Raw genomic sequence first — 144,179 nt, forward strand, 5'->3', positions numbered from 1 at the left:
TTCTGCTTATTCCCCATTATTGGAATAGTTTGTGCATCCTGAGCAGGAATGTCACAGAACTGCCATTTTTTCTCTTTTTAAAGATCGATTTACTTCTTTTTGGTGTACAGATGTTTTCTCTGCAGGTATGTCTGTGAACTACTTGCATACCCAGTACCCATGGAGGCCAGAAGAGGGAGTTGGAACCCCTGAAATGTGAGCTACAGATGGCTGAGTCCTCTTGGGGGTACTGGGAACTGAACCTGGGTCCTCTACAAGAATATCAAGTGCTCTGTAACTGCTAAGCCATCTTTGTCCTTTGGTTCAATATTTAATCTTTGTTTACTTCCTTAACGTGGCCCCGAACAGGGAACTCTTTCCTTTCACTGTAATGTCATACTTCACATTGCAATCAATACACATAAATGAATAAAATAAATATTACACGTATTTATGGATTCTTTGAGAATTATGAAGGTACTTTTTCTCACCCATAATTTCACTTGCTTGTTCCAGCCCCAAACCATTATTATTTTGGTGGTTGCCAAATGGTAATTTTTGAATTCCATCAATCCTCTTACATTTACTAACTGGCATTTTACCATATGAAAGTGTTTTTTTTTTATTTTAGTATGTTTGTGAACATTGTTGTATATTGCTTATAATTTATTACTATTGTCCATGCTGTTCATAAATTTGTCATGTATTTGGCCAGTTGGTATCATTTCAGGTCAGCAACTGTGTCCCTTTGACATTTATCTATCATGTTTTCAGTATCTCCTTATTTTCCAGCAGTCTAAGGCACATGCTTTGTTCTACCCTGGATTCAGTAATTTCTCCAAGTTTTCTGTCCCTTTACTTACAGATGATTATATAGATATGAAAATACATGCCATAAATATGTACATCACTACTGGAAATTATTAGTTGTCAGGAAAAGTTACACATATCAAAAGCCATGAATTCACATTGACTACAATGCTTCAGATCCCAAACAACAAGACTACCTTCTAGCCATCCTCCTTTCTATTTTGTGACTCCCTGATCTGACACCAAGCAACTTTGTGTGTGTTATTCTTAAGTATATTTACAACAACTTTCAGACCTGTTGAAGTATATCAGTGCATAAAAATATACCTAGTAAGTACTAGTTCTTTGTGTTTAACTTGATGACATTCGGTCAAAATGGTGTGTAAAACATTTCTTTGTATATTTTCTCTTTATGCATAGTTACCAAAATGATTATGTTATGTATATGAAATGTTGCTAGGTTTGCTTCTGCTTATATTCCATTTGCATTCCCATCTTACCCTCTTACTTTTAGAATTTATTTAGTTGAAAAAACATCACTTTGTAAAGCCAATTTTTAAGCCTTTGCATATTCTGTGCAAATATTGCCTAGTATTTTTATTGTATTGCCTCAGTACAGAACGAAACCATAGCATTGGTTTATTTTGCTTTTTTCAGACCCTGTCCAAACACACTCAACCACACTTTCCCATTGTTCCTTCTTGTGTCTGAGACCTTCTTTCTGTGCCTGCATATATGAAAGTATATTTGTTTTACAACTGTGCAGACAAAATGACTTTCCTGTTCATCAGTTCAAAGTTAACAGACTTACTAGCCCTTTAAGGAAATTCTTGCACTGACTGCTGACTTCCATTGTTGTTGGGGAACAATGCTTATTCATTCCAGATTCTCAGTCTTGAAATAATCACATAGAAACTATATTAATTGTAATACTGTTTGGCCAATAGCTTAAGTGTATTTCTGGCTAACTCATATCTTAACCCATTTTTATTAATTTGTGTATCACCACATGGCTGTAGCTTACCAGCAAGGCTCTGGCATATCTGTCCCTGGCAGCAGCTACATGGCTTCTTCTGACTCCACCTTCTTTCTCCCAGCGTTCAGTTTAGTTTTCCCACTTAGCTCTATTCTGCTAAGTCACTGGCCAAAAGAGATTTATTCATTAACCAATAAAAACAACACATAGACAGAAGGACTTTCTACACTACATTGTTGCTATTGAAAAGTCTCCTAAGAGACCCACATTGGAGCACCAGACTGAAATCTCACGATCCAAAGGAGGAGCAGAAAGAGAGAGAGCACGAGCAAGGAATTCAGGACCACGAGGGGTGCACCCACACACTGAGACAATGGGGATGTTCTATCGGGAACTCACCAAGGCCAGCTGGCTGGGGTCTGAAAAAGCATGGGACAAAACCGGACTCGCTGAACATAGTGGACAATGAGGACTACTGAGAACTCATGAACAATGGCAATGGGTTTTTGATCCTATTGCATGTACTGGCTTTGTGGGAGCCTAGGTAGTTTGGGTGCTCACCTTACTAGACCTGGATGGAGGTGGGTGTCCTTGGACCTCCCACAGGGCAGGGAACCCTGATTGCTCTTTGGGCTGATGAGGGAGGAAGACTTGATTGGGGGAGGGGGAGGGAAATGGGAGGCGGTGGCGGGGAAGAGGCAGAAATCTTTAAGAAATAAATAAATTAATTAATTAATAATAAAAAAGAAAAGTCTCCTAAGAAACTCTTTCTCTTGTAGGGATTACATATTTTCTCTCTTACTGCCATTTAAAAATTAATCATTATGGACATAATTTTAGTTCACATATTGTGAAAATAATGCAATGATATGCCTTGTCCACTACTGACAACTTCTGAATTGTTGAGGAGTTGCGCTCAAAACATAGCTCTCAGGAACAAAGCAAAAATATTTTAGATAGGTACATGTACAAATAAACATAATACTGTAGAAAGATAAAAAGAGTTTTAGGGGACCCAGAAATAAGGATTATACATCGATTCTGTTTTAATTCATATTAGAAGGCTTTAGAGAGAAGCCTGGATTTGAGCAAGAGTTGAAACGATTAGTAAAATAATCTGGTAGATGCAACAAATGCCCTGAATTCTCTATCACTGAATGAAAACTAGAGCAGCTGCTAGGGTAGATAGACACAGTGGTGATTCCATATTAGCAAGAAGAATGATGGGACTATACTGACTTTCAAACTATGGCTGATTGTCCACAAGAAACCCTGTTATAAAGCCTAGGTTTTCTGGTTCATTTTACCTTCTGCATCAGACCTTCTTTATCTCCAATTTCTCTAACAGTTAAGTATTTCTGTTCCTTAGAATTCTGTCCTAAGACTTTCTAATTCTTCAAATTCTCATTGAGTGATCTAATCTACTCCAATGGCATCTTCTACATTTTTTTGTCTTTACACTAACTAGATTGCTTCCTTCCAAGCTTCAAATTTTAATACACAGCTTCTCTGTATTACAAACTGCTCAAAACTGTCAGAGCAATGCCAGAAATAATAGTGTGGTAAGGAAGAATAAAATGTTCCCCAGAAGGAAGAGAATAGTGGTTAAAATGGTAGGAATCAAGTGTTCCCCCTACCCCCGTCATCTAGGTGGTGATAAGAATAAGACTGGGGAATGAGGAGATGGCACTTGTCCCACTTGCAGAGGAGCCACTTTGGGTCCCCAGCACCCAGATGGCGTCTCAGAACTCAACTTGTAGGAAATCCAGCACTCTCTTCTGACTTCTATAGGCACCAGGAACAATGCAAATACATACACACATGCAGGTAAAACACACAGAAACATGCATACATACATACATGCATACACACACACACATATATATGTTTTTGTCTTTTAACTTGTGACACGACTATTCCCTTCTCTCTAGCTCTGGAGTTTTTGAAAAAAAAAATGACCTTCTAGAATCATGTGGAAACACAAGGACTGAGGAAGCAGAATGGGGCTGCAGCTCCCATAAGGCCATGTCCTTATTATGGTGAGTAAGCCACCTGTCTCATCATTTTCTGGAAGAGTCCATTCAAAAACCTGTCCTTATTTGAACTACTTAAGTTTGTCTTTTCATTGAGTTGAAAATAACAAGCAGAAACTGTTCAAAAACAAGGTCATTTGATAAAGCAAAGCTTGGTACAAACAATGTAGGGTGACAAAAGAAAAAGTCTCAAAATGAAAAATTTGAATATAAACATCCATAGGGTGCTGACAAAGTTCTTCCGGACCTGGAGAACCTAGAGGGCCACACACATGAATGGGGCTGGATGTTCCCAAAAAAGACCTGCGGGGAGCCAAAACCTTCACTTCCCACTGGATGGAGCTCCACAGAGACAGATGCGAAGAACAGTATGAATTTCCTGCTGTGAAACTGAGTGCTGAATGCCTCTCAGTGGACACAGAGCACCTCAAAGAAGACGATCAAACTTGCTGCTTCCAGCCTTTCAAAAATGGCCTCTTTAAGCATTAGTTGGCCACCAGACTAAATGGAGGCTTCAGTTATCACATGTGACAAAGAGTATAAACATCACAGAATTGCTTCAGCAAGCCATTACATAAACAGGAATAATAACAAGATAATTAGTGATTAAAATAAACCCCAGACTTATGAAAGAATCTAATTTCCATGATTGCCATATTACATGACTTAAAATATCATTTTTAGGAAACAAAGTTGCGGCATACAAAAAACAGCAAAGGATGGGTGATATGCTGATGGAGAAAAATAATAAATAGGAGCAGTCCCTGAGAAAACCCGGACATACTACTTATTATATGAAGTTTATTAGCACTAACATAGAGGAACTCAGATCTACAGAAGCATTATGTGATATCACCAACCAGAGATTATCAGTAAAGAGATAACAATTACACAGTAGAAAATGTGGAATTGAGCTGACTGGTGGTGGTGCACACCTTTAATCCCAGTACTTGGGAGGAAGAGGCAGGTGGATCTCTGCCCAAGTCCAACTTGGTCTTGATAGTGAGTTCCACGACAGCAAGGGCTACATAAAAGAGAGACCTCATCTGTCTCAAAAAAAAAATTAAAATAAAAAAGAAGAAAAGAAAGTGTGGAGGTGAAAAGTAAAATAACCAATGCAAACTAGTCACTATAGGAACTTGACAGTAGACTCAGCAGGCACAAGAGAGAATCGGTGAACTCAAAGATAAGCTTGTTAATGTTGTTAAGCACAATGGATAGAGAGAATAAAACACAGCATAAAGAATAGAGACTCAGAGACCTGCTGGAGATGACCAAGTATACCAATGCAAGCACAATGGGAGGCCAAGAAGGAAAACGGAGAAAACATGGGTAGAAGTGTATTTGAAAGAATGTAAAAACAAATCCCGAATTTCATTATAGTTGCATGATAACATGACTCTACACATTCAAGAAATGGCATGAGCTCCAAATAGTATAAATTCAGAGTCCCATGCCTAATTATATCATAACTAAACCACTGAAAGGCAATGAAATTTGCAAGGAGAAAGGAAAAACTCGTTACATGCAAGAGATATTCACCACATTTAAAAGTTACATTTCTTATGGAAAACTATAGAGGCTAGACAGCCGTAAAATGACTTGTAAGTAAAAATACTGTCACCTAAGAATTCTGTATCTACGTTGAAAGAGGTGGTGCATACCTAAAATCCCAGCTACTTGGAGTCTGAAGCGTGACACTCACCAGTTCAAGTCCAGCCTGGGCAACATATTGAAAGCCTGTTGTAGAAAAGGAACTACAAGCACAGTAAGACTTCCACTGAAATGTAGGAGAAGCTGAGTGTGGTAGCACATGGCTGTGATCCCAGCATGAGATAGAAGAGTTGCAAGGTCCAAGCCAGCCTGAGCTAAAGGAAGATATTATCTCAGAGGAAAAAAAAGGAAAAGGAAATGAAAACATTTCCAGATTAACAAACAGATACATTGCTAGTACACAAGCCTTACAAGAAATGAGAGAATGGGGGAATTCATGCTGAAATGAAAGGACGTTAGTAATTTAGATCCGCATGAAAGAAAAAAAATAAGCCAGTAACTATGTAAGTAAGCATAAATGGCCATATGCTTGCCCCATTTGCATTTCCTTCTTTGGGCTACATCTTCAGTCCATTGGTGAAGGACGGATGGATCCTCATAGGTTTATCAAGATAGCCGAACACACAATACTCGATATCTGTCAGATGAGACAACTGGCAGCCTAAAGGAGGACTGTTTGTACCATGCAAGGCCACAAGAAGATGTCCTTGATGAAGAACGAACAGCAGGGTTTGTGGGAGAGAGACCTTGTAGGATCACGATTTTTATGTGCCCCCTGGTTCCCATGGAAGGATGTGAATAATTTCATGGGCTCTTCAAGGACTGATGCTTCCCACGTAGGGATAAGCAAGAACTGTGCTAAATTCATATATTAAAGATTGGGGGTTGGCTAGGGATTTTCTCTACAGGCGCACAGTGGAGAAGAAAATTTATAGCTCATCTATTTTATACCCTTGTGACTTCTCTGGGTGTCAAAGAAGGGCTTAATTTTAGGACTTGTGGCAGGATTGACCCTTTTGGTATCATCACACCAATTTAAACTGGTGACAATGGAGACTTGTGGAGGAGTAGAAGCATCTTCCTAAGAAGTGGAGTAGGCAGGTACTTACTAGTGTGAGCATGGTTGGGTGGGCCTCAAACACCGTGAACATTACAGGTATCGCCCTATATAGCCAATAACAGCATTTGAAGGACCTATATGGCATCGATGTAGGCAATACTTGCCCTTCTATGTATGAATTTAGAGTAATCAGTACCTATGGCAAAAGTGACATTCAGTGGGGTCCATTTGTTACTTTTTAACTGAAGAGTCTCTAAAGAGTCCATTATGTTTTCAATTAAAGCAGCTGCCCATGGGGTGGGAGTTATGCCGAATGCCTTCTTCAAGAGCCTGGTATTTTGTGCTCTGGAAAGCAAATTGGTGCTTTCCCCGCTATCAGGGCTTGAAACTGCAAAAGGAATAAAGATTATCTTGGTAAGTCCATTTACTATGACCTTAGTATATGCAGAAATACGTGTTATATTGGTTTATATTTTGAGTATCTATAAAATAGATTTCAAGAGTCCTTTCTTCAAGAAGAGACAACTTTAATGCAACAGTTCCAGAGCTTATACAAGGTGTGTGTAGGACTGTTTGTCGGCCAGGGCATCCAGTTGACTGTCTAAAGTGTGACTAATTATGCTAACTCTTTGATATGTTCTTTTCAGAGACTTTCTAGCAAAGAGAAGAATAACAACATTCTATTGAATTCTATACTGTATAATGGTGAGAAGCCATCTATAGTGAATGAATTCCTACCTCGCCAAGGGCTTATCAAAAGGCTGACTCCCTTCAGTACCAGGACATCTAGCGAATGATGGAGGAAAAGGAAATCCAATCTCTCTTGTGGATAGAACTTACTGGAGGTCCCAGATTTAGTGTCATTGTGAAGAAAGGAGGCCTCAGTGGCTTGCCTGCAAAGACCATGCACAATGGCATATTGTATCCTTTTGGAGATTAAAGCTATCTTCACTGAGAGCTTGCTGAAATAGACATTGGATAAAGCATACAATCCAAACCTATAATGACCTAGTCTTTACTGGCTGCTAACTAGATAATGTCATCAATTCCAGTAAGGTTGGCTATTGGGCATAAGGCCCTTAATGGATGTGACTTGTATTGAAGTGCAGTTATCTACTGAGGCACTATCTTTTCAGATTGAAGAATATGCAATTTTGGGCTGAGTGGTGGTGGTGCAGGCCTTTAATCCCAGTACTCGGGAGGCAGAGGCAGGAGGATCTCTGTGAGTTTGAGGCCAACCTGGTCTACAAGAGCTAGTTCCATAGCTACAGAGAAACCCTGTCTTGAAAAACCAACAAACAAACAAACAAAAATAACGGGTAAATCTGGGGTGTTAAGTAGAAATGTGCTTGGAATAGTTGCCCCTTTGCTGGTTAAGGCTTATATAATACTTTTTCATTATTGAAGGACCTTCCTTGCTGTAAGTCACACTGTGCCATATTAATTATTTTAATGAAACGATTGCATCTCATTTAACTGAGCCAAAGTTTAAAATGCCAAACATTTAATTTAAATTTATTGCTCAGCATGTCCATGCCAATTTAAAAATGTAAAGGATTTTCAGCATAATGCGTATGATGACCAAGGGGAATTTAAGCCAAATAATGATTCTGGTAGTTGAGTCTAGTCACACCTGTGTTCCCGCTCTACTTAATAACTTTTTTACTATTGTTTACAGTTCATGGGCCTCTAGATACAGCTATAATTTGATTCTCTATATTGATCAATGGGCAAACCTTTACTAATTGGTGGATTTTGGCAAAGGATGATGTCACTTCAGAATACGTGTAGCAATACAGAGGTCCAAGGGCTAGTCTGCCCCAGTTCATGATTCACTGCATAAATCATCCTAATACATTTTGAATGTCCAGTTTTGTCAATTTCTGCACCCACATTTCCATCTCTCTTTCATGCACCCCTGAAAATTGAGTCCTTTGTTACATTGACAGCATTAGTAATAGGCGGTAGAGAAAGAAACATTTGGCCTACCATTCTGTCCCGCACAATCACTTAGTGGTGATCATCTGTTTACACAAATCACACCGTATTCTCTCTCTCTCTCTCTCTCTCTCTCTCTCTCTCTCTCTCTCTCTCTCTCTCCTACACATCTGGCATGGAAAGATGTGACTTGTAATTTATGTGGCAAGCATAAAGGAAGGGAAATGAGAGGGGCTGAACTGGACCAAAGTCCCTTTTCCCTCTTCGTATTTGTGTTTCTCTTTTGTTAGTTAATGATGAAGTTAGCATACAATGAAACAGGCTTCATTTAAGACAGAAAATGTCTATTAAAGAAATGATCCAGAAGATCTTAACCAGGTATGAGCCCTACAATCTTCAATATCAGCCATCCAGGCAAGATGTGTTTACTTGTGCAATAGTGCTTCGGCTGCTATGGGGACAGTTAATCACCCTTTGACTAAATTGGAGGCCCACTCTACAGGAGGGAATCCATGTCTGGTACTGTAACCCAGACCAAAAAACATGACTGGGGAAGTCCTGGGCCCTATAGGAGAACTTATGACTGCTGTTGACTTACATTGACACAGCACCAACTTGTCTTCTAAATCCCTGTGTTTATAACCGTAGATAGATGCTGCTCTCAGCCTTGCTCGGAGAAGTTTCTCTTTGCAGTGAATAGCAGTGAATGCAGAGACTCAGAGATACTGAGTGTGCTGAATTCGCAGCCTTAAATAAGACATTTGTAGCAGCCCCTCTAAGACTAGGGGAGCATCATGGAAGAAGAAGCAGAAAGAATGTCAGTTAAGTGAGAAGGGATGTGGAATGCCATCGTCTGGGCATGCCACAGCCATTGCAATCATGAGCTCACAGAAGCTTCAGTTACCTGCACTGTGTGCGTGCAAGACTGGTCCTGTCAAAAAAAATTCAAGGAAAGGAGCTGGAGACTGGAGGGGGTATTGATAGGCATGGGAAACAGCTAAGACATGATGGGGGAGAATAATTAGAATACATTATATACATGTATTCTATATACAATCAAAGAACAAATTTAATTAACACATTTTAAAAACGATCCAACTACCTGCTAGCTGCAAGAGACAAGGATTAAGATTAAAACAACACAATTATGTTAAAAGTAAAAAGATAGCTCAAACTAGACCATGCAGTCTAACCAAAGGAGAGTTGAAGAACACATACTTCAGACAAAATAGACTTTGAGATAAGAGTTAATTGACATGAAGTGGTACATTTTATAGTTTAAAATGACCTGGAATTCAGAATATATAACAGTTAAAAATGCACACCTAGAATGACACCGGATTTTCACACTACCAGGATCTTCTGGTTGTTGCTATGTTTCATAGCTACTATCTCAGCTACAACTGTGATGGGAAAGAGACAATTCAATAGGAACAGATGAAGGTCTCAATACCCCGCTTTAATACAGTTACATAGGAGAAAAAAGGAAAGAAGCAATCTGAATGGTATAAACCTGTTAGTCTTTTTAAAGATTGACTTTATCATTTATTTTGTGGTGTGTGTGTGTGTGTGTGTGTGTGTGTGTGTACCTGTACAGGCATGGAAGCAAGAAGAAAGAACTGGATTTCTTCAAGTCAGAGTTACAGGTGTTTGTAGGACATCCAGCTTTTATTTTTTATTTTTTTTATTTTATTTTTAATTTTTTATTTATTTATTTTTTTTGGAGACAGGGTTTCTCCGTAGCTTTTTTGGTTCCTGTCCCGAAACTAGCTCTTGTAGACCAGGCTGGCCTCGAACTCCCAGATATCCGCCTGCCTCTGCCTCCCGAGTGCTGGGATTAAAGGCGTGCGCCACCACCGCCCGACTGACATCCAGCTTTTTATGTGGGTACTGGGATCTGGACTGGAGTTCTCACGATGGTGTAGCAAGTGTTCTTAACTACTGAGAGATCTCTCCAACCTCTAAACTATCTAGTGATAGAGGTGGTTTTTGTATTTTATCTGTTGCTTTCATTGGTTAACTAATAAAGAAAACTGCCTTAGCCCATTTATAGGCCAGCCCTTAGGTGGGTGGAGTAAACAGACAAAATGCTGGGAGAAAAAAGCCGAGTGAGGAGTCGCCATGATTCTCCCACTCCAGACAGACGCAGGTTAAGATCTTTCCTGGTAAGCCAGCTCGTGGTACTACACAAAATATTAAAAATGGGTTAGATCAATATGTAAGAACTAGCCAATAAGAGGCTGAAACTTATGGGCCAGGCAGTATTTAAAAGAATACAGTTTCCGTGTAATTATTTCGGGGCATAAGCTAGCCATGTGGGCGGCTGGGTGCCGGGGACGCAGCCCCGCCGCTCATATTACAACAATCTAGTCTTGACTGAAATCTATATAGATACTTTTCCTCATGTATCTCCAGTGTTTAACACATGGGCTGGCACACATCAGGTATTCATTTGTTCAACGAACATCTATTGATCTATAATATTTCTGGTAATATCCTCAGCATTATACATACAATAATGAACAAAACCAGTCCTTAACTATGTTCACAGGGAATGAATGAATAAATAAATTCTTTAATAATGAAGTCAGGTGACACTTCCTCTGTACCTTTAGTCCATGAACCTCTTCTCCCTCTTCTCTCAGTAGCCAACTCAACTTTTATCAACATTCTTAAGTATTTGGATTGAAAGGAAATGAAAGAGAGTCTTGACATGCAGCTCAGAGAAGTCTCCAACCTGTGATCCTCTCGCTTTAGTTCTTATGGGTACTAGAATTATGGGTATGTGCTATTAACCCTGGCTGAAATGATCTTTCAAAAATCTGTCTTCCCTATTTCAGTATGAACTCCCGGAGAACAGGGTCTGCATTTTCCTTATTTCTAGTCCCTAGAAATGTCAAGTGCTCACTGAGGGTCTGTTCTACTCTAGCTACGACTTAACATTTCTACACACTCCAGTCTTTCCCAGCCATCTTGCTAGCCCTTTTCTGCCACAAACACAACTTAATATGACTAGGGACGCTAACTGGGATTCTTTTTTTCTTGGATTCCACATTTATTTCATACACAGGGCCCTTGGGTAGTACCTCAGAAGAAGTGCACGAATCTTGAAGCAGCCTCAGTGACCCACAGAACACTGGACTGTTCAGCCTCTGATGTTACGGAAGGCTATGCTTCCATCCACTTTGACCCCTGCACTACTCTCTTCCTACTGTGGACCGTAGACTTCCTAGCTTCAAGTAGTGCACTTATTCTGACTCAGACACTGGTCATCATTTGGAGGACACTCTGGAGAGACTCAGTGAAAAAAAAATGCCTACAAGGGAAATAAAGTCCAGCAAAGAAATCGTGACCAATTCAATGTATTACCTCTTCTATTAGAAAAAAAAAATCGCACACCACAGAACCACACATCCTGGCAAGGAACGCTGCATGTACTCAGCTTTCATGCAGAATTCATCTTTTGAGTGGTAGGAGATGTCAGACACATGGGCCTGTGCTGAATTTTCTACATATTAAAGAGTGTAATAGTGAACACAAAGTTTCTGCAAGTCTGTATAATCACCTCTGTGCTGATGACGGAAAAACAGGGCAAGAAGGGTTAATTAGACCTGAACACTCCCATCATTTTCTGTGAGGAGAGGCAATTTTGTCACTTCACTTAAATCTCAAGGATACCTATGAGGGGAGAGGAGGGAGATGTGCTTGGGTGTGCGTGCACGCACGCTGTGAGGAAGCAGTCAGTGAAAGCCTTGACGCCGCAGTGCGAGAGAGTGTCCAGAATGATGGATCTGAGGGTACTCTGGGAATGGATAATGATGGGGGGTGCAAAAAGAGCTGACAAGGAAGACCCTAGGGGTGGGAAGGAGGCTGACAGGAAAGGTCCTTGAAGTTAGGAGGAACTGACAGTCTGACAGTGATGGCCCTATGCAGAGCCATGGCAAGGCCGATGCTGTTTGCTGTATTTCCCGATTCGTTGATCTAATGTCCTAGTTGGGGCCCCTTTGGTTGAACTAATAATGTACGTGCCTTACTACAATGCCAACACATCAAACGAGTCACCATTAGAACAGGATCATTTTCCTCCAGGCAGCTGCTTGCTGCAATCATTCTGCTGATTAAAGTACTGCACAGACATTAATCAGCTGCCACAGCCACTCCACCCTATAGAGCCCAAGCCTCTCTGACCTTTAAAAATACACCAAACAGTTGCTAGCGCACATCTCCCCAGGGAAGACAGAGCCTCGGGCCAACCCACAGAAGTCTATACTCTCCCGCCCCCTTCCTACCAACCTTCCTCTTCACTGGTGACAATAGAGAGATCTTTCAGACAGTTGTTTTTAATGGTCTCTGGTGAGCTTCTTTCTTGATTATAACATCATCTTCCCCATATGTGGGTTTGAAGGCCTGGAAAGATTTTCCCATCACAGTGGATCTCCACTGCCTGACATTTTCACCGTAGTAAGAAGTCTTCTTACATTCTCTTAACCAAAAATCCAACTGAAACAGTAGGAGACAAAACTAGCTTATCTGAAACAAATAATAAGGAACTTTGACATCATATCATCGGAGAACCCTTCCTTACACCTGAGAGGGAAGACATTATGTAATACTGCATTTTCTTACATCAACCTTGTGAGATAAGGTATGATGAAATATTGCAAACAAAGTTCTACATGGGGGCTGGAGATATGGCCAGTAGTTAAGACCACTGACTGTTCTTGCAGAGGACTCAAGTTCAATTCCCAGCACCCACATTGCAGCTCACAACTGTCTGTAACTCTAGCTCCGGTGGATCCAACTCCCTCACAAAATCATGCAGATCAAACACTGATGCACATTTTTAAAAAAAGATGCGCATGATTCCCATTTTACAGGCGTCAAAACAGAGGCTCACATGCTTTGCTGACTCCCATGGGAGGCCTTACCCTTTTTGAGGGGTGGGGACTTATAAAGGAGGTGGGGGAGGGAAAGAGAGGAGAGGATGGAGGGAAAACTGTGGTTGATACATAAAATAAACAAGTAATTAATTAATTAAAAAATAAAACAAATTAAAAATAAAACCAGACTCAAAGAGGCATTTGCTGACTTGACCAAATACATACAGATAAAGAGTGGCCTTTTGACCCCAAGAATGCCAATACAAATGAACACTAGTAGCTAGACATTATAAAAAGGCTAAGTTTCGATGGGGCGTCACCCAATGGCTAAGGAGTTCACCTCCAAGTAGGATATCAAAATAAGAGCCTGTAGCAGCCAGGTGGCATGTTTGAAACAATGTGTTTCAGTTTGGCTAAGGGGAGGCAGATAGGATGGGAGGTACCAGAAAGCAGCAAGTCTCCTTTACCAGTTCGGATGGCCATATAGGTGTGCTTCCCTCCTTTCCTGCCAACCAATAGGCAACAGATAAATACCTTGTCTGAAATTGGGCCTTCTGACAGGTGCTGGGCTCAACTTGAGGAGCAAAAATGTTTCTTCTGTATTTGTGCTGCCGTGGGTTGGCCTGCCCTTGGTCTTAGGTACCAGCAGCCTCCCTCTGTCGCCTCTCTTCAGACAGTGCTCATTCAAGTTCAGGATATTAATACCAAGATAGGACATTATAACACTGTATCAATAATGTAAGACAACTCCCTGTCCTTAAAGCACAATGTAATTTAAAATGCAGTGTGTAGTAGACTCCAACTTAATTGGAAAAGATGCCTTGGACTATTCGGGATTCTACAGAACATTTGGCATAGCCATTAAAAACTGTTCTCCAGAGCCCAGGAAACTAATTGCAAATGGTTAGGTAATGCATATCTGATGGAAGGAAGATTTTCCCTTAAATTGATTCTGTAGTGTGCACACAGGCATGTTTAGCACATTGCTTATAGGTATGAAAAACTGGAACTAAATTGACTGTTCAATCATGGAGGGATTTGTTTATAAACAAACAAACAAACAAACAAAAACCCTATAGAATAATATGCAGCAGCTAAAAATGAGGCAAATTTACAGAAAGTGACATAGAATAAAGATTCATGAAAAGTGTTGGGTTTCTTTCTTCTCTCTCTCTCTCTCTCTCTCTCTCTCTCTCTCTCTCTCTCTCTCTCTCTCTCTCTTCTCTCTCTCTCTCTCTCTTTCTTTCTTTTGTTTTTCGAGACAGGATTTCTCTGTGTATCTTTGGCTGTTCTGAAACTAGCTCTGTAGACCAGGCTGGCTACGAACTCACAGAGATCTGCCTGCCTCTGCCTCCGCCTCCGCCTCCTGAATGCTGGGATCAAAGGTGTGTGTCACCACTACCCAGCTGGGTTTAAGTCTGCTATAGAATAATATTTAGAGTGGGGTTCAATGTTTGTTTGTTGCATTTATGTATGAACCTGTGTGCCTATTGTATATGCAGAGGAGAAATAGAAAGGTCTGGTAAGAGACTTTCAATAGAGGTTACCTTTGGTGAGTGAAATTGGGGCAAGGAAGACTCATTTTTAATGCAATTGTATTATTTGAGATTTGCCTGTATATTTTACTTGTGTCATTTAAAAGTTTTGTAGGCAGAGACTGCATGTTCATTTCCCAGATGATCAGACCCAAATAATCACACAGAAACTATACTAATTACAATACTGCTTGACCAATAGATTAGGCGTTTTTTTACCTAGGTCTTATATCTTAAATTAACCCATTTCTATTCATCTGTGTATCACCACGAGACTGTGGCATTCCGGCAGCGGCGTCTTTCTTTTTCCATAGCTACCTGGTGTCTCTCTGACTCTGCCTACTCTCTCTCTCTCTCTATTTATGTTCGGGTTTCTTGCCTGGCTTTACTCTGCTAAGCCAATGGCCAAAACACCTTTATTCATCAACCAATAAAATCAACACAAATACAGAAGGACATCCCACGTCAGAGTTTTTCTTAAAGGAAGGCAGCCCTTCCCCCAACACTTCCCTGCTTGTTATAGCAAGAATCTGGGTTCCTTCCAGAGAGGGCAAACAGGCATGGACTTGGGTGCATTTCACCTCCAATAAGATTTCTTACTGGCTCAGTCTTATTTCTTGTAAACTGTAACTCATGGAAGTCTTAACAGGGTAATCTTCTCTAGCAAACAGTAGTTGATGGCGTAGCACTCTCGCTATTCTGTCTTGCCCTCAAATTTCTCTTTTCCTTCGCCAGGTTTCTGCACAAATTTCCTTTTGTCTTCACAGTCTGGCCAGTTTTCTACCAAACAGCTCCTTCCAGGCAATCCACAGAGTAGACAGCCCTCTACCGGTGTTATTTCAGGGGCATAAACAGTCGTACCAGGATAAGTGCATGCCCATGCTCTTCTGCTAGCACCAACGAGCATTAATCACACCAATGAGCACTACAAATTCCCTTGAAAGAGGTGTCACATTTTTTTTGAAACTTGTACAAAGGCAAACAAGACTGAAAAAGGTGTGTGTGTGTGTGTGTTTGTGCACATGCATGTGTGCGCACTGGGGAATCAAACAGCACATCCAGGGTGAGTCCAGGCATACCCTGCAAGGCTGAGAATATAATTCACACCCACCAATTTGTTTATCGAACAGAATGGTTGGTTGGTGCTAATTTCAGTAGGACAATTTCTTATATATTTAAAAATAGAGGAAAGCATAAAAATAATTGGCCATTTCCCTGCTCAGATACAGTTAATGTTGCAAGTGCCCTTTGGGTCATTTTCTCTGCAAACGTGTGAAATTTTAAACAAAACTGGAATCATTGCACACACACACATATTAGCCTACCCCTTCCCTCATTGCCATGTGTGTGTCTGGGCTCTTAAATATTTGAAAGCACGACTTTCCTAGCTGAATTACAAATTCACCACGTGCCTATGGCATCACATCCTAAATCACTCCCTTAATTTTGAGTATTTCAGGGTTTTTTTTCCCTACAGTTCTTAGGCTGTAAATAACATTGCCATTGCTGACTTCCACAATAAATCTTAGACCAGATTTCTCTTTTTCTAGCACAGATTCCCAGAAGTGAAATTACTGGGTCGCAGAGAGTAAACATTTTGAAAGCTTCTGTGGAACAGTTTTAACTGGTAGCAAATCTATTGATTCCCAGAAACTACGGAACACAGGCATCCTCTCCAGGCTAAAGCTGAACGAAGCGGTTGGATACACACTTCCCCGCCTGTGACAATGCCACATTTAATTAGGTGTTTAATGATTTCTTTTATGACAAAAAGGGAAAAGGATGTACTGAGCTCAGTAATTAATTACAGGAAGGAAACTGGGTAGTTATGGCTTAACTGAATTCTATTGTATATACTAACCCCACCAACTGCCCCTGCTATCAGGTAAACCAGGGCATTTAAACGATGAGATACCCCGAATGCTCCCTGCAAATCGTTCCTGTGCTTTTAAAGCTACTTTCTCCATCATCTGTTCTCTTTTCCTGATGAAAGAATAATAAGCGTGGGGAATTTTTCAGTACGGCTATGCTTCTTTAATAGCGTTTCATGTAAATATTTATTCTACAAAATGTTAATTACATTTACTCCTTGAGTGATCTGACTCTGATTTTAATATCATTATGTTATTATTATTAGAGACAGCTGCATTTATTCTAAAACTCAAGCATTGTCTAGCTCTTTTAATATCACACCGTCCTCAGTGTATCCATTGTTTTATGCGCCATTGTTCTCTGTTGCATTTTTGTGCCTTTACATTAGGGAGACGTGAAATTCTGTGGGAAAACAAATACTTTGACCTTACAAAGAAACCATCCCCTTCCTGTTGTAGGAAACAGATTGCTCATTCTTCAGAACACTCCTATCAAGAATTCAGTGGAATTATGTATCCTTGCATCACTGCGATGCTCGGATTCCAAACCGAGTCACCTGAAATAAAAACATGTTTGTTCTCTTCATTTTCCTAGACCTCTCCTGGTACTCTTCATCACACATTAGTGAATAGAATGGAGATGTGGAATTTCCACTCCCAGCCTGGAACAACTCAATATGTATCATAACCTTGGAGGAGGTTTGGTTAGTTGAAGATGTGAATCATTTGTGAACCATTAGTATGTCATAATGATTAATAAAAGATTTACTGTTTGTTAGCTCAAAAGTTTACTTTTAAAAATGAACGTTGAGTCCTCAAAGTGGGTGAGTAAAAGTAAAAAATATTCGTGGAGAAAAATTCTGGAAAAATGACAACCAAGCTGTAGACCCTTCTTTTGCTTGTGATGGGAACTGTGGAGAGCTGGAACTCTGCTGCTCTGTAGAACTAAGCAGCCAAGGAAAGTTTTAGAATGTCGCCGTTTATTTTAATAAGCAGAAAAATGTAGCTACAAAGTGTTATATTCAACGAGTATTTAAATGCCAGCTTTGTACCAGGTATAGCTAAGTGATTAGTGCAGGAAAACTGAACGCTACATATAAAGACTAAGTATGAGCAAAAGAGAGCAACAGAGAATATACAAGAGGACCTGGATTCAATTCCTAGCACCTACATGGTGCCTCCCAGCTGTCTGTATCTCCAGTCCCAGGGAATCTGACACCCTCTTCTGGCTTCTTTGGGCATCAGGCACTCACAGACATACGCTAAGGCAAAACAGTCAAAACATTAAAAAAAATGAATAAAAAATACGATGATGGAAGCACGTGAGTGTTTGGAGGATCTAAGACACTTGGGGGCTGTGACAGTGCTGTCTGTCTCCTCCGACTGACTTCGGTGTCTGTAGTCTATATCTGTGGTGCCTATTGGATGTGTTTTGCTCATTGGAACCCCAATTTAGCTTCTTGACTATCTCTGTATATTTATGACTCAATCTTGGTGTGTCTTCAACGAAGTATCTCCTTTTCTATGACAAACCAAAATGGTCCGGGAACTCAGACATTTTCCTATACTTTGCTACCAATGTTTTGGAGGAAATCTGACAGTACATACTGTAAGGTATTTGGGCTTCATGAGTCCTCAGTCCTACACAAATAACTACGGGCAACTGAGGAAGGCTGGGAGCAGGAGAGGAGGTCCTCCCCAGGGAAGAGCACATCAATTGGCTGTCCTGTGCCAAATGGTCAGCCCTGAAAACATACATACAGGTAACAGATAGGTTCGACAGGTTATATTTAGGAATATATATGTATATGCAAATACAGATATACATGCAATAAAAATTGTCAGAAAGAGAAGCCATGAATTTGAAGAAGAGATGGGGAGGGGTATACAGGAAGGATTAGAGGAGGAAAGGGAAGGGAGAAATATTATAATTAAAATACATTTACAAAAATAAACAAAAAAGTATTTAGGTTTGTTGATAAATATCAGAGTACTGGTAGCTTCCTGGAGGATAACGGAGAAAGGGCATCCGTGTTGGAAAGATTAATCTGGTCAGTGTGTGTGTGTGTGTGTGTGTGTGTGTGTGTGTGTATGTGTGTGAATGCATCAGTATGTGCACTTTATGTATGGGAATAAAATTCATTCGATAATACATATTTTGGAACTCTTCAATTAATAATTCAACAATTGTAGCTTCTACTAAGAAAAAGTTCATTATGCTATTTACAAGTTTGAAAACTGGAAATCACTAAAATGTCCACTAAGAGCTGAAGGGTAAGGAAATGATGACTCACCCACGTCAATATCACATTATGATAAATTGCTTACTGTCATTGGGAAATAGTGATTGATAAACAAAGTTCACTATAAAACAAAAAACAAAACAAACAAAGACAAAACAGTACCACTGTTATCCCTTCGTGCTGTACTTGATGTTCTGGTACCCAAAGAAAGTGACCAGCTGACAATGGGAACCATTCAGGTTTCACGGTTGAAATGAGACCCTCAACTATGGTTCTCTTCAGTATGGACTCACTTTGTGGTACAGACACTAAGTACCAGTCATTGACCTAAAGTAGTCGGGTAGATCCAATGCCGAACCTCAACTAGGAATGTGTGGACTCTGAGCTGCTCCATTTTTCTGAAGCTCCTCTGTATTTTTGGTCAAAAGAAGCCGGAAAACTGGGAAGTAAGTGGTAATAATCAATGTATAGACATAGTAGTGTAGATGTATATACATATAGCATGTGTGAATTAATATGTGTACATGTATATTTATGATATGAATGTGTATGACCATCCCTTTTAAATGTACATGCATAGTGTGTGTGTGTGTGTGTGTGTGTGTGTGTGTGTGTGTGTGTGTGTAGATATCCTTCTGGTTCAAAATCGCAAATTTGGAGTCTGGAACGTACTACATTAATTTAACTAAGTCAAATTGATCATCAAAATAAGGAGGTGATTGTTTTGAGTATTCCCAGGGTGAATGTGTTAGAAACAGAGCGCCATCTGGCATTTTTCTACTCTGAAGGCTTCTGGGAAGAGTCTTCATTATTGGCTTCAAGAAGATAGAGAGAATTGGGCTGCAGCTCTGTTGGCAAAGTTTCCTGGTGCCGTAAAATAGTTTGCAACCTAGGGCAGCAGTATATGCTTGATTAAACTCGCAATGAAAAGGATTTATTTTAAGCCGCTATAATAATTTCTTTTTTTAATCAGAAACTAACCAAGCAATTTTACAGTAGTCTCCATTTGCATGAAATACCTGTTCCTTCATCTAGATGGGTTGTCTATTGGTAAAATTTATTAAGAGTCTGTTTATGCATACAATCTGCACATGTTTTGAAAGGAAGAAAATCGGGATGAATTCCATGAAGAAATTGTCCTTTGCTTTTCAATTGCCCAGTTCATTCTGAATTCAGATAAACTGTCTTTGGATGAGAAAAAAATTTAGATACCTGAAGAAAAGCCCCCACTGAGTTCCCCTACCCACTAGTTCTCACTCTAGCCCCTCTCTTTTTCCGAGATCCAAACAGGTACATCATTTCTGGGAAGGAGACTGCTATTATTTCATGCCCTGTCACAGCCACTGCTGCTCTCTCTGCTCGGGGTCTCAAAGTCATTTTAACTTGACTGCGTGTTTGCTGTGTTCCAAGGCCCATACCTCCTCCTCCCCAAGAGATAGTATGGAAGACACACATAGAAGTCAAGGATTTTTTGTTTTTGTTTGTTTGCTTGCTTGTTTGTTTTTAGAAACAGTGTTTCTCTGTGTAGCTTTGGTGCCTGTCCTGGAACTAGCTCTTGTAGACCAGGCTGGCCTCAAACTCACAGAGATCTGCCTGTCTCTGCCTCCTGAGCTCTGGGACTGGGATTAAAGGTGTGTGCCACTGCTGCCCAGCCAAATGCAAGTCTTTTAAACAGCTGGCTCCTCGAGTTCCTCATTGGTTTGTGGCTCTTTTAATAAATGTCCCATACCATACGCTTTCTGTTTCACTGGATGAGTAGGTGCATTTCTTTCTAAAATGCAAAAGCTTCCTTGAATCTACTTAAGGCAGCATGCTACAGTAACAAGTCTGTATTTGGCATTTTTCAGCTTCTCTAGCTGTGTGGTTGCTTAGAGGAGACACTCATTGCTAAACAAGGTGGCGATGAACAGTCTTCCAGCCTGTATAAAAATCTCTTTTTCTCAAGGCTACTTTCACGGAAGCAAAATAAGCTGATTATGAAGCACTCCTGAGAAATCAGGGCTGGTTGCAGGAGTTCCTCACATTAAACATGAGATATTCAGAGTGGTAGAAGGAAGAGCTAAGTAAATCGAAATGAAAGACAGTTACTGCTACAGTATAAATACAGGTTTTCTTCCTGTCTCCCTGGAGCTCCTGGAGAATGACCTACACGCCAAGCTTGATTAAGACACCCATCTTTACAAGAGCGGCCATCTTGTGTCTATCTAGGACATGTGCCACAGATCTTTAAATCACGTCTGTAGTGTAGGACGGCTAATAATACTTGACACAGCATTCAACCTGGCCCCTGGGGCGCCCAAGTTCTTTACAAAAGCCTTCCTTTTTAACCTTCAGGAAGAATCTTTTCTTCCTTTGGAAGGTGAGAAAGGGCAAGGGCCTTTGGTTCCATTTCCTGGGTAAGGAAACAATGTCTCAGAGCAGATTAGCAAGGCAGATCTGGAAAGGAACCAAGGACTTCACCCCCATTCCTTCTTCTCAGGACTCTGTGTGTGAGTGCGTGCGTGCGTGCGTGTGTGTGTGTGTGTGTGTGTGTGTGTGTGTATGCGCGCTCATAAAGAGGTCTGAGGTTATCTGTCGAGAGTCTTCCTTAATCATTCTCTCTCTATATTTTTTTTTTTTTTTTTTGAGACAGGCTCTCTCACTGGACCTGGGACTGGCCAACAACCCCTGGGATTATGCAGTCTCTGCACCTTCAGGGCTGGGGTCACAAGCGAGTGCTGCTGCACCTGACTTTTAGCTTGGGCTCAGTCCTCAAGCTTGCAGAACAGACACCTTGGCCCATCTCCCCAGCCTGCCTGGAGAAATTCCTACTTGGGTTGAGTTGTGGGAGCAGGGCCTTGTAGGCGCTTTCATAGTAAGAGCCCTCAACTCGAGCTTGCTCTTTGAATCACATTTCTGTCACTTAGTAGCTGCAGAGTCACAGAGAATTTTTAACTCCTGTTCAGTTTCTTTATCTATAAAATAAGGTTACTGATAATCCCTCTGTCTCCTCTTCATGGCTGCTGTGGTCTAAAAAGCCTATGTTGATATAAAACTGTCTTGAACAAAAACGCAAACTGGGGTCCTGACATAGTGTTATGTTTTCTTTAGCTGAACCTCCTTCTAGCTCTTAGGGGACCGTTAGTTCTAGAATTCTCAGTTGTGATGAATAAGGCTGTGTTCTCTGTCTCTAACTGCATAATTTTATTCACTCTGGTCACATCCCTTCCCAGCCTTCATCATTCTAGACTAAAGAGTATGAATTTGTTTAATCTATCTTCATAAGGCATTCTGCTCCCCCCCCCCCCCCCGTCCCGACTCCGCAACCACCACCATCCTTTTGATTATAGAGTGGCTCTTCTCTGGATCATCTCCAGGTCTATTATGTCATTCTGGAAGCTGTAAGATCAGACCTGCATAAGTGTGTGTGCGTTCGTGCGTGTGTCTGCCTGTCTGTCTGTGTCTGTCTGTGTCCCTGTATGCGTTCTCTAGTTCTGAACCTCTGACTCTGCCCCCTTCCCCAATTATAAATCTTGTAAAAGGTTTATTGCCCGAGCAAGACCCTCTCTTTAAACTGCAGAGGCCAATTGGCCCCAGGCTGAAGCCTTCTTTTTTCTCTGCGCAGCTTTGGCCCCAAGGGGCGAAACCGTCTCCCTGTCTGACTTGGGAGGCTGGGAGGTGGATAACTAGGATGGGGAGGCCGAAGGGGGGGTCTTGCGCAAGCGCACGCTGCTGCAAGGACGCCGATGCTGCTGCCTCTTGGAGCATAGGGAGGCAGAAGAGGAGGGAGGGAGAGGAGGGGAAGGGAGGGGGAGGCGGCACTTGGGCTGCAGCTCTCAACCCGAGGCTGTCAGTCTCTCTCAGCGCTCGGAAAGACCAAGAGAGGCGGAAACGGAGTAGGATGCTCTGCGGAGCGCCCTGAGTCAGGGGCTCTAGAAGCAGCTTCGGGGACCGGGGCAACTGGACAGCTTTCACCATGCATCAGTCCCTGACTCAGCAACGGTCCAGCGACATGTCCCTGCCCGATTCCATGGGTAAGTCTAGCCGCTAGTCCTGTCCTCAGGGCGGCGATAGCAAGGGGGTAAGTGCGTTGTCCTCCGGACAGCTGGTTCCTGGCTGCCCCAGAGCCAGAGAGAGGGCAGCTGGGTTGGAGGTCCTCAAACTCGAGTGTCTGGGAGGTGGACAGGAGCCCCAAGGGAGCGGCCCAGCTGTGAGAAGGGTGACGCGCTGAGACTGGAGCGCCAAGCTAGGGTCGGAGTAGCCCTACCTAGCCCGGAGTTGCGAGTGTGTGCGTGTTTGTGTGCGTGTTTGTGTGCGTGTTTGTGTGCGTGTGTACAGACTTGCAGCCAGTGGTAAATTCCAGCTGTTTACGCATCAAAACACTTCCTTCAACCTGCGACTTCGCTTTCGATTCAACTCTCCTTCTTTGCAAAGTCCACATCACTTCTGAGATCACGACTAATGATAATTAGACTAAGAAGGGTCTTCACCACCCCCTCAACTCTCTAGGTGCCATTCTTAAATTCAGACCTGCAATGGGGGGGGGCTAATTTACAATTCGCAGACAGGGGTGGGGAGTGCAACCCCGGGGAATGGGGATGGGGGAAGAAAAAGAGGGATGCTGGCGGGACGGGAATTCCTAAGGAATCACTCAAGACAGCCCAGCCCTGACATACGCAACAGAAAGATCAACAGTCCTTGAATATGCTTATTCTTCTGCTCCAAATACACAGAACGTGTGTGAGTGTGTGAGTGTGAGTATGTGTGAGGGGGGTGGTAAAGAACAGGAGAAAAGAAGATCCAGCGAGAGCCCGCGCATCTTCTGAAGTCGCGCTTTTCCTCTTCAGCGGAATGAAGGGGGAGGGGCACCTTTCAACCTTTTTAAAAACTAGGGGATTGCTACCGTCTTGCACCAACTTGGTGACTCTTTGAGGGTGCTATTCGGTAGCTACAAACGAATTAAAAAACAAAAACAGTTTCCATTAGCTGTTAGGCACCTTCCCAAGCCCTGTGATTTCGCTGAGAGGAGAAATTAATTCAGAGCCTGAGAAAGCGGGAGGGGATTGTTGAGCCATGATTCCACCTAATCTTAAAATTTGCCTTTGATACACTTTAGCAAAATTCATTTCACCTTTTCTATCACACTTCACAGTCTGCAAAACTCCTTTGTCCCGAATTTCTGCCATTCGGTCTTCTCCGATGAATTTGCTGGAACATCCACAGGGGAGGGGCCGGGAGAAGGTTGAGCCCAGTGTGAGCTCTCTCCTGCCTGCAAAAGACTCAGTCGCAACAAATTTCGTTCAAGGAAGGGGCCTCTGAAAGTATTATCACCTGGATGGTGAAAATATTCTTATCTCCAGTGTTTTGGCGTGTTTACTATGCGACTTATGCTTTTCATTTTTAAGGTCGTAGTTATTTGGAACTGGGTACAAAATGAGACCAAAGACTGGGGTCCAAATCCAGAGCCCAGTAGTACCAGATTCTCCAGTACCCCCGCCCCCCCACCCCACACCACGCATACACAGGCACACAGAACACCAAACGCACTCCTTGCCTTGACCAGCTGTGGCGCTGACATAGCCCAGGCTCCCAGACGTCAAGCCACAGCGCTAAAGAGAGCTGAACGCAAGAGGGCGAGGGTTCTGCAGCACCCTTTCTAATTGCGTGCAACAACCACCTGCAAACCAATCCTCCCCACCCAGAGCCGTGTGGCTGCGGAGACTGGGGCCCAGGGTTCAAAGGCTTGCTACTTGACACTGCTCTGTGGGTTTCAGAACAAGATGAAGAGAAATCTCTCATTTATTCCCGGGGGCCCCCAGTCGGTCTTGTATTTCTGTAAAGATCTGCGCAACAAGAAGCTGAGTGGGCTTGCCCAGCTCAGGTTCGCCACTGCAGGGAAAGGAATCATAGATCTCACATAGATAAGGTACTATCGCCGTGAATCACGTTTTGGTAATAACCCGCAGGCCGAAGTCACTAGAAAATTCTTGAGTAGAGTGATAACTCTAGGTTCCCACAGTTTGGACAGCGGAGTCTCCTTGGAGTTCCCTGGCGCTGATCCCACAGCTCAGGCCTGAATCAGCATCTAGGATACTCCCACTTAACCAAGCTCTGGCAAAGCCACCTTCTTCTGCCAACGGGTTTGTGTTTCTGCCTTAAAGGGCAGCATTTCTGAGGGGATTCCTTTTACAGGGAAGACACAGCAGCAATAAACAAACAAATAGACAAATAAATAAAATGTAAGACACACACCCCTGCACCAAGGTGCCTGCACTACTTTTGTTGGTTGCCTCGGGATCAGCCGTTAGTCCAAGGCTGGGAAGGAGGCAGGCACTTGGGAATTAGGAAGAGAGTAATTTAGCTGCTGCGCCCCTCCATCTTCTCCCAGTAAACCCCTCCTCCACTTTGGCAACAGCGCCCTCAGGCGCTAATGCACCAATACTACATCAGGGCATTCTCTCCACCCCCAACAACACATTTGTAATTTACTGAGCCATCTTTGATTTCTCCATGTCTTGAATAATTTACTAAAGAGGCGAGGGTAGTAGATCTCAGCGCCTTTAGGTACATGTTTGGGAGACTGGCCTTAATGTTCATGTGTGGGCAGCCACCTGTTTCCAGGGATGCTCAAGTCGGGGACTTCCTGAGATCCACTGTGCGGCAAAAGCTGACTCAGGTAAGCAAATGCTAATCCACCCGAACATTCCAGTCTGAAAATTACCCTGTCACCAGCACCTCAGTGCACAGAGCAGGATAAGAAGCATCTCTGCTACATTTCAATAAAGATTACATGACCTCTTTTAGGAGGGGGCGATTAACCAATAGGTACAAGGTAAAGCACAAGTGTAAGAGGCAGTATCCCTATAAGGCAGTATCCTATTTTAGAGTAACTCACAGCTTGGCTCCTGTCAGATACACAATCCTGGAACTGGTGGCCATCATACGAGTTGTAGAAGAAACCTGTTGTCACAATTTATATACTCACTAAGTCCTTTAGGGCATTATAAACTGAGTTAACGGGTGATCGGAGTGGGGGGACTTGATTAATTTTTTTTTTTTTTTGGTGGAAGGAGCTTTAAACTTGCTTCAAATGAAGAGAGGATTCAGATACAAATACAGATCGGGAGGAGGGGCCTTGATTAGAGGGACCAGAGGAGAAAGAATCTGATGCTATCTGGAAGGGGGAAGCCAGCAAATGAGTGGGTGCCTCTAGAGCTACATCCTGGTCCTCCGGTATCTGGGGTGAAGGTGGGGCACTGCAGAGAGGAAGGGCTGCAGTAGCTCTGCAGGGAGACTGCTGGGGGGAGCAGGGAGTGCCAATAAGGAGATTTTGGCCTCTCACTGCTATTGGTTGCAATAGTTGTTGAAACAGAACTGCCTATACTAAGCACCAAGTAGACAGGGCAGTGAGGCTCTGTGGTTTTGATACTAGTTAGCCATAAAGCTTTCAATTCTGGGGAGCCCACAAAGTGTACCCTATTTCAAAAAGTGAATTCTATGAGCATGACCAAATTGATTTGCACAAGCCCTCCCCAGACGTTTTCTCTAGAAGGAAAACAATTGTGGGGTGTCATTACTTGTTTATTTAGTAACTGACGGCTACTTATTTATTGTGTATCTGACACAGCAAAAGGCATTCTTTACAGCCTTTGAGGTTATTTTAAGTAGCTCATAGTCTGAGCTTTTTTATATGCTATTTATTTATTTATTTATTTATTTATTTATTTATTTGAGACAGGGTTTCTCTGTGTAACAGCCCTGGCTGTCCTGGAACTCCCTCTGTAGAACAGACTGGGCTGGCCTTGAGCTCACAAAGACCAACCTGCCTCTGCCTCCCAAGTGCTGGGATTAAAGGCCTGCACCACCACCACCCGGCTGTATATGTTAATTTAGTAAACAAAACCTAAATAAGATGGTCCTATATTTACAGAAACATCTAAGACCAGCCCCAAATTGTACCTTAGTAAAAACAGGATCCTCCCGCCATCTAAAATACAGCAACAGGCAGGCAATGGCGTAAGTACATACAATTCCTGCCTTTTAGGATCTCTGGCCACACTTTCCGAGTACCTTAAGGCTTGTCCTGCTAAAAGTAGAAATGGACTTTATTAAGTCAAATTGAAACCACAGGTAAATGGGGGGGAGGTCTCTTCATTTCAAAAGAATTTACCCAGAAATTCTTTAAAATAGTCACTTCTCAAAGTGCAATTAAAATCATTTAATTTTATGTAGTTAAGGTCTTCAGAATGTTAAATAAAAAGTGACTGACAGACCAGAGACTAGGCAGTCAATCTAGTGCCCTATGAGTTGTTTGAGCAGTGTGATCCCAAACCAATCTTAGTCGGACCCCTGTAGGGTGGTAGGATCTTTGGGTTTTTTTCAACAGATGGAATTTCATTTCAGATTCTAAAACAAAAGGAAAAAAAAAGATTTCCAAATGACACCATGTGGTTTGCTGAGTCACTTTTCTGACCTGGCTCCTAGCTTTTAAGAGTTAGAGTGATATTTGCAAAGAAGACTCCAGGGCTGTGGATGAGATTAAAGGTCGTTTGGTAGGAACGAGCAGGTCAGCAAGACAACAAATTAGAGAGACCACACCAGTCACGCATGCTCTTCCGATTTAGTCTCTAAGGTTACACAGTCCCTGTGTAAGATGCTCTCGGCATCTTCCAGGGCAGAGAAAGGCTTGAGTTCCTATGTGCATGACAAACACGAAAGCAAGAAAAGAATGGGAGGTTGTATTAGTAAATTTATGTTAGAGCCCCACAGTGGAAGCCTGGGAGACTCACCAAGTATCTATCATGAAATAAAATTAGGAACCCGGGTTTACAGACTCCCTTGGGTGCTCTGAAGTCAACAAGAAGGATAAGGAACCTGCAGGTAGATGAAAGAAATAAATCCTGTCCACTCCCCCCCACCCCTCTACTGTTTCCTTCCCAGAACCAGGCAGTCCACATGGCCAGCCTTTGTTCATTAGTTTACCAACAGCATTCAGGTTGTTCTTTGCATCCCTGATGGCTACGGCAGACAAAGGATCCTGCTGTCACAGGTGTCTAGGGGCTTTTCGGTTTTTCTGCTTGGGGGCTGGCTTTCCACTTCACTGCAGAGCGCACTCCTTTACAATCCCCCTTGCCTCCGAGATTGGAGCTTCACAGTAGGTTAGGGGCCTGTACCAGCTCAAACCGCGCCTCCATTTTGATGTAAAAAAGTCTTAGAAGAGTATTGTCTTAGCTGGGTACCTGATGAGTCACAGTCCCTTAGTTTTAAGGATGACGTCAGGGGAGACCGGTAGCCCCTCCCGCCTCCCTCCAAGCCTTCAGTGGAGAGCACACTGGGAAAGACCCAGGGTGGCATTTTTACATTACTCTTCTGTATGGAAAGGTAGCTTCAGGAAGCTGCTGGAACAGCCCTAATTCCTGTTCACTCTTAGCTCTCACTACCAGCAAGCCTCCTGGGTCTCTCTCAAAGGGTTTTCACCTCCCTTCCCTTCCTCTTTTTGTTTCCTCTCCTCCCAGTAGTGCAGTCTGGGCAGCTTCTCTGCCCCATAATTTGCAGAGGCTGCAGAGAGGCCTCTCAGAATGCCGGGTCTTATGAACGGGCAGAAACCAAAGGTTCTCATCAGGGCCATTCAGGATACTTAAAGACTGATCACACAGCTCCCAATGCTTCTTACAGCCCTATCTTCCTTAGGGCTTCAAGAGAGCTGGATCCTAATAGTGTTGCCCATTGGGTTATTTTTTTTCCTGAGAGCTCCTAGGTGGTTAATTCTCCCGCAGTATTTCCTGTTGAGGAGGCCTTCCTTGTGCCAGAGAAATGCCTGCATGGTATAAGGCAGGGCTTGGTTCCTAGCATACACAGTGCTTGGTTCCTAAAAACATTTTACATTGAAAAGTGAGCCTAGATACCATTTCTCTATCTGACTTAATAAGCTTGGTTTTGAAAAAAAAATATTGGTTGGTGCTATCATGTGTGATAAGCCTTGAGCAGGAAGGAGCATGGGCTTCGTGCCATTTGTATTTATGTCAGCCTTGCATAAGCGTAAGTGTGTGTAAGTTATAATCCTTCTTAGCTACCTCCCCTGATACAAATCTTTGTGGACTTCAAACATTTACTTTATTAAGCACATTTGTTATGTGACAAATCTGGCCAACACACCATTTTTAAGTTTGTGCATGAGGCAGCAAATGTCAGAAATAAATGAAAAATAAAATGCCAGTACCTGGCTCAGTTCTGATATTTGCCCTAAAAATTAAATTTCATATCTCTAGCTTCTAAGAAAAAAATGTTCTTCGTTACCTGGTGCCTTTAAAATAGTTTCCTTTAATACCCTCATACAAACACTTGTCGTTCATCATATGCCTTTATAATCTGCCCTAAAAAACACTCCACTAAGTGGCTACGACACATCTTTTATAGAATGTCAAAAACACAAAATTGTTTTGCTGTTATATAACTGCTGAGTTTTCTCCTGTTGTTTGTTTTCAAAGAAGCACCATCTTTTTATGAGGAAAGTGGCGTCCGGCGACTGCAAAACGGAAGGTTCCCTTCTTTCTCTGCAGTTCACTCCCTAGAGATATGCCAGTTAGCAACAGGGGGAGGAAAGAGGAAGCTTACTAGTACATTTTCTCTGCTTTTATCAGATGAACTGAGCAATTTCAATGTCTCTCGGTTCTTACAGGGGCCTTCAATAGGAGGAAGCGGAACTCCATCTATGTTACTGTGACTTTGCTTATTGTGTCCATGTTAATTCTCACGGTGGGCCTCGCTGCAACGACCAGGACCCAGAATGTGACTGTGGGAGGTTACTACCCAGGAGTTATTGTAAGTACAGAGAGCAGAGGTCACTCTCTGTCGTTTGCTGGCTACAGAGTTAAAGACTCTACTGGGCTGGTTTTCAATTGCCTTAGAGTTTTTAGCATTTGCTCCATTTCCCTCCCTCTGTTTCTTTGTAACTATACAGACAGGTGACTCTCCTTAGGAAAAACACAGGACTGAAAGAGACTTAGAAGAGTCCCAGTGTCTTCCTCAACTAAGATTGAGATCCTAAACCTGTCATATTATTGTCTAGGGCGTTGGTTTTCTGATTGAAGACATGGTCCTTTTTAGCAGCATCCATTTTAGCTAAGTGTTCGCCTTTGAGGTGTTTTCCTGTGTGTGACAGAGGCCACCTGATCTTCCCTTGAGTCTGAGAACACCAGCATCTCCACTTTTCCTGGCCAAGAGCCCTCATTCACTTGCAAGGTGGTCCTCCCAGGAAAAGGTGTGTGATATGTGCATATTTATTCATTTGTAAATCACATACACACTCACAAAATGTATGTAAAATGGAAATTCAAACTTTAGATGAAAATGAAACTCCAATTTTAGTATCGTTTTATACAAACACTAAAATGTTACAGGATGTTATGTACGTTGTGTGAAGTTCAAAGAGAATACCTACAAGTCCATATTTCAAGTGGCCCATGAGCTATTTGTGAATATTTTTGGTTGGATTCTTATCAGGCATGTTTAAGTTGTCATCAGAGCCACTGGTCTTTAAAAAATTCTTTAAAATATGGCTCTTACAATGTGTCTGATTTTAAAACTTATACAGGAGGCAGAATAGCAATTCTGCCATTTTTTACTGGTCATTTGTTATTAGGATCAACTTCAATTTGTAATTCCCCAATAGGATTTCCATTTTGTTAGTACTCACTTGGTTAAAACTTGATAATCTAATCTTATCATACATAAAATGGCCTACCATTAACAATTCACTACTTGGAATTTGCCCTCTTTGCAAAGGATGGCACCCGTGATCTGGCCTTCCTAACGATAGAGAAAAGCCAGTGACAGTCCATTTATGGAACATTGTCATAACGTCTGTTTTCTTGCTTCCGATAAACAGTAAATAAGAATCAAAGTTCTTAGTCCAGTGGATTGTTTGCTCTCCCCTGCAGTGCGTGCAATCCATTTTCTCAATGGTGGAATTTGCTATATAAAAATAATCTCATTTACTAGCTTGGTAACATAATGAGACTCTGTCAAAACAAACAAAAACAAAAAAAAATGAATAATACTGTTGAACCCCAAATCTTCAGTCTAGAGATCGAATCTTATTTTATTTTATTTTTAGATTTATTTATTCATTATGTATATATACAATGGTCTGCCTGCATGTGTCCCTGCAGACAGAAGTTGGCACCAGATCTTATTACTGGTGGTTGTGACCCACCACATGGTTGCTGGGAATTGAACTCAAGACCTCTGGAAGAACAGTCAATGCTCTTAACCACTGAACCGACTCTCCAGACCCCTGAATCTTATTTTAATATCAATGAAATGATTCCTGAATTGTAATTGCTAGAGAGTAGGAAGATGTTAAAAATGGTTCTTTTTTTTTTTTTTTTTAATTTAAACAGCAAAGAAATCAGACACGATTTTAGGTCTCAGTCTGTCTTTCTCACTCTCTCACTCAGAGGAGAAGAGGTTAAGGATGACGCCTTTAACAAGCCATCATTGTGAGTGACCAGCTTGGAGCCTGTTGCCTAGGTCACCAATTCCCTTCCACAGTCTCACTCCTCAAGAGCCTTTTGAAAAACTGGGCTTGACGTTGGGTCTGACGTAAGCTGAACCTCCTTCAAGCCTAAGGCTGCTGATGGAAGTTCTGCAGTTTGGGGGGGAGGTAGGGCTCCCCCAGCTTAGGGCAGGTGTCTCACAGACCCCGGTTGGTACCCAGTGCCCTTTGTTAAACATGTGATGCAAGAACTCACCCTGTCCACTTCCTGTGGTGAGGCAAGAAAATCAGCTGTCAGCAGAATTGGGTTTTATTTTTAAAAGCAAGCAAAGGGGAGGGGAAGAAAGAGAGAGAAAGAGAAAGCATTTTGGTGGCTTGGAAAGGAATTTACAGGGTCTTTGTGACTTTGTGTGCTTCAGGTTGCTGCATTAGTGAAATCTCTCCAACCGAAGAGCAAATGCTCAAGCCAGAATCCAGAGTAGCTGCGGGCGAAGGGAGGGTACTTTTCATGTTAGTGCAAACCTTCTCCGTAGAATATCTGACTGTGGGAGGCTAGGTTGGAATACATTAACAATGGAATAAGGACTCATGATTGCTGTTATTCAAGTACTTGATGTTCAGCTAGCACTGGTAATTGAAGCAGCGGGGGCATTTCCCCTTCTCCCCCCACCCCCAAGCCGTGTGTGTGTTTCACTAAAAGTAAACTTAATCAGATATAATGTTGCATCCCTGCCCTCACGCTGGTTTAACTTTACAAATTTGCTCTCTCTGAATGCTTGTGGATCATTTATTTAAAATGGGTTTTAATTATACAGAGTGAAGCAGAAACGATAGCACATAGAACAGTCAAAAAATACATTTACAGCCGGGCGGTGGTGGCGCACGCCTTTAATCCCAGCACTTGGGAGGCAGAGGCAGGCGGATCTCTGTGAGTTCGGGACCAGCCTGGTCTACAGAGCTAGTTCCAGGACAGGCTCCAAAGCTACAGAGAAACCCTGTCTCGAAAAACCAAAAAAAAAAAAAAAAAAAAAAAAAAATCCATTTACGTTTATAGGTCAGACAGTGTTATAGCAAATACAATTAGGACTCCTACCTCTGCAGCAGTAAATGCCTGAGAACCCAGATTTGCCCTGGAACGAAGGGCTTCACTAATTGAATAGTTTGAGTTATTAGGGAGAAACGGTGACTTCCCCACCCAGGTATGAACATGAACCTGTGCTGAGTCTGTGAAAAATGCAGATCTCTCCTCCATATCCCCAGAGATTTTGATTCTGGTGGACTCTATGAATGTGATTTCTTTTATAAGCTAATCTTTGACCAAAAAAGTAATACAAGCTAAATATACATTTTACTAGTCACCCCAGGGAAATGTAATTTAGGTGGACCCAGAGGCCAGATGGAGAGATAAAACACGCTTAACAGTAAAACCAGAGAGAGTACAAACCAGACAGAGTATTTTGAGATTCTGCACTGTCAAATTGGTCATTTTGAATATAAATTATAGTTGTATGGATCTGTGAAAACATTTCAAGTTATCCTGAGCTCAACTATTTTGTTCTCAAGTCCAACTAAATGTGTTAGCAATGCATGAGAATTTGAATGTTCAAAACATAAATTACGGATAAAATATCCGATTACAAGAAAATGGACACACATTTCATTTAAATAGTAAGACCTTTGGCATTTCAAATGCAGTGAGGTGTTTAATATGCAGTGAGGCATATTATAATAGCATGCTAGCTAGTCTACCTGAGTTATAATGTAATGTTGTCATTCTAAGGTACACACACACACACACACATGCCTCTTTAAGGATGAGCTAACCTGTACAGGCTGAAATGTAAGGTTTTGAACCATTTGGACTGATAAAGACAAACTGGCTTATGATTTTTTTTATTATCCTCCAATATTTGAGGCATCTTCCATTCCTTTTTATTTTGAAAGCCTAAAAACTATCCATGAGCCTTGGTTATTGAATCAAGCTGAAAAAGGCTGGGGCATGGAGGAAGGTTGCTCCATTCATTCCTCTAAATCTTTTCTTGCCAGGAGAAGGAAGTCTGCAAATGTGTTTCCCAAGCAACCCACAAGATGGAGTTGGCCCCTTGATCAGCGAGGAAAACCTTTCTGGCGTTTTAGTCTCAGGGTTATTGTCCTGTAGGGCCCCGTGTTTTCTTTCAGCACAGAAACATGGGAGCTTCAATCCATTTCCTGGAGAGGGCTAGTTGATTGAAAACCGTATTGAGTCACAGTGGGATATCAGCAGACAGGGACAATAGGAACATTCAATAGTGTAGAAGCCTTCTTGGAGCCGCATGACTTTCTTTACCTGCACACATAAGGACTCTGTAAAGAAATGTAAGGACGTTGATGTCCAATGGTATTTTGAGTACTTAGGAAACAATCAAGAGCCCTGGAGAGCTGGGTTTTGTGATTGCTGTAAATTAAACAAACATTGTTCTAAAACAATTTCTAAACTTCCTGAGTGCATTTTAAGGATATAATTTGAATCCTGATGTGTTGAACAAACTTGTTCAATGCCACAAGTGTCTAACTTCCATTGTCTCCTTGTTGGCCTGGTTGCATGCCATGCAGAGCTCTCTGAAGAAGTCCTCAGTCTGGCCTCCTGCTGCTTCTGCTTTTCACAGCATCGCCTGCTTATAATTTGAGCTTTTCTGCCTCCAAACTGCCACTTGCATAGTTTTCCGAATGTTCTCTCTATTGTCTCCACTAAATTCTGTCTATTATTTTACATAACAGGATCATTCTTAAGCTACTGAGGTTTACAGTGTTACCTATTATCTTTGAACTCTCTTCCATTGAAGCCTCTTATTCCTGGTTCCCAGAAAAGACTCTTATTTTATTTTGTGTTCTCTGTTGGACAATATCCTCATTTATTTTTGTTTATACAGGTCCACAATTTCTTGAGCAAGGTATACTTCAAGATTTAGACTTTAATTTTGGAGAAAATTATAGTGATAGGACCTTCTAGCATTCCAGTAGGACTTTGGAAAGCAATACAATCAAGTTCTTTCATAATTCTGTCATAAAATATGAATTTTAATATAAAGTAGGGTAAAGACTGTATTTTAAAAAACTCATATCAGTTCAAGATCAAGTTTTACCACCGAATTGGGCATCAGAATGTTCGTTTAGTTTCCAGAGATTTTTGAATTTCTGGGTTATAGAAAGGAATTGTGGACTGTTTTAGCTAATAGTAGCATGAATTCCTTGAGCCTATCTCACTGTTCTTGGCATCACATCCCACCTCAACATCCAACTCCAAACCATAGATCAAACACAAGATATGCCACAGAGTATTTGCCCAATTAATATTTATTTGAGCCTCTGTCTTGGGTGTCTGGGGCAGTGGATAGGAATAGGAACAGGTAATAAGGTCCAGTTGCGAAAGAGTCCATCAGCTAGATGTGATGGCCCATTCCTGCAATCCCAGCATCTGGGAGCCTGAGGCAGAAAGAATGACAAGTTCAAGGCCACCTGAATTACAAAATGAAGCTTTGTCCAAATTTAAAAAAATACCCTCAAGCCAGAAATCCATAAAAACCTTCCAATCTGACTCTAATTTCTAGTGATTGGTATTTTTTATGTGATAAGAGGAGAGCAGCCAAAACAAAGAAAACCAGTTATTTGTTCAGTTAGTGGAAAGAACTGTGGAAATCCAAAGGTCTAAACATTACCCAATTCCTTGAAGCTCTTGATGAGGAACCAAAAAGTACCTTGCCTTTTGGAGGTCTTGAAAGCTACCATTACCATTTTTAAAAAGTGTTCCTTTTTTATATGCATGGGAGTTTCTTCCATGTATATCTATGCACCATGCCAGAAGGGGACCTTGGAACCACTGGGATTTGAGGTACAGGTGGTTGCTAGTCACCATGTGGTTGCTGTGGAGCAAACTCAGATGCTCTGGAAGAGCTAGCCAATGCGCAAACCACTGACCCCTTCATCTGGTCCTTGAGAGCTAGCATTTGATTAGAAGCAGCTGCCCATTTTCAGGAGACTGGTGGCTCCTTTATTTTCACCCCCTGAGCTCTCCCTCACTCTATCCCTGCAGAGAATACTTTCCCTAAGGAGTAAGACTCTGTTACTTCAAAGTCACTATTCTATAAATACTGACCTGGATGTGTAGCACATGCTTTTAATTCCGGCATGCAGGCAGATCTTTGTGAGTTCCAGAACAGCCAGGGTTACATAGTGTGACCCTGTCTTAAAAACAACAACAAAACCTACAAGTAGCCACTGACCTCTAAGGCCTCAAGATGTGACTGTTGCTAACTAGATAGTCTGAGGGCTAGTCCTGGCTTTGAGATGAATGGGGTATACGGTTCTTATAATTCTCTAGACTTCTGCTTTCCCTTCTGCCAAATGAGAATGATAGTAGCACTTTTAAACTCTGTATCATTTCTATAGTCAAAGCTGGGACACAGGTATACATTCAATGTAAAGTTCTTAGACATAAAGTCTTTCAACAATACAGGAAAGTTTATCTGCCTACAACCTAGGTAAGTGATTTCTTTCATCACTCAATAGATGTTAGTTCCTTGCCTACCGACCTCCACACATCCTCTGAACCCATATAACATGCCTCCTCTTCTACGGAAATTTAAGGGTACCTTTTATTTAGCAGCCACATGCTTCATTTCGTTTGATCCTTGTAACAACACTGTCTCATAAATACTTTGATATTACCATTTTAAAATGTTTAGATCACATTTATCTATTTATTTTTTAATTTTGTGCTGAGGGTAGGGTGGTGAACATGAGCAGGCATGCCACAGTGCAGGTGTGGGAGTCAGGACAATTTGGTGAAGTTGGTTCTCTCTTTCCATCTTATGGATCCTGGAGGTTGAACTCAGGCTATCAGGCTTAGCATCAGGGACCCTTTCCTGTTAAGTCATCTCATTGGCTCCATGATGCCCATTTTATAGAAGAGAAAGCTGAAGCACCAAGTGTTTCAGGGACTGGCCCAAGGTCACATGGTTTATGAGTGGCAGAGCCAGGACTATGATCTGGAGTGAATTCCTCTCAGATCACAGAGTCCTGGGTTTTTTTAAATATATATATCCTGTGGTCCTTAACTTACAAGACTGTGAACTCTTGGGGGTCAGGTGTGATGTCTCTTTATAGATTTGACATAAAATTTTTGTTGTGTTTTACACAATTGAATGGGTTGGACTGTGTTGGAGGAGGCTGCTTGTTGGTTCCCAGCTGCTCGGCTAGCTTAGACCCAAAATAATTACACAGAAACTGCATTAATTAAATCACTGCTTGACCCATTAGCTCTAATTTCTTCTTGGATACCTCTTACATCTAAATTTAACCCATTTCTATTAATCTCTATATAACCACAAGATCAGGTCATGGCCTACCAGCAACGTTTCAGCATGTCTGTTGCTGGCGGCTCCATGGCATCTCCCTGACTCCACCCTCTTTCTCCCAGCATACAGCCTAGCTTTTCCCACCTAGTTCTGTTCTTTCCTGCCTTAGGCTCAAAGTTCATTAACCAATAAAAGCAACACATAGACAGAAGGACCTCCTACACCATTTCCCCTTTTCTGTTTAAATAAAAAGGAAGGCTTTAACTTTAACATAATAAAATTACATATAACAAAACAGTTATCAAGCAAGAATTACAGTTATAATATTTATATCTACTTTATCTTTTATCATAACTAAGGAAAACTATAACTATAACTATAAATTCTTCAACTCCATCAAAGACTCCAGAAGGATATGATATTACCTAAGTAAACAGGAAGTGCTTTGTAAGCAACTTCCAAAACTCTAGAATTGACAAAGACATACTGCTGCCTAGACAGTCACCCAAAGTTCGTCTATACCATTGGAACATCCATCTTCAGCCTACAGACCCATAGTATCCAGCAGATTTTTTTCCATGAATCATGAAATTTCAAAGACAGTTCTGCCTATATTGGCAGTTTGTCAGTCACTTTCTTTTGTATCCTGCATAATGTCTAGCAGACTCTTTCATGAAGCAGGAACTCCAAAGAATCATCTCACTTTTAGTCAAGTTCATCAGTCATTTCTCTGTGGGTCCTGCATGTCTAGTTCTAGTCATGCAGTCCAGGCAAGAGCAGTTTCTTGCCCAAATGGCTAACCAACTCCATAAGAAGACTCTTCAATGCCCATCACCTTCTTGAAGTAGCTTGGTGCTGCCAGGAGCAGATGTGTCTCACTGTCATGAAAAGTCTTAGGTTTTTGAACATTTTAACTGCCATATTTTGAAGGTCTCTGAAAGATTGGAAGAATACCTATTTAACTGAAATATATATTTATACATCTACAAAATCTAATAGTACCTTAAGGAAGGAAGGATTTATTTCAGCTTCTAGTTATAGGAGACATAATCCTTTGTGGAGGGGAAGGTCTGGCAGCAGGTGCTAGAGGCAGCTGGTCACACTGTATTCTGAGGCAGACAGCAGAGTGATGATGCCTGCTCATCCTCTATTAGCTTGCCCCTGTTCATGAAATGGTCCTGCTCACACTCCAAGTGAGTGGTCTACCCTCCTCAGTCAAATCTCTCTGGAAACACCGGCACAGGTGTATTTCCGTGGTGATTATAAGGTTTTTTGTTTTGTTGTGGTTGTTGTTGTTCGGTAAGGTCTCACTATGTTGCTCTGGATGACCTGGAGCTTATTTTTGTAGATCAGGCTGACTTCAAACTCACAGAGGTGAGCTTTCCTCTTCCACAGTGATTCTCACTTCTGTCAAATTGACAAGCAATATTAACCATCATGCTGTCTTAGGGGAAGATTGCTGTTTGGGTTCAAAAGATAGTCTATAAATATCCATGGAAACTGAGAAACTGGTTAAAGGATGTATTTTCCCTGTAAGAAGTAATGCTCTGAATTTCTAGTCTCCACAAGTGGCTCACAACATCATAGCGTAACATAATACTTCATTGAATTCCTCCATAAAAATAAAGCTATGAAACATATTAGGAGGAGAGGAGACAAAACATGGAGATGTTTATGAAATGAAAGAAACAGTGACAGAATTTTCCAGGTCAAATCATGTTTAGAGCGGTTCCAAAGTTAAGTGTCTTTTGCATCAGTGAGATGGCCCAGCAGGTAAATGCACCTACCACAAAGTCCAACAACCCACGTTCAGTCCCTAGGGCCCCCAGGTGATGGAAGGAAAGAACTGACTCTTTTAAGATGTCCTCTGACCTTCAATCTCACACCATGACACTCGTGTGTGTGTGTGTGTGTGTGTGTGTGCTGTGTGTGAGTGTGTGCATGTATGTAAATAAATGAATGTAATAATAACTCTTAAAAACTTAAATGTCTTTAAAAATGTAATACTAAGGGCAGAATGGCTTCATAGTAAAGAGTACTGGTCATTCTTCCAGAAGACCAGGGTTTGATTATTCTCTGTACACCCACATGGTAGCTCACCACTACCTGTAATGCCAAAATCTTTCTCCCTCTTCTGACCTGGAGGACACTGCACACACATGGTGCATAGGCATACATACAGGAAAAATAGCCATCCACATGCAATAATACATTTTTAAATTAAAAATACGATTCTAGTCACTAGAACAAGACAGTATTTTCTCAGTACTAACTATATAGCAGGTGCTATGCAAAGTTATTTGACTGTATTGTTTGAGTTAATCTTTACAGAGTTCTATAAGATAACATTACGGTGGTCCCTTCTGTTTTACAGACAAGGAAGGCTGATTAGTCAGTTCTAGATTGCACAGACATTAATAGAAGATCTGGGATTGCATCACACACAGGCTAGTACGTTGGCCATGATTACATAAGTATACTCTGAGGCAACACATTGTAGCTGTACTTGAAAGAATATTGAGAGGGAGAAAAGCACATGTCAGCTGTTGCAGGAGGCTAATCTCAGGAGGCTGGGATGGGGTGGGCTATCATTCACACACATCAGCTTTGGTTTCCCAAGAATGGTTGCTGGTCCTGCAGAAGGAATCTTTGCTTCCTTTCAGTCTCTTCCATTCTTGGGATCCTGAGGCAAACAGTTCCCCAACATGGTCGCATCAGAATCAGTTCTTGGGTTCATTAGATTTCCCAGCCTAGATGCAAAGCTTGGGAGTTAGATTAAAACAGATGCCCTGTGAGCCAAGATACAGCTGCAGGTGCAAGGCGAGACTGTTAGTGAGGTGAAAGAGAAATGGTGTTAAGATTTATTGGTCCATTTCCACCACTTTTTACTTCTTCCATTTCCATACCCATCAATAGCTACTGGTTAGCGATCATTTTCAACTGAGACCGGCAGGCTCAGTCCACTAATGGCAGAGCCTAGAGGGCAGTGGGATCTTCTACACTGAGCCATAATCCCAGCCACTTAGTCAGGGAAATTGTTTTTCAGGGTTTTACACTGCCATTTCTGTTCACCCTTTAATGAATGCTTTCTGTCCATAAATGAAGCAGAGATGAAAAAAGAGGGGAATAAGTGCTAACATAAATTGCAGTAGGTCAACCACAAATATAGGCTTTCAAAAAAGGTTCTTTTCTATTTCTATTTTTTTTTTAGCATGCGTTAAGGTGCTTGCTGATTCCTAAAGTACTTCCTGAGTTTGATTAGTATGCCTGATGCATCAAAAATTGCCTTTGCAAACCTTTATTCTGTAATCCATGCTTCAGAGTGCAAGGTCCTTTTCAAAACCAGATACAGATCAGGCAATAATGTATGCTTTTCACCATTATATGTCTCTTACAGAATCACCAGTCATATGCTAGGTAATGGATATTAAAATTGAAACAGACAGGCTCTAAAAAGCTATAGTTGACCTTTCCCTTTCATTTGGGGGCACAGGAGTTTCTTTTTTCGGTGTGAGTCATTGCTACAAGAGAAAACTGCAAATAATAGAATATATTTTCCCCGTACATAGTGTGTTTGTGTAAGAAGCTACATGTGGCTTTGACATTTACACTCTCCGTTCTTTTCCACTATCCTGAATCATGGCCAGGGACTAGAATTACTGTGTGGGCAGGTTGATTGTCTTTCTAAATGCTATGTTGCTTTACAGCTTGGCTTTGGATCATTCCTTGGAATCATCGGATCAAACCTTATCGAGAACAAGCGGCAGATGGTAAGTTTTCACCATTGTAGGAAGCTCAATGTTTATGTGGATGACTAGTAGCACATCTCTTAAGCTTGTGCAAATTTGGCCACAAAAGAAACTGTTACTTCATCTTTTTCCCTAAGCCTTCAGAGAACTTGTCTCATAGTGAGCTGGTGGTAGGGACTGGTTTGCATCTTGCCGAGTGTTTCCTGACTGACCTGCCCCATCTCTTTAAGCTTTCTCCTTCATTCTCAAAAGAATTCTTCAGGCTGCTCAATCAGGCTGCTGTTCTGGCACAGAATGCCTGTGTTTCTGTGATATACAGTACTGCAGCCCTGAATTTTTGGTTACTTTCATAGCTTCCTTTTGGTTACATAAGGATTTGGAAGCATCTTCACAAAGGGTTTTTACCTTTTAGGAGATTATAGTCTAGGGGACTTCAATTAAGGAAACAAATGTAAGCTGGGCATGGTGGTCCTGACACTTAGGATGCTGAGAGAGGAGGGTCAGGAGCTCGATTCAAGATCACCTTTGAATACTTCTTGAGTTCGAGGCCAGCATGAGCTACTTGAGACCTAGTCTCAAAACCAAAACCAAGACCCGAACTAGAAAGATAAAGAAAGTAAACACACTTAAGACCTAGATCAGACAAATGAAATTTATGGTCTATCTACAATATCTTTGTGTCTTTGCCATCCCTAGTTACAAAGCTGAGAGGAAGGGTCAGCATGTAGCAGAAGGTGAGGTTCGCCATCCTAATGCGATTTCCCAAAGGCAAGTTGATGTATTTTCCTGGTTGAATTTTGATAAGTCTTCCTCGAGGGCAAGAGGTAGAATGGATATGCAGAATTGCTAGCACAGCAGTTTTATAGAATCACAAATCAGGAAGCCTGGTGAGTGTTCAGACACTGGCCTGATCAGACTCCCCGTGGACAAGTCTTTGTGGCATCCAAACTTTGGCAGTGGGGTCTGTTTAACATCACGCTTAATAAAATGATGTAATAGCTCCAGGGATAGAACTCTAACCATGTGTTTCCCCCAGCAATATGGGAATCGCTGCCAGGGGACTTCTAATAGTTTTTCCTTCCATTTTACCTGGACTTCATCCCTTGCCAGTTGTGTTTGCACTTTGGGCTTAAATTATTCAAAATAATGGGGGAGGGGGAGTTTTAATTGTAGAGCTGATGATAGCATAGCTAATAATGCCAATTTCATGACATCGTTCATCCATTATTTACCAATCATCTGCAGTGCTGTGAAGTGAGATTTATGGAGAGAGGTTTCTGAACACCTCCCAAAGGAGATAAGTATTTCCTCTCAGCCTGCTGAAGTGGGTGAACCCTAGGGTACCCTTGGCTTTGATCTTTTTCCTTCTCCCTGGGGACTAGCTTGATGCCATGTTGTTGCCTCCTCTTTCTTCCCAAAAGCCTCAAGAAAGAAAAATGCTGATTCCATGTAGCTCAGAGGGTCACCATGGCAGACTGTGGGCTCATGTACCATGTCCCTTTATCCTTCAAGACATTCTGAAATTGTGATGCCCCCACGATTTAAAGCATTGTCTTGGTACTAGAAGACACACTTTAGGAAAAAATTTTGCTGTCTAACGTGACTAATGAATTTGCCAATCTGGTTTTGCTATTTGAAAATTTCTAGCTAGGTCTGTCTTCCTAGCCCGTTGGTGACTGGATTAGAAGTTTAAGGCCAGACTTATCCATAAAATAAATTTGAGCCAACCTGGGCTACATCAGCCCACGTCTCATAAAAGAGAAAGATTTTTTTTTACATATACCACACAGAATTTATCCATTTCAGAGACTTCAATCCTTGGAAAATCTCTCTGATACGTAAGTGTTAGTAAATTGAATGTCCCCTTTCTTCAGTGATGTACAAGGTGATGTAGAGCTAGGCAGGATCCAAGAGTCACTCTTGTTATCGTAAGTGTCCAATGTGTCATCAAGCAGCAGAGTTAGGGGGTACAAAAACAAAGGGCTATGAGTTGGTGGGCACCAGTTCTTTCATAGGCTAAGTAGCGACACTAGACACACTGTTTCCCCTTGCTGTGCCTCCATTCCCACATAAAATAAAATATAGGATTGGATTACATGATGTTCAAGGTCCAACATTTTTCTGAATCTGAGGATGGAAGGGCTATGCAGTTAAATTCCTTCCTGGATAGCATGCTGGATAGCAGCAAGTTTCTTTGTTTGGTGCTCACAGAATGAATTGATGGGCTTACCCTGGAAATTTATTAAAACAGATTGCTTCAGTTACCCTTTCTCTCCCTCCCTGCCTACTCCCATGCCCACTCATCCTGCATGACTTTAAAAAAAAAAAAGCATCCCCCATCAGTGACAGACTAGAGTTCTGCTTTGGCTGGCAGTCTCTGGGGGATTAACCAGTCTCCAAAAGCAGCAACAGCGGCAAGCTAACAGACATGTTGATTTTGTTCCCTCCTGCAGCTGGTGGCTTCTATCGTGTTTATCAGCTTTGGCGTGATTGCAGCTTTTTGTTGTGCCATAGTGGACGGGGTCTTTGCTGCCAGACACATTGTGAGTATTATTAGCCTTGAACTGAAGTAACTGTGCAACACTACAAACCCCCAGTCAATGTGTACCGAGTGCTTCGAGGGGCACACACGTACAAGGGAGAAGGAAGCTCTTCAGTCTTCAGTAGCTGGTAGTCAAGGTGACAACATCAGTGAACAATGCAAGCATCTAGAAAACTGGGCAGAAAATGGCAGAACACACCCCAGGTGCCGTAGTGGTACCACCTGGAGTTCATTGCGTCTTGAACTCCAAAGCACAGGAAAGACTTCCTGGAAGTGCTAAAAGTCTCCAAATCAACCTCCCCTTCAACAGCCACAAAGAACAGACCGTGAGGACAAAGGTACTTTTCTCTCAGACCCAAACATTGCTTTTCCCATAGCAGTGGTTGGAATGGAATGATGTACTTGGATGTCTGGAGAAAGATTAGAGCTAAAGCCTCTACCCTGAGTGCAGTCCTTGGGCTCAGGTGTCAAATGTTTCCCACTCTGCAGAAGCCATGCTTTCAGTAAGGGCCGTCCTCACTCCTGAGCCCTAAACTTGTACTGTTTATCTGGAAAAGTCTGGACTGAGAACTGCCTGCTGAGCTCCTTATAAAGGACTTCGCCCCCTTTTCAAACTTAGTTCTTTGACAATGCCAGGCATGTATAGAAATGGATCCTGATTACTATCTCCATCCCTTCTCTTTTTATCCCCTCCCACTCCCATCAACAGCCACTCCCCCTCCCTGTCTTTTTCCCAGATTCGTGATTTTTTTTATTTCATTTGTGACTTTATTTAATTTGTCCAAAGATGTCTATGTGATCATTTTATTGGGACTATGGATTGCAATTTGGTGGAATCACCAATGGGCACATACCTGAAGGCAATGGCACCCCCCCCGTTTACTGAATTTAACAGTAGGAAATAGTTCAGCAATATGTTAGGTGTTCCTGGGCCTCTGTTGTGTCCATGCCTGACTGTTAATGGGCTCACTTTTGTACATACCCAGAAAAGTCATCCATAATTGTTGAAAAATGGGCATCTCTCCCCAAAGATGGCATTTTGCAACACCTCTCCATAACTTCCAGCTCCTACATTCTTTCTGCTTTATCTTCTATAGTATTTCTTGAGTCTTGGAGGGACTGGTATAAATGTCATGTTTAGGGCTGAACACTCAACTGTCACTGATTCTCAACACCTTTTGCAACTGTAAGTCTCTGTATTTATCACAGTTCACTAGAAAGAACGGCTTCTGTGATTAAGGCCGAGAGTGATAATTGTCTACTTGTATCAACACATGAATTTAGAAGCTGGGTCAGCACTATGTTGGTTCAGCTTAACAATGGAATTAAGGTCTCCCTCAGGTCCCATGACTTCCCTCATCATGTGCTTTTAAGCAGATTTTCAGTACCAGGTATAGATTTCCTCCTATGGGGTGGGCTTCAAATCCAATTGCAGAGTGTTTGATTACCACCAATAACAGTTCTCACAAGTGGGTTCAACATTCAGGGCAGGTTAGTATTATAGTTCCGAGTGTTCAAAGCTAGGTTGGACTATTGATACCTTTTCCATGCTAACAACTTACATAGCACCTTCTGGCCCTTGTCCGTTTACCATGTTCTGTTTCCCCCTTTTCCAGATTTCTGGCCCAGGAACAACTTTCCTACTAATCCTATTAAGCATAGTTAGTACCTAGACGACATCATAATTTTAGGGTCCCACAAAAATGCCGTTATTTCTTCTCAAATAAGAAAAATGGTGATCTTTTCGGTTGGGACAAAAAAGTCTGGCACACAGCATAAATATATCTGTTTTTATTCCAATACAGTCAAAAAAAAAACATTCTTTAAAAATACTTTTCAGCTGGGCGGTGGTGGCGCATGCCTTTAATCCCAGCACTCGGGAGGCAGAGGCAGGCGGATCTCTGTGGGTTCGAGACCAGCCTGGTCTACAAGAACTAGTTCCAGGACAGGCTCCAAAACCACAGAGAAACCCTGTCTCGAAAAACTAAAATAAATAAATAAATAAATAAAAATAAAAATACTTTTCAATGGAAAAGGGGAACTGGGAAAACAGACGAGTCTTGGACATAAGAAATCATTAAGTAGACATGATGTGGTCCAAGGACCAACATCAAGAACAAGATGCAGTATTCCCAAGCCTCCAGAGCAAACTCAGTTTTTTTCCGCTGAATTAAGCTTGAAAATGAAAATGTTTCCAGAACTATTGAAAATTATATTTTCTAAAAGAGCTGAATCAGAGCACAATTAACTTATCAGAATTTTCTGTGGTGCACGTCAGCCATTGGCTAATTGTCCAGGTCATTTGAAGAAGCATCAAGACTGTGATGAGTTCTGGGTTAGAATGACCTGGGACGTCATTATTTCAATTGGAGTGCCTTTGTGAACTCTTCTTTCAGACAAAAGAGCCTACTCCTTATTTGCCAAAATCAAAGGCCTCATTATTGCTAATGCTGTTTACCTAATCAGCCTCTGAAATAAGAGCCTAAGAAAGAATCTGTCTAGGGAGAAAAAATAAGGTACGGAAAAGAGATGCCCTTTCTCTGATTTGTTTTGAGGGTCAGGAATATAAATATTATTCCCTCTACCAGACTGAAATATTTTAGCTAAGAGAAGTTACTTTGTTCCAGCCATCTTTTGATTCCTAAATGATATATCAGTAATTATTAACAGTTACATTATGTTCCTCAACATAGCAATTACAGTGGCCTTTGCATATTACTCCCTGAATCTATGCATGTTTTGTAGCACTGGTTGCAGTCAGTCATAGTGTGTGCACTATTTTGTATTCAATAAGAGCCATCTTAATAACACTAATTCCTTGGTTTTTATGTAATACATTAGGTTTTCAATGTGTTTTCACATCTATTACCTCCTCCGAGACCTACAGCAATCCTGTGAGATATGTTGGCCAGGCATTATTATCCCCATTTGACAAGCAGTACTCACTCTGAAAGTCTCCATGGCAACATAGGCCTAGCAACTCAGAAGCCTAGAGTAGATTTTGATGGCATCATGAACTAAAATGGCTTCCTTTTCTTCTTCTTTCTTCCACTCATAAATGTTTTTAAAATGTATTTACTAAAATATAGTTTATATGCTGAGCAACTCATCTATTTGAAGATTTTAATCCAATAGTTTTTAGTCTATTCACAGCTAGATGGGGACATCAGATAATTTTGGAGTCTTTTCATAGAAAAACCCTATGTCCTTTGCCCATTATATCCTATCTCTCCATCCTTCTCAACCCGAGGCATCAACTTTAATAGCTATTTCCATTCTAGACATTTCATACAAAAGGAACATAGTACAATATGTAGACTTTATGATTGGCTTCTTTTATTTAGTATAATGTTTTCAAGGTTCATCCAGGCTATACCCCGGGACAGTGCTTCATTCCTTTCTATGGTGTAATTCTGTATGAATAGACCACATTTTGTTTGTCCATTCACCAGTTAAAGGGCAGCTGGGTTATTTCTACCATTTTACTATTATACACAACGAAGTAGTTAACATTTGAGCACATGTCTCTGAATGGGCTTATTTGCATTTTCCTTTCCTTTCCACTTAGGAATGGACTGGCTAGGATATCCGATAACTGTGTTTAATTGTTTGAGGAACTGCCAGACTGTTTTCCAAAGTGCTTGTGCTGTGTTATACTCACTGGCGACGTATTAGGATTCAGATTTCTTCGCAGCGTCACCAGTTGTCATTAGTATCTGATTGTGCCAGAGAGTGTGGGGCAGTACCTCATTATGGTTTTGACTTATATTTTCCTTATGTGCATAACATTTTGGATCATTGGTTCAGTGAGGGGCAATGGTGAGAAAAATCCAAACTCTATTGACTGGGAAGTTCCTATGAGTGCAGCTTTAGTTAGTTTTCCTGAGGAAAAGGACCTAGCAATGTAAGGATGGGCTTAATTTTGCTCCCAGTTTGATGCACAGTCCCTCATGGCAGGGAGGGCATGGCTGCCGGGACCCAGAGCACTGGTTACATCACATCTGCAGCCGGGAACCAGGCAGGAGAAACGCTGGTTCTCAGTTCACTTTCTACTGTTTCAGTGAGGGATGCCAGCTCAGGGAATGGTGCCCCTGCCCTTCAGTGTGGGTCTTTTCGCTTCATTTAACCCAACCAAGATCGTCACTCTCAGTCATGATCGTAGGTTAACCTAATCTGAATGATTTCTCACAAATATGCCCAGAGGCTCGTCTCTGCAGTGATTCCAGGTTATGTCAAGTCGATCATCATTAACGACCACAGCCACCTGCTTGTCTCTAAGACTCAAGGCCTGTTGCAAGTTCTGCAGTTGCTCACTTCTATGGTAGCATCATAGTCATCAGATTTTGGTGGCGCCACAATGCTGTTAAATCACAGATCCTCTGACTCTCCTTCTGTCCCAAGAGTCAAGTCTTTCTCCTCTGCAGTCTCTCTCCCCGCACAGAGAGTTGATAAGAAGGCATATCATGACCTTTCTGAGTTGACTCCTCTCTCCCTTTCAGCTGCCAAAAAGTCCAGCTCCCTCTGCTTCCCAGGCCTGAGGCTACCCGGATTATAACTTTACTTTTATTAGTGCCTTATGACTTCTAGGATGGTCACGTGATGTGGAATTTACCCCCATCCCCAGCCACCAGGAAACCTGCAGGAGTCAGAAACTCTTTATTTTACAGAATCAAATGATCCGTTATCCCACAGAACCACATCACGACTGCCCTAAGGTCGTGATACTACTCTTACTAGTGAGCATTTCTCTGGCAGGACAGTCACAGCTTTTTTCAAGAAAGCTGCTGTTGGAGCTGGAGAGATGGATGGCTCAGTGGTTAAGAGCATTGTCTGCTCTTCCAAAGGTCCTGAGTTCAATTCCCAGCAACCACATGGTGGCTCACAACCATCTGTAATGGGGTCTGGTGCCCTCTTCTGACCTTCAGGCATACACACACGGACAGAATATTGTATACATAATAAATAAATAAATAAATAAATAAATATTTTTTAAAAAGAAAGCCGCTGTCTTTTAGTTCCAATATGTATCATAAGGTAAGGCTGGGCACATCTTCAAGAAATATTTCTTCTAACACTGAACCTGCCCAAGGAAATTTGGCAGTTGTCATTGGCACCTGAATCGTTTGGTGGACATTTACTGGACTACTTAATAAAAGTCCCATTTAGATCCTAGCCAACTCGGGTGGGCTAAAGCCAGCCTGCCCTGTTGGGGAGGCCCTCTAATATCATCTCGCCATATTTCTTTGACTCGAGTGAATCTAAACTTTCCCAAGATCTAATAATTCCTGGATGCATCCCTCTTAAGTGTGTTCTTCTTCCTCTTTCTTGTCTCGCATTCCTTTCTTTTCTCCATCTCCCCGCCTGTGACCATTCGTTAGCTGGAGAAGCCGGTTTGCTCTCCTGTGTTACGATTTCTTTCTTTTCCCGGTGTAGAGATTAGAAATTGACCTTTCAGGGTTAGAAAGAGAGTGCAGTTATATAGTAGGTATGAGCAAGCCATCTAATATATAGCAGTGCCCTTTCCCGACCCTCCCTGTCAAGTCTGGCAGTCCTCCAAGCTAAAGAGGCTGCAAGCTCAGGCTCAGTGACCTCTTCTCACCCCTGAATTGCCTGTTCTTGCCCTTCTCCTGGGGGATTAAGTGTAGAATAGTAGGCGGCCATAGCTAGTGGGCAGTCATGCTGCATGCTTGTCTTTGTTTAAGCTGAATGGCTTCTGCAAAACCAGGTCCCAGGGCTATGGCCAGCACCATGGTCAAACCTTTCCTTGAGCCAATAATAATAAATTTGCTGTTACTCCAACAGAGAAAATAAATCCTGCCAGTTGTGAGCCCGAGAGTCCGCGTTCCTTCATAGTCTGACTCCAGACTGAATTAACAGCAGTGCATTTTTGTAATACTGAACAGCAAAGAGAATTATGGCGCATGAGCTAATGAAAGCCCAGGGTCATTGACGGGGCCACAGAATAGAAGGCAAGAGGCACTCAATGCCAAGTGTAGGGGGTTCTAAATCACAGGTACAGGGGAAATAACCATCAGGATTGGAACTAGAAAGAGAAGTAAGGGCAGAAGGGGAAAGGCAAAAGATAAATTTCATTCTGCCTGAGCCCTTTGAACTAAACCCCTATGGCCATTTCGCATAAACTTTATGCTGCTAATGTGACCTTGTCTAAAGACCCCCACTACACAGGGATGCTTAGCATTGGTTCTGGAAATGACAGCATCTTCTGGTTATCAGGCATGTCTGACTTCCAACTCTCATGCCTGACAGCTTCATCAGAAAACTGGGCAAGCTAGCAGAGTAAATCAACCGTCCTTGATCTCCACATTAATTTTGTTTTTTGCCTTTGTCTTAGAAGTACATTTTAAGTTCTCTGACTTTATCTAAGCTGCGTAGGTGAGTGAAAATGGCTTGTGGTTCAGTTGAGTTAAAATCTCCAACTGACTAGGTGGTTGCACATCCTCCAGCTTCTGGCTTCTTCATCGCTTTCATTTGAAAAGGTTGTGGAAATAATAGCAGGGAGCACAAGCCAACCAGCCCATATCTAGTCCCCAGGTGATAATGAGACTTCATAGTTGAAGCTGTGCTCTCTCTATTTAGAGGTGTAATATTGCAATAACCTGGAGTTTTGAATCATCTTGCTCCCTAGGGACTGAGTGCAAGAAGACAAAGCCTAGAAGTGAAAGAAAACCAGAGAGGAAATCTCAAGAAGCTTATTTTTCAATCAGTTTTCCTGGTTTCTCATTAACCGAAGTAGTCTAACAGAAAGCAGTTACTAGAAGGATTTCGTCCGATCCATACAGTCTCAGGCCTCCTCGTAGACAACTTCAAGAATTTAACTCGACCTACTGCCCCCCTGCACCCCATGTGTGTGTTTCAGATCTTTTATTAGCAAGTGGGGCTCTTGATATTTTATTTTCCAAAGCCAAAACCCTTTTGGTTTGGTGTTTCCCTTTATAGGATTTGAAACCACTCTATGCTAACCGGTGCCACTATGTTCCCAAGACATCCCAGAGGGAAGCTGAGGAGGTGAGCCACAATGACACTGCATGTCTTTACCTCATGGGAAAGTCCCTTGTTTTATCTGAAACAAACTTTCTTTTAAAAAAAAAGTAGATGTATTGATTATCTTATGTGAATGAGTGTTGTGCCTGCATGTATGTATGTGCACCATATGTGTACTGGAGTCACATAGTTAGTTATGAGACACCATGTGGATGCTGGGAATCGAACCCTGTCCTCTGCAAGAACAAGTGCTCTTAACTGCCAAGATAACTCTCCAGCCATGAAACACTTTCTGTATTATTTCTTTCCACAGACCTAAGTCTTACTGCTAGGTGTCTTGAGCTATTTGTTCAGTGGGTCAAAATACAATGTTACTGAGGATAGGCCATAGATTGGAGCCTCGTGAGGCCTAACCAGGTTCATTTTGTTCCACGGACACAGGCTGCCTCTCTGACCCCTGCCAGTAGTCTCTCAGTGTGTGTCCCTCCCCATCTCTGCTGCTGCTGATTCAGTTGCCTGGACTTGGTGCTCAGCTCAAAGGAGATATGAAGCCCACCAGGTCACCAGGCCTGTGTTAAGAAGGCAAAGCTTGAACCCCACATGTGGGAACTGTCTGGAGGCCAAGTCAGGATAGCTCAACAATCTGTTCTGTCTCAAGGTTCTAAGAAGACCCAGATTGATAGTCTGGCCTTCTCATGACACCGCTAAGAGGCCAGCCTAATAGTCCTTGCATAATCTCAGGAGAGTATTTGTGTCCTTCCCCACACTCCCTTGTTTCATGCTGTTTCAGCTAGAGATACTACTCACAGTGGCAACATTGGGGGGGCACTTTCATTTCAGCTTGTCATAATCCTATCTCAACCAGTGGATTCCAACATATGAAGGTCTACCTGTTTCTGGGAACTCTGACAATTTGGCACTCTGTTAACCTCAAAATGAAAGCTGTTCACTGTGAGGATACACCCAAGGGTGCATTGGTGCACACAAATTGGACTTGGGGGGAGAAAAATAAAGAACACAAAGTTGGGTTAGTAGGGAATCAGGGAGGGGGTCTAAAATGAGTTAGGAGAGGGGGCAAATAGGATCAAAATGAATTGTATGAAATTCTCAGAGAACTAATAAAAATTACAAAAATAACATTAAAAGCTAGCACATGTGTGATTGGAAAAGAAGAGAAATGGAGGCAAAATGGCCACTGTATCACACACATAAAGTGGCTGGGAGGCCCCTTTACATAAAACACATCATGCATGGTGTTCTTGGAGTTAGACAAAGCCATAGTCTTGCTCCCAAGGACGTCAAATACTTTCCATTATGGAAGTACCATTCCCTTTTCTCCATTTTCTGCTAGCAACCACAAAGTTAACCATTTTTCTAATTGTTCCTGGGTTAGAAAGAGGAATAAAGTGTGTGTGTGTGAACAGCATAACAAAAAGGCAATAGGTACTTGAATGAAAAGGGTCCAATATGAAGAAAAGTGTCTATGTCCTATGAATACTTCTGCAACAAAACCAAACACTGTGAAAGTACTTTACTATACCCGCAGAGGGAAGGGAACTTAAACAATTTCTTGTAGGCGAGAGAAGGCAAATGCAGATTATTCCTTATATTTTTAGTTTTGGAAAATAGTTTTGTAAACTCAGAAAGTGTAACGGCTGTTATGGTTATTCTCTTGATTTCCTTCTGATAGCGTCTTGTATTAATTTTCCGACTGCGCAAATATCATAACGGTATCCATAAGTTTGCCAGTAACCCTGTTTCTCTTAACTCAATTTTTCCTGTATAAGGTCATAACTTCCTCAAGCAAAATTTCTCCTTCGACGAGGGCTTTGCGGAACCTTACCCAGGCAGTTAAAGAGGTACTGGTGGACTTCCCTTGCATGTATGATCCTCTTTCATCCCTTGTCCTGCTTTGCAAACCCTTCTCATCCTCCTTCCTTAAGAGCCATCTAATCCATAGACTCTGTCCTTCCTGTCCTTCCTCTTCTCTCCCTCTGCCCTTGATAAGTGGGGCACTAAGGGCCGTGCCTGGGGTTGAACACAATGCCAGCTCTACAGGTGCTTGCTTTGTGCACACACAAAGCCACCTCTCTGCTTTGTCTCGTCTTTCTTTTGCATGACTATGCTCCTGCCACAGCCCTTATCTCTGTCTCCATCAGCCACTAGCTCACACTCCAATCCCAGAGGACCAATCCTCCCACCCAGTGCTAGCTTCTCCCATGGTTATTTTGTGTCTTCAGGTGAACTGCCCTCAACTTAGCCGTGGACTCTGCACACCTCGCATCCGGGGTAACACCTGCTTCTGCTGTGACCTCTACAACTGTGGCAAGTAAGTATGGTGCCACAAACACAGCGGTCATTGGTTGGCCATGTTCGGTGCTAGGCGAGCCAAGGCTGGTGAAGGCTGTTATGGTGGGTGTTACAGAAACGGGGCTCTTGATCTGTTACAGATTCCACCTAACCGGCCTTCTCTGTGCAAGGTGTCATGCTGTCTACTTTCATGACCTTTATCTCATTTAATTTTCTTTACACTTCATTTTTGCCTCTAAAGTCTGTAGAATGTTAAAGCTGAGGAAAGTGGAGCTCAGAAGAAAGACAATTAACTAAAGGTCATGCAGAACTTGAAACTAGAAGTAGAAAGCAAACCCAACACTATGTCTACATTTGACAGCATCCAGCAAGTATTTATTGAGTACCTTCTCAGAGCCTGGACCTGTTCTACACACTAAGGATTAGTCAGGGATTAAAGCAATAGTCTTTGCCCCCTGGAGCTTATGTTCTAGCAGGAGAGAGACTATAAACACACATAATACCTGGCATAATATTGGCTGTGATCAGAGCTCCGAAGAAAAATAAATCAGGAAAGGTAGACACCAATGAGGGAGAAATTGTGTCCACAAAGTGGGTATGGGATGTCTCTTTGTGAAGGTGACATTTGTGAGAGGACCTGAATCAATCGGAAGAGCAAAACAAGAAGATACTTAAGAAGAGAGTTTTTAAGCAGGGGGACCCCAAACTATAAAGGGTTCAAAGCAGGGTTGGTGCCAGCAATGCTCCAATCATTCAAAGTCTCTGTCATCCAGTTAGGATTACACCAGTTAATTCTTTCTTTCAAAACATTAGGTGATAAGAATACAGATTTCATGCTTGTAGGAAAGACAAATAAATACACAATTGCTATTTGAACATAATTTAATAGGGTAGTCAGGATCAGTGGCTATAACAAGGACCTTGGTGGCCTAAGCGAATGGGAGACAAGGGATAAGGAGAAATTTAGGATGTAACTAAAAGCAGGTAGAGGTGGGGAAAATACGCTTGCAAGTTGTCAGGAGGTAGAGAAAAATGTAGTGGCCGGTGAAGGGAAAGCAGGAGCCAGGTTTGCATATTAAAGAACCCTTTGGCCTTGACCATGGAGGCAATTGTGAGCTAATGAAAAATGAACTTGAACTAACTGGTAGATACTTTAGACAGCTGGGATGTTGGAGAGAATGAGACCCAGTCTAGGTTGGGTTAGTGGCAATGAAACGCAGGAAGTTTGTTTTTGAGTTTTGAGACAGGGTTTCTCTGTGTAACAGCTCTGGCTCTCCTAGAACTTGATTTGTAGACCACGCTGACCTGATTGAGGCAGATCCACCTGCCTCTGCTTCCCGAGGGCTGGGTTTAAAGGTGTGCGCTGCAGCCACCCGGCAACCGGTGCACCACCACCACCCGGCACTAGTGTTGTTTTTAAGAAAGCAGTTTGTTAAGAACTTGTACTAAACTGAATCTCCAAAGGGCAAGGGATATGATTCCATTTCATCCGTGTCTCCTGCCTCCAGCACAGCCATGACTAGAGAAAGAACTGAGGAAAATGGAGAGACAAGCGTGGTGACATGGTGGTGGTGGCGCATGCCTTTAATCCCAGCACTCAGGAAGCAGAGGCAGGTGGATTTCTGTGGGTTCGAGGCCAGCCTGGTCTACAGAGTGAGTTCCAGGTCAGCCAGGACTGTTACACAGAGAAACCCTGTATCAAAAAAAAAAAAAAAAAAAAAAAAAACAAACAACAACAAAAAAAACAACCCCATCCCCCCCAAAATCTCCACTCCAAAACAAAGCACAGCCTTCCTTTTCACCAGGAAAAGAAAATATTAGATGAAGCAGCTGACATGGGCATGCCGTTCCTAAAGATCTTCAAGCTTTAATCTACCTTGTATCTATCTAGAAGGTGGACCCGAGCATCTCTCAGTGCCCTTTCTCAAGTTCTGTGTGGCCAGGATCCCAAGGGTGAAACCAGTAAAACAGGACTTGCTTGCACTTCCCTCAGTTCAGAAAGCAGCTATAAGACTAAATAGGGGACAGACTTGAAAAGAAGGGAAAGCTTTTCCTTGACCCAGGTTTTTTTTTTTTTTTTTTTCAGCCAGAGCCAATGAGAGTTAAATTCAAGGCCTAAATATAGCCAGCAAGCAACATTCTGAGGCTTGGAGACTTTAATTTTGCCGAATGCGTATTTGTTTTCCTCACACGAAGCCTATTTTTAATCAATTGCCAGCTCCTCCAGTCCATTTCCTGGAAAGGAGGCCAAGAAAAAAAAAAGTGGGAACAAAAACGTCAGGCAGTCATTTGTACAGTGCTGCAGAAACAGAGTGTCTACTGTCCCCTCGAACCCGCAGACCTTCACTGACGTCATGGGTGGTGAGGTTTAATACCAAACATAGATTATTCCATTTAGCCTTGTGCAGGAAGGTGGCTTTCTCTAGGACACAGCTTCTCTGCAGTGGCCTTGCAGGGCATGTCTTCCTTCCACCTATTCACTCATCTTTGGAGAGGTCAAGTCAATATCGCTGGTTTTCAGTGGTTTGTGCACTGCCTCAGCTGGGAACACAGTGATAGAGGCCAGCTTACTTCCATTCCTCATTTCCTCTAACTAACCTTGATGACACTCCCACTATGTGGCAGGCGCTGTTGTGTTCTTTAGAAACTCAGTTGACAAGAAAGGGATTTAAAAAATAGGGTGGATGAGAGAGAGGGGGGAGTTAGGAGGAGGAGAGGAGACAGACCGAGATAGAGAAGGGGAGGGATGGAGAGATAAGATGGGAGGGGTAAGAAGATAAATTGCCACTCTTTCTCTTATTTAAGAACAGAAAGATGCCTTCTTGCTTTCCCCCAAATCGGCTGCCACTTGTGTCCTTTGAATACGCTTGTCTGCTTCTTTAGGCCCAGCCGGGGAGTGGAGTCCAAGGGAAAGCAAGCGCACATCTGATGAGCACGCTCATGATCGATGCACCCATTGGGCTTTGCATTCAGTTCCTCGTGCGCTGTGTGTTCATCTGTGGTCTTTTATATTTCTAGCTGTTCTAGACAGCACGAGAGACGAAAAGATGTAAGAGATGGCCCTCGCTTCCAACAGGTCACAAGTTTCACAGAGACAGCCATGGTGGCCTGGTTATAGTACACTATTCAGCATGGAGCAGCCTCTTGGTATATATTAGCTTAGATGAAAAACTCATAACCCACAAGCTACAAAGAAAAGACTGTCTGGGGCTGTGGGTGTTCGCAGGAAAATCTACTGAGTGGACACTGGAGTCCTTGAGAAGGCCCCATTGAAGCTTCGAGTCAAAGGGGGATTTAGACAGGCCGGGAACTGAAGATAGTACCTTCTAGAAGAGAAAAACTTGAGTAAAGGTTTTGAGAAAGCTCCCAGCATTCTCTGTCTGGACCCCCTAAGAATTTGCAGCCTAGCTCGAGTATGCGTTCCATTTTTAACTCAGATTGCAGCAAGATTAATCAAGTATGGACAGCGTCTGGCAGGACTGCCCAAGGGTGAGGACAATAGGAAGGCAAAAGATACAATTTTAGGGTAAATTTTTTTTTCCCAGAAAGTGGACCAAATGAAATCATGGCTCTCAAATAGAAGCAAACCACATTAATTTGCTAAATCCCATACTATAATTAAGGATTAACTTTTTTTTTTGCTTCATGATTCAGTTTTTAAAAAATTAAATAGCTGCCAAACCCACTCAAATTGAAACCAATTATACTCTAGAAAATTGACTACTTTTTCTTTTGTGAGGTGCCAAAGATGGAACCAGGGGACTTGTACATGCTAGGCAAATGCTATGTATCAAGTCGCAAATTAATATATACTCTTAAAACTCACAGCTCCATGTTGAGGCATGTGCACTTAAAGCATTGGTGTCTTTAAACACGTGGTTCAAAGGTCCGAATTATGTTTCCAGACTGGGGCTCTCAGAAGGAAAAATTCTTTCTGCTTGTTGTGTATTGCTTTATACACAGCCTTTTGGATGTGTATGTGTGTGTGTGTGTGTATGCGTGTGCACCACACGTGTGGAGTTTTTAGAGGGCAACACTCAGGGGTCAGTCGTCACTTTCCATCCTATTAAGGCAGAGTCTCCTCTCTTGTTCCTGCCTCTGCTAGCTGGTCCAAAAGAGCTTCCAGGCAATTCTGGCTCTACTTTTCTTCTTGCCATAGGAGTGCTGGGATTAAAGATGCCACCACATCTGGCTTTTAAAACGTGGGTTCTGAGGATATAACTCAGGTCATAAAGCTTACAAGGCAAGCCTTTTATACACCAAGCCATCTACCAGGCCCTGTCATGCACATTTTTATCAAATCTCCCAGGCTCAGAGAAGGTCACAATGTTTTCATCAGGCAGCAAATAAACTTCAGTCAGGATTCTAACGAAGCCTGACTCCAGAGTGTGCTAGGGTGTGCTGCCTTCCTGTGTGCACGGCTCACTTATACGAAGTAGCCTAGGAGACGGGCAAGGATAATTGGGAGGATGTCAGAAGATGACTCTGAAGCCACTGACATGTCCCTACAATTCTGCACTCAGACACATACCTGCCCTTTTTAAAAGGATTGAACCTGTACTTTTGCATCTTTTGGGGGGGGTAATAAGTAATATGTATACTCCCCTTCCCCGCCACCAGTGCCAGCTGATAGGAGACACTCATAGTATGCTTATGAACAGGTTCTTCAGATAAGTTCTTAAAAATACTGAAATTTCAATTCAAGTTCAGATAAATTCAAATATTCTTAAAATTCTACTATGAGGGGCTAGAGACACAGCCCAGTGGTTAACTAGAGTTACAGGCAATTGTGAGCTGCCTCACGTGGATGCTCCAGTTTGGGGGAGGGGAATCCAATGCCGTCTGGTGCATTCTGTAAGCTTGCACACACATTTATAACCACACACAAAGAATATAATTGATACACACAGGCAATACACATGTCAATACACTCATCGATGGTTCTGATGTCGTCTACCCTGTAAGCACACTGATTTCAATTCCTCAGAGAGATTGTTTTTAAAAGATCCTAAGTTAAATTTGTTCGCAAACTTAAAAAGTCATTCTTGCATGAATTGTGGAGATTAATCCTTGATTTTGCTTTATTTGTTTTTCATTCTTGGTATTGCAATTACATGGAAGTCTCATATAATACCCTTCAGATGCCAGGGCATTTCATTGTATGTTTAATTTTAAGCACCATGCTTCATGCTGACTGCTTTGCAATATCCAGAAGGACAGAAATTTCCATTTAATTCCTTTATTTGGTATTTATACAACACAGGATGTGTGTCATGCATGGCAGTTTTATGGATTTTTCCCCCTGAGATTTGAACAAATATCTATTCACCCCAGAAAAAGCAGAGATAGATGAAATAAATTATTCAACCCAAGTTTAGCTTAGTAAACCGGTGAGTTTATCTTGCCACTAATCCCTTGGCATGAGGGCAGTGATTGCTTCTAGCTCCCTCTCCCCTACTGATAAGATCTGTAGATGCGGAAGTTCTTTATATAACATGAGTACTATAACATACACAACCTACACACAACTTTTTATATATTTTAAATCACCTTTAGATTACTTGTAATTCCTAATCCAAGGTAAATGTCAGGATAAGAGCTATTACACTATATTATTTATAGAATAACGACAGCCAATGGTATATGTTCAGTATTGACCCACGTTTTCAATTTTTAATTTTTGGCTGGTTGAATTTGTAGATACAGAACCTGCGGGGTTTACATCTTCCATATATGTATTTGTGGATAGAGAGTACGAATCAGTCTGTACCAAATAATGTGACTAGGCTGAGTGTGGGCATCGTTAGACAAGGTAGCCGGGGATCACTCCAAGGAGATGATTGTCTAAGTTCTGTGGCACATCTCAGTTTTAGTAGTGTATTAGCACATTAGACCTTTGGGCGGTTGGTTTTGAAAGGGGAGACACAGAAGTCTTTGAAGCCTCCATCAGACTTCAGCACCACTTACAACTTGACCAAGTTCCTTACCCTCCCTGGGCTTCACTTCCGTCCTTTGAAAAGTGGAAGTGTAAGGGCATCTACCTCAGTGGTTCCCAGCCTTCCTGATGCTGCCACCAACCCTTGAATCCAGTTCCTCATGTGCTATGGACTCCCAACCATAAAATCATTTTTGGTGCTCTTTCATAACTGTAATTTTGCTACTGTTATGAATCATAATGTAAATATCTGTGTTTTCTGATGGTCTTAGGTGACCCTGTGAAAGGGTCATTTGACCTCTAAAGGGATCTTGGTCCAAAGGTTGAGAATTGCTTCTCTACCTTGTGGAATATTGTAAGGGTTTGCAGTGCCGACAGGCATTGCTGTGATAACAGAAATGCTTTATAATATGCTCTGTCCAGGCCAGTAACCACTATGTACATATGAATATGAAGCACTTGAAACATGAGAAGACTAAATGCTTGGACTTTAAATTTGAGTTAATAAGTAGCCACACATGGCTAGTAGCTGCAATATTGGACAGCCCTGATTTGCTGAACTGACATATGGGAAATGCTAAGCATCGTGCCTGGTAGATAATATGTGTCTATTAATGTCCTTTAGGATCAGTGTTAATGATGGTTACAAGCGTCTCTCTAGCAGGCAACATTTTTTTTAAGGCAAACATCAATCACAATTATATTTATTGCTGTGCTACCCACTCCATGTGAGATGCAATGATATGTTTTACAAAACCTCCCCACCTTTCTAGGCATGTTTTTTTCCCTGAGCTACACAGTAGTCAGATCCTGGTGGTGCTGGCAAGGGAGGAAGATTTTCTGCTCCTAGGAGACTGACTGTGGTGTGCTTCTCCCCATGCAGCAGGGTGGAAATCACTGGCGGGTACTATGAATACATTGATGTCAGCAGCTGCCAGGACATCATCCACCTGTACCACCTACTCTGGTCTGCCACCATCCTCAACATTGTTGGTCTGTTCCTGGGTATCATCACTGCTGCGGTCCTTGGAGGATTTAAGGATATGGTAAGAGAGAAAGCGACTTTCCATTTCATAGGGCCGTCTGTTGGGAGATGGAAAACCAGGCTAGGATGTTTGGGACAATGGAGATACATTATTCCAAGGGAGGAATCAGAATGTAGCATATGTAGCTACCTTCAAATATCTCAAGTTGGAGCGAGAAGTGCCATCAATCTGTTTATATTTCTTGTTAACATGAACTCCCTGTTATCTTGAGGCATATTTTGAGAGAAAAATGAGAGGGGGCTTTTCAGACTTCCCATTCTCTCTGCTTGTGCGAACAATTTATCACTTTCAGTAGAAACTTTCCTAGTTAGTTTTCTCCTTAATGGTCTTTGGGAGACAATGAAGGAAAAGGAATTTATGTTTAGTTGTAGGTAAGATTAATGTTAATCTCCTATAGGAATCCCACAGTGGAGTTTCTGCAGTAAAAGTATATAGGCTTCCCCCTCCCTTCTTGTACCTGAAGATTCAGCCCTAGGCTTAAGCTGCTTGTTAGGTCTTGCCTTCAACCCCAGCCTACCCACATTCCTGTTGCTCTCTTTGAAATGTTTTCCATGCATGTGTGCATGACTGCGAATGCACACCAGCACTCAGAATTCTCAATAATGCATGCTCCCCCAATAGCAATAGATGCCCTATTCTTTTGCTTTCAAAACGTTTCTAATAATTTATTTGCTGTGCTGGTAAATTTTAATCTCCAATTATGAGCTGTTAGTTTTGAGCCATGGTTATTAACCTGGCTTCATATTAGAATCCCTTGGAGTATTAAAATAAAGCAAAGCAAAACAAAATAAAATAAATCCACATGCTTGGGCCCTTCCCCTAACCATTCTGATTTGGCCGGTATAATTGGAAACCCATCTATGAATGGGGATTCTGACCCACAGGCAAGATTGAGGACCACTGCTTCACATATCCCTTTCAGAGTTCTTTTTTTCCCCCCGATTATTTACATAGAGTGAGCTGCTCTCGAACTCAGGCCCTCGGGAACAGCAGTGGGCGCTCTTAACCTCTGAGCCACCTCTCTGGCTGCTGCTTTTCAGAGTTCTTTTGTGCCTAAAAAATACTTTCTTTGGACTCAAGGATTCTAGACCCTTGGTTGTTTATGTCTTCTTTGAGGGCCCCTCAAAACAGAATCCTCAATAGCAATCTCTAATCTGACCCCAGACAGACAGTCGAGAAGGTGGTGATGGGAAAATGGAAAGCAACTAGGGTAAGAGTGACAATGGAGTTTTGGTTACAGCGTCTCCTGCAGAACTGACCTGATTAGGAAGAGCGGGTATACCGCTGGTGGGTCTGTCGTGAGAAATCCTTCCTTGTCCGGCCGCAGTCTATCGCTCCCTCTTCTCTCCATCTTCCGTGTACACATTTCTCATCCCCTCTGCTCTGACGTTGGGAAATCCAAGCACTAAGAAGTAAGGCAACCATTTGACCCAGCTGCCATCCTAGGGAACAGAAGGATTTCCTGTCACCTGGGGCCCAAGGAAACGTTTAGAAGACATAGCTGTTTCTGGGTTGAGGTTTCTTTGGGGAAAAAGAATTGTCATTGTTCTTGGATGCTTTCCCCAGAAGAGTCTCCTAGTGGTGGGGACTGTCTGAATGGGAAAAGCTTTCCCACCTAATGGAGCGGTAGGGAATCCTGCATTGATGGAATGAATGCTGCTTTACCTGCAAGGTGTCCCTCCCTCTCATTTTACCCCATAAAGTCATGGTGCTAACGGTTCATTTGTTTGCTTTCCTTCCACATTTTCGGGTAGGCATTGACCCTTTGTTTCTTGTCTGCTTTCAAAATTAAGAAAGTAACATTTTATTTATATTCTTCCATTTTTATTATTGTTTATGTGTACATATGTACATGTCTGTATATGTGCATGGGCCTGAGGTTAGGGGCACCCCCTGGGGCTGGAGTTACAAGCAACTGTAAACTGCCTGATGTGAGTGCAGAGAATTGAACTCGGGTCCTCTTCAAGGCAATACATGTTTGTTTGGTTTTTTGTTGGTTTTTTTTTTTTCCACTGAGCCATTTCTCCAGCTCCAGAAAGTAGTAACATTTTAAATAGGCTGGCTAATATGCCACGGAGGTGTTAAAACCCTGTATTAATTAACCTCTCCGAGTGAAGGATTAAGGAATTGGGATGTGCAGTCAAAGTGTGCCTAAGAAAGACGACTTTCTTCAAGAAAGTTCTGCAAATTGGGAAGAAGGAAAGATTTAGAAGGTGGTGCTCTAGGAAATTAAGCCCTTCCAAAGTTTTGACTTTTTTGTCATACCAAAGATTTCCCTCACCTTAAAAACTCCAGGAGGACATCTCAATGGTAGCATCAACCTCTTCAAAGTGTACAGTTCGGTGATTCAGTACACTCAAAATTCCACGTGGTTATCACCTCTGCTTCGTTCACTTCAGGGACACTTTCTTTTGAAGCCTGTAGCCATTAGTCAGCTACTCCTTATTCCTCTTGTCCCGAACCGCCAGAAACCACTAATCTGCTGTTATTGTGGACACGTCTCTTCTGGGTGTTGCCTACAAATGGATTAATATTGTTAGGAATATTTCCTAATGCGAGCTCCCTGACGACGCAAAAATTCCCAATCAAGCCAAATCAAAACAAGCAAAATTAAGAAATATCCAGGTTTAATGGGAGATCTGTGCTCTCGGGTGGCCCAGAGGGGAAAACCAGGAAGCTGTGGGAACGCGACCCCCTGGAGGAATAAAGGGAGACCACGTGTTCCTCTTTTGGGGGATCACTTAAATACCCTGGGGAGTGGTCCTGACCCCTGGACTTGGAGTCCAGACCAGGCCTGGGGGCTGGGATAGATGTGAGGGGCAGGGGCCTATGCTCCCAACTTGACAAATATAATACACAAAGTCCTGTGCTTCCACGGACCGTCATCTTTTTTTAAAAAACATTTATTTATTTAATTATTTATTTATTATGTATACAATATTCTTTCTGCGTGTATGCCTGAAGGCCAGAAGAGGGCACCAGACCTCATCACAGATGGTTGTGAGCCACCATGTGGTTGCTGGGAATTGAACTCAGGACCTTTGGAAGAGCAGGCAATGCTCTTAACCACTGAGCCATCTCTCCAGCCCCACGGACCATCATCTTAAGACGCAACTGCCTTTTGGCATATACCAGTGCTTCGTTTCTTTCAATGGCTGAATAATATTTCATCTTATGGACATGCCACATTTTATTTACCTTTTTAAATTTATTGATGGACATTTGTGTCCACCTTTTGGCCATGGGGAAATGCTGTTAAACATATTCATAAAAATTTCCAGTTTTTTTTCATATAAACTTAAAGTGGGAGTTTTGGATTGTATGGCACTTTTATGTTTAGCTTCCAGAGAAAGAGCAAATCTATTTTCCTATCAGAGAGCTCATATTCCTGCCAATAGTATACAAGGATTCAAACTTCTCCTAACCTCTGAGCTATCTCTCCAGTCACTTGGATTCAAACTTCTCTACATCCCTGCTAATAGAAGATTCCAGTAGGTACAGCACTGTCGTTTTGACTTGCCTTTCTAGAATAGCCAATAATGTCAGACCTGACAATTTATATTCCTTCTTTAGAAATAATTGTCCATCTTAGTTTTTTTTACCACCCCCCACCTACATATCTATCTATCTTTTTTTTTCAGATAGGCTCTTACTCTATAGCCCAGGCTAGCGTCAAATGCACAATCCTCCTGCCTCAGCCTCCTGAGCACTGGGATTATAAACTTGAGCCACCATGCCTGGCTTTGCTTGTTTTTTGTTGTTTTTTTTTTTTTCTTTTTTCAGTTAAGTTTTTCTTCTTTTTTTCTGGTGACTTATAAGCATTCTTCTCCTGTTAGAGATACTAGACCCTTATCAGATGTATGACTTACTATAGCACATATGTTTCAGAGACTGCTATTTCCCCATTTCACTCTTAGTGTTCTTGTCAAAAATAAGCTAACTTCACATACATAGATCTTTCCTGAACTCTGAACGTCAGTTGTTCTTTATGAGCAGAAGAGAGGGGAGTCTGTTGATGGTTCTGATAGTGACCATGTGCCCTTTCCAAATGCCTTTGTGCATTTACTTTTGTTTGATCTTTGTTAGTTACCTTCAATACTCACCTCGAGCAGATATTAAGTACTATAACCAATTAACAGACAAGAAAAACAGATCATGTGGGCTCAAGTGGTTCGCCCAGAATTAAGTAGCAGATTGTGGACTGGAGCCCAGATAGTCTGTTGCTCCTTCTACTCCATCCCTTCTGCCCCCCCAGCTGACATTTGTCCAGACCTTTCTGCTTCTTTAAGCTTTGTAACAAATACTACCTGCTGTTTGCTTGGGAGCTTCCTTAGCAGTAAGGATGGAGAGCAGGAGAAATACTGGATGTTATTAAACCATAAGCCTGGAAGCTCTGTCAAAGACCCACGGGGGAAATGAAAAGATGACAGCAAAGATCGTGGCAAAAGATAGTTGCTTCATGGAATAAAAGAATTCTAGTGGGGATAGAACTTGAGGCCACCAAGGAGATGATGTCATCAAAATGAGAACATGATCTAGAAAGTCCTAGAATACAGATGTATGAGCCAAAACAAAATCCTTGGCCTAGGTCCCAATGTAGTTGGTGACTGGTATGTCTGCTCCCTTAGTGCAGTGCCCCGGAGTCTGTAGGGAGGCTCAGGGGTGCTGGCTGGTGGAAGGATAGGAGCCAAATGCTGTGAGCTGGCAGCACCTAAAAACAGTGGGCTAGGAGCCGCTATTTTGCAGCGTTGTTGCAGAGCTGAAATGAAAGAAGGATTTCTTCACACCCTTGCCATAAATGCTTGAGAGTGAACCGAAAGAAATGTCCAATGCAATGTTTGTTGATCAAAGATATGAGGATTTGAGATGACTCTCTAAAAAGTGAACACATCTGTACATTTTGTTCCTGAGTCACCAGTGTCTCCGATTTAGAATAATTTGGAGAAGAATAAAATTGGCATTTTTTCCAAAGTCTATGACCATTGTCTCAGTAGACTCAGTTTTGTCACGGAAGATTGCTTTCATCTTTTCCTGTGCCTCCTAGGAACCTTTGCTTTGATGAGCTCAGAAAGTTACTGAGCAGTAACGGGGAGTACAATCACAATTTGATCTCCAGAATTGTTTCAATTTGAAATAACATACATGCACACACAAATGTACACACACACACACTCCTATGTGTGCACATGAATACTGACAAGCATGTTTTAAAATCCTATTACCCACTTGAAATATAGCGAGATCACTCTTTGGCCGTCTCTGTTGCTTCATCCCTGCCGATTCATTTCACCTTTGCTGCCCTGCCCATTTCTCTATTCCCTCTATCCTGGACTCATCAGCATCTTTCCGGCAGGCACTCAATCTTCCTTTTATGTTCTTCTGGGCTTTTTTCTCTGTAATAGCTCTCTTTCAGACACAATCCTGAACCCCTGGCCTGCTGAACACATGAAAACGTTTTACAGAGATAGTTACATTGTTGGCTTGCGCTCCTATGGTTAGGCTTGGTTTATTTGGATAGAAGGTTTTGTTTTGTAACAGCTGGCAGGGTAGTTTTCTAGTAGTTAGGAGACCAAAGAAACATACTTTCTGATACGTCCTCAGGGGTGAAATGTCTTTTTTGAATTTTGGTGGTGAAAGAAGGGCACTTCTCCGAGATCTTCCTCTGTAAAGTAAGATCTCCAGTCTCTCCCACAGAAGAGGCACGGTGAAGTGCACTGTAATGACTGAGGTTTTGTAGCTCTGCATACCTCTAGGCCCACAGAACACCTAAGCACCAGAGCAACAGAACTCTGCTGAAACTGTCTGGAAAGGAGTTTCCCTGTCAATACCTTGACATGCTTGCCGGTGCCACGACCAAAACAGGTTTTCACCGCTTCAGACAAAGCTCCTGCTCGGTGTTAATGTAGCGTAGAGACATCCTGGCAGGAAGAAGCCTACCTTTCAGACAGCTCTTGACTGTCCACACAAATGGATGGCAGTGGCTTTAATTCTGTCAGCAGGTTATAGCAAAGAGAAATCATTCACATGCTGCTTTATTTGCAAAAATAATGGAAGTGTCACTCAAATGATTTCAACATTTCCATAGATTTGGATTCTTCCAGCAAAAAGGTGGGGAGTGCAGTATTGGCTCAAGGGCCGAAGGCACTTGCTCTTGCAGAAGACCCAAGGTTGGGTTCCCAGCACCCACATGGTAGCTCATAACCAACCACCTGTATCTCTAGTTTTAGGCAATCTGACACCCTCTTCTGATTTCTGTGGGTACCAGGCGTGCATGTGGCACACATACATACATGCAGGCAAAAATACTCAGACACATAAAATAAAATACATAAATCTAAAACAAATTTAAAGCTTAAGGAAAACAACCCAGTATGTATTAATTGCAAAAATATTGGCATATATAATAGAAAGTTAAGAGTTTCCATTTTCCTCTTAGTATTACTTCTTTCTGCAGAGGTAACTTTTAATAACAGTTTATTAATCTTTCCAGGTTAATTTCTTTACATTTACACATATAAATATGTAACCGAGGTTTGTAGTTGTAAGAGCGGCCGGCGGGGCTGTGTCCTGCCACCCGGCTAGCTTTACCCAAAATAATTACACGGAAACTGTATTTTTTTTTTTTTTTTGGTTTTTCAAGACAGGGTTTCTCTGTGGAAAACTGTATTTTTTTAAACACTGCCTGGCCCCTTAGTTCCAGCCTCTTATTGGCTAGCTCTTACATATTGATCTAACCCATTTTTAATATTTTGTGTAGCCCCACGAGCTGGCTTACCAGGGAGGATCTTAACCTGCGTCTGTCTGGAGTGGGAGAATCATGGCGACTCACTGACTCGGCTTTTTTCTCCCAGCATTCTGTTCTGTTTACTCCAACCACCTAAGGGTTGGCCTATCAAATGGGCCTAGGCAGTTTCTTTATTAATTAACCAATGAAAGCAACAGATTAGAAAGAAATCACTCCAACATCATTTCCCCTTTTTCTGTTTAAACAAAAAGGAAGGCTTTCATTTTAACATAGTAAAATTACATATAGCAAAACAGTTATCAAGCAAGAATTACAGTTGTAATATTTATATCTATTTTATCTTTTATCATAACTAAGGAAAACTACAACTATGTATCCATTTTTCAACTACATCAAAGACTCCAGAAGGATATAATATAACCTAAGCAAACAAGAAATCCAAAACTTTAGAAATGACAGAGACATCTTGCTGCCTGGATAGTCACCCAAAGTTCCTCTGTACCGTTGGGGCATCTATCTTTGGCCTACAGGCCCATAGTATCCAGCAGACATTTCCATGAAGCAGGAAAATTTTAAAGACAGTTTAGTTACTTTTTGCCGTGTTCTGTAGAATGTCTCGCAGACTCTTTTATGAATCAGGAACCCTCTCCCTGCGGGTTTTCTGTGTCCAGTTTATGCAACAGTCCAGGCAAGAACAGTGTCTTGCCCAGATGTCTATCAAACTCCATAAGGATCCTCTTTAATGCCCATTGTCCTCTTGAAGTAGCTAGTGCTGCCAGGAGCAGACATGTCTCATTGTCATGAAAAGCCCTAAGTTATCAAAACATTAAATGCCATATTTTGCAGTCTTTGAAAGATATGAACGCCCATCTAATTGAAATATATCTCTATATATCTAGAAAATCTAACTAACATAACTACAAGCTTTACTATCATTGATGATTATCCATTAGCAACCTATATTTCCTAATTATACATTACATTTTTAAATGAACTACACAATCACAATACCTCAATCAATATTAGAAATACATATACATATAACAAAATTGACCTTAAAATCCACACCAATGTAAACTATTTATATCTATATCATATCCCCCCTTAAATGTAAAAAAAAACATTTATAAACAATATTTGGGAATATGGGCGCAGTTATTTTTCTCCAAACTGCTTCCTGCTGAATGGGGGCGTCGTTAATTAGGTCTTTCATGGTATAACCTGTGTGTTAGGTTTATCTCAGTCGGCAGTTGAGCAAAGTAATTTTTTTGAGGGTGTTTACAGCAACCTTTCAGGAGGGCGTGGTCTATCATACCATATTGGGATAGAAACAATCGACAGGGTCTCGTCCTCTGTGAAAACAAAAGAAGACCCTCTCCAAAGCATCATATCCTTAGACCCAAATTCTGAAGTCATAATACCCTTATATCCATTTTGGTTCTGCTTGGCAGCCCATATAATGAAATGTCTTTCTGCACTTAGCTTCATACACTTAAAAATTTTAAAGAAAACACAATGTACATAATCCAGACTCTCTGTGAATTTTCCATTTTTACGTGGCTTATTTTTCTTTATTTCTTTTAATCTATAACTATCTGTACTCTGTCTCTTTAAAGACTTCGCTGGGCGCCACTCTGTAGTTGTAAGAGCAGCTGTACCCGAAATAATTACATGGGAACTGTATTCTTTCAAACACTGCCTGGCCCATTTGTTCCAGCCTCTTATTGGCTAGCTCTTACATATTGATCTAACCCATTTCTAATAGTCTGTGTAGCCCCACGAGCTGGCTTACCAGGGAGGATCTTAACCTGTGTCTGTCTGGAGTGGGAGAATCATGGCGACTCACTGACTCGGCTTCTTTCTCCCAGCATTCTGTTTACTCCACCCACCTAAGGGTTGGCCTATCAAATGGGCCTAGGCAGTTTCTTTATTAATTAACCAATAAAAGCAACAGATTAGAAAGAAATCACTCCAACATCAGAGGTTTTGCATTTACACACATAAATATGTAACTGAGGTTTGGAAACATAAACTAGAGCACACTACAGTAATTTAGCACAGTAGCCTTTCTTTCCGCAGAACTGAGCACTGAATCCAAGGCCCTGCACATACTAGGCAAACATTCCACCACTGAGCTCTATCGTAGTTAGAAAAAGAGCATCAGAGGCTGGAGTGATGGGCCTCTGATGCTTCACTTAAATCAGGCAGTGAGGGTTTGGAAGAAGCAGGGAGCTATTAACTGCTCTGTGGGGGGTCGCTGCTCTGCGACTGTAGTGGCCTGGAGTGGGGGAAGGGAAAGCGAGCAGGGAGCGTGCTGTAAATCGCCTTCCTGAGCTCAGGCAACTAGCCGGGAAAGGTGGAGCTTGCGCCCCCCCTGTGCCGAGTCGGGGGCAAAATAGCCCCACGTTGGGCGCCAAATGTGGCGGCGTAAATGAATGTAGACAGATTATATAGATATATACAGCTTTAATAAGGAAATAAACTTACAGGACCACAGGTTCCCGCGGTGTACCGGAAAAGCGGAGCAAAAGAAAAAAGGGCTGCTGGGCTCACGCCCGGCAGATTTATCCGTAAACATTAGCCCGAGGCGAACACACCCCCAATGGGTGGGGCTATGTCCCTACACTATTTTTTATAATATCACTATTATAAACAAATATCAGTAATATTTATTTATATCACTAAATATAAATATTTGCTTATCGCTAGCTGGGTGATAGGCTATAATGTCCATGCTATGGCTTATTTAACCATTCACCTAATGATCATGGTATGTAATATATTGTTTCTAATTTGTTTCTCTGCAGAACCCTACCGTTCCGGCACTGAACTGCTCTGTTGAAAATGCCCATCCGACTGTTTCTTACTATGCTCGTCCCCAAGTGACATCATACAATACCTACTACCATAGCCCTCCTCATCTGCCGCCGTATTCTGCTTATGACTTTCAGGTATGTTTGGAGAGAGAAAAAAACCCTCTTGGCCCCATCCCTTGTTATTGCCCCTGACTTATTTATAGAATCTTTCCATTGCCTTTGGAATTGATAGGAATTAGCTCAGGTGCTCTTCCCCAATGGAATTTATCAGCTTGTAGGAAGCAGTGATTAGATTAAGGACCTGCAGGGAGGCAATGATGGCAGGCACAAGAAAGTGGGAGTAGCATGAGGGAAGAAATAGAATGAGAGGAAAACAGAGGAGGGGTAGGAGTCAGGTTGCTCAGATTGTGTTTAAATACACTAAGAAGATAATTTGGTTGGGAAATGGACCCCTGTTCAAGAGCGGCTTTTGCCGTGGTGAGAGGCATAGCCCTGATGCTTGACCTAAGCATGTTCTGAGCCACACAAAGGTATGACTCAGACCTCCAACGAGGAAGTCCTTTGCTTTTGCAGACATGCTAACTAGAACTACATAGAGAAAATATTTTTACAACAATTTTCTCCCATATGTTGCCTTATTGCATATGTCAGAAATAGTGTTACCAAACTTAAATTTTCAACCTTTTCTTCTGAGATGGGACTAACTGCAAAGACATGAAAACATAAAAAGGGCACAAGGAATTCACTGCCATGCTAAGTGGGTCTTTACATATTAACAGTGATTGTGATGGCAGCTTTCCGTCACTATGACAAAACCCACGAGATCGCAGTCAGCTTGGAAACAGGAGATGGTTATTTTTGAGCACAGTTTTGGAGGCTTCTGTTTGTGACTGACTGGCCAGATCATGTAGGCTTGTAAATGTTGCATTACCTCGTCAGAGTGCTGGGGACCAAACCTTCAACACCTGGACTTTTAGGGGACACTTCTAAACCGTATATAATAAGAATCATAAGTTATTATCAACCTCTTAAATGCAGGGAATATAGATATGAGCCTCCATGATGAGCCATTTTATTTTCATATCAAAGTAAATTGTATTGATTTGAGGAAGTTAGATCTTGTGATGAACCTTATAACTAGGAATAGTAATATCCCGTGTAACAGTTACCACAAACTCTTAAAAGAAAATTCCTTTTTAAGATACTCAAGCATATGTTCAACCATCATTTTCTGTTCAAATCCTACTTCATGAATCAAAAGACTTTAGAGTCTTATGGTGTAGGTCTTGGGATATGTTTGATTTCTTTGTCTCTAGAACTTGGTATATACATTGAACACTTGTTCATTCCCAGTAGTACACTCACTTATAATTTCAAAGAAAGAAATACCAGTCTTGACCTAAAACATGCAAAAGGATGGGGAATGTCTGCATGTGATCCTGGATGAATAAAAAATAGTCAGAAATGCACACCAATTCTGAGTCAAACCTATAGAAGAGTGAGCCTGTCCAAAAAAAGAGACCACAGCTTCCTCTTGCTCTTCTCAGGTTGAAAATGACCTCAATTATAGTCAGATGTTTTAAGACTTTTTGTCTGAAAGACTTCTCCATTTTGTTCATTCCTTTTTCTTTCAAATTTATTTATTTTTAGTGCATTGGTGTTTTTTTTTTTTTTTTTTTTGCCTGAATGCATGTCTGTGTGAGGGTGTCAGGTCCCCTGGAACTGGAGCTATAGAAAGTTGTGAGCTGCCATGTGGGTGCTGGGAGTTGAACTCAAGTCCTCTGGAAGGGCAGCCAGTGCTCTTAACCTTTGAGACATCTCTCCAGCCCTCATTTAGTTCATTTCTAAATAGGATTATCTCTGTGACTCAGATTTGATCATTTCTATTCTTTTTTAGTGAGGTTAATAGAAGAATGAGGAGAAAGGTTCATGGTTTTAATTAGTTAATTAATTAATTGTGTGTGTGTGTGAGCGCGCGCGCTCATGATTTCACATTCATGTACTTGTGAAGCAATGATGGCAACTTGCCTGGGTTGGCTTTCCCCTTCCACCATGTGGGTCCCAAGTCAAATTCAGGTCATCAAGCTTGACGGCAAGTGCCTTTGCTGCATAAGCCATCTCACCAGCCCCGCACAGGGGTTGTTTTAGTCCCTCAAAATTCTGTCTTCATTGGGTAATGATCCAGTTAGGAAGTCTTGGAAACGTTCCTTGTGGTGAGAAATGGACAAGGGTTTGTCTTGGGTCAGGTGGCCCCGAGGAAGTTGTGAGACCTGGGTGTGGGGCAATAGACTACTTCAGTCTTGCATTCCAATGTGTCCTTATTTCTAGTGAACTTCCTGTACTTCAAAACAGGAAGCCTATGTGCTGAGAAGGCTTTAGCCTCCTTTCGCATCTCCCCAGCACGACTTCTCTTGCCCTTTGAAATCATTTCCCTATGACCTCTTCAGTTTCAGCTAAGCCCAAACTCTATAGGGCATTATCAGTTCCTGCTTCTGCGCAGAAATTGAACCCAGTGTAGTTTTACCTAAAACCTTGAAGGTTTCCAGCCATATTTCCCAATCTGGACTGTTGGGTTAGTTCCTCTATTTACTCACAGACTTGTCCCTTTTCTGTCCATTTGGTGAACTGCCAAGTTTAGGCTCAAAAATCTCAGCCATGAGAAATGCAAACAGTGGTGCTTATGTTCTTTATTCGGCACCTGAGAGTACATGATGCTTCACTGCAGCCATTAAAGTGATATTGAGTAGACATTGAGACCATTTAATGAAAGGATTGCTTCAATCCTGTGGGGGTGAGAGGAGTTAAAGGTACAGGTTACCTTGAAGCTCAGGAAGCCATTTCTGCTTTGTCTTTATTTTCCCCCTTCCTTCTCAACTTTCCCCTATATTCTCCTTTTTCGCTCTTTCTTCCTCATTTTCCTGTCCTTTTTGTCTGCTCCTCTTCCATTTGCTTAGCCTTTTCTTTCCAGGGCAGAATGCGGGGGGGGGGGGATGCTTTTTAAAAAAATCAACAAATGCTTTTATTTCCCCGCTTTGGGACACAACTTCTAACTAGTCAGTCGGTAGGTCATGCCAGGGCACCTTTTGGAGTAAAAGGTTCATGCCCCCCCTGAAGAGAGATGTGCACACATTCGCAGAATGCGCATAGATATCAACGAATGTGGACAGCATGGGGCAGGCGAGGGGATGGGGAATAGAGAGACACCTGTGTTCATGAAGGGTGGCGCCCTCCTTAGCACCATTAGAGCACATTATCTACCTTCTTAAGTACATTAAATGGCCACCCGGGCCTCGGAGGCAGCTCAGGAAGCCAGCGCTGACGAGGCCAGCAGTGGGCTGGCTACTTAGATGTTCCTTGTGCTTTGTGGTGTGCAGAGATTCAGAGCATTAGTAAAGTTCAACTCTCAAGCAGGAACCAAAACACATCCAGCCAGCTCTCTAGCTGCAACAAAGCCAAGTGTTTCTCAAGGTGCTTGCCTGTTGCTAGGAAACTATGCACTGGTACTGTGGTCCTTTTTTCCCTTTCCAACCCCCAAGGGTATGAGGACTGCAGCCAGTTAGCTCCCTAGCTCTGCCAGGAACCTTCAAATTCATCCTTTGGATTTCCAATTCTGACCTCAGAGGGAAATGAGAAGCACCTCTTCTCTGCTACCCACCCCCTAATATTCACCAAAGACGAAACTGAGAAATGAAAATCCAGAGGCGGCTGTTCTACCTGCTCTATTATCAAAGTGCCCAAGTGCTATCCACGGCAGCTGCTACCCACAGGAGCCTTTGAATGGCTCTCAGGACACAGCTGACTTGAGCTCTACTGCAGAGACTTGTTCTTCCCCTCTGTGACTGCGAACACCTAAAACCGCCCTGCTGCCTCTTGCCATCCCCAGAGTGGGATTTAGAAGGGCAGAGTGCCACATACATGCCCAGGCACAGAGATCCTCGGCCCTGTGGGTTTTCTTTTCCTCTCTGGTTAAGAGAAACATCCTTAGTAGAAGAAAGAAACAAGAGAGAAGGGAAAGAAAAGGAGGATCTATTAGTTATTTTTCTTGTCAGTGTGACAACATAGAAGAAAGGGGTTATTTATTTACTTGTTTATTTATTTGGTTTTCTATTTTTGAGATGTGATCTCACTACGGAGTCTTGACCGGTGTGGGAGTCTTTATATAGACCAAGCTGACCTTTGACTCACAGAGATCCACCTGCCTGTGCCTCTACCTCCTGAGATTAAGGGCCTGTGTCCATTAGAGGGAACAAACAGTTCACCACAGTGAGGGCAGATAGTGACAGGAGTGACACCATAGTTACCTTACTTAAGTGAACAAGTTTGTTCAATGATCGAGCAATGCATTTTTTCCCAGAATTTAACCCTGTTATTAAACAACACACAACTGCGCTGTTTTAGTAAAGGATATCTTCTTGGAGGGAGGAGGCAGTTTAGAGTTAGGAGGACATCTTGCTTTTCTCGGGTCCATTCTCTCAAGTTATAGGTTCTCCCAGTTCTGTAATCCAGTCATTCTTAAACTCAAGAATGGAAAGGGTGGAGAAGGAAGAGGACTGCGCCTCCCTCCTCACCCCTAACATGATGCAATGAAGGTATTTCAGTGTCTCATACAGTGCCTAGAAATCTTGACATTGCCTTCCCAGGAGTAAAGGGGTCTGGCGTGGGGATTAGACTCCATCAACTAACTGGTCTCACACACTGGAAGCCACATGCCAGGGCCGGCCTGAGATTGCTACAAACATGGAAAAATGATACGATCAACTCAAACTCTGGCTAGACCAAGTAAAGATGTGACCCCCACCTCCATGTGAAACAGCACTGGAGTTCTTGAGAAAATTTAGTGTAAATGGATCTAAAAAAATTACTAGATCCTCTTGGAGTCAGATACACCAGAATCCCTACAGTCCTATCCCGGATTCTGACTAGCTTTGTTCTTTCTGAGACCCTGAATTTGTTTCCTAACTCTCACTGTTCTTGTAGTTCCCTACATATGTGAGACCTCATCTTAGCCTCCCTACAGTGGATTTTATAGTTTTAGAAGGCATGGTCAAGGTCACCTAATATATTCTCTTGAAAGAACAGTCATCCAAGATTTATTGAGCACTTACTACATTTTTAGCACTGTTCTGAGCTCTGGGGAATAGAACAGTGAAGAAAAAACTGCCCCTGAGCAGGAGAACTATTAGGGTTATAGGTGGCCATTGGCCTGGGAACAGAGGCAAGTGATCGTTCTTATGGCAATTCACTGTTTGTTTTAATATATTTTTAAATACTGAATTTTGACTATGTGATGAGGACTGTTTTCTTGCTTAGCTAATGCTCACATATCAAATCTCAACTGAAGAGAAAACAATGGGCACAAACATATCCATTAACTGTGCCAAGATCTCTCACTCAGTGACAGGCAAGACTTCAGACTGAGCCCGTGGAAACAGGACGCCACACTGGACCTGTTAACAGCTAGCTGTGCCATGCCCTCCTCCCTTCAGAAGTCATTTCCCTTAACAGCAAATTACACGGAAAGACATAGGAGGAGAGACAGGCAAAATGCCCTTCTCTAACTTGCCTTACATTTTTACTTGGAAATTTAAGAAATAGTAAATCAGCATCAAAGGCATTAGATACTATGGCGTTTTCAAACACAATGTTTTTTTTTTTTTTTTTGGTTTTTCGAGACAGGGTTTCTCCGTAGCTTTTTTGGTTCCTGTCCTGGAACTAGCTCTGTAGACCAGGCTGGTCTCGAACTCACAGAGATCCGCCTGCCTCTGCCTCCCGAGTGCTGGGATTAAAGGCGTGCGCCACCACCGCCCGGCTTCAAACACAGTGTTTTAGCAGTTCTCCTCTCCTCTCAGGTCCTCAACCCTGCTATCTCTGACGACGCATCTTTCCCATCTCTCCTTTTTCATGCTCTATGTGTCTTTCTGTCTCCACACTCCTCATTCTTTGTCACCTATCTTTAATCCTCTCTTGGGCTCCTATTTTTCAGGATTTATCTACACTTTCCCTCTCACCCCCATATTCTTTACAGGGCAGTATCCACATCTGAGAGAATGTGAAGTTTTTGTCTGAGTTTGGGACACCCTGCTTAATATTATACTTTTCATATCTCACTAGGTTAATTTTAAATATCCACATCTGAGTTCTGGAGGTGGGTGGTCCTTGGACTTCCCACAGGGCAGGGAACCCTGATTGCTCTTTAGGCTGACGAGGGAGGGGAACTTGATTGGGGAAGGGGGAGGGAAATGGGAGGTGGTGGTGGGGAGAAGGCAGAAATCTTTAATAAATAAATAAATAAGAAAAAAAAGTTAAAAAAATAAATATCCACATCTGTTCCCTTCCCAAGGTTAGATAATAAAAAAGGAAATTGAACCCCCAGTAACTCTGCAAACTGACACACTGCTCCTCATTCTTAGCGTTGGTTTCTCACCCCCATGCCCTTGTTAATCACTGTTTTCTGATCTATGGTGAGTTTGTGGGTAATGAAAGGGAAGGTAGTTCATATGGAACAGGACTTCATGGCTTGAGAGCCAAGCAAGCCAACTGATTTGTGTAACCTCCGTTTTAGTCTATGAACTAAGCCCTGAACCCTAGTTCGGGAAGTCCCGAGCCCTGAACTTCCCAATGGTATGTATATATATATATATATATATATATATATATATATATATATATTCCCACAGAAAAGTTTTTTCTTAGGGGTCAATTACTTAACCTCATTAAACATCCTTAAGGCCAAGACTTTTTGAAACACTGGTTGTAATGCTTTGAGCATAAGTTAGGAATCGATGGTTTGAGTGACAGATGCAGAAAATGGAGTGATGTCTTCAAGAAGCCACACAGCTGAAGCATCAGGATTGAATGACTGTCTAGATGTAAAGGTCAAGGGGGAAGAGGAGGATCCCCAGAACTTTCTGCATGAAGTTTGCAACCTGAGTGATTTGATGCAGACCTAGCCTGTCCCCTACTGACACCCTAAGATTTGAGCTATTTTTCTAAACAGAAACAGATTTGGCCTATATTCATTTTAAATAGTAATGTCTGTTGAAGGGATTGCAAGCTAACTGCCTAAGCTGCTTTTTTTTTTTCTCATTACACAGCATTCCAGTGTCTTTCCATCCTCCCCTCCCTCTGATGAGCAGGAGCCCCAGTCCGCCTCTCCTTCGCCCAGCTACATGTGGTCCTCCAGCGCACCACCCCGTTATTCTCCACCCTACTACCCACCTTTTGAAAAGCCACCACCTTACAGTCCTTAAGGAGCACCTGTCGGCTATTGAGATTATTGTGGCTTTTCTATTTCTGCTTTAGTGGACGTGTGTAGGGTACAGCTAAAGTGTGACTCTTATGCATAGTTTTACAGCAGCTTGCTAGGCTAGGGAAAGATAGAGATGGAGCTTATTCATTAAAAGGGAAGGGTAGGATTGGTTAGGCCAAACCCAATACTTCCAAGAAGGGAAGTAGTTCTGACACAGAAAGTTCTGGCTAGGATTTTTGTTTGCTTATGTCTGGATATTGGATATTAACAAAAAGCTACCCATATCTTACTCTGTTCTTCTCTGAGTCTTGTAAAAATGGCTGTTGTGATCATTCAGCTCAGCTTTTGTTACTGGTACCTCCTAAGGGGAAAAGTGCAATAGTCCCTCACTGTGAGTGGTGATGAGGACTGACTGATTCACAAGTGTGCTGTTTTCAGTAGATCTCAGTATATACAACTGACAACTTAGGAGACAGTGTTTCTATTATATGTTGCATTATTATAAAACACATTTGCTACTGGAGATACAAATCTTACAGTTGAAATTCAGAGTTTAAAAATGCTAGATTAGACTGGGTCGTGATATGAATTCTTACTTATCTTTGTGACTATTAATCTTTGGATATTGTGCTTTAACCCCTGCAAACCGCACGATCCTGCACCCCACCCTTGAAAAGTCATCTGTATTTTAATGCCACTGCTCTTATTGGTCCTTTTTCCCCTGTTGAGATCAACTGTGACAGCATTCAATTCAAGATTATGAAAGTGTTACAATGCCATTTCAAGTCTTCAAGACCTTAAATGCAGCCAACTTGACAAATTCTTAAGTGTTCCGCATTTAAAATCCATCTGGCACGCTGTGGCAGTTATACAGTTGTTTTAATTATACAGAGCTTTAAACCATCAAGCTGTTGAGTTAGAAACACTTTGGCACCCATGCCTTCACTCCAGCATGAACACGTTCACTAGGATTTTATTTTAACCTGAGAACTGGTTTAAAGGGAGACTGATAATCCTACACTTGTATTATGTAAACGTACAGGAGATACAGAGGACTCCTAATGAAGACAGTTCTGCAAACACAGAACACACACTGGAAACATTTCCAGCCCATTTTGCTGCCTCCCATCTTTGCCGATTTGGAGGTGGCCGATAAATGCTGGTGCTCCCATCTACCTTGTAGACACCAAGAATCAAGGCACAACAAGTGCACTCACTGTTCACAGGAACTATTGAGTTTACCTTTTCAGCACCATACTGTCCTATCCAGACTTCAAATCCAAAAGGCCACAACCCTTTTAGGTTATACAAAATTACAGTTATTTTTACAGTTCCGAACATAATAAAATTCTACTGGATTTCAAAAAAGGACTAATAACTAATTGACTTCTTGTACAAACATCACCTTGTAATACCTAACAGTATTTTGTCATTTACACTTTATCCCTTGCTTTAGTGAATGTGTAGATTTTTAAAGGCACCATTACAAAGTATATCTTCAATGATCACATTTCTTAAAGTATTAAGATTCTATGACTCATTTCTATGTATTTTTCTTACTTTACAAAGTAACTTGAAACAGTATAGATTTTCTAACACTTAATTTGAGCAGCTTTTTTTTATTACATTGAATTATATAAAATGCATGTTACTTTAGGAAAATTAATATTTGCCGCTTCACTATTCTGCAAAACATTTGCTGTAATGAAGGAATTTGTATTTCCAATGTATCTTGACTGCATTTTATAACATTTACTGCTTTCTTCCTAATTCTGCTTTAAAGTATTGAACGGGGCATGAAATATTAAAATACTAATTCAGAACCTGTATAAACTAGATATTGCTTAAAATCTGTATCACTGCCATGTTGGAAACCCAGACGGCTTTTGTGATGTTTCAAATTAATAAAATTATCCTTCTCCCTATGCACTTTACAGGCATTCATGGTGTGTACGAAAGTCCAGTGGCTACTCTAAAACAACTGGCAATGACAACTCATTTTTGACTATGATGATTTGAGAAACAATGGGACATGTCTAACCAATACACAAAACCTAATGTTAATTTCTACCATGCTGTCATCAGAAACACAGCTTTTCTCCTGCTATGAAAAAAAAACCCAGAAAAACAATAGGACAGAAAGCCTATGTAATTCATTCACAATAATCTTGTAAAGAATGCACTCAAAAATGAGAATGAATATGCTTTATTTCACCATAACAAACTCTATGAACTAATGTCAAATATGGTTAATGGAAAGCAGAACTTAAGTCATGAAAAGGAAGATTGTACAAATATGAACATTGCAGTATTGGGGAAAATGAACAGAGGTAAGGAAGCCAGTGCTGCTGAATTTGCATCTAATTCCTCAAAATACACATACCATGATGATGTTTAAATGCCCAGATCAGTGGTCATTTATTTTTTTTTTTTTAGTCCAATGGAACAAGTTCTTCAGTGACTCTGTGGAGGATAGTGACCATCAAAATGATAACAAAATATGATAATATTTTAAGACTGCTGAAAGTTGGTATTCTTTGAACAAATTTCCTATTTCAAATAGAATCTACCCAGAATACCTACAGATAATTCAGCATTTGAACAAAATTGAAGCCCACTTGAAAAAACAATAGAAAATTCAATAGTCAGAAAGCTAAGTAAAAAAACCCAGAAAATCTTCACAGTAGGTTTTAAACAGCACCTTGCTACAAATTTCCAATCCTAAAATGACTAGGAGTAAAGAGGTTTTGTCCAAAGAAATATTCTATAAAAACTCTGAACTTTGAGCCAGGCAGTGATGGCACATGCCTTTAATCCCAGTACTAGGTAGGCAGAGGCATGCGGACTCCACAAAACTCTGAACTTTGGTTATAAAAACATTAAAAAAATCCCAAAGACCCCAAAACATGTCTAAGAGTCTTCCTGGCAAAATTACAATTGAACTTTATAATTCTCCTCCTCCCTGCAAACTCCAGAAGTTATGTTCAGTAGGCACAGAGTTAAGAAGTTCTTATTCAAAATTTACAGAGTACAGCAGCAGTGGCAAATAATTTTACCAATGTTATTCAGAATGGAGAGGTTTTTATTATCCCTGGTTTGTTATAATAGGCTTGTAGGGAGATAGGCAGTGGTGATACACGCCTTTAATCTCAGCACTCAGAAGGAAGAGGCAGTGGTTCTCTGTGAATTCGAGGCCAGTCTGGTCTACAGAGTGAGTTACTGGACAGCCAGGGCTGTTACACAGAGAAACCCTGTCTCAAGAAAAACAAAACATTAAAACAACAACAACAACCAAAAAAACCCATAATAGGCTTGTAAGAACTAGCAAGTTTTACCACAGCAAACTAATTTACCTAGCAGTTGAGACTGCAATGTCACTATTGCTCACACAGGTAAAAGTAATTGTGTCTAACTGCTGAAATTGCATTCATGAAACTGAAATTTCAACTGGGAACATTTCTGAGCATACCTTATACTCAAAAGGCAGTAACATCAATATCTACAGAGAAAGGAAATAGATACTGTGATCACAGAGATCAGAGTCTAGAGTTATAGGGTGATTTTCAGTTTTCTAAGAGTTAGTTTATGAAAATGGTTTGAAGATCTAAGCTTACCAAACAGAAAACATAAATGTACACCACTCTACTACTTGGTAAGCAGGGGCTATCCTTTTTTCTTTGTATTATTGAAAATACTGATTCTTGATACCCTCAACTACCAGTTAAGAAACACTTAAACTTTTCTCTTTACACCTAGTTTACCACCAGAAAAATGACCTATACATGAAAAATTATGATTAAAGCTTTAAGTTCAAAGTCAAGAAAGAGATAAAAATACACTGTAAGGAGAATGAAAATACCTATGCTGAACTAAGAAATATATAAGCAAGGTCACAAATGACTAGTAACTATGCAACACAACCATTTTCAGTATCTATTATTTTTTCCATTGAAAAAAAATTAGGTTAAATTTTTACAGAAATGTGTTAAATCTTTTATAAATGCTAAGCTATATATCTGTTCCAACCTGCTTCCTTTTATTACTACTCTTAAGTTTTAAATTCTAAGTGTTTAAATATGTGCCATCTTTAAAGGAAGAAGGGGGATACTGTCGTCAAAATAAACAGGAACTAACATGCCTGCAGTATTCCACATGCAGTTTCTGCTATAATAGCAGTTTGCACAAAGACTGGAACTTATTTTAAGGGGTTAAAAAAAGACCTTGTTGAAAGGACAATGCTAGATTGCCATTAAAACTACTTAAAATGAAAACTTCCTACTGGGGAGTCTAACATGAGCTTTTAAAAATCTATGCCAGTAGCCTTCCACCCAAAATACACGAGTCTCATCGATGGAATCTCAACATTTACCAGCATTACATATAAAGATGCATTTGGTGGCTTTCAGACAGTAAATTCACAACATTTCGTGGGAACATTTTTTAACCATAATTAACAAAAATCTCCATATAAAAGCAGATTAAAGATAAGCACAAAAGAACTTTGTATTACCTCCCCTTTGCACTACATGCATGCCTGCTAGCTCTTTTTTTTTTTTTTTTTTTTGCTCAGAGCCATTTTAAAAGCATCCAGTGGCCTTGTCATCAAAGTCTCTTACAGACTATGGCAAGGAAAGCAATGGTTAATCCCAATTAGCTAGAACTCATTCTTCATAGGAGAGACCTGTTTGCATGGTTATTTTATAGTAGGAAAGAGGCAGGAAGCTGATCTCCATTTGGACTGACAGAACAAACCACCGAGTTAGGACTTACTCTGAAATTTACTTGAAGAACTTTTGGAAGTTCATTACCTTTTATGCTGTATACAAGACACAACACACTTAGGCTTAACATTAAGAAAATTGAAAATTCAGCTGTAAAGTGCTAGCATGGAAGTTACCCTAGTACAGTATAACCTCTACTAGGGTATATTAGTAATTCCAGTAATTGTCAAAGAACATTTACACTGCTTCAAACTCGATTCAGAAAATTATCTCTCTGTACCTTTAAAAAGTTCCATCTTTTAGATGAGCTGAAAGCTAAAGTATACAGACACTTCAGAGGGTGTTCAATCTCTACTCAAACTTTTAGAAAAAACTGCTTCTAAAAATTAACGATGCAGCTTGGCTACTTGCAGATGACATGGCAGATTAAATTAACATGTTTTCACCTTAATTTGTTTCACAGGCCTTCTGAAATCCCTGCCCCTTAATCCAATGCAAACTTTCAGATATTTCAAAGGAGTTCAGTAAGATTCTGGTATTATAAATTCAAACTCAGTACTGCCATCTGTTACGTTCTGTTTAAAAATGGAATCATTTTCCTGCTGAATAAAAAAATCTTCCCAGTTCATTGGCTTGTTTTGAGGAGTAGATGTCGTCCCTACTGGAGGTTCTTTCCCAGCATCAACCTTATACCCAATAGCATCCTCCTTCATGACAGGCACAGCACTTGATTTATCAGAAAGGTATGCATACTGTCTGATCTGTAAAGACTTGCATGGATGTAAGCGATAAAGCTTTGAGTCCCCAGAAGGATCTTGACTATGAACTGACTTTATGTGTGATGACATAAACTGATAGTTGATGAAAGATTTGCCACATGCTAAACACTGATACCTTCGCTCCCCTGTGTGATGAATTTCATGCTTTGTGCGATACTCTGCGAGAGGAAATACCTTCTCACAATAACGGCATTGATACTTCTTTTCCCAAGAATGAATGTTAAAATGTCTTCGCAAGCTTGTCAGGCAGACATATGACCTTTTGCATACAATGCAGATATAATAGACCCTTCCATCTACTATTAACTCATAGTGATCATCATGTTTTACTTTCATACGCTTGTTTGAAGGCTCACTGCCAGATGTTTTCGGTAGCTCATTCTCAAGTTTGGCTTCCCCTCCATCAGGGTCATCTTTGACAGGGATCACTACGTCGTAAGTATCTTCACCAATATTTGCATAAACCTTGCAACCGGTTGATAAGCCTTCAATTTCAGTAGTTGTATCTAAAGTAATGATCTTTTGACCCTCCGTTAGATGCTTTGATCCTAAGCCTGGATCATTAGTGTTTCTAGTAATTACATCTGAAACTTTTAAAGAATTGGAAGGTGGCTCTTGAAGAACTACAGGAGTCTGTACCTTCTGTGTCAATGATCCATCAAAAGTGGTACTTTTGGAGGTATCAGCCTGTGGGACCAAAGATGTATTACTGACTGCTGAGTCTGGACTGGAGCTAATGGTAACATCATCATCATCTATAATTTCTTCCGCTTCCACACCATTGGTCTTGTTTCCTGTTAAAACAGCATTGTTTGGTGTCGGCTGATTCTGTACAAGTAAATTGATTGGTGTCGGCTGATTCTGTACAAGTAAATTGATTGAAGAGGACATATGATTTGGAAGTGCAGAACTGACACTTGGTGGTGTAGTAAGTGGAGCCTGATTTAATAAAATAATGTTAGGAGTCAGATGTGTTGAAGCCGAAGACACCAGCAATTCTTCATTTCCTTGGGTTTGGCTAAGAGTTGCCTGATTTACAGGTGTGGGAAGCTTCGGAGTAGGTGTGATGTTTGTTAAAGGGGGGGAGGTATTGCTAGCACAAGGTGTCACTTCTGAAATAGCAACAGGAGCTGGGTTAGGCTGGACCTGTGCCATCGTGTTGTTACTTGGCAAATTCTCCTTTTCAGGCAAAATCTCAGAGCAGAAAATGACATCGTCATCATCATCATCTGAATCAGTGACAATGATCTTTTTCATTTCATAATCTTCGGCAGATAATGAGAAAGACTCCGTTATAATGGGCATCACAGTAGCCCCATTCTCTGGGGCTTCATCCTTGGACTTCTGTATATCAAGGTTTTTGTCACTAGAATCAGGAGGTAAGGTCTCATCAGTACCATCCTGTGCTGATATGTTTTTAACCTGTGACAGTGGAACACCAAGCTCTGCTATAAACTTCACTCCTAGTAACTGCCCTGATTTAATCAGCTCGTCAAGTAAATCTGCTCTAACACGGACAATTTTAGAACTATAGATGTAATTCAGAATTTCTGCAAAGATCTCTGCTCTTATAAAGCTCAGTTCAACAACTTGCCCAGCAACTGAGAAGAGCTGGTGGAAGTATGTACTTGAAGCTGAAAGAATGTTCCTGTGGGCCCGGAACTTTCGGTCTTCCACAATAACAGTAACGTCACAGAAGAGTCCATGGTCACGCTGTTCATTCAAGGAGCTCAGCAGACTGCCAGAGTATTGGATATCTGTAGCAGAAATCAGTTTCCTACTCTCCATGCCTGCAAGGGAAAGGAGGAAGTGATTAGGGAGGAGAAATCCACAATTACTTAATGATTTAGAATTTAAGGCACAGAAGTATTAAAGTTTATTTAAAATTTAATCAGTGTTTGCTCTGACATCTTAACTTTGAAATACACTGCGTACATACACTAACTTTAGACTGTGTGTCCAATCATATGACTTCCTCTGAGAAAAGGCAAGACAGTTTGAAATTGCTATGCATCTGGACAATAATCCATTTGGTCACCTCCCTTTGAAATTCACAAAAACATATTTTCACTAATCACCCTCTTAAAATTACAATTCACTTTCTTAGCCCCGATTTTATTTTTTCCTCAAGAGTTAAGAACTATTTTTTAATTTTAAGAAAAATCTTCATCATAAAGCATACAAATTACTTCTGAAAAATGAACGGTTTAAATGCCAGAACAGTTTAGTGTGTTTAATATTAAGTCTGAAATTTAAAGTCTCTTCTTAGGAAGATCAGATTCAAAAGTTAACCCTACAGCCAAGGACAATAACAAACACCGGCAATTTTTACCTCACAATTTCCCATTTTTCCTCTTTACCTACCCCTTGCCAGTCTATGCCCACCCCCTTACACTCTCCAGAGGTGCAACGTTAAACAGAGCACCAAGTGACATCAGGACACACTCTCATGAAGGAATAAGAAAACGGAAGGGGAAAGCATCCCATTTCTTAGTGCTTACTTACATACAAACTAGAAATATCATATTTTGTTGGTAAAAAATTATGTGCCCTAGTATAAGAGCTTATTTCTCTTTAAATGAGAGTGAAACTGAGAACAGTAACTTATTGGAACATAGGCAGTATTCCCACACAGAAGGCAGCAAGTGTCTCTGCTGTCTGAAACTTCCAACACTTTCCTTTTGCATTTCAAATGATAACGTGGAAAGTGTGGCCAGAGTGCAAAAAGCTATATGCATATATCAAAACATTTGTAAGCACAAAACACGTGTTATATGCAAATCTTACGCATTAATCATGACTTGCTAAGAGCATTGGTAAAGAATCATTTTGTCATTAATATGCTTTCCTTTTAAAGTTGCAGAAGATATCACTGTTACAGTACTTAAGATACACACATACACACACACAAATATAGACACATGGCAGGCCGAGTATTTGTCTCTTTAAAAACTTTCCAATATCATAACTTAAAAACAAACTATAGACCAAAGCCTGAAAGTCGAGAGTTTTTAAAAACATGCTAGAGGTTCCATTTTAACAGAAGCAAGGAACTACAGGCTACCATAAAGGTATTCATTACAAAGTGTGACCTTTGGACAAGGTACCAACAATCCAAAAAAGACGATTTCGACAGAAACCACCTTCAAGTGGACAGGTCTTTACTTCTGGCCACGTGACTTTACCGTCTACAAATACTTTTCCTCCCAACGTCGGAAAGGCTCACAAGCAGGTGTCCAGGTGACACTGAGCCTAGCTTTCATTTTGTTTAGGTATCCATCCTCCTTGTCAGGGGGCTGGCTCAGGATCGACCCAAGCGGGTCGCAAACCTTTTCCTCCCCTAGTGATGTGCGACCTGACCTTGGAAATGACACCCTACACCATTGTGTGACAAATCTTTGGCTGTGGGCAGGTTCACAGGGCTGATGAAAGGTAGCAAAGAGATAAAAGCCACCCGGCAGAGAGTGAAGCAAACCAAGCGGGGCTCCCTGGAGCAGCTGAACACTATCTTTCTTCCACCACCTGCCTCTTCGTCCTTTGAACTTCGACGCAATCGAGTTTTTTAAAAGGCCAATTTGCGAGGAAAGGCTAGCTTCTCGCAAATAGAGATGGAGGTGCAAACAGCAGCGCGAAGGCGGGAGGATGGGGGTGGTGGTGCTGGCGAAGGCAGAAGGCCTAGATCTGAAAGGTACGGTGTTGGGGGGTAGGGGGGCAGGCGAAGCACTAGGTATTGTTGTGTCCTGTGATGGGGACCAAAGAGGACGACGGGACCCCGTAGTAAAGCTCCGTCTAATCAAATCAGGTGGTAGGCGGAAAAAGAGCACCCCCGCTCCCACCCCCGCAGGCCGGCAGAAGGGAAAGGTGAAAGTCAAGTGGGTAGCGATGGTGGGGTTCCCCACGCCCGGAGGCCTAGCCCAGGGTGCCAGCGGCTCCGGCTAGGGACAGATAAGGGGACCACGCCGCGCCCTCTCGGTTCTTCCCCCAGCGCTCCCGGGCCCACACAAAGAAAGAGCCTAGGGAGCCGAGCCTCCGACTCCACCGCTTCCTGGTTCAAGTGAGGCGAACGCAAACGTAGGCGCGGCCAGGGCATGGAAGGCGCAGGGCGAGCTCCTAGTCCCCAGCCCGGACCCCAGCCGCTCCTCACCTGCTCCGCGCCGCTGCCGCTTTCTCCTCCTCAGGCCGAGGAAGGGTCAGAGTCCTCCCAGGAGAAGAAGCCGGACTCCCGGGCGCTTGTGCTGCCTCTTTAAATGTCGCTCCAGTCTCCGTCGACGTCTAAGCAACTGCCGCCGCTGCCGTCGCCGCCGCAGCCGCCGCCGCTATGGACGCGCCACTCTGCCGACAGAGGGAGCAGCGCGCGGGCGGGCCAGCCGCCCTCCTCTTCCGAGAGCCGTCCGGGGCTGTCCGGAAGAGCCCGAGTCCTCGCTTCAGCGCCACGCTCCGCCTTCGGCTCTTTCCGTCACCGGGAAGCTCTTAAAGTGCTCTGTTCTTTTTTGGAGCGCAAGGCGGTGTGGGAAAGGGAAAGGCGCTAACTCTGTTTAAAGTGGCAGGGAAGCTAGTCTTGTTGGTTCAAACTCCTTGTAAGCCCCCAGGGCTTAAAAAACCTTCAGAGTTTCATGTCTTCTCCAAATTCGAAATCTTTTCCTTTAGCCTGTGTTGCTTGGACGCTAAACCACCTTGAAATATAAACTGTGTATTAAAATTTCTTACTTAACCCATAATTCAAATTGTAGGATAACAAGATAACCAAATTATAGTGTCTACTTTTAAGAAGAAACTTATATTTGAATAACTCTTGTTAAGTGAATATTAAATGGTGCAGTGCCTTATTAACTCCGTTTCTATTTACAGTGATCACATCTGATCTGCAGCAAATATACACCAGGTAAGGCAAGTTTCTCCCTTTTTAGAGGGTTCAGTAGGTCCATAAACACGAATGAAGTATTTTACAAGACGGAAATAACAAACCAGTGTCAAATGAGTCCTATCTCGAAAGCAAATAATATTTGTCCTGTTTCTCATTATTATCCCCGTAGCATTTCATCCTCAGAAGCACTTAGAGTCTTACATGTAACTGTTAGTGGTTGTTTATTGACTAGGTTATATAGCTGAGTAAAATCCCATTGTGCATAGTTAACATTTTCATTATCTATTCATCAGTTGATGGCTATTTCCATGTCCTAGCTATTGTGAGCAGAGTAGCGATAAATGCAGATAAGCACGTGTCTTTATAGTAGCAAATATTATCCTTTGGATATATGCCCATGAGTGGTAGTAGAGTTGGGTCATATGATAGATCTATTTCTAGTTTTCTGAGACAACTCCACACTGGTTTCCAGATTGGCTGCACCAATTTGCAGAAATTCCAGTGTCTTAGTTATTTTTCTGTTGTTGTGATAAAGCTCATGACCAAGGCAACTTATAGAAGGAATAATTGATTTGGGCTTATACAGCTCTAGAGGGTAGGAATCCATGCAAACCTGACCGGAGGCAGCAGGTATGGTGGCTGGAACAGCAACTGAAACCCACATCTTGAACCGACATCTCAGCAAGCTGAGAGCCCACATCTTGAGCCAAAAGCAAGAGAGTAAATATAAAATGGCACCAAGTCTTTGAAGCTCTCAAAACCCACCCCTGTGACTTATTTCCTCCACTAAGACCAGCACCTCCTAATCTTTCCCAAACAGGTCTACCAACCAGGAACCAAATATTCAAATACTTGAGACTATGGGAGCCATTTATATTGAAACCACAAGCAGGCACCCAGATAAAAACCAGTTCTGAAGGTCTGTAACCCTGGAGTTCTCTGGTCAGTTAGTCTAGTCACTAGGTGAATTCTGAGTTCACTGTGAGACCACATCTCAAATGATAAGGTTTAGAGAATAATGGAAGATATTAGCATGAATCTCTGGTCTCTACAGGTGCTCGCACACACACACACACACACACATATATATACATATGCACCTTCATGCATATGTTCACATATACTACACATGAACACTTATCTCTCTCTCTCTCTCTCTCTCTCTCTCTCTCTCACACACACACACACAGAGAGAGAGAGAGAGAGAGAGAGAGAGAGAGAGAGGAGGAAGTGAGACAGAGAGAGAGAGGCAAAAAAGAGAGAGAATGGATATTTGATAATTTGAACTTATCCATTTGGAGCGTGAGACCAACCCATAAGATTAATTTTGACTATGGACAGAATAAAACTGAACACAATATAAATCTATTTATTATGTTGCTTAATATGTATTAAATGCATACAAATTAGTACCAGCCCAAGCCAGTCAAGGTTCTATGTATTGTGGATATACTTATCATCAAGACACAATGCCAGTCTTCATGCAGCCTACATGCTAATTGGAGGAACATATAATAAACAGATATGAATATATAATTTAAACACGTCATATAGCATCAGTTTGGTGTTTTGAATGAGAATTGCCTCCATAGGCTCATATATTTGAATACTTGGGTCCCCAGTTGGTGGAATTGTTTGGGGGAGGATTAAGAGGTGTGTCCATATTGGAGGAGGTGTGTCACTGGGGCCTGGCTTTAAGGTTTCAAAAGAGTCATGCTGTTCCCAGTTTTCTTTCTCTGCCTCCTGCTTGCAGATCAAGATGTGAACTGTTCTGCCAGCATGGCCTCCAAAGATTGTATCCATACTCGATAGGTTGAGCTTATTATTTTCAGAGAAAGAAAACATACCCTCCAGGGAACTGTGGAGTGTCTCAGTAACAGGATGGTAGAAAGAACCAGTTTGAGCTGGTCTTCTGATGTCTACCTGTGAGCCCAGATCTGTAGGAGGCAGAGGCAGCAGCTTCCCAGGCCTGTCTGGGCTACAAAGCCAGTTGAAGGTCGGCTTTGGCAACTCAATTTTGAAAGGAAAATTAGGAAGGAGCTTGGGAAGTCACCCAGCAGTAGAGTACTTGCCTAACATGTGAGCTCCGGTTTAATATCCGGTACCAAGAACAAAAGGGTTAGAGAAGTTGGGCAACTCGAAGGCGAAGCCTCAGGACACAGGTGTTCCCTTGAACTTATATGCCATCAGAAGTTAGGAACAATTGTATGGTTGCCGAACTCAGTAATTCTTATTTATAGTGGATGCACATTGAAGTGAGATTAGTGCTGTAATTGGGAACATGGCAGTCACCTGTGTTGCACAGTAGGGGAAATTCAGTGTTTCCGGGATGGCACACTGACCTTGTTTTGCCCATGCTTAGTCAAAATCATTTCATTTAGTCTCAGCTGAGTCATTTCCCTGTGACCTCGCTTGGTATCTTGTCAGTCTAACAAGAGAAAAATTTGCCGAGTTGTAAATGATATCAGAGGTTGTTCAAATGCCACTTTCTCAGACAGCAACTGGAAAGCCTGAGAATATAAGGAACGATTCTTAGAAGGGGGAGGAAGAACAAGAGAGTGATTGTCACCTTAGAAAGTGGTAGTTGTGGCTAGATAAATAACTCAGTAATAAAGCATTTGCTTAGCATGTGAAGACCAAGTTTAATGGCCAGCAACACACACACACCTTACACAATTCATGAATATCTCTGATCAGAGCAGAGTGGTACATGCCTGTAATCCCAGTACTTGGAAGGCTGAGTCAGGAGGATTATGAATTAGAGGCCAGCCTGGAATACATATCTAGTTCTGAGCTAGTCTGGGCTACAGGGCAAGTACCTGTTTCAAAACAAATGGTTGTTTAATAGAGATGTTAAAAAATTGTTTATTATGTGGGTGGTGGGAGGGGCATGTTCATGCCACAGCATGTGTGTGGATGTCAGAGGACAATATGAGAATCAGTTTTCTTCTTCCATCCTGCAGGTTCAAATTTTGAAGTCAGGCCGTGGGGCTCTGCGAGTAGTGCCTGTATTTCCTGAGCCATCTTGCCACACTCAGGCTGATTATGAGATATTTCTCTTAACACAGCGCTTGTTCTTTATCTGAAATTCCAATATAAGTAGGCCTACTGTGTATTTTCCTTTTACCAAATCCAACAGAACAAAAGCGAACACCTCATGGGCTACTTGGATCCTCTGAATCCATGTAGGAAATACTTTGAGTACTTTCACCCTTTTCTAACTATATTAAGCATCTATGGCTGGGTGTGATGGTGCATGTCTTTAATCCCAGAACTTGGGAGGCAGAGGAAGGCAGATATTTGTGAGTTTGAGACTAGCCTAGTCTACATATTGAACACTGGGCCAAACAGAACCATATAGTAAGACCCCGTTTTAAGAGCTAGTTCCAGGACAGGCTCCAAAACCACAGAGAAAGCCTGTCTCGAAAAACCAAAAAAAAAAAAAAAAAGACCCCATTTTTAAAAAGTAATAAAAACTTACACTAATTTCAACCTGTCACTCATGGCTGTTATGTTTTGTTTTAATTTGAAAGTAACTAGTACATGTAAGATACTTAATATGGTACCTGACACACAAATATTCTATATGACTACTTAGGAATTCAATACTTTGAGATTGGATCTCCCTATGTAGCTATGGTTGTTATTTCATAGAGTTATTATCCTAAAGGACATATTTATACTAAAAATATTTGTTATTTATTTGAAATACTCTATTTTCATTTTTGAAATACTATTATTTTCTTTTGCTGAATCCTATAAAACCAAAATAAACACACTGTTGGTTACACAGGATCCTCTGAATTTATGTAGGAAATATTTTGTCCTTTTTCTTTTCTATTCTTATTAAAATTTTCCACTTCATTGAAATAGGTACAGGAAAGTATATAATTTTATGTGTGCTATTGCTAATTGGCATATATATACACACATCTTTATAGATTTTATGTACATACATGTGACACAGTATGAGTCCAATAAGTGTCCACAGTATGCATCCACACAGTATGAGAGACAGTAGGCATCAGTATTATAAAATATCTAACACATTTATAGAAAGTGCATGCAACATAGTTAGAACTGATACAGCCATTCTGTGAAGTGTTCGCTTCACATGTGGTCCAGCCTCTTGTCCTTCAGTTATTATAACCATTGGACGCTGAACAAAACTGATGGAGGTGGGTCTTGTATTAATCTGTTGCTTTCATTGGTTAATTAATAAAGAAACTGCCTAGGCCCATTTGATAGGCCAACCCTCAGGTGGGTGGAGTAAACAGAAGAGAATGCTGGGAGAAAGAAGCCGAGTCAGTCAGTCGCCATGATTCTCCCACTCCAGACAGACGCAGGTTAAGATCTTTCCTGGTAAGCCAGCTCATGGTGCTACACAGAATATTAGAAATGGGTTAGATCAATATGTAAGAGCTAGCCAATAAGAGGCTGGAACTAATGGGCCAGGCAGTGTTTAAAAGAATACAGTTTCCGTGTAATTATTTCGGGACATAAGCTAGCCATGAGGGCGGCCGGGTGCCAGAGACGCAGCCCTGATGCCGCTCATATTACAACAGTCTCTGTCATTTCTAGAGTTTTGGATTTCTTGTTTACTTAGGTAATATTATATCCTTCTGGAGTCTTTGATGGAGTTAAAGAATGGTTAGTTATAGTTTTCCTTAGTTATGATAAAAGATAAAATAGATATAAATATTGTAACTGTAATTCTTGCTTTATAACTGTTTTGCTATATGTAATCTTACTGTTAAAGTGAAAGCCTTTCTTTTTTGTTTAAACAGAAAAAGGGGAAATGATGGAGGTGGGTCTTGTATTAATCTGTTGCTTTCATTGGTTAATTAATAAAGAAACTGCCTAGGCCCATTTGATAGGCCAACCCTCAGGTGGGTGGAGTAAACAGAACAGAATGCTGGGAGAAAGAAGCTGAGTCAGTGAGTCGCCATGATTCTCCCACTCCAGACAGATGCAGGTTAAGATCTTTCCTGGTAAGCCAGCTCGTGGTACCACACAGAATATTAGAAATGGGTTAGATCAATATGTAAGAGCTAGCCAATGAGAGGCTAGAACTAATGGGCCAGGCAGTGTTTAAAAGAATACAGTTTCCGTGTAATTATTTCGGGACATAAGCTAGCCATGAGGGCGGCCGGGTGCCAGAGACGTAGCCCTGCCGCTCTTATTACAACACAAAACGTGGTCTCTGGTCCAGTTCAGACCTGGCAAACAAATGAAGAGCCCTAAGGCGGCTGCAGTGGCAGCATATTTAAACCTATGCACATACACCTGCTCCCTGGCTGGAGGTTTTAGGAACTCGAGGGAAACTTACCAAGGTAAATACAATGGTTTCATTAATTTTGTGTGATTCTGCAAGGCGCTTGAGCCACCACAGCACTTGGTGAGTGTGTACCCTGTTCTGGTACTTTCACATTTCCAGAGATCTATTCCAAAGAAATTTCCAGTGTGGACTCTGGCAAACTTGGCCAATAGGATATTCCTGGGTGGGGGATGGTGGCACCGCTCTGGCTTTGTGATTGGGTTGGGCTTCCAAGTGCTAATGACCTCCAAGGTATGCCATCAGTTCTGAAACTAGTTCTGCTGCTTCTGTCTATGGTTCCCTTAGCAGATTTTCTGTGCCTCCTTCCTTTCAGCTTCTTATGATTATCTAGTGCTACAAGCCCAGGCCCTAGCCATCCAACAAGGAGATGGGCTGAGTGAGGGGGCTGCATTTCTGAGAGCTCTCTTCCCATTTCTGTTCTACTTTACTGTGCTCTCTTTCATTCTTGTTTTCAATCTATCCACAAAAGCTCCTTCCTTTCCTTGTTAACCTCTTTTCTCCCTTAGATTCCCACTTATTCCCAGGTCCCTTTCATAGGTACGAAGACCCTCGTCCTACTTCTGTCTCAGATATTAAATGGATAGAGGAGAGAAGTTCTAAGTATAGCATCTTTTTTGCATTGCCACTTGTATTTTTTTGTTGTTGTTGTTTTGTTTTTGCTTTTTGTTGTTTTTGAGATAGTGTCCCCATGTAGGTAATGCCCATTGGCTGTGTTGTCCAAGCTGGCCCCCAACTCTTTGCCTCAGTAGTATCAGAATTACAGGCATGTACCATCATGTCCAGCAGCGACCATAACCTTTATTTGCCACTAGACTGTAGATGGTCCACCATTGTGTGTCACGTCTGGCCAGGCTGAGATGGTACCAAGTTGTACAAATGAAAACTCTTTGTAGATTAGAGATCAAGGGCTTAGGTGGGAAGGGAGAAAGATAATTGTGATGTGCTAAAGCACAGATAAGACTGCCCTGAGACGTGTTTATCTTCTCAATCCTGTCCTTGAAGAATAAGAGGATGAATGTTTTCCTGCAGTGAGAGTGAATCCTGGACTACAAAAATCGGAGGGGGAGGAGAAGGAATATAGTTGTAATTATTGTTGCATAAGCAATTATTCATAAGTATTTATGCCTAATCAGATAAAATCTTAAGTGCACTGTGTGATAAAATATTAAAAACAAAACAGGCATCAAGTGGCAGATTGAAATTCATATGCATCTATTCTTATTTATTTCTGTGCTCCATGCAGATGATATAATCACCCACCTGGGTTTTTTTTTTTTTCTCCTGTGAAGGCGAGTGAATAGTTCTTCAAACTCAGGCTTCTTCAGGTGTATAAACACTAAAACTCTATTGTGCTGTCTTGCTGATATAACTTCTGTTTTTCCAGACTGCCATTCTCAGCTGGCTCATCACTTTCTGTGGTCTGTACTATTCTTGATACAGTCACTGGAACATTCACATTGGAGTTTGCATTTATACTAAATTTCTATTAAAAATTTTAAATGCAGGGACTGGAGAAATGGCTCAGTGATTAAGAGTGCTTGCTGTTCTTCCAGAAGACCTGAGTTCGATTCTCAGCACCTATATCAGGTGACTCACAGCCATCTGTAACTCCAAGCCAAAGGGTTGTTCCCTCTTCTTCAAGTTTACCAGGGCACCCTAACATTCCTGGCACTCACTCATATAAGCACACGCATACTCATAAATAAAAGTAAACCTTTCAAAAGTTATTATCTGGACCTGTTGGAATTTATTTTATATAAATTTTATTTTGCATAAATCATGGTTATATAATTACACATAACAAAGAATGCTATAAAATTTTATACAATTTGGTTTTAAGCATATATATGATGTGGGATGTCCTTTTGTATATGTGTTGCTTTTTATTGGTCGATGAATAAATCTGTTTCTGCCAATGGCTTAGCAGAGCAAAGTCAGTTGGGAAATCTGAACAGAGATGAGAGAGTAGGCAGAGTCAGGCACCAGGTAGCTGCCAAAGGAGACAGAAGCCCTGGAATCTTTCTGGTAAACCGCAGCCTTGTGATGATACACAGATTAATAGAAATAGGTTAATTTAAGATATAAGAAATAGCTAGAAATATGCCTAAGATATCAGCCAAACGGTGTTGTAATTAATATAGTTTCTGTGTAATTTTTCAGGCCTGGGTAGCCAGGAAATGAACGAGCAGTGTCTGCCTACATATATATGCTTAAATATGCATGTCTTTCTGTTTTTATATATTCATAACAGAATTCTGACATTGAATTATAAGTTACATGTTTATATCCTTGAGGAGGTTAAGGAAGAAAGAAATTTAGAGAATTTGAAGTTCTTGAAGTATGGGGGCTCTCTTGAAAGAATCTTAGTTATAGATTAAATTATGTCCCACCCTAACAAATTCGTATGTTGAATTTCTAATTTCTGGTGTGATTATGTGGGGTGAGGACCTCAAAGAAGGAAATTGAGGCTGAATGAAGTCATGAAGGTGGGCCCTAGACTAGCAGAACTGCTGTTCTCATAAGAAGATGAAGCCACAGTAGAAATTTCTTTCTTCTTGTGCACAGAAGAAAGGCTACATACAGGTACAGGGTGAAGGCAGCTGTCCACCAGTCAGGAAAAGCACACATATTGAGAACCAACCCATAAAAGGATCTTGTTCTCATAGTTACAATCTCCAGAATGGTGAAAAAAATCAATTTCTGGTGCCTAAGCTATGTTACACTGCTGAAAGTTCTATGAATTTTCTGGTAGAGTCTTAAGAAATTGTATGTAAGGAATCATGTTCACCTGCAAATAAGGATGCTTTGATTTCTTCCAAAGATTTTGACAAGTAAACTTTAAGTACATCTTGCTCCTTTTTTGGTGTGTGTGATTTATTCTTTTCTAATAATTTTCTTTGTATGTGTGTGTGCATGCATGTGTGTGTGTGCGTGTTTTCCCTTTTATATGCACATATATGTGGATGCTGATGGTAGGAATCTTCTTCTATAGCTGTGTCATAGAAGCAGGGTCTCTCAGTCAAACCCAGAACTCTCTCAATAAGACTAATCTCCCTATCCAGGAGTGCTCTCTGTCTTTTTTTTTTTCCTGAGACTGGAAATGAAGATGGTGGCTTTGCCTACCTGGTGATCCAAACTCCAGTCTATCTACTTGTGCATCAGTAATTCTGAACCATCCCCAGCCCTCCTATCTCTTACATTTTAAACACAGAACTCACATAAGAACAAACATTTTTGCCACTGGGAGTATGAATATGATGAAAATACATTATATGAAATTCTCAAAGAATTTGTAAGAAAGTAAGGAAAAACCTTGTTGCTAGTCAGTTTTAGCATATTGATTGTTCTTTTAATTCTAATATTATTATCACTGCATATGGTGTTAATTTCTTATTAACAGAAACATTCATTGTGAAAGCAAATAATATATTAATATTGAATTATTTAACTTAGTAGCACATTGCATGTCTGATGATATATTACAAGAGGATCTTTATTATTGTGTTATATTTTTTTTATGCTACTGGGGATTGAACCTAGGACCTCAAGCATACCAGGCAAGCGTTTCACTACTAAACTGCATTCCAAGCACTTCAAAAAATTATTTTTGTCCTTATTTTGTGTGTATAATGTGTGTTGTGTGTGTGTGTATGCGTGTGTATAGAGGGGTACACACATGCCATAAAATGTGTGTCAGTGCTCACCTTTCACTTCGAGACAGGCTCTCTCTTGCAGCTCACTACTGTGGTACTGGGCTAGCAGACCTACATGTTTTCAGTGATGTCTTGGCTCCGCCTCCCATCCTATGTGGGCTCACTGGAATGACAGACATTTGCACTGCTGTGTTAGTCTTCTACGTGGGTTCAGGAGATCTGAATTCAGCTTGTTAAAAGCTCTATCTACTGAGCCATCTCCTTAAGCCCCGCTTTTTACATGGTATTCTATTTTGAGCCAGGAACTTGCTAAACTGTCTAGACTGCTCTTGGACTTGCTTTGATGCCTAGGCAGGTGTTAAATGTGTGGACTTCCTTGCCACAGGCTTCGAAAGAGCTGAGATGATGGTCTTGTTTCACCAGGCCCGATTACAAAGAAATATATATGTGAGTGTGTGTGTGTGTATTAAAGATCAGTGTAACAATATGCTTTTGTTTAGTCTTTTATAACCATACTACCAAAAGATTAGTGCATTTTCTCTTGCTTATTTATTTACAGTGTTATTCATAATTTTCTTCTCTATTTCTGTGTCTATATTAGGTTGAGTCGAGATGATGTGCTTTTTAGATAAACTTTTAATTTGTATCAGGGTGAGGAAAGCTTAAAATCGAAAATTCAGAAAACCTGGATCACAATAGAGTCACCTATTAAAAAAGTTTTATTTTGCCCAAATCATAATTTTAATTTAAAATGTCAGTGTGCATAGAGCCATCCCCATTGGTAGAGGTGTGGGTAGGCCAGCCCAGAAGGTGTGAGCCTAGGAGAGCTGCTCCTGTTACTCATCTGTCATAGGGCAGCATGGGTGGGGGAGAGATGCCCCCCTGCTAACTGAGGCAGGTGGGAGAGCTGGCTCTGTCCTTTATCAGCTGCATCACACCTGGGCAACACAACAGAGCTGATCCTGAAGGTGCAGGTGTGGGAGATCTGACCCTCGTGACATGAAAGCAGGAGAACTGGCTCTGCCCCTTCCTTATCATTGCAAGGGGTGATGTCGGTAGGGCAATGCAGGAGAGCTCACTCTGGTGGTGAGGACAAGGGAGAGCTGCGAGGGAAGCTGACCAACCCTGTAACTATTGGGGCCCAGAACCAGGGTTATGAGTTGGCGCACCCCAGCATCCACCTATTTATATCTGCTGGAGCATGTGAAGGGGGCCGGTCCTGCAGACCCAAAGCTGCAGGATCTCCATGACACAGGAGATCCAAGAGGAGGACCAGTGAGGGCCCAGCATCAATAGTGTAGCAGAAGTTAAAGACCTCGAACCGGACCAATGACTCTTTGCAATGAACATTTGAGAGTAAAGATAAATGGATAAGAGGGTTTACTGTGTGACTCAGTGTGTCACACTACAGCTTCCATGACGAGATTGAGTTTTCTTTTTTTTCTCTTAAATTTTATTTTATTTTATCTTGGGGAAAGGTTGCCAGGGCAGAGGGTGGATAGGAAGGAACAGGGAAATGAATGGGATGGAGATGCACGATGTGAAAGCCACAAAGAATGAATAAAAAGAAAGAAATAATGTTCTTGTACATGTTAGGCAGATGTCCTAACACTGAGCTACTTCCTTACCCCTCAAATTTGATTTATCACACTTTTCTTTAAATGTGTTAAAATATACCAGATATGATATTGTCAATTTTTAAAAATTACGTTTATTTCTGTACTTCCTAAATGCTATACCTCTACTATAACATGCAGGAGCGTGACCTTTCTGTGCCCTATTCTGACTGATAATTTTACGTCTTCCTCTGATGGCATCCGGTTTTCTGGCTCCTGTTGCTATTTCTGCATTGCTGGAGGACTGATCTCAGTCACAGTGTCGGATGTGAGCTTGTCGGTCTTCTACTTAAAATCATCCCCAGGAACCTCCAGAGACAAGTGACCTGAGCTTGCAGGAGCTTATGGACCAACAGTCAGGGAGCCTACATGGGACCGACCTAGGCCCTCTGCAAGTGTGTGAGACAGTTATGTAGCTTGGTCTCTTAGTAAGGCTTCTATCAGTGAGAGCGGGACCTCTCCTTGGTGCTTATCTGGCTTTTGGTAATCTGTTCCCCTTGCTGTATTACCTAACCCCGCCTCCATGTAAGGAGGAGTTTGGTCGTGCCTCAACTTGATGGGCCATGCTTTTCAAGTCCATGGGAGGCCTGTCCCTTTCTTTCTTTCTTTTTTTTTTTTATTCTTTTTTACTTAAAATTTCCAACTGCTCCCCGTTTCCCATTTCCCTCCCCCTCCTCCCACATATTGCCCCCTCCCCCCGCTCCCCTCCCCCTATCCCCACTCCTCTTCTCCTCCCCCTAGTCCACTCCCCCTCCCTCTCGATACTGAAGAGCAGTCCAAATTCCCTGCTCTACAGGAAGACCAAAGTCCCTTTCTGACTGGAGTTGGAGGAAGAGTGGATGGGGAAGGGGGGGTTAGATGGAAAAGGGGAGTGGATGGGAGGAGAGGAGGGCGGAAAAACTAGTTGGTAGGTAAAATGAGAAAAATGTTATTTACATAAAAAAGAAAAAAATCACCCCGCCCCCTAACCTCCAAGACAAACTTCAATCCCAGCCTGCTGAGTCTCTAGTCACAGACGCCACCATTTCTCTTGCAGCATCATTTGTAATCTCAATGTGTCATCGGTGAGCAAACACAGACACGCAGCTCTAAGCAGCTGCTCTCAGCAGCCTGAGGCATTCCTCTTAGCTTTTAGGGACTTGCCTCAGGCCAGATGGAGATTCATGACTTTCATGCTGAAAAGAATTCCAAAACTAGCTCGTCCAGTAAAGCAGACTTTTTTCTTACATATTTTAATATAGATTTGAACATGAGGGTTACAAGGAAAAAAGATACTTAGAGGAAAATAAGGCAAGTGGGGGCTTGTGCTCCCATGAGAGAGGAGGGGGAAAAGAGATGTGCTGGAGTGTGTCTACCAGAAAGATGAAGCAATTAGTTGTCTTAGCATCGGTCATAGCCATTCTTTTGGTGGCTCTTGAAATATGCATCTCAGAATGTTGCTAAGAAACCTTTTATACCCATCTATTCCCCGTTTGGCAAAAGAGATACAGGAGGGGACCCAAAGATATATTGTATGGAATTTAGAATTCAATAAGGTAAAATCAGAAGCTGCGAGGGTTAGTTACACAGGAAGTTTAATATACATCCTCTTTAAATGGAATTTCTGCTAGAAAATTTCAGGTTTATGGCTGGGAAGGGAAAAGGTCTTAAGTTGTGAATTGTGCTGGAGTTTTTGCTGGTGAGAGCCTTCATGTAGATTCCCCGGTGAAGGGGTCTCTTTTTCTCATGTCCCTCAGTTTCCCCTGTTTTTCTACCCTGCCTTAAGTATTCCACTTGTTTTCTCTTGACTCTCACCTGGTGCAGCAGGCCTCTGCCTTCAGACCAGTCACTCCCTGCTCCACGTTGCCTTGCGCAGTGCAGCAACGGACATGCGCTACTTTTGCAAGAAACTGATTTCAAAAACAACTAGCTTAAGAGTCACTGCTTCCCTATAGACCACCCCTCAACTACTTTCTCTGAATCACTTTAGTTTGGGGGCTCACTACTATGCCCCAAGCACCTACATTTCTTTCAGTTGTTCTAGATTATGTTCACCTCAATACCCACCCCTTCCCTCACTTTCACTACACTGTGATTCTGATCTATCTCTTTATCATCTGTTTGTCTGTCTATCTATCTATGTGTGTATACATATAATATATATATATATATATATTATACATATCAGGTACACCTATGTATCTATATCCAGAGCTCAGTGTGTGTGTGTTTCCTTCTTCCTCTCTTTTTCATTCCCTTCCACTTTTCTTCTCTTTCATATTCCCCCTCCTTTTCCCTTTCATTCTCCTCCTCCTATTCTCTCTTCTTCCTCTTTCTTTCCTTCCCTTTCCTTTTTTCCTTCTAACTCTCATTTTGTTTTTTTAAAACTGGTCTCACTAGATTATCCATAGTAATTTTAATATATTTCAATTTGCAGATGAAAGATGTAGAAAGGAAAATAATAGAAGCCAAGGAAAATATTAAGGTGAAAATACAGATGGCTATTTTTCATTTAATTTTAATATGGAAACAAATATATATATAAAGAATATATAATGATTTCACAGGAATACAGTGTTGATCCTGAACTATTATTACCAACCAGTGGAAGCTTGTCACCATCTTCCAATTGGAAACCAGTACAAGTGTCTTCATTTATCATCAGTTTCTCACATTCCTCTACAAGATATTTGAAAAATGCAATTGCCATAGCACTATCATACCTAGCAGTAATTTTTCAATTTCATTAAATTCCATTTAACTTTTAAAAATTGTTTTATATCTTGAAAGTTCTGTGCGAGGAAGGCAGCATGAAGAAAACCCAAATCTGCTTTTTTTTCAAGGTCAGTTAACCATTGGGATATCGATTATATTTGTGGTGTTAGAGATGGAGCCCAAGACTCCAGACATCTTAGGTAGATATTCTACCACTGAACCATACCTTCAGCTCAATAATTGAAATGTTAACATGTGTGTGGGGGGTGGAGGGTTATGTCCCTCCTTTCACTGTCAGAATTAGAGCATTCCCTTTTAGTATTTGGTCTCCAGGAAGTAGGATCCTGATGCATGATCTTCCACTTCTGAGCTGGAGAATGTGCCTGCTGGTATGTGGATGAGAGAAAAAGCAAGAAGAGCTCATTCTGGCTTGGATGTAGTCTCCTCTTGGGTTTTGTTAAAGTAGCAGGACCTTTAGGTCCAAACAGCTCCAATTTCTCAATGTCTTCAGAAGAAAGGGGAGGACCATGAACAAAAATTGGAGTTTACCAAATGAGTGTTTGGCTACCATCGTCCCATAAGATCCCATGAGGAGAATATTAGGAAATTTTCTTTAGATTTTGATCTGTGCTCGGAATGCCGATGTTTCTGCTTCTTTCCCTGCCCACCGCCTCCAGGTTTCGGATGGAAGTGTGCCTAATGAATTGCAGTCTGTGTGGTTCCTTGGTAATACTTCCCATGCCTGATAAGAAGATTTAAACAAAAAAAGTGTCCTGACATCCAATCATCATCTTTCCAGCTCATCTGTTTCCTCCTTCCTAGAAACAGTACCATCTGATCCCCAGTGAAGTTTAATGTCTTTAAAATTCGATCCTGGGGTTGCTGAAACAGTTGAGTGGTTGTGAGTAAGTATTGTTCTTGCAGAAGACCTGAATTCAAGTCTCAGCGCCAATGTCAGCAGCTCACAACCACCTGTAACTCCAGTTGCAAGGCATCTGATCACTTCTGGCCTCTGTAGGTAGCACCACTCACATGTGGGCCTCCTCTCCCACATGCACGTAATTAAAAATAAGGTAAATGTTAAACTGGGTCTCTAGCTTATGACCATGCACAGCTCCTCATATCCATGCAGTTTCCTTAGTGGTAGAGTGTCTTTTTTTATATATATAATAAATTGTTTTGATCACACCTGGATTTATGCTAATGAATTTGTATAGGTTGAGGCCCCAAGATAGCCAAAGATGGGGGCTGGTAAGCTGAAGGAGCAAATGATTAGAGTATTAAAAAGGTCAGAACTTTTCGCCTCACCTACCAGCTTACAGAAACAAGCTAGGCATTAAGCCACACTTGATCAACTTCTGTATTGCTAAAGTGAGGTGCCTGGAGAGTGCTATTCCCAGAGAAGGCTTGAGCACTCCTCACCCTGTCTTGCCTTACTTTTCTCTCCCATTTTCTGTTCTTTTGTGTCCTTGAAACATACTTATTATGGACTGGTGAGTTTAAATCCCATGCACTGCTTTAGGCAATTAATTGAGCCTGAGGAGAAAGCTGTAGGAACCTGCCAATTACGGCCAGCCAATCAGAAGTGTGGGTGACAGACTAGAACTGGTGACTGGCATCTGAAGTGGGTGGGCAGTAGTCTTATGGAACCAAACCTTTAACTCAGGAGATCTGATGCTATCGTCAAATATATAGTGTAAGGGTTAAATTAACTTACAGGACAACTCAGTTGGTGTGCAGTGGAGAACCTTGTGTCACAAGTCCTGTGAACTATGCAAGGATAGAGAAAAAATGACTTTCTCTCTCTCAGAAACCTCCTGTTTAAGTGGGGTTCAGCTCAGCAGTGCGGTGCTTGTCTGACAAGCACAGTAACCTGGGTTTGCCCCTTATCTCTTGAGAAAAAGAGCATCTTATTTGAAATGCCTATTCTTGGTGTGAATTAACTATCTGATAGGATTGCATTGGTTTTTAGACAGAATGTTTCCTTAAAACATGATTAATGGGTAATTTATTCCTTGAAATCACTTGAGAGTTAATATTACATGGTGAGGGATGTCTAATCATGGCAACAAGAAAGTCTGAATTTTGTCTGGCTGGGACACAAGGCTTGCTGAAGCTATAGAAGCTGCCTTGATTTTCAACCCTTTAATACTATGGAAAGTTTAACCTTGCTAAGTTTAATTCCTGGAAACTCGAAACAGTAGCCCACATGGGGATTTGTAGAAGATGCAGGCCATTGTTAATTCCACAGCCTCTAAGCAGTTCATTCTCTTGAGATATTTTGGGTATCAGAACATTGTCAGCTAAGCCTGTTCCACCTACCTACAGATGCAGGATTCCAGTGGAACACAATGCTACCCAGACTCGTGGCATGACCTTGCCAGTGCCATTGCTCAACCAGAGGATTCCATTTTCATCCCCAGTTCCTGCAAGATAAAAATAGGACTAGGAATTTTAGTCCAAGTTCAATAACAGTGTAAAGATGAGCTCACACAAATCTTTCCCCCAGATTCTAACAGAACCCTTTAGTAGGCATTAGCATCCTCCTTCTGTCATTCACATCACATGTAATCCCTTTGAATGTTTCCAAAGTGCACATTGTGATATTACAAGCCTCCATTCTCTGCTTGATTTCTCATTTTCCTATTTTAGGGTTTAAAATCCTTTTGCATAAACATATAGTATAAAGAAAGCATAATAAATCCCATTTTGGATAGTGGGATTCAAATATACCACTGGTCAAAACTGCACAGGTTGACACTCTGATTCTTCAAATGTGTTGTACAGGAATCCTTCATACATAGGTTTCATACCTTGATATAACAGTAGCCACCCTGACCATTCCTGCCCCTCTGCCTGACTTGCCAAGCATTTCAAACCACATATCAAGCTAAGCGTTTTGTGCTGGCCATTGACCCCAGGATATTTCTTAACTGATGTTTCTTTCATTAATAGTTAAAAAAAATTTTTTTGACAGGGTTGTAGAAGGAGACTGCTCAGACCCAAATAATCACACAGAAAGTATATTAATTACAGCATTGTTTGGCCTATTAGCTCAGGCTTCTTATTAACTAACTCTTACATCTTAAATTAACCCATTTCTATTAATCTGTGTTTCACCATGAGGCTGTGATCTACCAGTAAGGTTCCTAAGGTTCTGGTGTGCCCTTCTCCTTCTGCAGTTACATGATGTCTCCTTGTCTCTGCCTACTTTCTTTATGTATATATAAATATATACATATATAATATATATATATATATATTCAGATTTCCTGCCTGACTTTGCTCTGATAATCCATTGACTGAAGCAGCTTTTTTATATAACCAATGGTAATGAAACATATTCAGAGCATACAGAGGGGAATCCCACATCACCTCCTCTTTTCTGTCTAAATAAAAAGTAAGGTTTTAACTTTAACAGAGTAAAATTACATATAACAAAACAGGTATCAAGCAAGAATTACACTTACAATATTTCCTTGTGAGTGTAAAGTTTCATATCTAGTTTATCTTTTATTCATAACTAAAGAAAAATATAACTATAACTCAGCACAGAATGAGTGAGTTTATAAAGTCAACCAAATATTCATGGCCTACAGGCAACCAGTACTGAGGCATGAAGAGCATCCTGGTCTTGGCTACTGACAAACATTCATTTCTGTCTGTAAGTTCCCAGCAAATCACATTTCCTACTGTCCTGGATTTTTTCCCCCTCTATTTTCAATCTCTTGGCACATTCCATCTTTGACTGTCAGTTCTTATAGAACCAGATTTTCTTAAAAACCCTCTGGGAATCTCTTGAATGTTGATGCTAGGTTTTTTTTTCTGTTGTTATTATAATTTAGCAGAAAGTAATGTTTTGTTATTTTGAAATTAACATGCAAAGTAATGAGTAATGAGTTCTGACTGTACTCTGAGCACTTAGTCAAGCCACTTATCATCACAGCTTCCAGTTGCATGAACATAATTATAAGAATATAGCTTAAATTTGAAGCCTCTTCTTGTCCTAATATTCTTTGGCCTAATGTATCTAATTAGTGGTATAGTTCCCCCTTTAATGGTGTATGAGGATTTGAATGTGATAAATGGTATCTTCATAATGTTTTCTTTCATATGTGAGATTGCTATTCCTACTATTTCCTTCCCATAAATCTTTGGAGAAAGAAAAGCTAATTCATCGCACCAAAAAGTGTCTGATCACTCTGAAAAAGGAGTCTTTCCCTGAAAGAGATGTTTTAATCAGTACATCAAACAGATTAAATGTGTCAAAACATCTTACCTTCAAGACTTTTGTCATCAATTTAAAAAATGACCCATATACCTGATTAACAAAAATAATGATGATAACTAGCTTTGTTTTATAGATATCCACAGAATCATGTAGACCACTCTGGCCTCTAACTCCTGAGATCTACCTGCCTCTGCCTCCCAAGTGCTGGGATTAAAAGTGTGCGCCACCACCTCCCGGCTTCATTTAAAATATTCTTTTTAGGAAGCATAGTGAACTAAGAAGAAGCAAGAAGAAAGAGTAATTTTTCAAGAGTAGTAGTTAGTGCCTGTTTCCTTTGGCTTACAATAAATTAAGACAGGTAGGGAGGCCGCTCTCAGCAGCAGTGTCTTCACCTGGAGCTCTCTGGCGCCCTCTGTTGCAGAGCTGGGGCTGTGCTGCATTGCCCCAAAGCTGCTCCTGGCTGCAGTCATATTCTCTCATGCAACCCTTTCTGTTCCTGCTTCTCACAAATGTCCACTTCTTACCATTGGTGGCTTTGCCTAGATCTGTAAAGTGATTTGAAGCCTGTTGGGGCAGGTGTGAGAAACGTGCAGCTTGGAAAAGAGAATGTTCAGCCTGCGAGGTTGCTGTGTTACCAAGTCATATTCCTATGTTAGCATGGTCCTGGCAAAAACCCAGGCCATGTACTCTCTGTCTCTCTGTCTCTCTGTCTCTGTCTCTCTCTCTCTCTCTGTCTCTCTCTCTCTCTCTCGCTCTCGCTCTTGCTTTCTCGCTCTCTCTCGCTCTGTCTGTCTTTCTCTGCATGCATGTGTGTTATAGAGATGCTCATGTGGCTGTGTGCTAGTGTGTGTATGTACATGTGGAGGACAGGGGTTTAATGGTGGAGGTTTGTGGTGTGGGTGGCAGGAGGTATCTTAGCTCTACCATACTCTTACAGCTATATGACTAGAAGCATGGTGTTCGAGCACTCACCTCCATGCTGAGAGCTGGATAGCATTAGGATCAGCTTGCTTTTGATATGGAGAGATGACTCCAGAAATCTACTTATCTCTTTTTATGAACTCCCTTTGACAGAAATCAGAATCCTATACAAAACAAGCTGTTAAGTCACTCCTGGGGGTGGACACTTGTAACAGCAGGACTTGTGGGTGCATAAACAGGAGGATAATGAGTTCAAGGATGCCTGAGTCAACCTGGGCAATGCAGTGAGACCTTGTCTCAAAATAACAACGGCACCAGCACCAGCAACAGGAACCCTAAAATCGATCATTGCAGACTATGAAGATCAGTGAACTAAAAGTTAGTAGTATAATTTGACAAAGATGCCATTCTAGAAAATGGGATCATCACTGATGTAAAAACACCATTATCAATATAAGTCATGAAACTCTCTGATTCAAACCAGGCCACTAAGCTTTAAGAAATTAATTTCATTGCAGCTGGAGAGATGACTTGGCAGTTAAGAATTCTGGCTGCTGCTCTTGCAGAGGTCCTGAATTCAGTTCCTAGCACATGGATGATGGGTCACAGCCATCTCTATATAACTCCAGTTCCAGGGAATCTGGTGACCTCTCCTGGCCTCCCCGGGCTCCAGGCACACATGAGGAGCACATCCATAGATGCAGACAAGACGCTTGTACACATAAAATAAAAAGCCAGACCTTTAAATGTTTACTTGTATTATTGAAATTAACTAAACTTTTATTCATGTTTGAAGGAGAGTCTAGGCTGGCTTGAAACTGACTGTGTAGCCTAGAATAGCCTCAAACAATTATCTTGTCCCCAGCTACTGCTAATTTTTAAAAATATAAATAAAACTTAAGAATTAACTTGGCAGCTGTGATTTCTAATAGTTATTTCAATAACTTTCTTTTGTTTGTTTTACTTTTGACATTATAATCACAATATTCCACCCTTCACTCTCCTCCCTCCAAACCCTCCTATACCTTTCTCTCCATTTTCCTTAAAATTTATAGTCTCTTTTTCATTAATTGCATTATATGCATATGTGTGTATGTACATACATGTATATTCCTGAATTTAACCTGCTCGGTCTGTATAATATTATTTCTATGTATGTTTTCAGGGATGACCATTTGGTGTTGGATAATCAGTTGGAGTGCTCTTCCTTGGGAGAGACTGTTTCTCTTGCTCCCAGATTTTCTCAGTTGCCTATAGTATTTTGGGTAAGGCTGAGGCCTGTGAACTTTCTCCTGCCCATGCTTGCTGTTGTTCTTATTCAGATAGTGTTCAGGCTATCATATTGCTGAGACCGTATGGGTGTAGCTTCTTTTTTTTTTACTACTAACCTGCATTTCTTAATTATACGTTACATTGTTAATTGGGCTGCATAAGCACACTACATATAACAAGAGTAGAAACATACATTTATTATAACAAAAATAACCTTAAATTTGTATCAATACACAAAAATTCAAAGCAGTGTAAAATATTTGAGACTAGTGGTTGTTGAAAAGTAGGTTCAACAATCCACCCTATTATCCCAGCATTTTGATACTATATTCCCCTCTTTTTCCCTTCAGGAAGATATCCCTGAATCTAGTTTCCTTTGTTTAGCTTTCTCCCTGACCACGACCAGTAACAATTTGTAACCAACAATTTCTAACCAATTTTGGTTGTGAAAAACATCTTTAACCCAACAAATGACTAAAAACTACCCACCCCACCTCTTGGGAATGTGGATGTTGTGTTCTCTAGACTACTTCCTGTTGTTTGGGGGTACTGGAATCTTTGGAGGACCCTGAGAAAATTAGGATAATGGTCAAGTCCTGGCTAGAATAGTCTGTGTCGCTGGACCATCTCACCCAGAAGCCTTGAAGCTGTTATGAATACAAAACTCTGAGGAAACTGTAACAGAAGCACTCTGAGATACTGGATCACCTGGGCCACACATTTACATTGTTGTTTGGTCCCCTCGTTCTGAAAACACATAAACTTTCAAAGATAACATACATATCTGCTTTAATGCAAGTATGAATTGTTAGCATAAAAATTCAGAATGGAGAGATGAATCTGCACTCTGAGTTTTAGTCTGTTTGTTGCTTTTTGCTATTGTTACTTTATTTTCAAAGCTTGTTGCCCTTTATAATCTAAAGGAACAAAAGCAAGAAACCAGGTGATATGTAAAGAACAGTTAGCAAAGCTTAAAGAATTTTCTGCTCAAGGGTGTACACTAGAGACGCACAACCCTCAGCAGAGACATAAAGTGGCTCATGTGTGAGGGAACATGACACAATTGGGCCCTAGGAAAATTGGGAAATTTGTTTCAGTAAGTTGATCATTCCAGTTTGGTGTGCCCCAATTAACAACAACAATAACAACAATTTTTTTCTAGTTTAATAAAAAATGATGTATGACAATAGTGATGTATTTCAGTAGCATGTCCAAGGCTCTGAAGTGAGTCTCCAGCACAATATAAAATCAAAGTTTGAGAGGCCAGATCAAGCTTGAGACAGCGAACTCAACAGGAGGAAGTCTGAGGGAGTAGGCCTGAGAGAGTAGGCCTGAGGGAGTGGGCAGGAACCAGAGACCTTTAAGGGATCAGATTCAAGCCAGGGACCTCCACAGGAGTGAGCCAGCCCAGACAAGGGACAGTTACAGAAACAGATCTGAGCCAGCGACCTTGGCTAGAACAGGCACAAGACAGCGAACTTTACAGGAGCAGGTACAAGGGAGCAACCACTGAGGAAGTAGGCCAGAACCAGAGCCTTCTGTGGTCCTGGTACGGGTCTGGGACATTTTAAGGAGTAGACCACAACCAGAGACCTCTTCAGGTCTGGCCATGAGTCTGGGACAACCGAGGTCTGAGCCAGGGCCTCTACCAGAGCAGACCCAAGGCAGCAACCTCAGCAAAAAGAGCCCCAAGCAAGCAATCTCCTTGGTATCATGTCTTAATGACCCCTGATATTGCAGAGGGAACCTCACGAGCACTGAGAAACTCCCAGGAACAAGGAGTGAGCAACAGGGTGACTGGAACCTTGGCCCTGACTGCACCACAAGGAGCAACCATCTGAGCCTTGGATCTGCTGTCACCTGAAAGATTGATCACTAGAGTCACAGACAGCCCCAACTACACCAATTAGAGGAAAAGATGGGTAGACAAGGTAAGAACACACACCACCACAAAGAGCAACATGACACCAATAAAAACTAGAGGCCCTACAACAGCAAGACTTGAACAACCAAATATAGATGAAGCAGAAAAAAATGACCTAAAAACCAACTTTAGGAGAATGTTTGAGGCCCTTAAAGAGGAAATGAAAAAATTCCCTCAAGGAAATGGAGGAAAAGACAGACAAGAAATTGGACGACGTCAACAAATCCCTTAAAGAAAACCAAGAAAAAAAAATCAGTCAAACATATGAAAGAAACTATTCAATACTTGAAACCTGAAATAGGGACAATAAAGAAAACACAGGCTGAGGGAATTATAGAAACAAAAAGCACAAGAAAATGACCAGGAACCACAAATGCAAGCATAAACAGCATACAAGAGATGGAAGAGAGACTCTCAAGCACTGAAGATACAATAGAGGAAACAGACTCATGAGTTAAAAAAAACATTAAATCTAGCAAAAGTTTGACACAAAATATCCAGAAAATATGGGACACTATAAAAAGACTAAACGTAAGAATAATAGGTGTAGAAGAAGAAGTCCAACTCAAAAGCACAGAAAATATACTTAACAAACTCATAGAAGAAAACTTTCCCAACTTAAAGAAAGATATGCCTATGAAGATAAAAGAAGCTTACAGAACACCAAATAGACTGGATCGAAAATAAGGTCCCCTTGCCACATAATAATCAAAACAGTAAACATACAGAATAAAGAAAGAATATTAAGAGCTGCAAAGAAAAAAGGTCAAGTAACTTACAAAGACAGACCTATAAGAATTACACCTGATGTCTCATTGGAGACAATGACAGCAAGAAGGTCCTGGTCAAGCGTTATGCAGACAATAAGAGACCACAGTTGCCAGCCCAGACTACTATACCCAGCAAAACTTTCGATCACCATAGAAAGACAAAACAAGATATTCCATGACAGAACCAGATTTAATCATTATCTAGCCAAAAACCCCACCACTACATAAAGTACTAGAAGGAAAACTCCAACCCAAGGAAATTGACCACATCAAAAAAAAAAACACAGACAATAGATGATCTCACATCAGCAAATCCCAAAGAAGGGAAAAACACACAAAATAACATCACCAACAATGAAAACTAAAATAATAGGAGATAGCAATCACTGGTCATTAATATCCCTTAATATAAATGGACTCAACTCTCCTATAAAGAGGCACAGGCTAACAGATTGGATGCGAAAACAAAACCCATCCTCCTGCTGCATACAAGAAATACACCTCAACCTCAAAGACAGACATCTCCTTAGAGTAAAGGGTTGGGAATTTGTTTTTTTAATCAAATGGACCTAAAAAAACAAGCTGATATAGTTGTCCTACTATCTAACAAAATAGACTTCAAACTAAAATCAATCAAAAGAGACAAAGAAGGACATTTCAGAGTAGTTACAGGAAAAATCCATCAAGAGGAAATCTCAATACTGAACCCAAATACAAAGGCACCCTCAAATGTAAAAGAAACACTTCTAAAGCTTAAATCACACATTAAACTCCACACACGGATAGTAGGAGACTTCAGCACTCCACTCTCACCATTGAATGGGTCTGTCAGACAAAAAATTAATAGAGAAATAAGGGAGCTAACAGTTGTTATGACTCAAATGGACTTAACAGACATCTATAGAACATTCCATACAAACATAAAAGAACATACCTTCTCAGCACTTCATGGAACCTTCTCAAAAACTGACCACATACTAGGTAACAAAACAAACCTCAACAGATACAAAATAATTAGAATGACCCCATGTATCTAATCAGATCACCATGGCTTAAAATTAGAATTCAATAGCAACACTAATTCCAGAAGAATGGATGAGGAAAATGTGGTACATTTACACAATGGAGTACTACAAGGCAGAAAAAAAATGACATCTTGAAATTTGCAGGCAAATGGATGGATCTAGAAAACATCATATTGAGTGAAGTAACTCAAACCTAGAAAGACAAATATCATATGTACTCACTCATAAGTGACTTTTAGACATAAAGCAAAGAAAACCAGCATACAATTCACAATCTCAGAGAACCTAGACAACAATGAGGACCCTAACAGAGTCATACATGGTTCTAATCTACATGGGAAGTAGAAATAGACAAGATCTCCTGAGTAAATTAGGACCACGGGGACTATGGGAGAGAATAGAAGGGGAGGGGAGAGGAAGGGAAGAGGAGCAGAGAAAAATGTATAGTTCAATAAAATCAATTTTAAAAAGGAAAAAATAAAGTTTGAAGTATAGATACACTAGGAATCATATTGAAAGTAACTTGAACAAGTAAGCATTGTCCCTATCTGCCTTCTAAAATCCTAGGGACAGTAGTCTGGGGGTGAAAACCAGTCTGAGTTTCCAGTGTTTGTATTTTAACTCTACATTTTCCCTGTTAAATTCCCTACTAAACATTTTGGTCAGATCGAGGTGTTAAATGAGAATCTGTGTTCTAAAGAGGGCACATCTACAAAAAGAATTGTCTGTCACCAACTTTAATATGCTCATATCAAAGTGAATGGGCCAAAAGACATATTTGATTTTGTTTTGTAATATGTTGACCACACAGCCAGAAATTCATGCTTGCAAATTCCATGCTCTTTCCCATGTGTCTGGCTCTATTTCCTGTGGGTGGCTTCTATAGTTTTGGGGAGTAGACTCAGCGCTGATTTGCATAATCATATTTGAATAATCATAAAGGGTGCTGTAGACAAAGGACAGCTTGAAGCCCTTTCCACTGCATTTTCTCTGAACAGAGGCGATCTAAAGTTGGCGGATCACCTAGCCCCTGGATGTTTCCAGCTGTTTGTGTTGCTCTGGCCAGCTCATCCAATCCTACAGCCCCACCCCCGCCCCAGGGCAATTTCTTAGACCCTGGCCATTCTGTCCAGGTGTTCTTCCTGGAGGAAGTAGAGAAGCCTGATGACTTCTTATCCTTACTCTGTGGAACAGTAGGCACCATTAGGGATATCCAGTAAGAGGGGTGTCTAGAGCATTCTGGGAATGAATGGTGCAAGTGACTCCTGGGTGTTTGACTTTGGAGTGTGTCTCCGTTTATGTCTGGGCTGTAGTCTGGGCTCCTGACTAACACTAGAATGAGGCACAAAGATAGGGAAAATTTGCGCCTGCAAAACTCAGTGGTCATGTAGTAAATTGAAAGGAAAACCAAAAGTCTTGACAATGGGCTGCAAAACCCAAGTAAATCTGAGCCCCCTTTACCAACCAATTCTAATTTTGAAGCTGCTATCTACTACTTACTTCCTTTTTGTTCACCTTCCTTACTTCAGCCACGCTGCTTGTTTCAAAACGGGAGATATGTTCCTATCCTGACCTTGGGGTCTTTGAACTTGTTCCCTTTCCCCTGAGCCCTCTCACCTGAGTATTCCCATGGTTCAACTTAAAAAATACAACATTCTTATTCATTCTTTGTGGATTTCACATCATGCATCTGGATCTCACTTATCTCCCTGCCCCTTTGCGTCTGGCCTATTAAAACTCCATCCCCCATAGGAGTGCATCAATCTCCTTTGAGGTACTGTTTGTTACAAAGTCATCAGATCCAGAAGAGGGCGCCCACTGATAATTTTTTACTATTTTGAAGGTCATTTTTTTTTTTGATATTTTCTCATTAACCTCCTTTTTTCTTTCATTTGATGAGATGCAATCAACAACAGAAGCAGCATTACACAAAGAGTCCCATAAATACGACTCTTGTTCACGACTTCAACACAGACTGTTCTTCTTCTTCATAGCTGGGCTAAAAGACCACTGGTAGGCCAAGGAACTCAATAGCCTCTTTCAGGGTGGCGCAGACATATTTTCCATTGACCTCTCAATGGAGCCAACTAAATCCACACCAACAAAGAAATGAATAGAAAAAGTGTGCCACCTCTACTAGAAGCCTTGTTTTCTAAATCAAAGATCCTTCATTTTGACTTTTGATGGTTTCTTGGAGATCTGCTCAAGGGCTGAGCTTTGTTTCTTTCCCTCTAGGCTAGTGTTACATTCTCCAGGGCAGGCGTCTTGTGAGACATTTTACAGACGCATGTTGCCCATACCTGCCGGAGATAGGCAAGGAATTCAGTAGATAGGACCAATGGCAAGCAGACCCCAAAGCCTGGGAAAGAAAAAGGTGAGGAGGCAGTTCCCTGGGAATTGAGGATTTGGAAAAAATGGAATGCTATATGCATGTTCAGGACATGTGCACAGAAAACACGCTAGAGGGAGCTGAGGTTTCTACCCCTGGCAGGCAGTGAGCTATGTCTAAACATGAAGTGAGAGACTTGGCCAATAGATTTGAGTAAACAGGACAAAACAATGGTTTGCAGAAGGCAGAGAAGACTCGGATGTCAAAGGAGATATATATTGCAGATAGAATGAAGAAAAAATGTACTTTACATTTAGTTCCTGAAGTGGAACGATAGATGTACTAGATTCAGGGAAGTATGTAAGTCACAGATATTGTAAGAGATAAAGACATTACAATTGATTAAAGTGAAGACTAGTTTATAAAGTTCATGCAGCACATGAACTGCCCCACCTCTCCCCTGACCAAGTGAAAATCCACTCTAAACACTCAGGAAAGAGGAAAAGATAAACCTCTTTAAAAGAAAACTTCTGGTCCTTCCTAATGCCCGAAGAGAAACAAGCCTTCACCAGAATAAATATTCCAGTTTAAAAGGAAGCCTTAGGCTCAGAGCATTTCATATATGTTGTCCCCTTTAAAATCTCTTTCAGGTCACACTTAGAACATTTTACACAGAGACAGGAGACCATTGGGATAAATTAGAGAGATTTGCACAGCGGAAATATTGTTGAGATTACATTTAAAAAAAACTTTTTTTTATTGAAAAAATTTCTGCCTCTTCTCTGCCTCCCATTTCCCTCTCCCTCCCACCACTTCTCGCCCCTTCCCCCCACTCCTCACTTCCTCCCCCCACCCCATTCCCCCTCCGTCTCCAGTCTGAAGAGCAGTCAGGGTTCCCTGCCCTGTGGGAAGTCCAAGGTCCTCCCCCCTCCATCCAGGACTAGGAAGGTGAGCATCCAAACTGTCTAGGCTCCCACAAAGCCAGTACATGCAGTAGGATCAAAACCCAGTGTCATTGTCCTTGGCTTCTCATCAGCCCTCATTGTCTGCCATGTTTAGAGAATCCAGTTTGATCCCATGCTTTTTCAGTCTCAGTCCAGCTGGCCTTGGTGAGCTCCCAATACATCAGCCCCACTGTCTCAGTGGGTGGGTGCACCCCTCATGGTCCTGACTTCCTTGCTCATGTTCTCCCTCCTTCTGTTCCTCATTTGAACCTTGGGAGCTCATTCCAGTGCTCCAATGTGGGTCTCTATCTCCATCCAACACCAAATGAAGGTTCTATGGTGATATGCAAGATATTCATCAGTATGGCTATAGGATAGGGCCATTTCAGGTTCCCTATCCTCAGCTGCCCAAGTAACTAACTGGGGACATCGCCCTGGGCACCTGGGAGCCCCTCTAGGTTCAAGTCTCTTGCCAACCATAAGATGGCTCCCTTAATTAGGATATACACTTCCCTGCTCCCATATCCACCCTTCCTATATCCCAACCATTCCATTCCACCAAGTTCCCCTCATCCTCCCCTTCTCACTTTTCTCTCCCCATCTCCCCTTACCCCCATCCCACCCCACCCCCAAGATCTCAATTTTTTGCCCAGCAATCTTGTCTACTTCCCATATCCAGGAGGATAACTATATGTTTTTCTTTGAGTTCACCTTCTTATTTAGCTTTTCTAAGATAACAAATTATAGGCTCAATGTCATTTATTTATGGCTAGAAACCAATTATAAGTGAGTCCATCCCATGTTTATCTTTTTGGGTCTCGGTTACCTCACTCAGGATAGTTGTTTTCTATTTCCATCCATTTGCATGCAAAATTCAAGATGTCATTGTTTTTTACCGCTGAGTAGTACTCTAATATGTATATATTCCACACTTTCTTCATCCATTCTTCCATTGAAGGGCATCTAGGTTGTTTCCAGGTTCTGGCTAATACAAATAGTGCTGCTATGAACATAGTTGAACAAATGCTTTTGTAATATGATAGGGCGTCTCTTGGGTATATTCCCAAGAGTGGTATTGCTGGGTCCTGGGGTAGGTTGATCCCGAACATCCTGAGAAACCACCAAACTGATTTCCAAAGTTATTGCACAAGTTTGCATTCCCACCAGCAATGGATGAGGGTACCCCTTACTCCATAACCTCTCCAGCAAAGGCTATCATTGGTGTTTTTGATTTTAGCCATTCTGACAGGTGTAAGATGGTATCTCACAGATATTTTGATTTGCATTTCCCTGATTGCTAAAGAGGTTGAGCATGACCTTAGTGTCTTTTGGCCATTTGAACTTCTTCTGTTGAGAATTCTCTGTTAAGCTCAGTGCCCCATTTTATAATTGGGTTGATTAGCCTTTTATGGTCTAGTTTCTTGAGTTCTTTATATGTTTTGGAGATCAGACCTTTGTCAGTTGCGGTTTTGGTGAAGATCCTCTCCCAGTCAGTAGGTGGCCTTTTTGTCTTAGTGACAGTGTGTTTTGCTTTACAGAAGCTTCTCAGTTTCAGGAGGTACCATTTATTCAATGTTGCCCTTAATGTCTATGTTGCTGGGGTTATACATAGGAAGCGATCTGCGGAGCCCATATGCTGTAGAGTACTTCCCACTTTTTCTTCTATCAGGTTCAGTGTGTTCAGATTGATATTGAGGTCTTTGATCCATTTCAACATGAGTTTTGTGCATGGTGATAGATATGGATCTATTTTCATTCTTCTACAGGTTGACATCCAGTTATGCCAGCACCATTTGTTGAAGATACTTTCTTTCTTACATTGTATACTTTTAGCTCCTTTGTCAAAAATCAGGTGCTCATAGGATTGATGGTTAAAATCCGGGTCTTCTATTCGATTCCATTGGTCGACTTCTCTGTTTTTAAGCGAATAGCAAACTGTTTTCAATACTGTAGCTCTGTAATAGAGTTTGAAGTCAGGGATGGTAATGCCTCCAGAAGTTCCTTTATTGTATAAGATTGTTTTGGCTATCCCAGGTTTTTTGTTTTTCCATATTAAGTTGATTATTGTCTTCTTAATATCTGTGAAGAATTTTGATGGGACCTTGATGGGGATTGCACTGAATCTATAAATTGCCTTTGGTAGAATTGCCATTTTTACTATGTTGATCCTCCCAATCCAAGAGCAAGGGAGATCCTTCCATTTTCTGGTATCCTCATCAATTTCTTTCTTCAAAGACTTAAAGATCTTGTCAAATAGATCTTTTACTTCCTTGGTTAGAGTTACCCCAAGATATTTTAGCCATTTGTGGGTATCGTGAAAGGTGACGCTTCTCTAATTTCCCTCTCTGCTTCCTTATCCTTTGTGTATAGGAGGGCAACTGATTTTTTGGAGTTGATCTTGTATTCTGCCACGTTACTAAAGGAGTTTATCAGCTGTAGGAGTTCTTTGGTAGAGTTTTTGGGGTTGCTTATGTACACTATCATATCATCTGCAAATAACGGAGGTTTGACTTCTTCCTTTCCAATTCGAATCCCCTTGATCCTCTGATGTTGTCTTATTGCTATTGCTAGAACTTCAAGCACTATATTGAAGGAAGAAAACACAAACAGAGGGCCAGCTGGACATGGAAAATCTAGGTAAATGAATAGAGACTACAGAAACAAGCATAACCAACTGAATATAAGAGATAGAAGAAAGAATCTCAGATTCTGAAGATACCGTAGAGAAAATAAACGCACTGATCAAAGAAAACAGCAAATCCAACAAACTCTCATCACAAAACATTCAGGAAATCTGGGATACAATAGAAAGACCAAACCTAAGAACAATAGGATTAGAGGAAGGAGAAGAAGTACATGTCAATGGTCCAGAAAATATATTTAATTAAATTATAGAAGAAAACTTTCCAACCTAAAGAAAGATATACCTATGAAGGTTCAAGAAGCATACAGAACACCGAATAGACTGGATCAAAAAAAATCCCCTCGCCATATAATAATCAAAACACAAATCATACAGAATAAAGATAGAATATTAAGAGCTGCAAAGGAAAAAGATCAAGTTACTTATAAAGGTAAACCTATCAGCCTTACACCTGACTTCTCTATGGAAACCATGAAAGCCAGAAGGTCCTGAATAGAGGTACTGCAGAAACTAAGAGACCATGGATGCAAGCCCAGACTGTATACCCAGCCAAGCCTTCGTTCACTATAAATGGAGAAAACAAAATTTTTCAGGATAAAAACAAATTTAAACAATATGTAGTCACAAATCCAGCCTTACAGAAAGTAATAGAAGGAAAATCACAAACCAAGGAGTCCAACAATGACCACAATAACTCAGACATCTAGAGACCCTTCACCAGCACAACTCAAAGAAGGGAAACACACAAACTCTACTACCAAAAAAATGAACGGAGTTAATAAGAACTGGTCATTAATATCACTTAATGTCAATGGACTCAACTCACCTATAAAAAGTCACAGGCTAAGAGATTGGATACGAAAACAGGACCCAACATTCTGCTGTTTACAAGAAACACACCTCAACCACAAAGATAGGCATCTATTCAGAGTAAAGGGATGGGAAAAGGTTTATCAAGCAAATGGACCTAAGAAACAAGCAGGTGTGGCCATACTAATTTCCAGCAAAGTTGACTTCAAACTAAAATCAATCAGAAGAGATGGAGAGGGACATTTTCTTTTCTTTCTTTCTTTCTTTTTTTTTTTTTTTTTGGTTTTTCGAGATAGGGTTTCTTTGTGGTTTTGGAGCCTGTCCTGGAACTAGCTCTTGTAGACCAGGCTAGTCTTGAACTCACAGAGATCTGACTGCCTCTGCCTCCCAAGTGCTGGGATTAAAGGTGTGTGCCACCACCGCCAGGCTGAGAGGGACATTTTATACTCATAACTGGAACAATTCATCAGGATGAAGTCTCAATCCTGAATATCTATGCACCTAATATAAAAGCACCCACTTATGTAAAAGAAACATTACTAAAACTCAAGGCAGGCATCAAACCACACACACTAATAGTAGGAGATTTCAACTCTCCTCTCTCACCAATGGACAGGTCAATCAGACAGAAACCTAACAGAAAAATAAGAGGATTAATGGAGGTAATGAATCAAATGGACTTAACAGACATCTATAGAACATTCCATCCAAATAGGAAAGAATATACCTTCTTCTCTGCAGCTCATGGAACCTTCTCGAAAATTGACCACATACTCAGTAACAAAGCAAACCTCCACAGTTACAAAAAAACATCAGTAACCACCTGTGTCTTATCGAATCACCATGGATTAAAGTTATAATTCAACAATAATGCTACCCCCAGAAAGCCAACAAACTCATGGAAACTGAACAGTGAACTACTGAACCACACCTGGATCAAGAAAGAAATAAAGAAAGAATTTAAAGTCTTCCTTGAATTCAATGAAAATAAACAACATATCCAAACCTATGGGTCACTATGAAAGCAGTGCTAAGAGGAAAGTTCATAGCACTAAGTGCCCACTTAAAGCAAATGGAGAAAACACACGTTGGAGTCTTAACAGCCCACCTGAAAGCTCTAGAAAAAAAAAGAAGCAGACGCACCTAGGAGGAGTAGACGACTGGAAATAATCAAACTGAGGGCTGAAATCAACAAAATATAAACACAGAAAACAATTGAAAGAATCAATGAAACAAAAAGCTGGTTCCTGGAGAAAATCAACAAGATTGATAAATGCCTATCCAAACTAATCAAACCTCAGAGAGATAACATGCAAATTAATAAGATCAGAAATGAAAAGGGGGACATAACCACAAACACAGAGGAAATTCAGAGAATCATTAGATATTACTACAAAAGCCTGTACGCCACAAAACTGGAAAATGTAAAAGAAATGGACACTTTTTTAGATAAATACCATATACCAAAGTTAAACCAGAACCAGGTAAACAATTTAAATAGACCTGTTAGTCACGAAGAAATAGAAGCTGTTATCAAAAACCTCCCTTCCAAAAAAAGGCCAGGACCAGATGGTTTCAGTGCAGAAGAGTCATTGCCAAATTCCTTTTATGAAGCTACAGTTACCCTGATACCAAAACCACACAAAGACTCAACCAAGAAAGAGAACTACAGGCCAATCTCACTCATGAACAAGGATGCAGAAATCCTCAATAAAATACTGGCAAACTGAATCCAAAAACACATTAGAAAAATTATCCATTATGATCAAGTAGGCTTCATCCCAGAGATGCAGGGCTGGTTCAACATACAAAATCTATCAATGTAATCCATCATATAAATAAACTGAAAGAAAAAAACCATATGAATTTGGCAATGACTCTTCTGTAGTAATAAGAGCGGCGGGGCTGCGTCCCTGGCACCCAGCCGCCCGCATGGCTAGATTATGCCCCAAAATAATTACACGGAAACTGTATTCTTTTAAACACTGCCTGGCCCATTAGTTCCAGCCTCTTGTTGGCTAGCTCTTACATATTGATCTAACCCATTTCTAATATTCTGTGTAGCACCACGAGCTGGCTTACCAGGAAAGATCTTAACCTGCATCAGTCTGGAGTGGGAGAATCATGGCGACTCACTGACTTGGCTTCTTTCTCCCAGCATTCTGTTCTGTCTACTCTGCCTACCTAATTTTCTGTCCTATTAAAGGGGCCAAGGCAGTTTCTTTATTACTTAACCAATGAAACAACAGATAGAAAGATGACCCACCTCCATCATTTCCCCTTTTTCAGTTTAAACAAAAAAGAAAGGCGTTCACTTTGACATAGTAAAATTACATATAACAGTTATCAAGCAAGAATTACAGTTACAATATTTATATCTATTTTATCTTTTATCATAACTAAGGAAAACTATAACTATAACTAACCATTCTTCAACTCCATCAAAGACTCCAGAAGGATATAATATTATCTAAGCAAACAAGAAGTCCAAAACTCTAGAAATGACAGAGACATCTCGCTGCCTGGACAGTCACCCAAAGTTCCTCTGTACCATTGGGGCATCCATCTTCGGCCTTCAGCCCATAGTATCCAGCAGACATTTCCATGAAGCAGGAAAATTCCAAAGACAGTTCAGTCACTTTCTGCTGTGTCCTGCAGAATGTCTCGCAGACTCTTTCATGAGTCAGGAACCCCGAAAGATCATCTCACCTTTAGGCAAGTTCAGCAGTCCTCTTTCTGCGGGTTCTTTGTTTCCAGTTCATGCATCAGTTCAGGCAAAAGCAGTTTTGTGCCCAAATGGCTAACCAACTCCATAAGGAGCCTCTTCGATTCCCATCTTCCTCTTGAAGTAGATTGGTGCTGCCAGGAGCAGACGTGTCTCATTGTCATGAAAAGTCCTAAGTTATTAAAACATTTAAATGCCATATTCTGCAGTCTTTGAAAGATATGAAGAATGCCTATCTAACTGAAATATATCTCTATATATCTAGAAAATCTAACTAACATGACTACAAATTTGACTATTATAGATTATTATCCATTAACAACCTATATTTTCTAATTGTACATTACATTTTTAAATGAACTGCACAATCACAATACCTTAATAAAGATCAGAAATACATATAACAAAATTGACCTTTAAATCATACCAATGCAAATCATTCATATCTATATCATATCCCCCTTTAAATGTAAAAGAACATTTTTAAACAATATTTGGGAATATGGGTGCAGTTTTTTCTCTCCAAACTGCTTCCTGCTGAATGGGGGCGTTTTTATTCAGGTCTTTCATGGTATAACCTGTGTGCCAGGTTCATCTCAGTGGGCAGTTGAGTGAAGCAATTTTTTGAGGGTGTTCACAGCAACCTTTCAGGAGGGTGTGGTCTATCATACCATATTGGGATAGAAGCAATTAACAGGGTCTCGTCCTCTGTGAAAACAAAAGAAGACCCTCTCCAAAGCATCATATCCTTAGACCCAAATTCTGAAGTCATAATACCTTTCTGATATCCATTCTGGTTCCACTTGGCAGCCCATATAATGAAATGTCTCTCATTACTTAGCTCCTTCACAGTCAAAAATTTTAAAGAAAACACAATAATACAAAGAATCCAGACTCTTTGTGAATTTTCCATTTTACGTGACTTATTTTTCTTTATTTCTTTTAATCTACAACTATCTGTACTGTCTCTTTAAAGACTTTACCCTATTTTTTTTTAACCATTAACTTTATTCTCTATATTTTTTCTTCTCTCTCTCTCACATCCAACACTGTGGTCCTTTATGTCTGAATCTGTTTTATTGTGAATCTGTACTTTTTTACTATCCAGGAGCATTTCTTAAAATGTTAAGCACTTCTTAAAAACTTAAGTTGTACTATGTACAGGTAATATGGTACAGCCTGTGTCCTGCCCAGTCTAAACCTTAACTGCACTGTTATTATGGTAATTACGGTACTTCCTGCCTGAGACCAGCACAGTTCAGCATGGCAGAGCTGAGCTGCTCCTGCCTCAGAGACATTTGGTGCCCCTGAGCCACACACAGTTCCAGGCACACAGCAGTCCACATTGCCATCAAGCAAGCCATAGCACTTTACTCCAAATGATCCATTCAAAAGCTCTGTCTCCCGCAGGAGCCAGACAGAGATCTCAATGGCGGCACAGCCCAGAAAGCCAGCATTTTAAAACAGCCAGTTTTTTTCCTGCTGTTGAGTCAGGACAATTTCTTTGCGGCACGCAACCCACAAACAGCAAAAAGCTGTCTTAAATTCTCTCTCTCTCCTTTTTAAGTCCTCTCAGGTTTTATGTGGAGTTCATTAGCACGTTGGGCGCCACTCTGTAGTAATAAGAGCGGTGGGGCTGCGTCCCTGGCACCCAGCCGCCCGCATGGCTAGCTTATGCCCCGAAATAATTACACAGAAACTGTATTCTTTTGAACATTAGCTCTAGCCTCTTATTGGCTAGCTCTTACATATTGATGTAACCCATTTCTAATATTCTGTGTAGCACCACGAGCTGGCTTACCAGGAAAGATCTTAACCTGCGTCAGTCTGGAGTGGGAGAATCATGGCGACTCACTGACTTGGCTTCTTTCTCCCAGCATTCTGTTCTGTCTACTCTGCCTACCTAATTTTCTGTCCTATTAAAGGGGCCAAGGCAGTTTCTTTATTACTTAACCAATGAAACAACAGATAGAAAGATGACCCACCTCCATCACTCTTTTGTTTCTATATTGTGAAATACATTAAGGAATATAGGTATTAGCTCTTCTTGGAAGTTCTGGTAGAATTCTGCAGTCTTCTACTCCTCCAGGGTGTGTCTGCTTCTTTTTTTTCTAGAGCTTTCAGGTGTGCTGTTAAGTCCCCAATGTATGCTTTCTCCGTTTTCTTTAAGTGGGCACTTAGTGCTATGAACTTTCCTCTGAGCACTGCTTTCATCGTGTCCCATAGGTTTGAGTATGTTGTCTCTTTAATTTCATTAAATTCAAGGAAGACTTTAATTTCTTTCTTAATTTCTTCCTTGACCAAGGTGTGGTTCAGTTGACTATTCAGTTTCCATGAGTTTGTCATCTTTCTGGGGGTAGCATTGTTGTTGCCTTCTAACTTTAATCCGTGGTGATCTGACAAGACACAGTTGGACACTGATATTTTTTTGTATCTGTGGAGGTTTCCTTTGTTTCCGAGTATGTGGTCAATTTTCGATAAGGTTCCATGAGTTGCAGAGAAGAAGGTATATTCTTTCCTATTTGGGTGGAGTGTTCTATAGATGTCTATTAAGTTCACTTGCTTCATTATCTCCAATAATTCTCTTAATTCTGTATTAGGTTTCTGTCTGATTGACCTGTCCTTTGATGAGAGAGGTGTGTTGAAGTCTCCTACTACTAGTGTGTGTGGTTTGATGTCTGCCTTGAGTTCTAGTAATATTTCTTTTACATAAGTGGGTGCTTTTATATTAGGAGCGTAGATATTCAGGATTGAGACTCCATCCTGATGAATTGTTCCTGTTATGAGTATAAAGTGTCCATCTCAATCTCTTCTGATTGATTTTCGTTTGAAGTCCGTTTTGTTAGAAATTATTATGGCCACACCTGCTTTTTTCTTAGAGCCATTTGCTTGAAAAACCTTTTCCCAACCCTTTCCTCTGAGTAGATGCCTGTCTTTGTGGTTGAAATGTGTTTTTTGTAAACAGCAAAATGTTGGATCCTGTTTTCGTATCCAATCTCTTAGCTTGTGCCTTTTCATAGGTGAATTGAGACCATTAATATTAAGTGATATTAATGACCAGTGGTTGTTTACTCTGGTTATTCTTATTGTTTTTGGTAGTAGAGTTTGTGTGTCTCCTTTCTTTGAGTTGTGCTGGTGAAGGGTCACTAGATGCCTGAGTTATTGTAGGCAGTGTTGGCAATGTTGGATTCCTTGGGTTGTGATTTTCCTTCTATTACTTTCTGTAGGGCTGGATTTGCGGCTACATATTGTTTAAATTTGTTCTTATCCTGGAATGTTTTGTTTTCTCCATTAATAGTGAACGAAAGCTTGGCTGGGTATAGTAGTTTGGGCTTGCATCCATGGTCTCTTAGTTTCTGCAGTACCTCTATTCAGGACCTTCTGGCTTTCATGGTTTCCATAGAGAAGTCAGGTGTAAGTCTGATCAGTTTACCTTTATAAGTTACTTGACCTTTTTCCTTTGCAGCTCTTAATATTCTTTCTTTAATCTGTTTTGTTTTTTGATTATTACATGGTGAGGGGATTTTTTTTTGATCCAGTCTGTTTGGTGTTTTGTATGCTTCTTGAATATTCAAAGGAATGTCTTTCTTTATGTTGGGAAAGTTTTCTTCCATAATTTTGTTAAATATATTTCCTGGGCCTTTGAGCTGTGACTCTTCTCCTTCTTCCATCCCTATTATTCTTAGGTTTGGTCTTTTTATTGTGTCCCATATTTCCTGAATGTTTTGTGATGAGAATTTGTTGGCTTTGCTGTTTTCTTTGATCAGTGTGATTATTTTCTCTATGATGTCCTCAGAATCTGAGATTCTTTCTTCTATCTCTTGTATTCTATTGATTATGCTTGTTTCTGTAGACTCTGCTCGTTGACCTAGATTTTCCATATCCAGCCGGTCCACAGTTTCTGTTTTCTTCCTTGCATCCATTTCAGTTTTCAATTCTTGAACTGTTTCCATTACCTGTTTGATCATTTTTTCTTGGTTTCCCAGGGTATCATTTACGTATTTACTCATATCTTCAAACTTTTTGTTATATTTCTCATCCATTTCTATAAGGGCATTTTTTACATGTTGTTTAAGGGACTCTATTGCTTTGATAAAGTCAATTTTTCCACTTCTGTGTTAGGGTGTTCAAGTCCTTCTGTTGTAAGATCATGGGTTCTGGTGTTTTCATGTTGTTTTTCAGATTGTTGGGTGAATTCTTGCCTTGGCGCCTGCCCATCTCCTCCTATCGATGCTATCTAATGGGTCTTTTTAAACAGGATCAGGGGAGGAAGAGGAAGTGAGCTCAGATGCAGGGCAGCTCCTCTCAGGGCCAGACGCGATGAAGCAGGCCGCCAGGTCACACATGCTGAATCTTTCCCACTCTAGCGCGTGAACTCTGTAGATGACAATGTCCCATCTCAACGTCAAGAGGTCAGACAGGCTTTGTTAACGAACTACCCAACCAGCATGGAGATCTGTTCTCGGCGCCAGGAGAGCCATCTTTGGGGTGAGTTTCTGACCCGCGGCAGCAGCCCGGGGCAGGGAACTCAGAAGTTCCTCATCCCCCCCTCCCATACTTCCTGGGCTCCCTGCAGGGTCTCTACTCCCCGCATACTGCCTCTCTCTTCCTATCCCACCCAGCTTGCATCCAGAACCCTCCTCCCTTCTGCCTGCCTTCCCACTTTGGGCACATAACACCACCCAGCTCTGCCTGCCTGGGCGCTGTGGTTGAATCCTCAGGGCAAGTGGGCGGGCGGGAGTTCCTGTGTGTCAATAACCTGCCTGCACCAAGCAAGGTAGGCGCTTTGTTTACGAACTACCCAACCAGCACGGAGATCTGATATTGGCACCAGGAGAGACATCACTGGAGCACCAGGAGAGCCATCACTGGGGAGTGCCACCACTGGGAAGGTACATCAGTAGGCAAGGAGACCTGATCCTGTTAAAGAAGATCCATAGGGGAGCACTCAGAGGAAGAGATGGGCAGGCGCCAATGCAAGAATTCACCCAACAATCTGAAAAACAATATGAAACCATCAGAACCCAGTGACCTCACAACAGGAGGACATGAACACCTTAATCAAGAAGAAGTAGAAAAAATTGACTTTATGAAAGTGATTGACGCCCTTAAACAGCATGTAAAAGATGCCCTTATAGAAATGGATGAGAAGTACAACAGAAAGTTTGAAGAACTGAGTAAATCAGTGAATGATACCCTAGGAAACCAAGGAAAAACAATCAAACAGATAATGGAAACAGTTCAAGACTTGAAAACTGAAATGGAGGCAAAGAAGAAAACACAAACAGAGAGCCGGCTAGACATGGAAAATCTAGGTAAACAAATAGAGACTACAGAAACAAGCATAACCAACTGAATACAAGAGATAGAAGAAAGAATCTCAGATTCTGAAGATACCATAGAGAAAATAAACACGCTGATCAAAGAAAACAGCAAGGCCAACAAACTCTCATCACAATACATTCAGGAAATATGGGATACAATAGAAAGACCAAACCTAAGAATAATAGGAGTAGAAGAAGGGGAAGAAGCACAGCTCAATGGTCCAGAAAATATATTTAATAAAATTATAGAAGAAAACTTTCCCAACCTAAAGAAAGATATACCTATGAATGTTCAAGAAGCATACAGAACACCAAATAGGCTGGATCAAAAAAAAATCCCCTCGCCATATAATAATCAAAACACAAAGCATACAGAATAAAGAAAGAATATTAAGAGCTGCAAAGGAAAAAGGCCAAGTTACTTATAAAGGTAAACCTATCAGACTTACACCTGACTTCTCTATGGAAACCATGAAATCCAGAAGGTCCTGGATAGATGTATTGCAGAAACTAAGAGACCATGGATGCAAGCCCAGACTATTATACCCAGCCAAGCTTTCGTTCACTATAAATGGAGAAAACAAAATTTTCCAAGATAAAAACAAATTTAAACAATATGTAGCCACAAATCCAGCCTTACAGAAAGTAATAGAAGGAAAATCACTAACCAAGGAGTCCAACAATGACCACAATAACTCAGACATCTAGAGACCCTTCACCAGCGCAACTCAAAGAAGGGAAACACACAAACTCTACTACTAAAAAAGTGACCGGAGTTAACAACCATTGGTCATTAATTTCACTTAATGTCAATGGACTCAACTCACCTATAAAAAGTCACAGGCTAAGAGATTGGATACGAAAACAGGACCCAACATTCTGCTGTTTACAAGAAACACACCTCAACCACAAAGACAGGCACCTACTCAGAGTAAAGGGCTGGGATAAGGCTTATCAAGCAAATGGACATAAGAAACAAGCAGGTGTGGCCATACTAATTTCTAACAAAGTTGACTTCAAACTTAAATCAATCAGAAGAGATGGAGAGGGACATTTTCTACTCATATCAGGAACAGTTCATCAGTATGAAGTCTCAATCCTGAATATCTATGCACCTAATATAAAAGCACCCACGTACGTAAAAGAAACATTGCTAAAACTCAAGCCAGACATCAAACCACACACACTAATAGTAGGAGACTTCAACACTCCTCTCTCACCAATGGACAGGTCAATTAGACAGAAACCTAACAGAGAAATAAGAGAATTAATGGAGGTAATGAATCAAATGGACTTAACAGACATCTATAGAATATTCCACCCAAATAGGAGAGAATATACCTTCTTCTCTCCAGCTCATGGAACCTTCTCGATAATTGACCACATACTCGGTAACAAAGCAAACATCCAGAGTTACAAAAAAATATTAGTAACCACCTGTATCTTATCAGATCACCATGGATTAAAGCTAGAATTCAACAACAATGCTACCCCCAGAAAGCTAACAAACTCATGGAAACTGAACAGTCAACTACTGAACCATACCTGGATTAAGGAAGAAATAAAGAAAGAAATTAAAGTCTTCCTTGAATTCAATGAAAATAAAGAAACAACATACTCAAACATATGGGACACTATGAAAGCAGTCCTAAGAGGAAAGTTCATAGCACTAAGTGCCCACTTAAAGAAAACAGAGAAAACACACATTGGAGATTTAACAGCCCACCTGAACGCTCTAGAAAAAAAGAAGCAGACTCATGTAGGAGGAGTAGAAGACTGGAAATAATCAAACTGAGGGCTGAAATCAACAAAATAGAAACACAGAAAACAATTGAAAGAATCAATGAAACAAAAAGCTGGTTCCTGGAGAAAATCAACAAGATTGATAAACCCCTATCCAAACTAATCAAACGGCAGAGAGAGAATTTGAAAATTAATAAGATCAGAAATGAAAAGGGGGACATAACCACAGACACAGAGGAAATTCAGAGAATCATTAGATATTACTACAAAAGCCTGTATGCCACAAAACTGGAAAATGTAAAAGAAATGGACACTTTTTTAGATAAATACCATATACCAAAGTTAAACCAGGACCAGGTGAACAACACGAAGAATTAGAAGCTGTTATCAAAAACCTCCCTTCCAAAAAAAGTCCCGGACCAGATGGTTTCAATGCGGAATTCTACCAGATCTTCCAAGAAGACCTAATACCTATACTCCTTAATGTATTTCACAATATAGAAACAGAGAAGTCATTGCCAAATTCCTTTTATGAACCTGCAGTTACTCTGATACCAAAACCACACAAAGACTCAACCAAGAAAGAGAATTACAGGCCAATCTCACTCATGAACATCTACGCAAAAATCCTCAACAAAATACTGGCAAATCAAATCCAAGAACACATTAGAAAAATTATCCATTATGATCAAGTAGGCTTCATCCCAGAGATGCAGGGCTGGTTCAACATACGCAAATCTATCAATGTAATCCATCATATAAATAAACTGAAAGAAAAAAACCATATAATCGTTTCATTAGATGCTGAAAAAGCATTTGACAAAATTCAACATCCCTTTATGTTGATATCATAAAGGGGGAGAGGGGCGGGAGGAGGGGAGGGAAATGGGAGGAAGGGAGGGAAATGGGAGGCGGGAAGGAGGTGGAAAAATTTTTTTCAATAAAAAAAAAAAAACAAAAAACCAGGATCAGGTTTCCCTGCTGGCCAGGGGCCCCACTTACAAAATGCCCTCACTCCGTTTCCTGGCACCCGTCACAGGCCAAGATCCCTCTCACCACTCAGAAGGGTCTTCAGGAACAGGACCAGGCTCCCTGTTTGCCAGGGACCTTGCCAACAAAAGGTCTCCCACTCTGCAGGCCAGCCACCAAAACAGAGAAACTCCGGCGTCCCTCTGCCCCGAGTTCCCAACCCCGAGCCCAAACAGGCTGAACTGGGTGATCCTGTGGCCCCATGGAAGGGAGGGAGAGTGAAGGAGACCCTGGGCGCAAGCTGGGATGGGCCAGGGAGAAGGAGATGGCAGCAGAGGAGGAGCAGCCCCAGCAGAGGGGATCAGCCCTTGCAGACTAACCGGAGGGGTCAAGGGGGTTGGGGAATGCCCCCACTCTGTTTCCTATGTCCCGCTGTGGGCCAAGAACACTCTCCCCACCCAGGAGGGTCTTCAGGGACAGGACCAGGCTCCCCGTTCACCAGTGACCTCGCCAATAAAAGGCCTACCACTCTGCAGGCCAGGCCCCAAAAAACCTACTTGATTTAATTGTAGTGGGACGATCTGCTCTCAGTGTGGGCTTCACTGTTTCATGCTTGGACTATCTGCATCTGCCGTGTCTCTGTGCTGGTCTCCGCAGCGTCTGCGCGCCTGTCTCTGCCTGCTGCATCTTTTTGAGTATATTTTATATAATATCTTTTCTGTTGTTTTTATTTAAAAATTCTTTCTAAATTGTATATTGTTTGAACAACTGTAAAGTTCTACTTTATTATTTTGTATATTATATTCGATGTTTGTTTTAGGTATGACATTACCCCACTGAGTGTAGAAGTTGTACTCCTACATTGAATAACTTCAAATTTTCAATGATCTCATACTCTGAATAATCTGTCAACATTACAACTTTCTTTCTAGGTTCACATTTATTTCTTCAGTTTGAACTTTGGTCAGTCACGTAATTTTCAACTGTTTGTGAATTATTTATGTACTTATTATTTCAGTTTTAGTTAATTATTTTATGGTATGACCATATTTAGAATTTCAGCCAAGGAACTTATGGAGAGATTATTTAGACTGGTGTAAATTCTATCTTGATGAAACTTTGTGCGTAGTCTAAAACATGAGACTTTTGAATTATTGAGTATTCTATAAAACTCGATTTGATCATGTGTTTGAAAGATAGCTTAAAAAAGAAACTGAGTTATTGGCTAAATTTAACTCTGTAAGATTCTGCAACTGCAAGACATATATGTCACAATTAGACCCTGCCTACATGCAGTAGAATACATTGTAATCTTGTGGTTTGACTCTACAAGCCTTGGATACTCTGTCCAGGGACTACATCTAGGGAGGGCTCCCAGTTGTAGTCCTGGGGTCATGAGCATACAGCACTAGTATTTATTTGATAAAGCCTCTTCTTATTAATATTTACTCATGGTCACGGTGAATCTCTGAGTGATCCCAGACCCACAACATTTTGTTCAATTTTAACATGGTAGCTTCTATTTTACTCATTATATTTTCTTTTATTATGACTCCTTAGACGCCTGTATGTTTGTATACATTATACATATAATATGTAATATATGCAATACTTTATTAATTCTTTGGGAATTACACAACATGCATCCCAGTTCTGCTCATTTCCCAGCCCCTCTATATCCTCCCTTCACCAGTGTGGTGTCCTACTGGAAAAGAAAATTTTAAAAATACCAAACCAATCAATGAACCAACCAACCAAACAAAAAACCCCAAATCACTCCTCTGTCTTTCCTGCCACTCCAATTATTTTAGTGGCCTCGGGAGCTGTGGTGTGACATGCAGTAAACCTTTTTGTCCAATCAGACCCATCCAAAAACATTCATTGTGATGAGTGATTGGTCTGGTTAATGGTCTCTGGTATCTGGACCCTCAGTGAAGCTCCTCTCCAATATCCCGCAGCTGCCCTAAGTCATGGAGATCCTGCAGAACCAGTCCTTCACAAGTGCCAGCAGGACCTAGATGGGCAGATGCTGCGGTGGGCAACTCAAAGCCCTGATTTTACCCTGGGTCGTAGGTGACCTGGTCGGTCCTGGAACCTGGAGCTGCCCCCTCAGGTGATCCTTGGAGCCAGCTCTCCTACACCCATTCCATCAGGGTCAGCTGTTGCATGCCTGTGTTGAGGGTGGAGCCATCTCTCCTGAGTGCAGGGACCAGCCCTCCATGCCTGGGCCACTGGGGTCAGCTCGCCTGTGAGTGTCGGGGTCAGCTCTCTTGCTACAGTGTCTAGCAAGGTTCAGGGCCAACTTTGCTGGGGCTAGTGAAGTGTATCGGCGTAAATAAAGGCAGATAGAAATTATAAGAATATTTTGAGCTTTAATTAGGGAAAAAACTCACAGAACGCATGGTTCCAGAGGAGAACAGGAAAGCAGAAGGGCCGGGGAGTGCACACCAGCAATATTTATTAGTAAAAAATATCCTCAGGTGATTGGCTGGGGCTACCCCTACAGTGAAGGTCAGGGCTGGCTCAGCATGGCCCTTGGCTTTCATCATGCATGCCCTGCTATGGTAACATAGACCACAGACATCAAGACAGAGCCCAGATACAACAGGACCACGGATCCAGACATGGCCTTCTGCATTGTCTCTGGCTCAGATGTCACCATGGCACCTGTGGCAGCTCAGGTCATCCAGTTCAGTATGGCCCCAGCAGCAGCACGGCTCTCAGACGCCAACATAGTTTGAGGTAGCTAACCAGACCCTAGGCATCAGCACGACCCTCTCAGATCAGCTGCTGGCAGCAGCTTCACCCTGGGAAACCAGCATGGCCTCAGGTGGCAGACTAGACCCCAGAAAACTTCATGGCCCTTGGTGTTAACAGAAGCCATGGACATCAACTCAGACCCTGCCTGCCATAGGGACATGGACACACACATGGCCCTCAGCAGCTACTCGGGCCTGTATGACAGGAAGGCCCTGGGTGGCAGCAGAGGTTACTCAGCTCAGCATGGCTCTGGAAGCTCGCACACCAACAAGGTCCCAGATTGCAGCCCAGGCCCTGAGCATCCCTGTGGCCTTTGGTGACAACATAGGACATGGACTTCAACACAGACCCTGGCTGCAGTTCTGACATGGACCCAGAATGGTCCTTGGCAGCAGGAACACATGGACGCCACCAAGACCCTAGGTGGTAGCACAGGTACTCAGATTGGCATGGTTCCAGCAAGAGCATAACCCAGGGACACAAACACAACCCAGGTGGTAGCCCAGACACCAGGCATATGCATGACCTTCAGTGGTAGCAGGAGCCATGGACATCAACACAGAGACCCTGGCCACTCTCCCAGACATGGCCTTCAGCAGCATCTCAGTCCCTGATATCACAATGGCACTGGTGGCAGTGCAGGCCACTCAGATCAGTACAGCCCCTGAAGTTGCGTGTTCCTCCAACAGGTGACAACCCAGACACAGGACATCCTGTGGCCTTTGATGATGGTACAACCCATGCATGTCAACACAGTCCCTGCCCGCAGTAGGACCATGGACCCACAGACCCTTGGTAGCAGCCTGGCCGGGTCTGGGTACCACCACGACCCTGGGTGGTTGGCAGGTCGCCCACAGCAACCTGCTCCTCACCCCCTTCACTCCTTCTGTTCTGCCTCTTTCTACAGCACATGAACCGTTCTGATTTGTTTCCTCCAATTTCTCCACCACATATTTGATCATCACAGCAACCCTCTCCTGTCCATGAATGTCTTCAGCAGGTCCAGGCTGGCCTGTCGGCGGCTTCCACCTACCTGAGCTGTTTTCAAAGAGGGGCACAAAGGGAATGTATCCAGATGGGAGGGTAAGTGTGGGGGGGGAACGGAAACCATAATCAGGATATGACAAAAAAAAATCTATTTTCATTAAACGGAAAAAAAAAAAGAATTGGTACAATGCCCCAAATAAAAGTTTTCATCACCATCAATACCGTCTGTGCCACCTTCTCCTTAGATTTCTTGTTTGCAGGGTTACTTCTCAATCTCTTGCTCAGAGGATCAAGTGAGCCTGAATCAAGAAGGCTCATGTGACCCACTTTCTCCCAATCACCATGTATTGGGAATATTCATCTATGCAAGCAACACTCATGACTTAGAAACGCTACCCCATGAAACTAGACTTTAAATGGAATTTACTGAAAAGTGTACATCATAGCCTACAAAACACCAGAAAGCAGGTGGAGGTTATGGGTTTATTGTTAACATGAGTGTTCAATTTCAGTTAATCTTGGCAATGGGCACATGGGTCACCAATTAGCCATTTGGCTCCTGAACGAAGGATGATGCCATTCTAGGAAGAATCTTCCTCAATGTCCCTAAGTATGAGGATATCTTCAACAGATGGTGTTATTTCTATCTGTACGAGTTTTTCCTTCCTGTCTTGTTCTCTCCGGTTGGCGAACCACACCTAAACTCAGAGGGAGACAAGATTGTTTTAGCATTGGCTTCCACCCCCAGAGCCGAGGGAGAGACATCACTTTAAGCACCTAACATGGAACTTTCTACTCAGCTCACAGAAGCAAGCCCCAGCTCTGTGTCAACCTCTGCAAACAGGGCCATGATTTAGTCTTTTTCCTGCAGTATAAACTCTTCAGTGGGGACTTCTACCCATGGTAAATCTGACCAGCATATTCTTTCATGTTATACAAAGTTCTCCAGCATCAGGATGAAGAATACTATGCCTGCTTCAGCGAGACTTCCAGAATCCTGCCCGGCACAATATTAATCTGTGTTGTAAGTGTTGTTCTTCCATATCTCTCAGTCCATGCCTCCTCTCAACCCTAATATAACTATTTGGCAATGTGTTTGGCTATATACAACACAGAATGCCAGAAAAATTAACATTAAGGGATACCACTATCATTCCAAGATAGGATCATTTTGTTCTTTATACAGTCTAGCCCTTTTAACCCTGATATTCCAGACACAAAATAGACGGGGACAATCAGAGTTAAAGGGGCAAGGAGTACTTCAGTAGGAGGCTAAGTGTCTGCCCAGCTGAGGGTCAACAACTGCATCCCAATGAACAACATAAGCTATGTAGGTTGCCCACCTAGAGATGATGTCCCTTTTATGTAGAGCTGTTTCAATTAAGGTTAAAATAGAGTTAAAGACAGCTTAGTTTTACAAGTGCTGTAATCTTAGCAATTGGGGGGTAGGGGTGGAGGCAAAAGAACCATGAGTTCTCGGACAGCAAGGGTTACACAGAGAGACCCTGTGCCAAAAAAAACAAAAAAAAAACAAAAAAAAAAACAAAAAAAACCCAAAAACACCCAACATTCAAAGAGGGAAAAAAAGGAAATGAAATTGATTCATTGAAAAGTGCCTAGGACAAGGCTAGCTAATGCCTAAGGAAGGCTATAGATTGTCTGTCCAATTGCTTTGTTTGGAATCACTGACCTTCAGTTTCGCTTCAGGCACTTTCAGAGCTCTTGCAAGTTCTTTCCTGTGTTAAGACAATTATGGATATTTATCATGCTGTGTTTTACATGCAATACAACATCATACATGAATTCTATGCCGTTTAAAATATGACCGTCCTCCCTCACACTTGACATTAACATTCATTCTCAGAGGCAGTCTTACTCTTGAAATGAATTCATTTCCTGCAAGTTTCTAAATGATAGAGACAAGTAATTTTAACAGACTATCGAAAATTAATAATAAATGTCAAAGTCTATGCTGAGCAAAGTATGCTAATTTAAACACAGCACTAGGGGAGGGGAAAGAGAAACCAAAAGGAGTTGATGGCTAGGTACACAGTCCCTGAAAAGATGACGAAACTACTGGTGAGGAGGTCACCCAACAAACTCTAAACCCCTAGCACTCGTGAACTTGATGTTAGTAAGTTGTTTGGGCCCACTAAACTCTGGTCTCTATATTTCACAGAAATTAAAATATGACTTGGAATGAGAGGTGTTGACTACGGACATTTGTTTCATGCCAGCACTACATGTTGGTACTGTGCTCGGCCCCCACACGGTTCATCCTCCCATGCCCACCATCAAAGGAGAAGACCCCTGTGACTTGGAGATGAGCAACAGGGCCTCGAAGAACAAAAGGACACCTCAACATGAGCTAGAGGCCAGGGAGGTTGGGGGGCTCTTGGTCCAAACCACATACCTGGCAGCCAAATTTGGGTACTGGGAATTTTCAAAGACCGATTCCATTTTCCTGATCTGGCACGGCGTGAAATGGAAGAGGTTTTGATGACCCCGCTGCCTCCGACGAATCCTTGCCACACCAGCCTCTGAGGTGTTCAGTTCTTCCGTGTCTACCTCCAAGGAAGAATCCGGGTGGCTACTGCTTTCTCTCACGTTGGCATCACTTTCCTTAGTTTCCCTGTCGCTATCCTGGCTCTGGGTATTCTCCCTGATTCTGAAATATATGTGACCTATATGGCCTCCACTATGGCCACTATCTGCCTCCATGGCTCCTGCTGAGGTGGAGGCCACATCTTCGGTTTCATAGACTATTTCCTCCTCATAATCTTTCGGAATATAATATTGATGCTCATAATAAAGCTTCTTGGCCATAACTACAACTGTGGACCTCAAACAGCACTCGGGTCCCGGGAATGACTGACTTCGAGGTCTAGAATCTCGGTACTGCTACCGACCAAACAATGAGAGGACAGGAGCAAAGGGTGACGTCAATGCGTCAATGCGCAGGTCCGCGCATGCTCCCCAGTTCTCCGGGGTCCTCACGCACGACGTCCAGGCACTCGCTTGCATGAAGGAGCTGAGGACACGGGTGCCCGCCATTCACTGCTGCCCTGACTGACTGTGCTGGCCCTTCTGCCCACTTGCTGAGGTAGGTGCTGTCTGTTTTAGCTCACAAAGGATGGGTGTGGCCCAAACGAGGAGGACCTGAGGGAGACTGATGGGGGTGTGAAAAGGTAGCCTGGAGTTAAATCTGTTCCTAGGGCATGCTTCCCGAGTGAGCTTTAATGAGTGTCTGCATGCTGCCCGTTCCTTCTAGGTTGTAGGGAGGAGATGACGGGTGGATGGTGTGGAAGTGCAAGATAATTTGGAATTGAGCATGGGAGAGGGGCACACACTTGACTCCAGGATGCTCGAGTGAACATGTAAAAATTTCTGTGACCCTCACCCGACATGCAGCACTAGCGGCTCTAGAATGGCTTTAGAACTAAGTGGACATGGTCAGCTTTAGTGGCTGCTAGTTCAGGAGTGCCAGTTAGCACACTGAATGCTAGCCAGACATTGCTTTTCAAGGACAACATCAAGATATTAGGACTGGGTTGGAATAGAATTCTAGCTAATGACACTGTCCAATTCAAACAAACGATGTACTCATCCAAAAGATAAATGATCTGCATAAGAGGTAATTACATTGCCAGGCAATAGTGGCTGAGGCAAGCAGATCTCTGTGAGTTCTAGGCTAGCCTGGGCTACAAGAGCTAGTTCCAGGACAGGCTTCAAAGCTATGGAGAAACCCTGTGTCAAAAACAAAACAAAACAAAACAAAAAAAGAAATAGAAAAAAAAACCCAGCTAGTTCCAGGACATCTAGGAGTGTTACACAAAGAAATCATGTCCCCAAAATCCAAAATAATAATAATGATAATAATTACCTCAGATATTTTATAATTTCTGTTAAATTTCACGTGTAATATTTGCATCAGCTCTTATCACTGAGGGTATTGATGTGGTCAGTCCCTTACTCCTGTTTGACTGAAGGGAAATACACAAATATTCAGGCAATATTTAGAATAATATTTGGCCTATGACATATAGCATGTGACACGTTTTCAACAAAAGACAAGGTGTCTGAGTTATTCAAGGTTGGAAGTCGGGGAGGTTCAGTACCATTCTCCCTGACAGATTCCTTAGGGTTTTCATTGCTCCTAGAATTTTTGGGATCAATAGTCATATCCGTTTACACTATACACACAATGTAGATGTAAAATGAATGGCTAAATCTGTTTACAGTTATAGATTAGGGAATCATTTGATTTTTTCTTTCTCTTCATTTTTTTAGCATTAGTGTCTTTATTACGGCTTGCAGTCCTTTATACAGGGGAAGAGGTTAAAGCCTCTTTTGAAACATCATTTCCCTTTATTTTACATACTGATCACAGTTTTTTTTCCTTCCTCTCCTCTCATCGTCTCCCACTCCCTGATTCCCATCTGTCCCTCTTCCCTTCTACCCACTGTTCCTCAGTCTCTATCCAGAAAGGGGCGGGCCTCCCATGGACTTGAACATAACAGGGCACATGAAAGTGAGGGAGGACCAAGCTCTTCCCCCTGTATAAAGGCTGGGTGTGGTAATCCAACATGGGGAATAGGTTCCAAAAAGTCAGCTAAGCACCAGGGACAGGTCCTGATCTCATAGCTAGGAACCTTACAAATAGAGCAAGCTACACAATTTTCCCACATATGCAGAGGGCCTAGGTTGGGTCCATGCAAGCTCCCTAACTGTTGATCCAGAGCCCATGTGGTCCCACAAGCTTAGATCAGCTGTGCCTCTGGTTCCTCCATCATGACCTTGACGCCCTGGCTCATACAATCCCTTCTCCCTTCCTCAGGAGGACTCCCAGAGCTCAGCACAGTGCTGGCTGCAGATTTCTTTGAATCATTTGATTTTAGTTTCTCTTAGGAATCTCTGTGAATCATAGATTTTTGAAAGAGGTTTCTTTTGATTAAGTGCAAAGATGGAAGTCTTTAAATCAATTACACAAAAGTTTTGCTAAAAACAGATAATGGGGGACTGGATAGATAGATGTTTCAGTGATCAAGAGCCCTTGCTGTTCTAGCAGAGGACCAGAGTTCAGTTCCCAGAGCCCACATAAGCTAGCTCACACCCACCTAATACTCTAGCTCCAGGGTATCCAGTGTCCTCGCCTGGACACTGCAGACACCCACACACATGTACAAATACTTATATGTGAACACACATACACATAAATAAAACCTAAAATATATCTAAAAAATGAACTGAATCTTCCAAGAACTGGCAAATCCTTGGAAACCTGTCAGGAAGAGGAGTCGTGACCCTTTTCCATTTCCTACCATGGTTAGCTCAGGCACCGATTATTTTCCTGAAAAGGTGTCATATGTCTTATTTTGTGTGTTTATATAAGTTGATTACTTGACTGTTTGTGGATTTGGCAGTGTAGATGAAGAGACAGAGACCCTGAGTCTGCAGTATGCCAGTGCAGGAAGCTGGGGTCTTTCTGATGACATGCAATCATGGGATGATACTTGACATTTGTACTTGGGTCTCAGAACAGTTTCGCCCTCTCACTGACTACCAAGTACTTTCTAGGACACCTCTGGATTATAACTTCAGAGGAAGAAGAGAATAGACGACAAAGAAAGAAGCAGCATAAGAAAAAGAAAATGGGATGGGCAGTGCCAGCTCTGTCCAATAAGAAGCTAAATCCCAAAGCCTGAGCTCTACATATCTTGGGACCCTGAATGAAATGCTTTATTCACAGCTTCCATAACCATGAATGGGGATAACATCAATGGCACAGGACCAGGATACCGTCCGGGTTCATTAATTATTTGCAGAATATTGGCATCCTTTTACTTCAGCTTCACAAACCAGTGTACCAGGAACTACAGTTTCCTTCCCCTGGAAAGCACATCCTCAAAGCTCTTGATGTCTTCCACAAAGCCTAGTAACTCACCACTTAGATAGATTTTATATTAGTTTCCGTCTTCTGGCTTGAACCTTTTCTTCCTTGATCCTCCTTCCATTCAACAGTGGTGGAGGATGGGCCTATGGATTCAGCCCTGTTGCTGCACCTTATTACACCTTATGATGTTTGTCCTTGGCTTGTGCTCAATAGAGGCACTTAATATTTGCAACTGAGTTTGGCGTCATCATTTTCATGTATATAATAAGCCATGTAGTAGGCCACAAAAGTAACTGTACCAAGTGTGTCAAAGAGATGACTTCCTGGCAGAGATTCTGGCAGTTCTCAACCTAGAGCAGCCAGGTAAAAGGACAAGGCAGAGGAAGAGTTGCAACTCAGCCAGTTCCATTGCAGGAGCCCTGCTCAGGTAACCCCCAAGCTTTGGGAGTCAGCCTACAACTGGAAGTGCCCTAATGGAACACAGCTCAGGTCATATGCTGTGGGACACAGAGCTCATGCAGTGTGGGTATTGGGGGATGCATGATGCACCATCCTGGGGTCCACACGGGCAGGGCAGAGTGGCAGACATTGCTCCCAATCAGAGTACCTTACCTGAATGACAGTCTCAGCACTAGGATAATACTTTCAGAGGTCTCATCAGCATGGAAGCCACTGACTTATTACTGTATTACTGTAAATAGATCAATGAAAGTGACTTTAACAATTCATTGTCCCTCATACTCAGCACTAGATGGGATGTCTCCACCAAATCCCTCCTGTCAGAGCTCAGGGAACCCCGTGGAAGAGGAGGTAGGAGGGGTGTAAGAGCCAGAGGGGATGGAGGACACCAGGATAACAAGTCCCTCTAAGTGGACTGAGCACAGCTCATAGGAACTCTCAGAGACTGCGACAGCAAGCGCAGGGCCTACACTGTCTCTGCTAGTCGTCTACATATAAACTATAGCTTTCAGTTTAGTGTTTTTATGGGACTCCTGCGTGTGAGAACAAATGGTTTCTGATTCCGGGGCTCTTTTCCTTCTGTTAGTTTGCCTTGTCCGACTTCGAGGTGATAAAACTTTTCAGTATATTTTATTTCGTTAAAAAGAAAGATAATGTACTATAGACCAGTCTGGTGAGGGTACTTGCTCAGTTCTGGTTTCCTTTTCCAAAATGACTCTAGCTGTGTCAAGCTGACATAAAACTAGCCTGCACAGCAGTCAAGACTGTAGCTTATCTGTATTGTATTCATTTATATTACACATGGATTTTTAAATTCTGTTTGTTTGTTTGTTTGTTTGTTTGTTTGAGAAAAGATCTCATTATGGATTCCTTTCTGACCTGGAATTTACATCATCGACCAGGAGAGCCTCCAATATGTGGTGGTATTGTTGCATTCGTTTTCTTAATGCTGCTATTATAGGTATGTGATACCATGCCCAACATTGTTGACTGTTTCTTATACAAGTATAAAATATTAGACGAGTGCATTTATGAAAATTAGAAATACAATTAAATTCCTGATATAGTTGGAATGACCAGACACCAGATCCCCCATCTGTCTTCATGGACAGCATTGTTAGTTCACGAAGGCTTTCTTCTCACCCAGGGAAGCATCAGGTCCTTGTCACAGAAAGGCAGTCCCTTCATCTAGTGATAGTAAATATATTTGGAACCTGTAGCAGAGATGCTGTCACCAGAAACATGACCCAGGTGGCAGCCCAGATCCTGCTGTGGTCAGCAGGATCATACAGTGAGATTTCAGCTGATAGAGCAGAAGGCTGACCCACCAGAATGAATGTGTTCTGACGGGGATAAACCAGTCCACAAGGCCCTGGCCTACACCACCTTTTGTATATCAGCTGATTCTTACAGTAGATCTCTTGGGAATCCATAAGCACTCTACCTTGGCACAAGATTCAGCAGAGTATGGATTATTGGGCACGATTCTTCCCCAAGTACTGGTACATTGGGTCATTCTTCCCCAACTCTGTGGGACCTCTAGTGGGAAATTTAGGCACAAAGTCAATAACCTTGGTTGCCACAGTCTAATCTCTGCTTCGTTCCCTGAGATATGTTAGAAGCTACCTCCCTGCAACTATCTTCCGTTTGACAGGACACGCGGTCAGGAAAGGAGTCTTTAATACAGATCACATTAGGGACCTTCAAAGATAAAGGGACGTCCAAGCTTTTGTTTTGTGTGTATATAAAGTGGAAACTTTACAGAATAGAACAGCAGGAGAATAAAGAAACTGATCAGAAAAGTACATAGTGGAGACTTCATTTTGCCCTCAGATCTAAGGTCCATGCCTGTTGTAAGTCTTCTTCTGAGCTTTGAAAGGGACACCAAGGCTGGCACTCAGAAGTCCCCGATAAGATCCCAGGCATCCGCTTAGTCTATCCATGGTAACAAGAGTCATGGATATCAACACAGACCCTGACTGCAGTAGGGTCATGGAACCAGACATAACCCTCGGCCCAGTTCAGTCAAGACAATACCTGGACCCAGGGTGACAACACAGGCCACCCGGCTTTATATAGCCCAAGCTGTACCCTGACCCTCAAATACCAACATGACCTCAGGTGTTGGCCCAGACTACAGCCTCTGCACGGCCCTTGGTGGCAACAGGAGCCACAGACATCAAGACAGTCCCCCAAAGCTTTGTTAGGGCCTTGACCAAGATATTGGCCCAGGAAACAGCCCAAGCCCAGACAACCATCACCTTGGACCCAGGAGGCAAGCGGGCCATTCAGGTCAGCGCGTTCCTCACTGCCCTTGACTCTTCAGATCCACCTCTTCCTAGTCCTTGAACCATTCTATCTTGCCCTTGTCCATTTCCCCACCCTGTACTTGCTCACCATAATGGTGTCTGAGCACACGACACCAGAGGTGCATCGGTGATTTCTGCCCACGTAAGCCGAAAGGAGCTGCGGCTGTCCTCTTCACACACTCCTGGGCCTTGGCTCAGTTTTCTGCATCTCTGTCCTCTCTGCTGCTGAAGTTGCTTCTGATCTACTTATGACTCCACCGCTCTGCTTCCCTACTTTACCCGTTCCTTCTGCACTCACTGCTTAGTAACTTCCTCCCCATGGCTTGCAAAACTTGCTTTTTCTACACCCACCTGCTCAGGGGTGGCACCACCCACAGTGACCCAGGCACTTTCATCTCAATCACTACTAAAGAAAATGCTCCACGCTTACCTATAAGCCAGTCTTATAGGGGCATTTTCTCAATTATGGTTCCCTCTTCCCAGGTGACTCTAGCTTCTGTTGACATGAAAATAGGCAGCAGAACTCCCTTTAGCTGTGGTTGTCAGACAGACTGGACAGACCTTCTGTGATGAGTTCCCTCTGGTTTTGTTTGTTTTGTATAAGTCATTATCTCTCCTGCATATCTGAAGAACAACTTTGTTGAGCATTGTGTTCTCAGATAGTCAGGTCATTTAAACAAGGACATTAAAGGTACATGTGTCAGTTACATTTTTTTTTATGCTGTGACAAAATACCATGACCAAGGCCACTTGTAGAAGAAAGTGTTCATTTGAGCTTATGGTTCAAGAGGAATAAGAGTCCTTCATGTCAAGAGGCATTGCAGCAGGGGCAGGATGCTGAGGATTCTTAATCCAACAGGAAGCAACAGAGAGCATACATTGGGAATGGTGTGCTGTTATGCAGCTTCAAAGCCGGTCCACAGTGATATATTTTCTTCAACAGGGTCACCCCTCACTAAGCCTCCCCAGGTAGCTCCTTCAGTTGAAGAGCCTGTGTAAGGTTAACCAGGCTAGTTAAGCAAAAACAATTATATTTTATTTATTATAAGGGGAAAACTCACAAAACAAAAACTGAGAAATCCAAGCACAACAATGTCCCACGGGAAAAGGACTAGAGAGAGGGTACAGGGAGTTGCACACCTTTTACTCTGGGTCCGAGCGAGGCCACACCTTAACTAACACTCATCTTAAAGATGGTTGGCAAGAAGATTCCCCATCATCTCGCCGTTTTGTATAAACAAGAGTGATCCAAACCCAATTCAAAACTATATACAATAGGAACAGACATCAAGTATATTACAAACAACATAAGCAATATTAAGCAAAGAACACATGACAAATGTTTCAATAAAATTCTATTTCAAGGAGTCTAAATCTTGCATTGGAAAGAAACTTGGCTAAATCATAAGAGGAAGGTAACTACGACTATCTAATCTTCAACCCCATCAAAGGTCTGAGAAGGGAGATAATATTACTTGAGTAGGCAATCAAGCAGCTTCCAAAGCAAGCAATATATGACAGAGACAATTAGCGACCTGAACAATCATCCGGGGTCTCATTTGTAACACTGAAAGCAACCAACTTTGGCTAAGGTCTAGTGTAACTGACAGAACATTTTAAGAGGCAGGAAAAATTTTAGAACTGTCTTACCCTGTCTTGGCAAGATTTGATAGTCTTGGTAGCAGAGAAGGTAGAGGAATTCCAGATTGTAGAGGGCCCATAGGTTGAATAACCTTGTTGATAGCTCTATGATATGCTATGTCTTAACCAAGACCCACCTCTTAAAGATGGCTGGCTAACAGGGTTCCCCAACAAGCCTGAGACTGTGGGGGTGTCTCATTCAAACCACCACATCATTTTATAATCCATGCTACATAATGTAAGCTGACGATCATCTGAGTGAAGAGGTATGCATTTGCTACAACAATTGCTACATGCTAAATTTCCTTCCTTTGAGCAATGACCTCTGACAGACCAAATATCATTGTACTGTTGGTGCCGAAATCAAGAGTAAGCTTGCAAATTCCTATTGTCTTGTTGCATGGGCAATATAGAACCAAGGTATGGAGAAATAGTTTCATAGAGCACATTTTCTAGCTTTTATATTATCTATCTATCTATCTATCTATCTATCTATCTATCTATCTATCTATCTATCTTTGGTTTTCTGATACAGGGTTTCTCCATGTAGCCCTAACTGTCTTTGGACTCTGTCTGTAGACAAGGTTGGCCTCAAATTCACAGAGATTCTTTTAGCTCTGCCTCCCAAGTGCTAGGATAATGTCTGCCTGGCACACATTATCTTCCTTAACTACAGCCATACTGGTGATATTTTATGCCCCAAGAAGCCAACATGAAATGGCTCTCTGTATTCGTCATCAAATGAATGACTTCATTACATTTCCTATCACGCCTTAGAGACACAAGCGAGTGGGGAGCATATAAACAGCACAGTGATATAGTGATAGCAGCATTTCATTCCACACAGAACCATATCAATGAAACTAATAGGTTTCCTAAATCAGGGAAAGTCGGGTATTTTCCAGCTGTCTAGATGACAGGGGTATGGGCGTAATAGTCACCTGCGTTGTGGCATATAAACGGTCCAAGAAATGCAATTTCCACCGGGTGGTGGTGGCGCACGCCTTTAATCCCAGCACTTGGGAGGCAAAGGCAGGCGGATCTCTGTGAGTTCGAGACCAGCCTGGTCTACAAGAGCTAGTTCCAGGACAGGCTCCAAAAACCACAGAGAAACCCTGTCTCGAAAAACCAAAAATAAAAAAATAAAAGAAAGAAATGCAATTTCCTCCCACTATCCCATTTATCTATGCAATCCAACTGGTCTGGGTAAAAGTCCAATTTATCTCCAAACTCACCAGGTGATACAGAGGCAGCATCACCATGCAGATGCACAATGGGACACCTATTAAAACTCCATCCCCTGTAGGAGTGCATCAATCTCCTTTGAGGTACTGCTTGTTACAAAGTCATCAGATCCAGAAGAGGGCGCCCAATGATTATTTTACACTATTTTGAAGGTTATCTTTTTTTTTTTTTTAAATATTTTTTCATAAACCTTTTTTCTCTCAGGAATTTATTTTCATTTATGAATCAGATTGTATCCTGGACTGACAGAACTGATTTTAAGTGGTTTGATGAGATGCAATCAACAACAAAAGCAGCATTACACAAAGAGTCCTGAAAATATGACTCTTGTTCACAACTTCAACACAGACTGTTCTTCCTCCTCATAGCTGGGCTAAAAGACCACTGGTAGGCTAAGGAACTCAATATCCTCTTTCAGGGTGGCGCAGGCATGTTTTCCACTGACATCTCAATGGAGCCAACTAGATTCCCACCAACAGAGAAATGAATAGAGAAAGTGTGCCATCACTAGTAGAAGCCTTGTTTTCTAAATCAAAGATCCTTCATTTTGTCTTTTGATGGTTTCTTGGAGATCTGCTCAAGGGCTGAGCTTTGTTTCTTTCCCTCCAGGCTGGTGTTACTTTCTCCAGAGAAGGCATCTTGTGAGATGTTTTACAGATGCATGTTACCCATACCTGCTGGAGACAGGCAAGGAATTCAGTGATAGGGACAATAGCAAACAGACCCCAAAGCCTGGGAAAGAAAAAGGTGAGGAGGCAGTTCTCTGGGAATTGAGGATTTGGAAAAATGGAATGCTGTATGCATGTTCAGGACATGTGCACAGAAAACACGCTAGAGGGACCCGAGGTTTCTACCCCTGGCAGGCAGTGAGCTATGCCTAAACATGAAGTGAGAGACTTGGCCAATAGATTTGAGTAAACAGGACAAAACAATGGTCTGCTGAAGGGAGAAGAGACTCAGATGTCAAAGGAGAAATATATTGCAAATAGAATGAAGAAAAAATGTACTTTACATTTAGTTCCTGATGTGGAAGAAAAGATGTCCTAGATTCAGGGAAGTACAGAAGTCACAGATATTGTTGGAGATAAAGCCATTACAATTGAGTAAAGTGAAGACTAGTTTATAAGGTTCATGGATCACATGAATGGCTCCACCTCTCCCCTGACCAAGTGAAAAATCAGTCTAAACACCCAGGAAATAGGAAAAGATAAACCTCTTTGATATCACACGTCTGGTTCTTCCGAATGCCCCAAGCGACAAAAGCCTTTGTCAGATGCTAAGGTGGGTAACTCAAAGCCCTGATTTTTCCCTGGTCGGGCCTGGATCCTGGAGCTGCCCCCTCAGGTGATCCTTGGAGCCAGGTCTCCTACACCCATTCCATCAGGGTCAGCAGTTGCATGCCTGTGTTGAGGGGTGGAGTCATCTCTCCTGAGTGTAGGGACCAGCCCTCCATTCCTGGGCCACTGGGGCCAGCTTGCCTGTGAGTGTCAGGGTCAGCTCTCTTGTAC

General features: G+C 41.7%; 3 protein-coding genes across 5 annotated transcripts; 1 reads left to right on the forward strand and 2 right to left on the reverse strand.

The window, feature by feature from the left end:
- Positions 1-22,699: 22,699 nt before the first annotated feature.
- Positions 22,700-78,016, forward strand: Tmem255a (transmembrane protein 255A). Of its 2 annotated transcripts, XM_057759670.1 has the most exons (10): positions 22,700-22,892; positions 29,537-29,679; positions 40,395-40,457; positions 42,890-42,979; positions 49,936-50,004; positions 51,768-51,839; positions 52,221-52,309; positions 59,109-59,271; positions 68,824-68,967; positions 75,927-78,016. In XM_057759670.1, the coding sequence occupies exons 1-10, from the start codon at positions 22,835-22,837 to the stop codon at positions 76,080-76,082; spliced, it is 1,047 nt and encodes a 348-aa protein (XP_057615653.1). In that variant the 5' UTR covers positions 22,700-22,834; the 3' UTR covers positions 76,083-78,016. The 2 variants fall into 2 exon arrangements, with proteins under 2 accessions (XP_057615653.1, XP_057615654.1); XM_057759671.1 differs by lacking the exon at positions 49,936-50,004.
- A 276-nt stretch (positions 78,017-78,292) lies between these two features.
- Positions 78,293-85,862, reverse strand: Zbtb33 (zinc finger and BTB domain containing 33). Of its 2 annotated transcripts, none has more exons than XM_057760326.1 (2): positions 85,726-85,862; positions 78,293-83,371 (listed from the first exon to the last, which is right to left on the reverse strand). In XM_057760326.1, the coding sequence occupies exon 2, from the start codon at positions 83,367-83,369 to the stop codon at positions 81,324-81,326; it is 2,046 nt and encodes a 681-aa protein (XP_057616309.1). In that variant the 5' UTR covers positions 83,370-83,371; positions 85,726-85,862; the 3' UTR covers positions 78,293-81,323. The 2 variants fall into 2 exon arrangements, with proteins under 2 accessions (XP_057616309.1, XP_057616310.1); XM_057760327.1 differs by lacking the exon at positions 85,726-85,862 and adding an exon at positions 84,767-84,771.
- A 45,843-nt stretch (positions 85,863-131,705) lies between these two features.
- Positions 131,706-133,950, reverse strand: LOC130868592 (homeobox protein Rhox13-like). Its single transcript, XM_057760752.1, has 3 exons — positions 133,538-133,950; positions 132,815-132,860; positions 131,706-131,822 (listed from the first exon to the last, which is right to left on the reverse strand). Exons 1-3 carry the CDS (start codon positions 133,948-133,950, stop codon positions 131,706-131,708), a joined length of 576 nt encoding a protein of 191 aa, XP_057616735.1.
- Positions 133,951-144,179: the final 10,229 nt, after the last annotated feature.

The sequence above is a fragment of the Chionomys nivalis genome, chromosome X (assembly GCF_950005125.1).
Source record: "Chionomys nivalis chromosome X, mChiNiv1.1, whole genome shotgun sequence".
Taxonomy (NCBI): domain Eukaryota; kingdom Metazoa; phylum Chordata; class Mammalia; order Rodentia; family Cricetidae; genus Chionomys; species Chionomys nivalis.

Coding starts and splice junctions, on each gene's coding strand:
- LOC130868592 (XM_057760752.1), bottom strand. CDS start 133,950: ATGGCCAAGAAGCTTTATTATGAGCATCAATATTATATTCCGAAAGAT. Junction 132,861..133,537: donor TACCCAAATTTGGCTGCCAG/GTATGTGGTTTG, acceptor GTCTTAACACAG/GAAAGAACTTGCAAGAGCTC. Junction 131,823..132,814: donor TGCCTGAAGCGAAACTGAAG/GTCAGTGATTCC, acceptor CTCTGAGTTTAG/GTGTGGTTCGCCAACCGGAG.
- Tmem255a (XM_057759670.1), top strand. CDS start 22,835: ATGCATCAGTCCCTGACTCAGCAACGGTCCAGCGACATGTCCCTGCCC. Junction 29,680..40,394: donor GTTACTACCCAGGAGTTATT/GTAAGTACAGAG, acceptor GTTGCTTTACAG/CTTGGCTTTGGATCATTCCT. Junction 68,968..75,926: donor ATTCTGCTTATGACTTTCAG/GTATGTTTGGAG, acceptor CTCATTACACAG/CATTCCAGTGTCTTTCCATC.
- Zbtb33 (XM_057760326.1), bottom strand. CDS start 83,369: ATGGAGAGTAGGAAACTGATTTCTGCTACAGATATCCAATACTCTGGC.